Below are 132,793 nucleotides of genomic sequence, written 5' to 3' on the forward strand. Positions count from 1 at the left end.
TCAGAGAAAAATTCACACCCTACCAATGATTAGGCATCTTACTCAAACAGCTAACTCTAAAAGAAAAAAAAAATGATATAACTAATACATACATAAGAGAACTGATTCTTTGAAATGAAATAAAAGACAGTGTTAGGTAACTTACTCAAGAAGGGTCAAATAGAAAGTTACAAGTGGGAAATAACACAGATGCAAAGACAATGAGAAAATAATGAGTATTTTTGTGCCGGGCCTGGGAATGATGACAAAGGGGCCTGAAAGAACTTTTTAAAAAAATGATTTTATTTTATTTATTTTATGTGGTGCAAAGGATCAAACCCAGTGCCTCACATATGCTAGGCAAGTGCTCTGCACCAAGCTGCAGCCCCAGCCCCTGAAAGAACTTTTTTGACTGAAATGTTCTCCAGCATGATTGTACTAGTAGTTACATAGGTGTCTACATTTGTCAAATCCCATCATTAAAATGGGTGCATTTTCTTATAAGTAAAGTATATTTCAGTAAAGTTAATAAAAATTATTTTAAGACCAGTGGGGGAATAGTTAAAATAATCTTAGAGGAAAAGGTCCTTTAAAGTATAACACAAAAACTCAGAAGCATAAAACACTCTTAGATATATTAAAATTGCTACATTAAGATACATTTAAGAAATAAAATACTTGGGAATAAATCTACCAAAAGAGGTGAAATACCCCTACAATGAAAACTACAGAATTAAAGAAATTGAAGAAATCCTTAGAAGATGGAAAGATCATTCATGCTCTTGGATAGGCAGAATTAATATTGTCAAAATGACCATTCTACCAAAAGCATTATACAGATTTAATGCAATTCTTATTAAAATCCCAATGACATTCTTCATAGAATTAGAAAAAGCAATCATGAAATTCATTTGGAAAAATAAGAGGCCCAGAATAGCCAAAGCAATCCTAAGCAAGAGTGAAGCAGAAGGTATCCCAATACTAGCACTTAAACTACACTACAGAGCCACAGTAACAAAAATGACATGGTATTAGCACCAAAATAGATATGTAGATTGATGGTACAAAATAGAAGACACAGAGACAAACACACATACAGTTACCTCATACTAGACAAAAGCACCAAAAACATGCATTGGAGAAAAGATAGCCTCTTCAACAAATGGTGCTGGGAAAACTGGAAATCCATTTGTAGGAAAATGAAATTAACCTTTATCTCTCATGCTGCACAAAACTCAACTCAAAGTAGATCAAAGACTTAGGCACTAGAACAGACAGCCTGCACCTAAGAGAAGAAAAAGTAAGCCCAAATCTTCACCATGTCAGCTTAGGACCAGACTTCCTTAACAAAACTCCTAAAGTGAAAGAAATAGAATCAAGAATCAATAAAAGGAATGGAATTAAACTACAAAGTTTCTTCTCAGCAAAGGAAACAATCAATAATGTGAAGAGAGAGCCTACAGATTGGGAGAAAATCTTTACCACCTGCACCTCGGATAGAGCATTAATCTCTAGGATATATAAAGAACTCCAAAAACTTAACACCAGAAAACCAAATAACCCAATCAATAAATGGGCCAAGGAACTGAACAGACACTTTACAGAAGAAGAAATACAATCAATCAACAAACATATGAGAGTGTTCAACATTTCTAGGAATTAGAGAAACTACTCTAAGATTTCATCCCACTCCAGTCAGAATGGCAATTATCAAGAAAACAAGCAATAAGTGTTGATGAGGATGTGGGGAAAAAGGTACACTCAAACATTGCTGGTGGGAATGCAAATTGGTACAGCCATTATGGAAAGTAGTATGGAGATTCCTCAGAAAAGTTGGAAAGGAACCACCATTTGACCCAGCTATACCCAGAGGACTTAAAATAAGCATTCTACAGTGATGCAGCCACATCAATGTTTATAGCAGCTCAATTCACAATAGCCAAACAATGGAACCAACCTAGATGCCCTTCAACAGATGGATAAAGAAAATGTGGTACACACACACACACACACACACACACACACACACACACACTGGAATATTACTCTGCCTTAAGGAAGAATGAAATGATGGTATTTGCTGATAAATGGATGAAACTAGAGAATTTCATGCTAAGTGAAATAAGCCAATCTCAAAAAAACCAAAGACCAAATGTTTTCTCTGATATGTAGATGCTAATCTACAATGGTGGGGGGTGCTAGGGAAGAACAGAGGTATTCTGGATTGGACAGAGGGGAGTGAAGGGAGGGGTGGGGGTATAGGGGTAGCAAGGATAGTAGAATGAATTGGAAATTGTTACCATTTGTGCATACAGATTATATGACTGGTGTAATTCTACATCATGTACAATTAGAAGTTATATTCCATTAATGTATGATGAGTCAAAATGCATTCTATTGTCATGTATAACTAATTTGAACAAATTTTTCAAAAAAGATACATTAAGACTGATATTTTTTCTTCTGACACTGTAAACAAAAGACAAAAAATTTTTTTTGCAACTCATACAAAGGTAGAGGGTTAATTTCCCCAACTCCTAAAAACCAATTAGAAAAACACTTAATAGAATATAATCATGGACTATACATATATAGCTAACATGAAAGAAAATGTGCTTAATTCCACCTAAGGCAAATGCAAATTGAAGTATCCTGATAATAATTTCACTAAGATTTGCAGAGTAAAAATCTCTGAAAAATTTCTCCTCTAAAAACCAGCAACAACAAACTCAGTACCAACTTTTTCTGAATCATGGAAATTAACCAAAAGCTTGTACCAATTCAGGGAGAGTTTACCCCCCCCCCCAAAATAGTGTCCCCTTCCCCTTACCTGATTTAAAAGACAACTTCATAAAGTACTAATAATATATCAAAATTAAAATTAAAATAAAGATAGTTGAGGATCAGAGGAGAAAAGACATAAGTAGGAAATAAATAACAAAATGGCAGGCATAAATCCTACCTTGTTAATTACATTAAATGTAAATGAGCTAAACATTCAAATTGAGTCAGAGATTAGCAGAATGAATTAAAAATACATGATCCAATTATAAAAATGCTACCTATAGGAGATAAACTTTATAGTAAAAAACACAAACTGGCTGAAAGTTACAGCAGTTCCCCCTATCTGGAGGATCCACACCAAGACCCTCACTGGGTGCCTGAAACAGGATAGTACTCAACCCTGTATATAATATATTAGTGGGGGTTCTCCCAAGAAACCTAATAGATATACACATATCAGGAACAAAGGATGTGTGTGTGTGTGTGTGTACACATACATATACATCACTATAAGAAGGCATTTGCTAGATTGGCTTACGTGATCAGAGGTGGCATAGTCCCATGGTGGCCATCTGCAGGCTGGAGAGTCAGAGAAATCAGCCCAAGAAGCCAGAAGAATTAAAATAGAAGGCCAATGATATAGCCATAATTCAAGGCTGGAGGTCTGTCCCTCAGAGTCTCAGTGAAATTGCACTTTCTAAGGCTGAAAACCTTAGAGTCTGACGTCCATGAGTGACAGTTTCAAGAAAAATGGACCCACTTTGAGACAACTTGATTGCAATCAAGTGCTAGCTTTCCCCTTCTTCCGCTTTTTTATTCTGGGCCCCTGGCCTATTGAAAGGGGCTACCCACATTCAGGGTGGGTCTTCCCCACTTAGTATGCTGACCCACATGCCAATCATCTCTGAAAACACCCTCACAGACTCACTCTGAAGTGTGCTTTACCAATTCTCTAAGCAATCCTCAATCCAGTCAAGTTGACAACCAAAATTAATAATCACAAGTCCATCCCTGTCAATGTGATAGCCTTACCCATATCTTTAGTCCATACTTAACCAGATAAAGATAACAACGAGGTTATAATCCTGTCCAACATGATACAGCTATCCTGGGTAAAACCAAAACCATGCTAATTCCTTCTCCAGAAGAAGACATATAACTTTTTAAGTGATGTTTATTCTTCTCCTGATATCCCATAACTCAGAGAATGATTTAAAAAAAAATCAGCCAATTTTATTTTACGTGATAAAGGAACAAAAGAGCAAAGAAAACAAACAAATATCTGGATGGTCAACTTATAAAGAGAAAAGGTTTATTTTGGTTCACAGTTTTGGAGGTTTCAGTCCATGGTCAACTGTCCCACTGTTTTAGGGGCCTTTGTGAGGCTGCACATCATGGTGATAGTGGGTGGTGGAGCAAAACAACTCATTTTGTGGCTGGTGAGTGAGACAGAGAAAGAGGAGACCAGAGTCCCATTATTCCCTTCAAGGGCACACCTCCAATAAACTAAAGACCTCACACTAGGCCCACCTCTTAAAGGTTTCATACCCTCCTAACAGCACCACTCTGGGGAGCAAGCCTTTACACACTGACTTTGGTAGACACTTAAGATACAAACTATAGAATATATTATGTTTTTTCCTATAACATAAAACTATGATAAAGTTTAATTTATAAATTATGCACAGTAAAGGATCAACAACAGGAATTAAAAGAAGAATTACAAAATCTACTGGAGTAAAATTGCTGGCCTAACATTACACTTGTGTTTTGGGGCCTTTATTAAGTAAAATAAGGATTACTTGGAAAGAAGCAGTGCGATACTGCTACAGTCAATCTGATAACCAAAATATTAAGTGAATAGTAAGTGGGTAATGTATACAGCATGCATATGCTAGACAAAGGCATGATCCATATCCTGGGTGGGATGGAGTGGGAAGATACAAGATTTCATCACACTACTCAGAATGGGGTATGATTTAAAACTTAAACATTGTTTATTTCAGGAATTTTCCACTTAGGATTTTTGGAGTGCCACTATCCACAAGTAACTGAAACTACAGAAACAAAACCATGGATAAGGAAGAGAGTACTGTGAAAGGATGAAAAAACATATTGTGCATACTAGCTAAACAAAGCTGGACGCTAATAATAGCAAACAAAATAAGTTTAAGACAAAGGTTGTTACTAGAGACAAAAGATTATTTTATAATGAAAAAAGGGCCAATTCATCAAAAAGATACAAAAATTAAAAATATTTGTTATATACACCTAACAGAATTTTAAAATACATGAAGCAAAATCTAATAGAATTAAAGGGAGAAACAGATAAACAGTATCAGTTGGAGACTTCAATATCTTTCTTTCAATAGTGGATAGAACAAGCATGCAGAAATACTAGACATGAACAACTCTATAAACTAATTAGACCTAAGAGACATTTACTGAACATTTCACCCAAAAGCAAAGCACACATTCTTCTCAAATATATATGCAACATTCTTCAGAATAGCCTATATATTAGATTATAAACAATTATAAATACATTGAAAAGGGCTGACATTATACAAAATATGTTCTCTGACCATATGGAATAAAATTAAGAAACCAATAACAGAAGTATAAGAAATACACAAATACTTAGAAATTAAGGAACATACTACTAAATCGTGTCAAATCACAAAATAAATTAGAAATACTTAAGATAATAAAAACGCAACATACCAAAGTTTATAGGTTATAGCAAAATCACTGCTTAGATAAAATTCATGGCCTTAAACTTATTTTAGAAGAGAATAAGAATCTCAAATCAAGTATAATATTTCACATGAAACACTTAGAAACATAAAAGTCAACCAAATCCAAAGTAAGGGAGTAAGAAGAAGGGAGAAAAGATTAGAAAAGAAATGAATAAAATAGAGAAAATCAACAAAACCAAGAGTGGGATCTTTGAAAAGATCAACAAAATCAACTCATTTGGGAAGACTCAAATGACCAAAATCGGGACTAAAACTGAAGGAAAAACTACTGACCTTAAAATAAAGAATACTATGAACAATTAAATGCCAACAAATTATATAAACTACATGAAATGGACAAATTCTTAGAAAGGCTCAGGCTACTGAAATTGACTCAAGGAGAAATAGAAAAACTGAATAGACCTGCAATGGATAAAAAAGTTGAATCAGGGCTAGGATTGTGGCTTAGTGGTAGAGCACTTACCTAGCATGCATGAGGTATTGGATTCAATCCCCAGTACCACATAAGAAAATAAATAAACAAAATACAGGTACTGTGTCCATCCACACTAAAAATATTTTTAAAAAGTTGAATTAGTAATTTAAAAACTTTCCATAAGGTGAAGCCCAGCTGGCTTAACTGATTAATTCTACCAGATATTGAAAGAATTTAAAATCAATCCTTTACAAACAGAAGATAAGAGACTCTTTCCCAAATATTTCTGTGAGGTCAGTGTTTCAGTGTTACTTTAATCCAAAAATCAGACAAAAAGCTTAAAGAAAACTGCAGAGTAACATTCCTGATAAAACGGAGATACGAAAATCCTGGGATTTGTCCAGGAATGCAAAGATGATTCTACATATAAAATATAATCAATGTGATATATCATAGTAATAGAATTAAGAAAAATACATAAGCATCTCAATATAGTCAGAAAAAGCATTTGACAAAATTCATTATCTTATCATGACAAAAACACTCGAAAACTAGGAATAGAACTTCCTCAATCTGAAAAAGGTTTTATAAGGTTGAGGAAATTCTTTGAAAAGCTCATAGTTAACATCATACTCAAAGATGGAAAGCATTCCCCTTAAGACTGGAAGCAAGACAAGGATGTTCACTTTTGCTGTTTCATTCAGCATTGTACTGGAGGGCAAGCAAGACCTTAGGGGGGGAAAAAGGATTTCAGATTAGAAATGAAGAAATAAAACTATTTTCATTATATAAATATCCTCAGGAATTCACAAAAAACTTAAAGCTATTAAGTTCAGCAAAGTTTCAGGATACAAATTAATACACAAAATCAGTTTTATTTCTCCACAGTAGTAATGAACAATACAAAAATAAAATTCAGAATATAACTGTTTACAATAGTACCAAGAACAACAAAATATTGAGGCATAAATTTAACAAAAGATGCAATGCTACACATTGAAAACTACAAAACTCATTGGAAGATATTAAAGAAGACCAAAATATATGGAAAAGATACCCATTTCATTGATTAGAAGACTTAATATTGTTAAAATGATAATTCTCCCCAAATTATTCTACAGATTTGATGTAAACTCTATAAAAATTATAGCTGTCCTCTTCACAGAAATTGATAAGCTGATCCTAAAATTCACATGTGAATCCAAGGAACCCAAAAGAGTCAAAATAACCTTGAAAAAGAAGAGTGAAATCAAAGGACTTACACTTTATGATTTTAAAATTTATTATAAAGCTATAACAATCAAGACCATGTAGTTCTGGCATAAGGGTAGACATATAGACCAATGTAATAAAATGGAGAGCCTAGAAATGAACCTATATATTCAAGAAAAATTGATTTTCACAAAGGTATGGAGACAAATAGGTGAAAGAATAGTCTTTTTAACAAATGGTGCTAGGTTAACTGAATATCCATTTATAAAAGAACAACTTTGGAACCTCAGCCTACATGATATGCAAAAGTTAAAACAGATAAAGGACCCACATGTTAGAGCTAGAACTATAAATCTCCTAGAAGAAAACTCAAGAATAAATCTTTGTGCACTCAGGTTAGGTGATGGGTTCTTAGATATGACACTTAAAACACAAACAACCAAAGAGAAAAAAAAAATTGACACATTGACTTCATCATTAAAACCTTTGTGTTGCAAAATGGTGGAACTGAAAAGATAATGCACAGAAATGGAGAAAATATTTGCAAATAGAATTTGGTAAGGGTCAGTATCTAGAATATATTTTTTAAAACTTGTAAAGCACAATAAAAAGGCAAATAATCCAATCAAAAATGGACAAAGAGGACTGGGGATGTAGCTCGGTGGTAGAGGACTTACCTAGCATATGCTAGGCCTTGAGTTTGATCCCCCGGGGTGGGGGGGAAGCAATGATTTTCATTAGATTTTTCTCCAAGAAGATATGCCTAGCATCATTAATCATTAAGGAAACAAATCTAAACAATGAGATACCATTTCATACGTATGGAAAGGCTACAAGAAAAAAATAGACAATAACAAGTATTGGCAAGGTTTATGGAAAATTGGAATCTTCACATATTGCTGGTGGGAAAGTAAGTGCTACAGTGACTTTTGAATAGTCTGACAGCTCCTCAAAAAGTGAAACACAGAATTTCTATATGACAACAATTCCTGGGAATTCCCAAATCACATACGTATATACCCAAGAATATATCCAAGAATTCACACAAGAACTTGTAAATGAATGCTTACAGAAGCATCATTCAAAACAAGCCAAATGTCTAATAGCCAATGAATAAACTGATGATCAAAGTGTGGCATATTCATACAAACATTATTCAGCCATTACAAAGTAATGTTACAACATGGATGAATCTTGAAAATGTTATGCTAAGTGAAAGAAGCCAGACCCAAAAGACCATATGTTATTCCATCTATAAAAAGTATCCAGAATAAGCAAATATATAGAGACTGAAAACACAGTAGTGGTTATCAGGGTCTAAGGAAAGGGGAGTGGGGAGTGACTGCTAATGGGTGCAGAGTTCCTTTTTGTGGCAATAAATATGATATGAAATTAGTGATGATGGTTGTGTGACCCTCCAAATAGAACTTAAAATATTGAGTTGTATACACTAAAAGGATGAATTTTATGTTATGTGAATTTTATCTTCAAAAAAGTGCCAAAGGAAATGCAACAACAAAAGTATATAGTGGCACTGTGTATCACCCCATTTGTGAAAAAGAAGAGTGCAATAAATATACACGATTGCTTGCATATGCATAGAATAATTTTGCTAGGATTCACATGGAGGTGTTAATACTATTTACCTCTGGAAAGGTCAACTAAAGACTAGAGGCAGGAAGGGGAATGACATTTTTACTGTTAAGGTGTTTTTGTTCCTTTTGAATTTTGTACCATAAAAATGTATTATCTATTTTTGAAGTATAAAAGTCAAATGATAACAATAGCCAACATTTGCTAAGTGCTTACCACGTGCCAGGTACTATTCTAAATGCTTTGTATTTCATTTTCACAATGACATTCTTTTGTCCTACTTTTATCCTCATCTATAGAAAAGGAAACAGAGGCATATAGAAAACAAACTATACACCAAAACAAACAGCTAAGAAGTCCAGTCCGGGCTTTTGACTGCTACTCTTTATTGCTCCTCAGAAATTTAAAGCAGTGGAGGAGGAGGACGGGGGAATGTAGGTGAGGAGAGAGGAAGGAGTAGGTAGGATGGAGAAATGCAAGGCAGATGGAGGGAGCAGAGGGAGAAAAAGAAGGGTAAAGAGAGGGGGAAAAGGGGTGTGAGGGGAAGAGGGAAAGGAGGGCCCGACAGACCAGACAGACTAGATAGCACCATTTATGGGCAAGTACAGCTTCCTTTTTGCAAACATTTCTCTCCTTGTCCTTAAAGTTCTCATCTTGGCCATTTGCAGAGAATAGTGAAGACTGGGTATAGAATAGCTTAGTATAGGCTACCTCCTATAAAGGCCTATACAGTCTAGAGGTTAACAGCATAAACTCTGGAATGAAATTGGCACTAGAATCCCAGCTCTACCATTTTGTGGCTATGTTTCTTAAGGTAAAACTTTTCTAAGTTTCCCATTTCTTCATCTGTAATATGGGATAATAAGAGTACTTGCCTCTCACAGAGTTGATACAGGTTTTAAAGACTTCATTTCTGGCATAGAGTAACTATCATCACATTAGGCAAGTGACTCCATGGACACTAGGTGACTGAGTTATAAAGTATAAAAACTCAGTGGGAAGATCATAGTCCATGGGTGAATGACCATCAAATAGAAAGTCCCATGATGGCAGCTCCAAAAAGGGAGATGAAAAAGGAAGAGAACTGGAGTCCTACACATTGCGGCAACACCACAGCTTCGCCTAAGAATACCCAAATCACAAAGCACAAAGGGGAAATAGATTCCCACAACTTCCTGTACTTCTCAAAAAAATCACTTGACTTTTTTGAATCCCCCTACCAAATCTGTGTCAAATGAAGACAGCATCCAAGCAGTCCACTGCTGGCCTTTCTTAAGTAATGGCCACCTCTTTATTAGGGGTGCAGTTTCCCAACTGCTAGTGGATCCCACCTTATAAAAGATAAAATTGGTCCATCTCAAAGCCCCCAGGCCTCCAGTCTACCTCTGGTTCTACCTTCTGTTGCAATTGTGCTAATGACTATTAAGAGTTAACAAAGATGTCAGTGCTTTCTTTAGAAACATAGGCTTTTATTTGACAAAGACACAGATTGCAGTCGGGCATTTCCTTGTATTATATACAATATGAGAATCCTGGTCCTTTAAGATTATTTTTCTTTTGTTTTAATATATATTTTGTTGAGTTTCTTCTGTGTCCTTATTCTCATTGATATCAGCCCTCTGTCAAATCCTGAAAGAAGGAACATAAAAAGTATCACAAACCAGGCTCAAAAGGAGATCGGCAGGGCCCCGAGGCAAGAAATTATATTCTTTCTTTTCTTTTTCTTGCCTACACCTTCACATACATTACTCTGTGACTTTTAAGGCCATATTTTTTACCCTTTGTGACCTCCAGCCACAGAAACAACCCAGTTATTTAAGCCAACTCCAACGAAAAACTGTCTATGACTAAGAGTTACAGAAGCTGAAACAAGAGGTTGAAGCAATTTCCTCATATAGCAATAGAATTGTTTTAGGCTGGGTCCAGCAATAGGGGGAGGATTATACTTACCTCTGGAACAAAGACTAACTCCTTACATCTGTCTGTCCTTTTTTACATTAGAGGTACAGCTTTTGACTGCTTCTAAGAATCTGAGACTGTTCTTTGTGTCTCTCACACAAGGGTTCCAGTAAGAAATGCTTACTCTGTATTCCTAAATTTTTTTTTCATAAGAGTTGTTTTCCTTTAGGAATTCTCCCTCTATCCAAATCCTAGTCAAGCTGGTATCAAAAGGTCTGATGGTGTTAGTCAAGAACATGGATTCTTTCTTTCCACAACTCATCACAGAGGCCTTAAGTTCAGAGACCCACTGGTGATAGACAGGGCAGGTCACACATCGAGAGAAGAACTCCTTAAAGTACTGAAAGAAATGGAAGGTCCATTAGCTCTGGAATTAGCACTCTCTTCCCCTAAAGGCCACTTTAGCAGAACATATAACAGTCTTCACTTAACATTCTCACTCAGGGCTGGGGGGACAGGAAAGTTACTGATGGCAAAATAAATCTGGAAAATTGGTTCTGGGATACAGCAACTTGGAATATATTTTATACTCAGAAGGTAAGGCTATAGAAAGATGTGTTTAATTACAGGCTGAGTCACCAAGTAGGCCTGTTGAGAAGGGCTAAATATTAACGTTTTAATGATATCAGGTAGTAGCCATGAGAAGACATAAATTTAAGGAACCAAGTCCTAGAATCGAGATGGAAGAATATCTGGGAAGGTACATGATGTTGATAGAACCTTTCTAAGTGGATAAACAAAGTGTTCAAGGAGGAAAGGGAGGCAGAGACAGTGAGGGAAGAATGTGGAGAGATGCAAGTGGCAGGAAGTTAGGTGTTAGTTGAATGATGGCAGAGACACAGCTACCTGAAGTGTTTGGCTGGGGGTCTCTGGAGAAACATGCATGAAGACACCCTCTGGCACTTTCTGTAACATCAGCACATGGCACTCTAGGAATCGGACAAAACCATGTGAACCAAATAGTGAGGCATTGGTTCTCTTCACCAACCGGCAAGCCTTGGCGAAGTGGTGGTCAAATTGGTCCCACTGTGAGTTCTGGGCAAACCTAGAAGGAAAGAGTCACAACTCTCAACTCTATCCCCTCTTTCATAAACTGTCACTTCTTTAAGGCTCTGAGGCTCCCAGATAGTCCGAATTATGGTGCTCGAAAGTAATGAAGGCTAGCTTACATGCAAGGAAACCTAAGAACAGACCATGATTATCAGCCTTGCCATGGGGTTGCTCTAGCTCTTAAATGAAACCCTTGACTTATGGACCCAAATCTGCTAAGGGACAAGAACTGTTTTGGTAAGATATAGGGGATGGGTGGTGCATGGTCTTTAAAAGTGTTTGAGATGCTGAATCATCCTGCCTGGAGGGGTGAGGTGCTGAAATGAGTTCAGGAGAATCTTTCCCACAGATCTTAAGTGAGACATTACCACATGGCCAGGGAGGAATGGACCCCCAGCATGATGTTGCTTTGAGAGGTTAGAACACAGCTGTGCCCATAGTGTTGAATGAAACGTAGACACTCGCCAAAGGGCCGACACAGCAATCCTGTGGACAAAGAGAGTAACCGGGCTAGTATATATTGTCAACAGAGGAAGTGAGGTATAGAAGATGTGGTTCAAGAGAGGGATCAAGATCAGAAAAGCAGACACGCCCTAAATCACAACTCAGACTTTAGGAAAAAGGGACCATGCCTGAGGGATGGTTCATATCACTTGTGTTCCAAACCTAGGGCCCCATCTGAGGTCTATATCCCTCAAGCGTATAAGCAGAGCCCTGGGCAAGATTTACCTTTTCCATACAGCAGCAGATCTAGGCAAGCAGAGTAGAAGCAGGCCAGGCCAAGGATATCATGACCCTGGGAAATGAGCGCCCACTGACTCTCCAGCACATGGACACACAGATCAAATCTGCCGAGAGACAGAGCCACTGGGACCAGCTAGGGAGTGGGGGAAGATGGTGCAGGAAAGGAGGGGCTCTTAACCGTCAAAGCACCTAACACTCCCAGGATCTCTTCTCCAGAGCTCTGTTTATATAGAGAACATCTGCCTGAGATCAGACCTTGTTCTAGGAAAAGGAGGTGGGGAAATGCCTCTGGAGCAGTTGAGCTGCTATAATCCCCTACCTCCCTGCAGGGAAATGGGGGGGGGGGTAACAAAGTTTGCCCACTCGTTCCAAGAGGAGTTCCACTCTGCATTTCCACTCCTGACACCCTGCATTTAAGATAATGCTTCCTGAGGGTTCAGGATAAAGAGCCCTGGCTGTAGAAACAGAAGAGCATCTCCCTTTCCACTCCAAACTTCTCTGGAGGACATCTCTCCCATTCTTATACAATGAATATAAATAACAGAAAATGATCTTAATACTTCTCCTTCAGAAATGCAGATCTGAAGAGAACTGAGAGAACTAGATTCTCCAGAGCCGGTTTCTTGAGGTGTCTGCATATCTCATGAGCTTGAAAACCTAAGGAGGTTAAAGAGTATGGTGAGAGGCCTCCCGTGAACCTGCACTCTGTGAAAGCTCTGGCCCACCAGCCCCAAATCCCATTACCCAGCTTGATGGAGACGTCAAGATGGCCAAGGCAGAGCTTGGTGTAGGCCAAGGCCTGCATGAGCTGGGCTGTAGCCAATAATCCCTCCCTGGAGAACCAACATAGGCTATTCTTCTGAATGGCTATCTGTTCACAGTGCAGCCACTTCTCCCTATCGCCCATGTTCTGGGAGAACTGGGAGAGGTCCACGTAGGTAGAGACGACCTGCAGGGCAACAAACAAATTCCCCTTGCCCATTCATGTGACATTTCCATTTGACTTCTTTTCTGTTTAAGGACCTACTTGCCTTGTGCATTGCTGCTCTCTCAATCTGGATTCCTAGTGTTCTACCACACCCTTCTATTCCACCTAGGAAATCACGCTCCTTTCATCCTTACATTTCTAATTTGATTACTCCCACTGCCGATTTTTAAACAAAGCACTTTCTCTACATGCCCCTCCTTCTTATTCAATTCAAGACTGATTAAAACACCTCTTCTTTTTTCCCTCTACTTAAAGCCTCTGATTCTTGCTCCTTATGGCTCTTCAGAACAGCTGCTTAGATCTCTATTACAACTATGAACACATTTGACATGTTAGTGGCTCTCTTCTTGAATTACTGTATTCCTGAGATTTATAGAACATATGCTTTCTTGTTTTTTTTCCTGTCTCTCTGGTAGCTTCTCGGTTTCTTTTATTAAACCAGCCCTTATCACCCTGCCCTTTAATATTGGAGCTATATGAACACAGTCCTTGGAATTCCTCTCTTTTCTATACTTATTCCCATTCCTTTGATGTTCTCATCCAGTTTCACAGCTTTAAATAGCATTTATACACTGCTACTTCCATACTTCCATTTCTAGTTCAGAAAGGTCCTATATGATATCCAGACTCATATATTCAACTGTCTACTCCACAGCTCCACCTGGATGTCTAACAGACATTTGAAATTAAATATCTCCAAAGTCTAGCTCCCAATCTTCCACTGAATCTGTTTCTCCTGCAGACTTCCCCATCTAAATGAGCATCTCTATCCCTCTAAAGTTCAGGACACAGATCTTGGAATTTTCTTTGACTTTTCTCTTTTGCATCCCATAAGAGATCCATGAGCAAATTTTGCTGGTTTTATTTTAACAATGACCACTCTTCCCACTCCTGCTGCTGTAGCAATCTTAGCTATCACCATCTCTTGACCTGATGACTGCAACAGATTCTGAAATGGTCTCCCTCCTTTCCTCTTTTGTCCCCTTCAGTTTGTTCTTGGCATAGCATCTAAAATGATCTTATTAAAAGTAAACTGTGTCATTCTTTTTTTGCAAAAATCCACCAAAGGCTTCCCATGTCTTTTAAAGTAAAAGCCAAATCCCCGGTATTTGGCCTACAAGGCCTGCATTAGCTGCCATACTACCTTTCCCCAGTCCCTCTGATCTCATCTCCGGGTTGGCTCTCTTCTTCTCCCTCCTCTCCAGTCATACTGGTCTCCTCACTGTTCCTAGCACACAGAGGATGTCCTTGTGCTTTTACTGTGTCCTCTGCCTGTATAATTGCCCGAGACAGCCTGGCTTCTCACCTCCTTCAGCCATTTGCTGTAATGTCACCTGCTCAGCAAGATAATCTCTTGACTATCCAGTTTAAAATGGCAACCCCACCAGGAGTGGTGGTACAGGCCTGTAATCTCAGCAGCTCTTGGGAGGCTGAGGAGGATCCTGAGTTCAAAGTCAGCCTCAGTGAAAGGGAGGCACTAAGCAACTGAGTGAAACCCTGTCTCTAAGTAAAATACAAAAAAGGGCTGGGGATGTGGCTCAGTGGTTAAGTGCCCCAGAACCTGCCCTCAAAAAAGGCAACTCCTGCTCCCAGAACTCCATGCCTCCCCCTCTCCACTTTATTTTTAGCCATTGCACTTATCATCACCTAACAAACTATATACATTACGACATTTTAACATACTACATGTTTCACTGGAGCCAAGTTCAGTATGTGACATATAATGTTTTTATCAAATATTTGTTGAATAAATGAATAAAAGGGAAAAACAGATGGACACTAAAATTAGGAAGATATACATAATTTTCTTTTTCCTTAAGTCAGCAGTTCTAATCCCTTTTTAGATCAGGGACATGGAAAATCTGAAGAAAGCTATGGTCCTACCCTCTCCTACCACCTACCAAATGCTCTTCTGAACATAACACAAAATTCTACATTCAGTTCAGGGCAATCCCACATAACCCCATACATGGAAATCCATCTATAAACTGCAAATTGAGAAGCCCTTTTCAAACACATGATCAGTGGTATCTCCTTAAGCCTGGGTTATTGGGGAACCATGCTAAAAACAGGAACTTGGCAGGGTCTTTCTTTCTAGCACTTGAGGTTTCTCAGTGAAGTCCAAAAATTGCTCACCTGGGCTTCATTTGCAAACTCCTCAGCTGAATTTTTCTGCATGAGAGTGGCCAGGTAGGCAAACCTGCGGCTACTGGCTGTGGCCTCTAGGTTGTAGAGCTGCCAGAGCAAAGAGAGGCAATGCACCCGCTGCTGTAGGACTGCCAGCTTCTTCTTACTGTTGGGAAGCATGAGGTAGTTAGTTAGCACACCCGTATTCTTCACCAATGCCCAACCCTCCCTCCACACAAGAGACCCAGGTCTACTCATCAGGGGCCATCTACAGATCTACACAGAAATATTACTGGAATTCCACTGCTCCTAACCCCATATACCATTTTAATTCATCCCTCTACAACAGGAAAAGTCCAGAAAAAGATTTTTTAAAAATGTTTATTCTTTGACTTTCTATTTGCCACATTTAATTGGCTGGGGGAATAAGGTGGAAGACCTAGAAGTGTTATATTTATTTGCTATATGCATATATGTATATGCTATCTATTACGTATTTTGTTATATGCTTGTTTGCTAATGTTTGAAGGTTACTTGATAGCAAGAAAAATAGGACTCTTAGATGAATACAAGAAAAGCTCTAGGCTGGGTCCTACTTTAGCTGTGATTCTCTGTAGCCCTAAAGGGAACCAGGACAATTTGGTCAGGCTTCTCACTTCTCACTGGGGTTATTTGGAGGTTGGCTCAGGAAACAGGAATGCCAATACTTTTCTAGAAATGTTTGGAAAAAGACACCAATCCAGGTCCAAGGGAAATTCCTTTTCAGCAGTCGAAGGGCTTGCCTAGCCAATTTTTTGGCCAAGGTGATCTGTCCCATGTTGAAACAGACCTGGAGTTGGCAAAATAAGAAACAGTTGTGTAAATGTGGGAAGAATACCATGGATAAGGTTTTGTTTTTGTACCGGGAAGTGAACCCAGGGGTGTTCTACCACTGAGTTATATCTCCAAGTCCTTTCTATTTTTTATTTTGAGATAGGGTCTCACTAAGTTGCAGACACTAGCCTCAAACTTGCAATCCTCCTGCCTCAGCCTCCCCAGTCACTGGGATTACAAGCGTGTGCTACCACGTCCAGCTACGGACAAGGTTTTATATGCAATACACTGGCTCTTTCATTTGGAGACGTGTAGCTGGGATCACTGAGGTGCTAGAGTGAACTGAATTGGAGCACAGCCTGATCAGAAGTCACACTAACAAGCACCAGCAGAGCCAAAAGCAGTAAAGGGGTTAGGAAACAGGATTCTGAAGAAAGCACCTTCCTTTCTCATTTCCTACACATCTGTCAGTGGGCAGAAGAGAAAGACTGAAAGTTAGAAAGTGGTGCTGCTAGATTGAGATGGCATCATCATTTGGGTGGAGACTCAGATACTCTCAGCTGCCAGAAAGCATCTGAAAGATCACTAAATCCTGTATCTCTCCTTCCTAAATAGGTTATACTACCTGAGTAGATATGGAGGTAGGTGTTGCGTTTCAAAACTACCTTGAGGATATCCTATAACTTCATGTTCTAAGGCTGAATCTCCCAAGAAAGTAATGAAGTTTATGTGATTCTTGAACAATCTTGGGAGAACTGCAAAATAATTTCTTTTTATAAAAGGAAAAAGTATTTAACTCTGCTCCAAAGATCGCTTGGTTAAAGCAAAAATAATGCAACATTGGAAAACTCTAGTATTCTTTTTAATCTACAAAGGCATAAATATTAGGTTTAAGTTCATAACTAGATTATCTTAATGTTTATCACAAAATTAGTTTATTTACTCCAGTGAGCAAAGACATAAATGAATAATTCACAGAAAATAAATAGAAATAAGTAATGAACATAAGAATAAAGAACCTTTGTAATTAGTGGTACACATTAAAACACAATCTAACTTGTCTAGGAATTAGCAAGTTTAGAAAAGACTGATAATATCTGATGTTGTTAAGGATATGAAGAAATGGGAAAAATTCAAATTGATATAATATTTTTAGTGGGCAATTTGGTAATATATTTAGTAAATGTAAAATTGTTCATATCTTCTGCCATAGCATTTCTACCTTTGGGAATTTCTCTTACAGAAAGGGAAGAGAGAGATTTAACAAGAAAATTCACTATAGAAATTTTCAACTCCCAAATGAGAGACAACATAAATGCACATGAAAAAAAGGAAGAAACTATGATATAGTCATACAGTGGAGTACTTGGCAGTTGTAATTTTTTGATACATCAATATGTATACACATATGCAAATATGTTCAATTTGTACTATGAAAATTAAAATTAGCTGCAGAGGTAAGAGAATATAGAATATGATCCTATTAAAAATGATATAATTGAAAAATGACATGATTGTGTGTATTGTTGGTATACACATGATGGGGGTGACATGAGATTAGTAGGGACTTTTTCATTTTCTTTATAACATATACTTCTATAAAATTTATACAACTCTTTATTACATTATTACATTTATAATCACACACAAAAGAATCATGAAGGGATTAAAAAATAGGGTAACTCTTAGAAAAAAACAAAACTTCAAGGTTACTCCCATTCTTACCTCTGACCGAAGCCTGCAGAAAGTGGCCTCCTCAAACTGACAGATCTTCACTTTGTGCTTTTTCAAGAATGAGAATGCTGAGGGCTGACCCAGAAGACTGCTTGCCTTCCTTAAATAAAAGAAGGCCTTCAAACAGACAAGGGAGGAAGAATTTGGATTAGGATTAGGATGGTGCTGGGGGTAAGGTTAGGATGAGGGTCAAGATCTGAATTTGAATCAGGTTTGGGATTTCGAGGTGAAGTTAGGGCCCAGCCTGCTGAGTCAAGGGCAGCGCCAGTGTGGGTTGGTGCTCTTTTTTACCACATTCCTATTTCATGTCTTCTAAATCCCTCCAGCTTCTCTCTCTCCCATTTTCTTCTACTTTCTACACCTAGAGACTTGATAGTAAGCATTCTCAAATTCCCAAAGTAAAAAGGCTCAGGGCAAGGGCCAAAGAGCTGTTTGCTCACCATGTAATTATCTGACAGGTCCAAGGAGGCAGCAGCAGCCTCCAGCAGGTAATAAAATGCACAGTTGGTTTCTCCAACAACCAAGCAGTGCTGGGTGAGCGGTGAGAGCACTAATTTCAGGACTTCCTCACAGCGGCAGGGTTTTGTGGTCAACAGGTCTTTCTCGGGGCTGGTCTGAGCCAGCTTCTTGTTCACTTGCTCTAGGAACTCTTCCTCTGTTCTTTGTGGAGAAAAGATCAAGAACTAAGAGTGGCCACAAAGTTGCCATTTTTGTTGGGGCATTACCAGGTCTCAAAACCACTTTTCCCAGGAAGCTTCTGTATAATTTATTCATTTTATGTCTATCTGTTTCCTCTATTGCTCTATAAGTTTTTATAAGTCAGGAACCAGAGCTATAACTGCAATGCTCTTTTAGGGATTAAAAATAATTTAAAGCCAGCCAGGCACAGTGGTGCATGCCTGTAATACCAACTCCTGAGGAGGCTGAGGCAGCAGGACTGCAAGTTCAGGGCTGGGCTGGGCAACTTAGCAAGACCCTGTCTCAAAATAAAATAAAAAGGGCTGAGGATATAGCTTAATGGTAGAGCACCCCAGAATTCCATCCCAGTATTGGAACAAACAAACAAACAAAAAACAGGAAAAAAATTCCAAAAACCCAAAACCAACCTAAGTACCTCATAATAAAAATGGGGAAACACCACATCTGAAGAGTAAACTAACAAAGTAAATATTAAATAAAACAAAAATGATATAAATCAATAAGTAATAATATATCTAATAGTATATTTCAATTTTGTAATAGCATATTTGAATATTATTGTATATAGCATCATCAATCCATAATTCTATAAGGCAGGCAAAATTGCTTCTCTTTACTAGTGAGGAAACTAATGATCAGAGAAATTACATGACTTATGGTATTATAGTCAATGAGAGGTAGAACCCAAATTAGAGCTCATCTCTCTGACTACTAGTATTCACTTTACAAAGGAAACCTGAGGTCAAAAGAGGTCAGATATTCCTGAACCACAATAATCTAAAACAGTAGGAATTGAAGAGGGACTTGAAGGTTGGCCAACATGCTAATAAACTGAGGGAGGTAGAGGTATTCAGCACTGAAAGAGGGATACATGACACAGGTCAGTATGGGGTGGTTCATATGGAATACAGGTTTTTTGATTGTTTGAAATCAGTAGAGTATCATGTTAGATAAGGGGGATGAGAAACTATGCCTAGAGCAGCTGGTGAAAATGACAGTTTAAAATTGATGGAATAGGCATTAGAAAGTCAGGCAGTACTTGGTTAGGAAACACGCATTTATTTTCATATCACCTGAAGCAAAAAAAATAATCAAAAGATTTATAGCTGGAAAAAATATGCTTTCTATACAGTGTTTGAAAGCTTAAATAAAATTATTCCTGACCCTTAAGAAATAATTTCCCTATAGAGAACTGTCAGCCTGAATTTGCGGTTGATTACAAGAGTTCCCACTTTTCACATTCTTTGCTGTGCAGAACCTTTCTAATTTGATGCCATCCCAAAGGAAATAAGAATGTGAATAGAGAGTCTATAGAATGGGAGAAAATCTTTGCTAGTTATTCTTCTGACAGAGGATTAATATTCAGAATATGTAAATAATTCAAAATTCAACAGCCCCCCCAAATAACCCAATTAATAAATGGACGAATGAACTAAACAGATACTTCTCAGAAGAAGAAATACATATGGCCAATAAATATATGAAAAAATGTTGAACATCATTAGCAATTAGGAAATAAACATAAAAACTGAGATTTCTGTCTCAGTCAGAATGGCGACCATCAAGAATACAAACAATAATACATGCAGGAGAGGATCGGGAGAAAAAAGGAACACTTTTACACTGTTGGTGGAACTGTAAATCAGTACAATCCCTATGGAAATCAATATGGCATTTCCTCAATAGACTAGAAATAGAACCAACATATATCCCAGCTATACCACTCCTCATTATTTATCCTAAAAAATTAAAGTCATCATACATAGCAATGCATGCATATCCATGTTTATAGCAGCACAATTCACGATACCTAAACTACAGAACCAACCTAGGTATCCATCAACAGATGAATGGATAAATAAAATGTGGTATATATACACAATGTAGTTTTATTCAGCCATAAAGAAAAATAAGTCATTTGTGGGAAAATAGATGGAACTCAAGAACATTATGTTAAGCAAAATAAGCCAAACTCAGAAGGTCAAGAGTCGTAGGTTTTCTCTCATATATTGCAGCTACAGAGGAAAAAGGAAAAAAAAGTTAATGGTGGGATCTCATGAAAGTTGAAGGGAGATCAGCAGAGTAGAGGAAAGGGACCAGGAGAAAGGAGGAGGAGAGGGAAAGGGGAAATACTGGTGAATGATATTGGCTGAATTATATAGTGTGCATGTCTGAGTATGAAACAACAAATCCCACCATTATATACAATTATAATGCACCAATAAAAAAATGAAAATAAAAAATTCTCTTCCTGAGGGATCAGACTCCCCTCTGGTATGAGGGTGAGGTGAGTCCCCCAGTTTGATGGCTATCTGTCTCTCACTCTGGGCCCTGTGTATCCACCCTCGGCAACTTCATCTACCTGCTGTGTTGTTTACTTGAGAAGGTCTCCTGACTTCTGAATGTTTTTTCCTGGAAATGAAAACTATCTGTGGGGAGAAAAGATACAATTATCTTTAATTATCCATGTTTGGATTAACAGGACATTTAAAATTCCTGACTACCTTTTTCTCTGCAACTTACAACACAAAATTAGGATGATACAGTATAAAGTCCTAGTGACAAATATTTGTGATCTGCATAGTAACTCTCATTGTCAATTTCCTCAAACCAGTTCCCAGCTTGAAGGAGATGTTTGTTAAATGAAAGAAAAAATGAAAAAAGTTATGTGTCCATTCTGGTTTGATGAATACTTCTAATGGTGGAAATCCCTAAATACATTTGGATCAAGTTGATGACCAGATCAGAGTGAATTGTAGGGCCTAACATCAATGGAAGAAAACCATGGTGAGCATAAGATGCTGTAGTCTACTAGCTGACCTTAACTAGCTTTTATCTTCCACATTTGACCTTTTGCAGCTGCCATCCACAGATAAAAACAGCAAATATTAAGAATGATGTTTGAGATTTTATCATGGAAAGGATTGATAGAGTCTAAATGAACTGTTATAGGGAGAATTTGGGTTAAATAAAAGGACTGGCTCTCTGAAGTAATGATAAGTAAGGAAAAGGGTTTGGCAGCACTATTGTGGGGCACAATTCCCAGGGGCACTCTCTCATTCTAGCCTCTGGGAATAGTGCCCTCTGGAATTGAGCAACATCAAGGCTGTATGGCCTGGTTATGGGAACCCCACTCAGTGTTTGGCTGGGCTCTGGAGGTTTCAAACATTTCTCCTACAGACAGACCAAACCGTCTAGTCCAAAGCTGACACTGACTTCTCAAAGGTAAAGAGGACATACAGGAAATCCCTAAATACATTTGAAAGCACAATTTCCTTACAATACCAGATTTTGGAAACTACAAAAAAATGCAAATGCCCACAGAATTGCTCCAAGTCACTGGTTTCACCTTCATAGAATCATGATACTGTTATAGGTAGAATAGGTATTAGGGTCATAGGTCAAATCCCTCATTTTGGCCTTTCACCAGGAACAATCTACCACTTCTTCCCTACAGTCCCCACCTCCCACCCTCTAACCAAACCAACTCATGACAAAGAACAGAAGGAGATTTGGCTGAATCTTGACAGATGGTTTCAAACATGGAAGATGGCACAATTAGGAAAAATAGGTGGAGCTGCAAGAAGGTAGATCCCAGCCTGATGAAAGAAGAAATTTTCTGATAGGTCAAGACAAAGAAATGTGATGTCGTGTAGGTAAGCTAACTGAAAAAGTTAAAACAAAGATAGATCACCTCTGATCTGGTTTAATAGGCTATGGTGAACATCTATCCACTAATACAGGCTTCTTCAAATAGCTAACTCCATTATCCCTCAGGATTCAATTCTGGCATTATCTCCTTCAGGGAAGTGTCTTCTCTGAAACGTTCTTCAGTCTGGGTTAATGGCACCTTTTACTAGGCATCCCTAAACCTGATGTGTAGGCCATTTTCATTGTTTTTACCACACCATACTAAAATTCTCAATTTATACCTATTACCCCAAAACTGATAGCTTCAGGAGTTCAGAGGCTAAGGCTTACTCACATTGTATCCCTAACATCCAGTGTAGCAGCTGATACATGTAAGGACTCAATATATGTGTAGTGAATCAAAAAGTAATGAAGGCAATGACTGAATTGTACTGTGTACCTAACATGTCCTTGGCAATAAAAGCTGCACATTACATATTTTAATCAATTCAATTCTCAAAATGACAATATGAAGTTGATATTACTACTTTTCCCATTTAATTCAGATCGAGTAACTTTCCCAAGATAGCTAACAAAAACAAATATGAAAAAGGTTCCTTTGAACTCTGAGGTCACGTTTTTAAAAAAATCTCTGGTACTTCAGGGTTAAATAGTTCCTTCCTACATACTTTCTCCCATCATCTGATTTAACTTTTTGATGAAGAGCTCCAAGTGCATGGATAAAGAGCTGCCCACACATATTCTTTCTGCCTCCTGGGTTTACCTTGGGGAGAAGGCAGCTGCAATTTGTCTGTGGTCACTTGTGTTAGCACTGAGCCTGTATCTTTGTAAGTACAGAATCTAAAGGTCCCACCAGAGCGCTTAGTAGAACAGATTGCAAAACGATGAAAAGGGACGAAGTCCCCTCCATGGCAGCTCCCACAGCGGCAGGCCAAATCTTGGAGAAAACAGGCACATTCAAGGTGCAATGCAATCTGTTGTTCCTTGGGCCACAGCTCCCAAGCAGCTTCCCGCAATAGAGGCATTCCAAATTCTAGAACATCAGTTTGAGGCAGGGACGGTTCTTTTTGCAGACTGAGAGGAGATGCTGAGCCTGCATCTGAAATTTAGGAAAATTCAAGTGAGAGTCTCCCTTATAGTATTTTTCTATATGGCAAACTTCCAAGCACACTGTTGCTACTTTATAAGGTTTTATTTTCAACTCATGGTTGGTGTGCCTGTCTTTGTAGAAAGAATTTTATACCTATATGAAAGTGATATCGACTATTTCTACTAAATATTATGGTACAAAATGGAATAAATTGTTAGTTTTACTGAAATACAGTGGGAAGATTTTTTGATGGTTCCTCCTAAATGGAGCATTTTTACTTTGAATTGTTACAAATCTCAAATCATCGGAAATATTCTCTTTAAACACAGAGCACAAACAATTCAAAGTCAAAGAGAAAGTATTTGTGGATTATATGTGCTGTGGATCATCCATGCTATGATTTTATTCTTTCATATGAAGAATCTGAGATAGGCTGTTCAATTGATATTTTGCTCTGTTCAGGTCTGTTTCAATATCACGTGTGTCTATTTTCCTTATGAATTTCTAAAATTCAAGATGATTTATCCTTTTTTCTTATTATTTGTACTAGAAAACCAGTAAATGATTAGGACAATATTTTATGAACCAAAAAATCAAAACACAAATACTAACACATGAGTTAACAAAGAGCTGGAATTAAGATAATTCTGATACAGAATATTTTTCTATTATAACCATGGCTCCTTCATAGATAAATGAAAAATTTTCTTTCTCTTTCTGAATTGTTAGCTTTCAGAGAGAAGCCCCTAATACATGATACTGATGGTCTTTCTAAACGCAGAATACCGTCCTTCCTCACCTGACTTTTTCTTCTCTTTCGTTTGATCAATGATGTCAATAATGGATGGCACTAACATGGACTCAGCAGGAAGCTCTAGCCAGCGGAGCACATGCATATCCACAAGAGCTCCCAGCAACTGAAGTAGCTTATTTTTATCCCAGCCAGGCAGGAGGTGATGCAGCAGATTTATATGGAAGGAGTGACCAATGATTGCAGCACACTTGATCAGCAACTGTTCCTCTGGGCTTAGTTGATCCAGTTGGTTTACTGCTATTTCTGTCCCCGCCCCGACCACCACCGCCAAAAAGAAAAAAAGAAAAAAGAAAGGAAAATAGAGAAGTGAACAAAGTTTCTATAAACCTAGACTACATTATGTTGTTAATCTGTACATCTTTAAAAAACAAGCTTGCTTCCTGTCTACCCCTATTTACTACCCGCCTTAATCCTCTCTTTCCTACTCAGCCAAACCTCTTGAAAGAGCTCTATCTTCAAGTCCTTGTTTCCCATTAATCATTCAACCAACAACCAGGTCTCTACTACACTACTGAAACTATTCTCCTATGATCACCAAAACCCCTTGCTGGTCAACCAAAACTGTGCTCTGCATCACTCGGCTGACATTGATCCTTTCTATCTTCGTGACCTGTTAGTACTCAGATCCTTTTTTTCTTATTATAAATTATTAAACTTTCAAGTCAAATTTCCTGGTCCTAGATCTCTTAATAATTGTAAAGATCTTAATTAACTCTGAGCACTTCATTAAATCTCTCCATATTCTGACCTAAACATTAAAGTAGTCGGTATTAAATCAGTAAGTCATCAAGTTCAAAACCTTGGAATCATCCTAAACTTTATTCTTTCCCTTACAACCTACTGGTCATTCACTGGTCCTCTTTCTAAATGTCTCTTGGATATACTTCATACTAAACAATTTTAGTATGAATAGCCATTTTCACCTGGATCACTATAATACCGTTTTGCACATCTCCAATTTCTTCTTATTCTCATTCCAACAATATATTATTAACTAGTGACAAAATTAAATATCTAAAACAAAATATGATCATGTCAGTCCCCTGCTTAAATACCTTTAAAATTCAGTGTGATCTTTCACAATCTAGCTTTGGCCTTTCATTTAGAACAAAGCTTTGCTAAGCTATTCATTTTAGCTTGCAACTTACAACCCCTTTTCCTTCCCTCACAGTGTTGACTTTGGATTAATTTTCTAGCTGTTTCCTGGGATTCCCAATAAAATTACAATGTGAGCAGTGTTACCTGGCACTATGGCTTATGCTGAGAATGACCTCTGATTTTCGACCAGGGAAAGTGTGAATCAGTTGATTGTAAGGTACAGTTTTGGGCTTACTTGAGTGTAACAATTCTTATAATAGATCATGATCCTTGCAGGGTCTAAGAGCTATGCTTATCAGGTTGTTATAAGAGATATGAGTCTTTACCTGGGAATTGGGGTTTCTAAGCATCTATGCTTCATGGTCTCATTCCCTTACACTTCGGACTATTGCTTGAAGCTCCAGAGAACAGTCCCTGGGTTGCCATGTAAACTGTTGTAAGGACTCCCACTGAAGAAAACCACCAGCCAGTTGCTGTCCTGCTAGCATGCTCATTTCCTCCTAACTAAAGTCAATGCCAAGTTTGGTCTGTCATAGAGCAAAAACTGTCTAGTTGAACGTAAAATCTCCAGGGTGAAGAATTTATGGTATCATACATTCACAGAATATTTATTATGTGCCATGATTTATTTTGCTTAATCCTTAACAGAACCCACGATATAGCATATACTGTTATCTTCATCTGACAGATGAGAAGACTTATCAAAGGCTTCCAGCCAGTAAGTGCAAGATCCAAAAGTGTCCTAATTTTTCTGACTCCAAAGCCCCAGCAATTGACTACTCATGTCTTTATGATGGTTTCATATATGTGTCTTATTTTCTCAACAAGATGATATTGTACTTGAAGTACATTCATCATAATATTCTTCAAGAGGGCTTAATATAGTACCTTTCACACTAAATACTTGAATAGAACATTTAAAAAACAAAACGTAATTAATCTTGAAGAATGTCTCCTCTCAAACTATGCCTGCTCAGTTCTTTGTTCTTTATCAAAATAAACATACTTTGCATTCTTTTTAATTAAACTCTTGCTATATACATAACATTATTAGCACCACAGATTTTCTTAAATCTCAGCAACATCATCTCCCCTGCTTATTTCCTCCTTTGGCACAGGAATATGCACAAAGGGAAACTCAGGTCCTAATTTTTATTAAATAACTGTAAAAGTTTCCAGGTCATCAAAAGAAAGCAACAGGCCATTTAAGTAAAACATTATTCATGTCTTGAAAGGGCTCTTCAGGCCCTGCTAGAACTTATTTCTTGGAGAAAAGTTTCCTTTCTAGAATAAAATCAAACCAGAATGATAATGAGGGACTTGTACTCATTCACTCACTAATTGCAGTGACACCTATAATGGGTTCACTGGAAGTATTCAAGGGACTTGCCTTTTAACAGTGGTGGGAGAAGCACTGTATCCAAGTTCACATCATCTTTGACTGTGCAGACATAAACTTCCTGATCTTCAGAACTGGCAGGAGAAATACTATACATTGTGGATTTTATGGCATTGGCTGTAGGGAAAAAAAGACTGTGAATGAGAAAAACACCGAGCTCAGTGACCGTAGCTTTAAAGGCACAAATGCAAGAATTTAGTCAAGAGACTACAGGATGAAGATGAATGGAAAGCACTGTGGTTTAACAATGTGTTTCACACCAACCCATCCTGCCTGTTCTCTCATTTTCTCTTATAAACTAATAGCATTCTCTGTACCATATGATATCTAACCACTATTCACTATTACTATTTACTTTATAATAGTCCTGTTTCTATCATATCACGACTCTAGGATGCTTTTCTGGGTTATAATTCTACCTTTCCTCCTCTCCCATCCTCCCTCCTTCCTTCTCCCATCCCCCATTCAAATCCTCAAGTCCTCCTTCTCATCAGTAATGTCCAATTCTCTGTTCTGAACTCTCATGGTTAATAACCCTATTTTCCTATCCTGATCTCCGAGGCTACTCAAAAGAAAACTGCTGCAGATTGGTTGACTGAATTGTTATCTGAGGCAGGGATTTAGTGTTTTCATCCTAGTTGCATAGTATTTGTACACTGTATTTAGCTGGGCTTAATCTGGCCCACAATGTCAGCAGGGAATGACCACATGCTTCAAAAGGGCCAGGTGATGCTGGAGATTAAACTTCAGTGGCTAGATGAGGGTCAAACCCTGTGAGGCTAAACTTACCTGAGAGGGTTTCCCATTTGCTGTTCTCTTCCTCCTCCTTTTCTAGGTCATGAAAGAGTAATATGTCCTTAGAGAGAAGGTCCTGGCACAGGACCTCACAATACAGGGGGATTCCAAAGCACCTGTGCAGAAGGTAGCTGCAGAAAGGTAAGTAGGTGATTGCTAACTAAAGATGCCCACTTGAGGGGAGCCAAACATTAAGGGTACTTCATACTGAGGGATCTTCTTTTGTTCAATTCAGATCTTGATGATATACACTAACAGAGGGAAGCAGCAGAAGGGGGAAATGTAGGAAAAAAAACAATTTCTTGTTTTTTTTTTTTTTTGTACTAGGGATTTAACTCAGGGGCTAACCACTGAGCCACATCCCCAGTTTTATTTAGAGACAGGGTCTCGCTAAGTTGCTTAGGGCTTTGCTAAGTTCCAGAGGCTGGCTTTGACTTGTGATCCTCCTGCCTCAGCCTCCTGAGTCACTGGGATTACAGGCATGCATCACCATGCCCAGCAAGAAAAATAATTTCTGATTGGCTTTGAAATACATTTTGGTAGTAACTTTTTTTTCTCAACTATTTTGCTTCTACTGATGTTAAAAGGAACTAACATCTCTTTGCTAAAAGGCTTGGCAGAAACTGACCTGATCATATATAACTGACATAACAAGCAAGCCATCCAAGTCCTGTCTAGTTAAAACTTAAGTGGACAGCCTGGGAGTAGCCCCTTCATAGTTTACAGGGAGACTGTCTCTGTTATGTCTAGTCTTGGACTTCATCATGGTTACTAATGCCATTCTCTCCCCCAACTCTGTTGAGCCCTGAGCCTTCTTTCTTATATTATGGCACAGGCTCCTCCCTTAATGAAGTGCCCAGCTGATCCTAGCCACTCACATCTGCAGCTCTTGGGGGATGCTCACCACCCCTAGTTCCCAACATGCCATTCTCAACAGCGAGGTTGCTGCCAACTTTGAAATGGGCACATGGATAGCCTGAGGGCTCTGTAGGAAGTGCTGGGCCCAGCCACACAGTGTGACAGGAGGGGTCAACGTCATCACCATGATGATGGGCACACTGGAGAGCAACGTTCCCAAAAACTCCCAGGAAGCTGCATCCATGTACTGGGCCTCGTCAATGAGGAAAATCAGTGGTGTTTCCCTCACTGCCTGGAAATAACAGCAAAGAAACAATAATAATCTCTGATTAGAAATAAAGGTCTACTGCAAATTTTCCATCAACAATTTATACAAAATGTCAAACAGGATGGAATTTTCAGAGTAAAATGTATTCTAAGTTCAGGTAACATTTTACTTTCTAAACATAAAATATAACCTACTAATCTAATTCCTTTTTTTTTTTTTAAATTTTAAAACAAACAACTCATCTTGGCCTACATGGTTACACAAAGCCCCCTACCAAGTTAGAGAAGGAAAGGCCGACTTCCCACAGAGGTGCAAACTCCCAGACAAGACCCAGCAGCCCCCTGAGGCTGGAAGGTCTCCAGAGAAGGGAATGTAAAATGAGGATGAAACTGGCCAAAGGTACAGGAAGATCAGTAAAAATAAAGACCCAACGAAGGAAAAGAAGCATCTAATTCCTAAATAAAAAATGTATTGATAAAAATAAATAAACAAGAAAATGCTCTAACTAAAAAAATGAAGTAAGTATCAAAATACTCTCTAAATCAAACTTGAAGCTTTCAAATATTTCATTTTGGCAAAGATTCTTCATTCTGTATGAGAATTTATAATACTTTAAAACAGCAACTTTCAAACCAGGTTGCACATCAGAATCTCCTGACAGTGCTTGTCAACACTCAATTACCAGATGCCACTCATGTACACTTAGAAAAAATTGTATCCACTTTTATCCCCATCCCCACTCTACTTCTCATGGTCTCAGGTGACCATTCTAATGGGTTTTTCCTACAGCTTTTTGTTTGTATTTTGTCCTTGTAAAATGTGCATTGTTGTTTTGTCAAATAAATTGTTTTTATATAAATGCTACTATATTACAAATCTCATTATTTCTTCCCCCCCTTTTTTTTTATTCAGGACTGTTTTTGCTTTTGGTGGTGCTTGAGATTGAACCCAGGGTCTTGCACTTACTATGCAAGCATTCTACCATTGGGCTCCATCTTCAGGCCTCAGAACTATTGTTTTTTTTTTTTAATATTTTTATTAGTTGTTGATGGACCTTTATTTTATTTATTTATACATGGTGCTGAGAATTGAACCCAGTGTCTCACACATGCTAGGCAAGCACTCTCCCACTGAGCCACGATCCCAGGTCCTAGACCTGTTTTTAACATCACTCCACATTGCTGAGTTTTCATCTTTTTCCCTTACTGCTAACTTCTACATTATATTTCACTGTGTTCATCCACATGTTCATGCCAATACCTCCCTGACCTCCACAAAGAAACACAGTGAACATATTCCTTGGGAGTTCCTAGGTCTAAAAGATGCATGCTATTAAAATTTGAATTGTTACTATTAGATTGCTTTCCAGAATGGTCACATCAGTTTCTCTTCATATAGATTTTTGATTCTGTAATTCTGAGGTAGAGCCTGGATATCTGTTTTTAATAAATTGTAGGTAAAACAGCTATTTACCCGCACTTGGAAAATATTGTTTTACATTAAATTACTAAAAATTCATTAAGAAACAGGATCAGGAAAAGAGCCAAAACTCTTTTTGTATGCCATGCCATGCTGAGGAATGAATACGTGTTTACAGATAGACACAAACACTGAAGATATGGACAAAAGGAAGGCCAAGAAAAGCCTAATCAATGTATGATATGAACTGTTTAAACACAAACCATCTCCAAATTAAGAATTAATGGTATGTAGCAAAAGTACCCACCTCCTGAAGCACTTGAATAAAACACTCTTTAACCTTTGTCTGTCTGGTCAGGTCATCCATGTGCGAAACTTTGAAGGATAAGGGAAACTGACCAAACAGAAATATTATTTTTAGCATTTAAAATGACAATCTAATAAAAAATATGCATATTATCCAAAGGGAACAGAAAACAATTCTATTTTGACTAAGAATAGGTAAGATTGGGCATAGAGTCACAAGGGTCAATCCAACATTAATATACTTTCAGTGTAATATTGAAAGTTCATTGAGGGTTAAAGACAGATATCCCTCTCCTTTCTATACCAGATTCTAGAAAATTCTTAAAGGCTGTGACTAAGGAGTAAATGACAGATTAGACTTAGTAACTCTACTCTGGGCAGCTCTAGTATATAAGTTACACCAAATATACCAGCTGAATCTGTACATGCAACTTGTCAGAAAGAGATGATGTGATAGACATTGCCTAACATTCTTTCCTGTGCTAGGCTAAGGCACATAAGCTACCATGGATCTGTTAGCCAAAGTGAGATTCCTATTAGACCATGTTAGTAAGGGTTAGAGCCCAGTCAAGACTTGTCTTAAGAGAGGGTTATGCTGATAAACTGGATAGATTTTAGTATTCTCTATTTTATATCAAATACTTTCTTTGGAGGTAGATTAGAAGTGATAGAGAATGAATAAGGTATCTTTAGCTTGCTGAGTGTTGGGTACCACATAAACCCTAGACTACTGGAAGCTTTTGAGACTTAGATGCTGGCTCAAGGGATATATTTCATGGTTAGGAAATAGGGAAGCAGCATTAAGGAATAAAAAATCACAACTGACTGAAGAACACATGAATATAATTCCTTGGGATATACTACTGGTCAGGATCACCTTGACATATGTGGCACTTTAAAATTTATAATGCAATCTCTTATACACTATCTTCTTTAAAATTCATGTTAAAAAGCATATAAAGTACGTATGTATCATTTACAGATGAAAAAATTGTGGCTCAGAAAGGCTAAGTGATTTGCTCCAGGACATATAACTAGCAAGTGTCAGAATCAGTCCTAGAACTCATTCTCCTAGAAAAGAAAAAAGTCTGGGGTTTTGTGCCTCAGGGAATCCAAATCTTGACCCTACTGTGACTTTGTGTTCTTAGGCTACATATATACGGCCTAAGGGTATTACATTACAAGACAACCTTGGGTCTGACTATCCACAAAGAGAAATAGTAACCCAATTCAGAAAGTCAATGTCTTTATTACCTTCACAAAGAAGAGATCATTAAAAAGGCAATGAAGTGGTTCATTCACCATTCCATAGAGATGTCTGTGCAGGCACTCCTGCCGGTAATAGGCTGGGCATATATCAATCTCAAAGAAGATGGCCATAAGGGTTTGGATAACGTAGAAGCACTGCTGGGAATCTGCTTCCTTCAGCTTCAATGGCAACACCCTGGTGAATATTACTATGGTCACTGGGAGACCGCAGACCCACACAGAGATTAGTCATTCCACCAGTCCAAGGATGCTGAATCTAATGACATGTGAGTCTTACCAATAAGGTAAAGGACTCCCAAAAGAAGTAGGTTTTAAGTCAGAAAGCAGGTGTCTTTACCTTTGCCCTTTCTTCTGGGCCAAGAAGTTTATTTCAGCTAACAGCTGGCTTTTTCCATATCCTTTTCCACCTTCATACAGAACTGCCTGACCCTTCTTCTGTTGCACACACCACTGCTGTGCCAACGTGAAGGCCTCCAGTTCTTTTTCCCGGTCTGCAGAGAGATAAGAAGCACTAACACTCTGTCCTTTATAGTAGAGACTATTTGAATTAATTTTCAAAGCTAACTCTCATAAAAGCTTTCTCACTTCCCAATCCCAGAATCCCTGGTGGAATCCCATTCTTTGATAGAATTTCATATCTAGGTCTAGAAAATCAATTTGGGACTAAACAGAAATAAGTGCTGGTCTTCAGGGTTTGTTGTGGAGACTAAGCAATAACATTCAGAATAATCAGGCACCATGTGAATGTGAAGGCTACTATTATTTTCTTAGTTTGTTATGAAAATTTCCATAACAACAATTTAAGTCTTAAATGTCTGATACTGTTATATAAAGATAATGGATTAATAAATGTAGATTAAAATAAATAAAAAGGGACTATACAGTGCAGGTGGCAACAGTCTTAGTGCTATCTTCACTATTCTAAGTATGATTCTCAATAAGGCAGATCAGTTTAGTAGGAGAACCCTGACTTACAAAGATTCTAACTAAATATTGGTATTTCTCAAGCAAAGTGATAGAACTTGACCTGAAATCTGAACATTCAACGTGGAAAAGAAATGACAGATGCTTTTCAAAACAAGTATAAATTCACTAAGAAGGCTGCTCTCTATTTTTTTAATACAAATGTAAAATCATTTAGTTTACATTCCATTTTATCTTTAAAATCACATCTAGCCATCTACTACTGAAACAAATATGATTTAAGTTAGAAAACTCACCTAACAAAGGGTGATTTTCATTTCTCGTTCTGGCCAAATGTCTTTTCCCAAACATTCTAGAAAAAAGAACAAATAGAAATATTTATTAAAAATAGCATCAAGAACTCTTGTCTTCCTAAGCAATTAATTTCAGATAACTGAAAAGGTACAGAGATCTGTGTAAAAAGATTTTTAAGAACTAAAAATTGTTAGGGAAAGAGAAGGGGAAAGTAGTATTGATTATTGCAAGGCTCAAAGAGGTAAGAATTGTGAAGTACATGCGCGCACACACACACACACACACACACACACACACACAAAAGAACAAAAGAACACCTAGATTAGTGATTTATTGCTATTTTCTTCCCATTGGAGAGCAAGAAATTCCCCAAAGAAGTAGCTAACGATCTCAGATGAGAAAGCCTCCTTTTATGTGTCTTATTCCAACAGGCAAATACTAGTATTACTAAATTCCATACAACTGAAAACTTACTATTCTCATGCTTCTGTTATATAAGAGATGAAAATAAACTACCATACAATACTCACATACATCTTTTATGGCCAAGATATTCATACATCTTCCCTGGGTTGGAGATGTTTTTCATCATTTTCTCTGGTAGTTTCTTAAAGTTGTAAGCAGGTAGCATGGATCTTAAATATGTTACCTCATCACAGGACACCAAACCTGGATAAGCAGTTATCATTCTGGCCACAAGGCTCACTTTTGGGCCAATAACTGTGTTAGGGAGACAGCAAAGGGTGGAAAAAATTTGGACCACCTCCTCCACCTTCATCCCTTGAGTCATAGAGCTAATAATCCAATACGTTCTACCTGTATATTCATGTCTTGCTACTGCCCCAACCAGGCCACAGAATACTGGTCCATTGGTGATACTGATGGAAACAAGCCTGGGGATCAGAAAAGTAACAATGAGTAAATACATAGTCAGAAGCCTCCAAAGTCAGGCATGAGATCTGCCAATCTCTAGATCCAGAAATCTAGTTTTAGAGCTCAGAACGAAAAGGTCAGTGGCTAATGTCAATCTGCATCATATGATGAGTATGAAAAACTTAACAAGAATGATAACAAAACCCACAAAATGATCTCTCTCTTTCAGAAGTATTATTTGGGGAGTTACTATTAGTAAAATATTTTTTAAAAAACAACTTTTATCTGTCAGATGCTTTATATATACTTTTTGAGGTATTTTAAAATTGATCACCTCATCTGGTCCTTTGAGATACAATTAACAACAAACTTGTATGGGAGGCAAGGCAAATATTTTAATACTCTTTGAGAAAAAAACCAGAAGGGGTTTAATTTTCCCAGAGTTATACAGCAAAAGTCAGAATAAGAATCCAGGTTTCCAGATCTCTAGATCAGTGTTATTTCTACTATACCATGCTGCCCTCAGATAAAACCCAAAAATAAAAAATAGAGCAACATATGTCAATAGAGTTGAATCAAATAATGCTCACAATGTCAGCATAAAGGAATAATCAGAAAGTCAGGACTGCTGGTGGAAGAATTCTAAAGCAAACTGATCTTTAGAATATACTTTTTAAATGAGTAATTTTCATTCATTCATACATATATAAAATTATTCATTCAACAAGCACTGAGAAGTATGCACAGTGTCACATACTTAGCTGAATGTTTAAAATACCCGTCCTGGAGAAGTTCAGGCTAGGGAGGAAGATGGTAGGGAATAAGGGAGGTGAAGAAAGAGTTATATGACATCAAGACAAATATTAGAGATCAGTAAAGCACATTCATAGAGAAAACAGAAGCAATGCACTCACTCATACTAAGAGTAGAAAGAGTGTTCATAACGGAGAGGACATTGGTCAGACCTTGAAAGTTGAAGACACTGCCCAAGTAGACAAACAGTATTTTGTCCAGTGGGACCAGGCACAAGCTTTGGAAAGCTTGGTGTTGTTATGCAAAACTAAGTACTTCAAGATGGCTAGAGCGTAGATAGTGTTTGGAGTAGGGAGAGGTGAAGGGAGAAGTGATCCTACATAGAAAAACATGGGCAATGTGAATTACTTCAAAAGAGAGTATAATAGAGAATGGGCAGATTTACTTGACTGACATGACAGGTCACAGATAAGTGGATGGAGAAAGAAGAAGCAATGAGGCATAATTAGTCTCAAGCTAAATCTACAAATAAACAATTTTCATTGGTTCAGAGAAAACATGAATAGTAGTAATAATGTTAACATTACTGTCTCCTATACCATCAAAATTGTCCTGGCTTCCTCTAAGGATGGGATTGAGGGCTCTTACCATTCATTCACTGAACCCACTTCCCATGGTGAATAAAAGTGCCCAAGACAAGAACTAAGCAGTCGATTCTACTATTACACCAAGAGAAAAACTCAAAATCTTCTACTGTTTTAAGATGCTTTCTCAGGCTAAATTAACCTTTCCCACTTTCTTTACCTGCCAAACTCCTTTCTTTCCCCACCTGGCACAAAAGTCATCTAGAATCAAGTCTTCTTTGATACCTCTTGGGATAATGAACTATCTCTTCCCATAGCACCTCATTTTAGCTCTCAGAGCATTTTATTCCTGCATTTAAATTTTATTGTACTAAAGTTAGTTGTCTACTTGGATGAGGAGGTAGTCTCTTATTTTTCTTTACACCCAAGGCATAATGAATACTTATTTAATGAATGCATTTATACACGTGAGAAACTCAAGTACTGTATCACTAACAAGACAATAAAAGTGTAACACATCATACTTTTTTCACTTGGTTGTTTCTTCTTTTCATTGTACTTTATAATTACCCCCTGTTCTTCCTGGCAATCCATATTCATTTTTTCTTTTAAAAGCATTCTCTATTGATGAAGAATATATTCTTTATTTGACATATGCAATTACACATGAAGTATTTATGGTACTAAAAGCCATCATGATTACTCCCTAAGTCTCAAAAATATCCTGGAGAAATGCTCAGGGAATTATTTTTCTCTAAAGAAGCTAAGACTAAAGGTATTTTTTGGATTAGAAAGAGGAACTTATAAAATGACCCAAGGTGAACAGGAGACATGGGATGCAGTGTGGGGTCTGGGTAGGATGTGATGCAGAGAGGCATGAGAACTGACATTTGCTACTGAGGCTACAAAGGTACTGCTGAAGCTTCAGCATTTGCTTAGTGTAGCATTTCCCAAAATATATTCCAGAACACTAGTCATTTTGGATATTTATAGGTCCTCTCAGAGAAAAGAGTTTGGCGATCACCATTTAAAAAATGGTGAGTAAAATTAAATATAATAAATTTCTTCATCATAAGACTACCCAGAACCTTTCACATGTAAATGTATCCTGTGAACCTCTAGGAAGAGTTTGCATACTACCAATTAGTACGATAAGACATACTTAGGGAAATGCTGAATTGGTAATTATCTTCAAGGAAAAAAATACTGACCTTGAAATCTAACTTTCAGGTTTTGAGATTGTCATACTACTTGGCTTAACAACATAATCTCTCTGCATCTTAGTTTCCTTAGGTTAATTTGGTCAGATTAGATGCGTTCTAATCTAGCTTTTAACATTTATTATATTCTAAACTAAAGACCAAAATGACAAGGTTATGGCCTAACAATCACAGAAGATATCCTTAAGGCATTATAAGACAGCCTCTAAAGGTCAGAGAAATGAGTTATCTCATTCAAGCGCAGCACCACTGAAGGCCACAGTCAAAGCAAAATTCAAGAACAGAACAGACCAGTACTGGAATGGGAGGCCCAGCACAAAACTGGTAGGTAGGCTATGGGAGTCTCTGCAGATCCCACCCAAACTGAAATAAGTGACAACATATATTAACCTGAGGCTGAGAATTTGAGAATCTATTAAGAAACTATATCATCTTTCTTTTCTGTAAAATCAGGAGTTAGATCAGATAATTTCTAAATTTCTTTCTATAACATTCTATGTATCTGCAATTATATTAATAATATACATAATCCTTTGGGGATAGTCTTTGCATTTTGTAAGAATCAGCTGTGGAGTAAAGAAACAATACAGGATTTGAAAACCAAAGATCAGGGTTTCATTTCTAGCTCTGCTATATATAGCAAATTCTCTTATACGGTCTTAGTTTCTTCATGTTTAAAAGAAAGAGATAAATTTTCACACTGGTAGAATATACCTCAAGTTATCTATAAATGCTTAAGTACCATATACATGTTACACAATGTGTGATATAATTTTTTATTAATTCTTTTTATTTTTTGGGTATGGGGGATTGAACTCAGAGGCACTCAACCACTGAGTCACATCCCCAGCCCTATTTTGTATTTTATTTAGCGACAGGGTCTCACTAAGTTGCTTAGGACCTCAATTTTGCTGAGGCTGGCTTTGAACTCATGATCCTCCTACCTCAGCCTCCCGGGCTGCTGGGATTACAGGTGTGTACCACTGTGCCCAGTTTTTATTTTGAATTCAAGTTTATAGCAAGCAAATTAATCTTTGACTCAGGGTTAACACTGGAAACAACTGTTTCTCAAATTCATTCACTCATACTTTTCCCAAAGCTTTCCATTGGAAAAAAAAGGTCATTTGGAAAGTTCTAACTAACTTTATTATAACGTAACAAGGGATTTTTTTATGCCTTTAGTAGTATTAGGTTTTTGTAGAAGGTGGTGTGGGTGGAGTGGGAGTGAATATGAAAGAGGATGATCAGTTCAGTGTGAAGTCCAGAAAAAGCAATGGGATCTGGGGAAGATAAAGAGCGAGAGCCAAAAAGGCAAGTGTTAACTAGCTGTGGTCCCCTCCTCTCTAGGTAATCATCCTACAACCTCTCTCATCCTCCCTCTTGAAAATAGGTAGCCTTTGTCTGCATCCTCTCCATAGATAGCTGTGTTATTTGCAATATATTAATTTGCCTATTTGTTCCTTTGCAATGTTCTAGAATTCTGTTATGTGTACTCTGTTCCTCTACCTCTCTCACTCCACTAATTGGAAACCTACATTTCCTCATTCTGGGTATCCAGTATAGTGTTCTGTAGCTAATGGTTTTGAATAGCGTGTTTGCTGACTTTCCTTAGCATGTTCCCTCCCCATCAGGCAGATTCTGGATACCCTCAACCCCTGCTACTTGTTACTGCCTCCTACCCTGCCTGAAGAGCCCCCTGGGGCCTGAGAAGCTCCTCTCTGCCCCACTTTCCTCCTCACTTGGTCTCAGCAAGATTCTCCCAGCAGAAGCTGAAGATGCTGAAGGAGCTCTCCAGGGCATGTGCACATTCATCTGGCTTCTTATCTCCAGGAAGGCCGAAAACACAGAGGAACATGCAGCCCTGGGATAGATGACAGAGGAAGAACAGTTTATCTGGGGAAGCAATATGGCTTGCCTCAACTACATTACTGGTTTGCTATATGATTTGTGAAATGGTATTTTGGGCTACAAAACCAGGAAAAAAAAATTTTGGCTGGAGGTGTGATTCAGTGGTATGAGCACTTGGGTAACATGCATGAGGTCCAGTATCATGAAGGAAAAAAATCTTGATTAAATGAACTACTGTAAGAATAGAAATTTAAAACACAAGAAAAGGTAGTATCAAGAACCATTCAAGCCAGGCATGGTGGTGCACACCTGTAATCCCAGTGGCTTGGGAGGTTGAGCAGGAGGATCAGGAATTCAAAGCCAGCCTCAGCGAAAAGCAAGGCTGTAAGCAACTCAGTGAGATCCTGTCTCCAAAAGAGGGCTGAGCATGTGGCTCAGTGGTTGAGTATCCCAGAGTTCAATCCCCAGTACCCCACACTCAAAAAAAAAAAAAAAAAAAAAAGTGTTCAAGTCAGGTACAGTAGTGCATGTCTAGAGTACCAGCTACTTGAAAGGATTGAAAGGAACCCAAGTTTGAGGCCAGCTAGACAACATAGCAAGATCCTGTCTCAAAACAAACAAACAAACAAGCAAAAAACTACTTCATTTCTAGTGTTAAGTCTATCTGCCCAAATTTTCTTTGCCAATAATGTTAAGTATTAAAATGCTGTTCCTTTTCAAGTTCAACTGACTGAGAAAAATATGATTATATTTACTATGTTATTAGATCCAGTAAAACACTCAATGCTTTCACAAGGCTTTTTCAACAAGAACTGAATAAAATCTTCAGTAACCCTGAAAATTAAATTAACTACAACATGGCATTCCTTAACTTACATTACTTGAAGTTTTAACATTATATAGATGCTTACAAAATAAGCAGTAGAAAATCTGTTGTATACTTGTGTTACATGGGTGATAAACAGATCATATAAGATGTATTATTTTCACTCACCTTTAATGCTGATGGGCCAAGTTTCCTTATACTTACTTTCTCAAACATAAAGATCCGGCTTAACTGGCCACCCCCTTTCTCGATGACTGTAGAGATATACAAGGCAGCCTCCTGGATAAGATGACACAAATGCAACATCCATGCTGTCTTCTGGAACTCAAGGTTCACCAAAACTATAGTCACTGTACGGAATTCAGACACATACTCCATAGGTTGGCCTTCATTGATCTACAAAGACACAGAGAGTTACTCTGCCTATGTCTTCAACTCTCAGTATCATGTTAAGGCATTGTAATTATATATTTCATGCTAAGTATAAGCAAATGACTTATGGGTGCTAGGCAAGAACTAAAAATTCAGGTTTGAGAGGTACAGAAAAGGTATAAACCATGTGCTAGGAATTAAACTATTTGACTTTAAACCTAATTCACTAATGAAATTGCCAGAATTTTATATTTTCTAAGAGTTAGTTTGAAATGCCTAACTCTGCTAATCACTGTATTTCTCAAATATTCATATTCATACATACACAATCAACCAACACATATTTACCAATCATTTATTCTATACCCTGATTACAGTGTAATAAATGCTTGAAGGACAAACAAAAACAAATGTGGCTTCTACTCTCTAGGACTGAGAAAGCTAAGGAAAAGGTAAAAGACACATTTGTTCAGTAACTATCCTGGTGCAGATGGTGACATCTGCTGGGATTACAGTGGGGCACAGGAGATGAACTAAATCAATATTAAAACATTATCTCATTTAATGTATGCTTGTTTACACAAACACAGTCTATGTAATGACTCAAGAAGCAGAAAATAACCTTCTTCAAAAGGTTTTTCATTATATACTTCCGCAGTGTTTGCTCAAGTGCAGAGTTTGGATCCAATTCCAGTGCAGTTCTTAGTGTCTCTGAGGAAAGAAAAATAAAATGTTTCCAGCCCCATGGAAAATTAATCTTTAAAATTTCAGAGTTCAGTAGAAAGGAACTTACCAGCACTTGTACGGTAATGTGGCAGATAATCAAGGCACTTGTCAAAATGCTCATCAAAATCAAATGGGTTAATGATCCGCATATCTCTTAACTAGAGAAAGGAAATTGCTCAATTCTGTGTTCATCCACCAACTTGATTACCACTGATCCCTTAACTGAGGGGCTGAGGACTATCTCCCTTATTTATCTTGTATCTTCCCAGTCTTACTGTTCTGCCTTATCTCTTTTCTGGGAGAATATCCCCTGCCTCCCTCCAAATTTGAGTTCCAATGGTTACTGGTTTGATCAGGTAATATGTGAACACCACCAGACCACTGCCCTGTGTAGTAGGAAGTTTTTCAGGATGTGCTATGGAGAGAACCAGCCTCCTACCTTCACAGCTTCATCCTCCCTCATGATTTCCACTTCAAACATGTACTGCTCACAGAGCTTCCAGCAGTTCCAGGACAGGACAATCTCATTTGCCTGAGCCAAACGCTGAGCTAACTGGACACCATCTACATCCCGCCCAATCACCAAGAGGTATTGCCGCTGCTCATCTCCAATAATAACCTGGGAAATCCGACCTGCAGACAGACCTATCCAGAAAAAAGAAGAGAAGTGGAGAATAGACGAACTCAATTGGAAAACTATGCAAAGGGAGGGGGTCTAGAAGCCCAACATAGCTTTATATATCATGCCAATCTTTTTATTACCCTCAGTTGCCAAAGTCTTAGGTGAGCTCACCTAAAATACCTTGTCCCAGATTTCCTTTTCACTTAAATATACCTAGAGGTTGAAATTCAAATAAGCTTGACTGGTATTGGGGAATAAATAAGAAATCTTATACCTCTAAATCGCTCTCAAAATTATTAATCTAATGTACAGTTAGGTCCTGATTGCAGAGTACTAAGGGAGGAGACCATATGGTTATACTCAGAATCTGCTACTACATTGACCCATCATCCCTCCTCAATGTTACCAGGACTGAGTGATTAGAAAATCAGAATTGTGCCAGTCAAGGGTCCTTTTGTTCTACTTCCATTTTTCTGGCCCTGGGGGATTTCTTACTGCTAATACAGCAGAAAAACTGGTTTGCTTATCAAGAACAAATTAGCTATAAATATAAAACCAATAGAAGTCTGCCGCTCACTAAGTCACTTAATCTAAGCTCAAAGCAAAACAAACAAAACAGGGAAAGCCACGCACAAATGGCACAGGCCTACGACTCCAGCAACTCAGGAAACTGAGGCAGGATTTCACGTTTGAGGCCAGCTTCTGCAACTTAGATACTGCCCCAAACAAACAAAAATGGAAAAAGTTTTAAAAGAATGGCAAAGATTTATACCTTCAGTCAAGACAGAACATACCATAATACTTGAAACAACTAAAGGATTGGAGAAAATATATGAAACAATGGTTTTCAAAATACTGGACATCAGGTAATAAAGAATAGTAAATCCTGAGAGACAGGAAGAAAATAAGCTGATATTCCAGTTTACTGTTTACTGAGATTTTCTAGGACACATCTCAGGAAAGGGAAACCTAGGTACAGTGCAGAAGACTCCGAGTTGAAAAGTCAGAACATTGGGTCCCCTTCAAGTCTCAGCTGAGTACTGATATGTCTGTGAATATGAGAAAAATATCTGATGCTGGGGGAAAAAATTACATAAAAAGATAACCTTTGTTATCACACAAGGATGGGAACAGTACCTGTTACCACTAGCCACGTGTCAAACTTAATTCACAGGACATCAGGGATAGTACTTAGAGAGCTGACTCAGGAATGGGGTAAAACTAGCTCTAGACCATTGCTCTGGTCCCACCCAACAAAACTGACAAGCAAATCCTGAAAGAATTAAGTTGAACATATCCCAGAACTAAGCTCAGGAATATGTTCAGAAATATTAAAAAATCCAGCATCAAACAAAGTAAATTTATAATGTCTGGCACCCATCAAAAACCACTATGCAGGTAAATGAAGAAAATCTGACTTATAATGAGAAAAATCAACCAATTGAGCCCAATCTAGGATAACATGTATAGAATTAGTAGGAAAGGATATTAAAAGTGTTACTATAGTTATATTCCATATATTCAAGAACCTAGAGAAAAGACTGAGCAAGTAGAGACGTGGTATACATATCTCCCAAACCAAACATCTAAGTATGAAAACTACAGAGTCTAACGTGAAAAACATACTAGATAGGATCACAGGCAAATTAGATACTGTAAAGGGAAAGGTATTACTATGAAGACATAGTAATAGAAAAGGATCCAAAATAAACACAGGGAGAAAAAAGAACAGGGAAAAAGAAAAGAATTGAACTGTGAGGCAATTACAAGCAGCCTAATATGTGTGTTAACTGGATAGAGGAGTAGGGGAACAGATACAATTATATGAAGAAATAATGGTGGGATATTTTTCAAGTTTGAAAACAAACACCTACAGAACCAAGAAGCTTATAAGCCACTAATGCAAGAAAAATATACCAAAGCACATCATAATCAGATTACCTAAAACCAGTGATAAAGGGAAAAAATTTGAAAACAAAGGGGTTGACAAATTTTGTACAAAGAGGTAAAAATGAAGATCAAAGCAGACTTTTGCTGCAAATTTTGTAAGACAGAAAACGGTGGAATAGTTTTAATGAGAGAAAACTTCATCAACCTGAAAGTCTATGTTCAGTTTGAAAATACCTTTCAAATTTAGATATGAAATAAAGATTTTTTTTTAGGCATGCAAAAGCTGAACTACTACATATCCAGCAAATCTGCACTAAGAGAAATGCTAAAAGGAAGTTCTCAAATAGGCAAAAACAAGTGTTGACAAAGACACAGAGAAAATGGAAACTTCTTACATTGCTTGTAGAAATACAAAATAATATAACCACTTTGGAAAATGGACTTGACAATTTCTTAGAAAATAAAACATACTATATGATCAAGGTCTTCCACTCTTATTTTACCCAAGAGAAATAAAAACATATATCTATACAAATACTTATACACAGATGTTCATAATAGCTTTATTTGTAGCAGCAAAAAACTGACAACAGTGTGAGTGTCCATCCATAAAGTAGTAGATAAACAAACTGTAGTATAATATAGCCATATAATAGTAAAAAATACAAAAAAGTAATTAACTATTGATACACTCTATAAAATTGGTGAAATTCTTAATTATGCAGAACAAAAATAGCCAAAAAGTACACGTGGTATGATTCTACTTGTTATAAAAAATTTTTAAAAAATTCAGAGTTGGGAATTGAACCCATGAGTTCACATGTGTTGAACTACATGCTCACTCCTATAACATTCTTTTTAAGAAGCAAAATGATATCTAGCAACAGAAAGGAGATCAGTGTTTGCTTGGGATATGGGAGGGGAATGGTGGGAGAAGAGTGTACAGAGGGACACAAGAAAATTTTTTGTATTGAACATGTTTTTTAAAGTTACAGAGAATGTCACTGTAGACATATTATTTAATCAGTTCCCTATAAGCGGTTTTCAATCTTTTATTACAAACCATATTGCAATTAATAACCTTGTACATACAACATTTCACACATCAGGTATACCTATAGGATAAATGTTCAGAAGTGGAATTACTGGGTTAAACCATGCACTTTCACTCTTGATAAAATTACCAAATCACCTTCCATAGAAGTTGACCATTTTTCATTCCACCAGTATGACAACAGTCATTCCTCACATCTTGCCAAGAACTGGTGTTTTCCAGCATCTGAATTTTTTGCCTATCTACAGGTAGGAAAGAGTATCTCAGTGTATTTTCAACTGGCATTTTTCTTACTATGAATGAAGATGATCATCTTTTATACAGATTGAAATACATGTGCTTGTTTTATGCAGCATTTATTCATGTCTTTGCCCATTTTTCTCTCATGTTAGTTTCAATTTCCAGGTGCTCTTTCAATATTAGAGAAATTTACCTTTTGTCTATATGTTATAAATATTTTTTTCTCAGTTTGTCATTTATCTTTTGAAACTTTTAGACGGTTCTTTCTTTTTCCAATTGGATCACTCTTTTAAGAATTACTACCTATCTTTAGCCGCAGATCCTGGCCTTCTCTGGTATGGTAGATTCCAAATTTCTCCTGTATCTCTAGACTGCATTTTGCCACCAGGGTAATGATGTCACTTAGTTGATTTTTCTCCACTGTCCAGAGTGCCAGGAGTACATTCCCTGTAGAGACACAGGATAATTTGATAGGAGTCAAACATCTAGACTCATTTGTCCCATAGTAAAGCGCCCTATTATGCAGAATATCAATGTGATATTCAGTGTGGACCTCATGCAATGTGTCAGGCAAGGTTTCTCAGCACTATATAATATGCAAGGTTAAAATATTGCCTTGATCCTCAAAATCATTCAGTATACAAAAACCCAACTAAGTAAAAGCTGAAATGTTCTAAGGATATTTTTCCTCCACCAGTATATTAATAGGGGTACAGGTTCTAGCAAATTGGTTCATAGCATGTAGGTTCAAATTAAAAATCTAATTTTAAGGCTATTTTATTAAGTTTAAATAAGAAGACATTTCAACCTTAGACCATATGGCTGTTAATGATCCTAAGAGTTCTCCTGATAGACTCTTGAGTCTTCTCTATCCTGCTAATAATGACCAAGTTTCTCATTGTTTTTCTCAAGGATACTTTATAGGCACTTATTTTCCTATCATTTAATCTAAATTAAATGTAAAAAGCATATGTGATATTAATATGGGAGTTTTTTTAAACTGGGAGATCCTTTGAGGCAGAGATACTTCCCTAGTGCTCGGTACCTATTAAGTAATCAATGAATGCAGAATAAGCAAATATGCCAAATTTCACTTATAGTTTTCCTCACTCATAGTCCTTTAAATAGTCATAAAAAAATACCTGTTATATTTAGGATATCCCCTCCAAAACAGAGCACATCTGAAATCAAGGGAAAAAAATAAGTCAAGATCAGAGGGATAGCAGATCATGGAAGAATAGTACAGCTTTTTTTTTCTTTAAAGACCTACAGTTTTTATTTTTTTCCTTCTTTCTCCGTCTATTTATTCATTCCTAGACTCAGGACTATACCTTCTCCCCAGATCTGTACTTCTGTACATAATCTCTAAAAAGTATTCCTATTCCCTTTAAAGCCACAAATAGTGTGCTAGGGATCTTATTACTTCTCACCTTCTCAAAGACTTTACTCTTATCTATTCTCTATGGCTCATTCCCATGGTCTTGGGGTTCGAACCCAGGTACTCATGCATTCCAGGCAAGCACTCTTATCACTAAGCCAGATCCCCAGCCCTCCCATCAATATCTTAAAAATCAAAACAGAACAAAAATAATCCACCTGTTTTTGTCTCTACCTCATTCTTTAGCTATTAGCTCTCTTTTCTGATATCTTCACAAAGAGAGAGAAAGAGAGAGAGAGAAAACTAACTGTATATACTTGTCTCTTTTTCCACTCACTCTTTTAAATATTTTCTCTACCACTTTCTTCTTGGCTTATGCCAAAATGATGTTCATCTCTTCGACCTCACCTAAATGATCAAGGTCCTCAACAACACTCATCTTACTAAATTCAATATTTTCCCAGTTCACTATAGTTGATGATGTGCATTTTCAGGCCGGCTAGTCAGCCTTCTTCTAGGCACACTATTTTCCCTTTGGCTTCAGGAACACCATAAAGTCCTACCTCACTGGTTGCTTTATAGACTGTCTTGCAGGTTCTTTCTCCTAATCATAATCCTCCCTTGGGGTTCTGCAAGTCTCAGGCTCTATCTCTATTTACTCTTTCCACACGAACTCAAACAATTCTTATGTACCATCTTTATACCATCAGTAGATCTCTAATGGATATCTATCCTCTGAGCTCCAGGTTCAATTATAGCTAACATGATTTCTCTACTTCAATGACTTACTGGCATCTCAAATTCAACATATTCAAAAGAGAACCCTTTATTTTCTTTCTCAAGAGTTCAGTTTCTCCCATCTCCATAAGTGACACTATCATATAATTCAGTCATGGAAACCAAAAAAGTGAAGGTCCCTTTTTTTTTACCACTTCCCACCGAAATTCAATCCATCAGCAACTCCTATCTGTTGAACCTGAAGAATATATTTAAAGTTAATCCATTCCCATACAGCTATGTTGCCATCTCTAGATCAACAATCTTCAGTCTTGACTATACACTGGGGCTGCTTGTGAAACTTAAAAAAAAAAAAAAAAAAAAAAAAAAAAAAAAAATCCTTATTCTTGGGCCCATCCCAGAGATTCTGATTTAAATGGTCTAGAGTGAGGCCTAGGCATCAAGACTCCCCCCATCCCCTCCTGGAGCTGGCAATGGAATCCAGGGCCCCTGTGCATGCTAGGCAAGCATTCTACTATTGAGCTAAATCCCTGGCTATCAAATTTCTTAAAAAGTTCCCTGGGTGGTTATATGTGTAGCTGAGGTTGAAAACCACTATCCTAGACCAAATTTCCATCATCTCTCTAGGACTGTTTTTTTTTTTTTTCCTCCTTTTTTTAAGACAGGGTCTCACTAAAAGCCCAGGTTGGCCTTAAACCTACGTTCCTCCTGCCTCAGTCTTCCAAGAAGCTGAGATTATAGACATGCCACTGCAACCAGCTTCTTCATGACTGTCTAATTGCCTCTTCAAGCTTCCATTCTTACCATTCACTCTCCACTAGCTCCCTTTAATCCAATCTTCAGGAGGCAGCAAAAATAAGCTTTAGAAAATGTAAATCAGATCATATTACTACTCTAGTAGAACCTTTCAACAGTTCCCCTTTGTACAAAAATACCTACAATAGTTCAAACTTCGTACTATGAATTCCAGAGCTTGATAATCTGAAAGCTGCCTTCCTACCAACTCACTTTAAGCCACTCTTGACCCTGCTAGCTATACTCTGGTCCCACCAGCCTTGTCTGTTTCTAGGACCTGCCAAGCTTTCTCCTGTCTCAGAACTTTTGTCTTTGGCATTCTTCTGCTTGAAATGCTTTACTGGTAGCTCTTCAGTGTTCCCCTCATCATTCATGTCTCAGCTTAAACATCACCTCCTCAAAGGAGCCTATGATCACTTTGACTCTCAGAGATAACTCCCCACACTATTATTTTAATACACTTGGTTTATTTCCTTAATAGGATGTATAATCTATAGTCACTGGATTTACTTATTATCTGACTCTTCTACTAACATGGGAACTTCACAAGGGCAGGTATATCTTACTTTCCCTTGTATTTCTAGTACCTAGCAGTTCCTGATATTATAAAACATACACAATACGTAATTTTTATCTTCCTCTTCATCCAAACTTGATGAGAGAAAGACCTACACTTATTCCTTAGGGGTGAGGGGTGAGTCAAATAATCAAGTTCCTAAAGGACGTGTCACAAAGTGATTATTCTGGTGAAACTCAGAATATAGAAAAAACTGTATGAGGCACTATCTGTAAATGGTGAGAATATTATTTAAGTAGTAAACAGTATAGGACCAGAGTTATTTCTGTTGGGTAAGCCTAACTAAAAAGCTTGACTGACCCTGGGTTCAATCCCCAGCACTGCAAAAAAAAAAAAAAAAAAAAAAGCTTGATTGGGGTTTTACCATCCATAAACCAATTAAAGTGCTTGTCATAGAGTAGGTACTTGAAATGTTTACTGTACAAATAAGGAGTTTTTTAAAAATTAGTTAAATATCCAAAAGTTTAATACATCTAAGAAAACAGTGACTATACCTATTCATTTCTCAGGATCGAAAAGTAATAACAAGAGTAGAAAGGTGTTTTGTAAAATATATATGATGTGTGTACATGGGGCACATGAGAAGACATCATGAAATTTATTCTGAAATAAAATTCAATGTACAAAGTAAAAATCAACATTAACCCTTTCCCCTTTACTGAACACTGAGCCAGTGAGATGGGAGACTGAATAATAATGGGAGCTAGAGATAGAGAATTATCTTTTCATTAGCAACCTGATAAAAACAAAGATCAGTGATGCCTGAGGAATTCAGTACCCATTTTAAAGTACCCCAGGTTCCCTTCTTACAGGAGACCAGACCACACCTCCTTGCTTTCCTACAATGATCACTCACGCTCCACGATGTCACTAATGTAGTAACTGAAGATGTGGGCCAGTTTGTCCATGTCATGTTCCGATTTGCACGTCAGGCTGAATCTGTCCATTAAGGCTGTAAAACCTGACAAATAAAGCAAAAGTTACTATATTAGCTGCAAAGTTTAAACTTTTAAGTCCTCTTCCCTCTAAATATCCGACTAGTCTAAAGGAATCGGATCTCTTCAAGTGGAATAATTCCTTGATCCATTAGTATGGTACTGGAAAGTACCCAGGGCCAGGCTGGTTGCTGCTGCCTCTGGGACTCCAGAGAGTGTAGATGAAGATGAAGATCCACCTACAAGTTCTCTTTTCACCTGAAGCCAGCTGCCTCTTTCTCTCCACCCTCCCTCTCAGGTCAAAGGAAGGCGTGCAATTTCGCCCCATGTAGTGGCAAGAAACCACTGACAAGGGAAAAGGAAAAAACTTAATGGAGAACTCATCCAGGAAGCACAGGCACCCTATATTACACCTTCATATCCATGACACATATACTCCATCATATTTATTAAATGAATGACTCAAAGTGACTGCTTAATTGCTAGCACGTAGAACACAGAGGGCACAAACTTAGCAACCCAAAAGAATGAGTTAACTGAATGAATAACTGGAGAAGGGCGAACGCTTATTGGAAAATACTCAGAGTTTTGGGGAAAACTTGTTCAAAGTCTCCTGTGGCCTGGAGTAATCTCGACTCTCAATTTCGTCATTTCTGAAGTGAGCCCAAGGGCTAAACCGGTTCATCCCAAAAGGTGTTTTCCCGCTCTGAAAACGACGGCCTTCAAAGGTTCCCGCGCTTAGGTCGCCGGGACGCCAGGACCGTAACTGCAGCCGCCTCCCGGGGCTCAGGCCAACGGCCGCCTCTCCTCGCCCTCACCCATCACGTGGACGCCTAGGAGGACGCCCTGGGCAGTGGCGAGCTCGGGTTCCGACCCTCGGGGCTTCCTGAAGACCAGCAGGTCGGGAAGCAGCGCCGCCAACCGGGCCTCCACAGGCCACAGAGGCGGCGCCGCCTCCCGCTCGCCGGTCGCCATGGCGGCGGCGGGGCTGCCCGCCGTTACCGGAAACAGGGTCCCTCCAAGGAGCTGCCAATCCGCTTCGGTAGCCCTAGTGGGGCCCGCCCTCCAACCAATCCACGCAGGTTTCCTTGGGGCTCCGCCCAACCTTCCAGCCGGCTGGCCCCTGACTTCCGCCCAGGCGCAAGGGAAGGCGGTTCCTGAGGACAGCTGTTGTTGACACCTTGAAACGTGAAGGGGAAGCCGCTACTGGGATAAATATCACCAGAGTAGAAATTTGGGTCACTCTTAGTAAGGACACACGCTCAGAATTTTTTTTTAGACCATTTAACACTGTCAGTCATCTTCCTTTATCATAGGAAGTTTCTCATCTGTTATCTGCCAGGACAGGTCTATCGCCTCACTTGAAGAAAGCTCCCAGGGTCTGTTTTTGTTTTTCTCTAGCTCTTCCTTCCAAAAGTTTCTGTGATAATGGCACATTGGAGGCTGATAATCTTTGTTGCTCAAATTGCTGGAGACCATTAAGCAGCAAAAGGATGAGCAGGCTGTGATTTTCAACAATCAGAAAAAAAATTGTTTTAGCTCTCTGAAAATATAAGAAGTGCATCTTTGCACCCTTTAGGTCAAAATACTTAAAACACCTAATAAATGAAGGCTGTTTGGGTGACTAAAGTAAAGAGCTAATTATGCTCCTGGAATAACATCACATTTTGATGAGTATTTCCCGTTGTTAAGACCAAATATATGTTCAATCCACAGGTGACAAAAATTCCTCAGCAGGGTGGGAAGGCCAAAAGGGAGGGAGAGAAAGCTAAGACACCTGGACATTACTAGATAGACTGTGATGACAAGAGATCAAATGTCCGTCTACAAAGGTCACAACTTTAACATTATAAACACAACCTCGAATCCAGGGATGCAGACTCCTCAAAAGTAAAATCACTTTTTAGTATCTTTATAAATTTATTTTAAAAAATAACAATTGCAATGACATCAATGATTGATCACTTGTACTCCCCCTACCACTGGGGGAAAGCCTATATAGTTGAGCTCCAAAGGAAAATCAAGACATTATTATCGGGCACCCTGTAGCCAGAAAATGCTGTTGGTCCAGTGGCATAGACACTGACATGTTCAATGTACCAGTGCAATTAAAATATATACATTTACAATTATCCTGCAAAAAACCCAAAACACTCCAAGTGGTGACATAACTATGCATCAAACCAATTATTCATCCGTTCACTCTGCATCTTTGAAATCATTACTACAGTCACAAGGGCAAATGAGTAAAAGAACTAGTAATAAAGAAAAAAATCCAAAGGTCAACTCCCCTGTTCCCACTTTATGGGCTATTATGGTGTGCTAAAATAACCATAATAAAAGGGTCATATCTGAAATGCAGTGATAAAATGACAACTGGTGGATTTCATGTCAAACAAAACAAAATTCAAACCCCCTCCCCAAGAAAAATTCAGCAACAATGAGGTTGGTATTACTATATACAAACTTATAGACACAAATAAATAGTATTTTAGAACCACTGTTGGCTTAAGCACTAGAAATTAGGTTGGAGAAATCTCTCTCTAAATTCTCCTAAACTAACCACAAAGATAGAATTCCTCATTTTTAATATCTGAAAAAACTGGGGTGGTTTAATTTTTGAAACACAAGAGAGCCACAAGTTTCTTGTGAGCTTACCAGAGTCAGCCCTGACACGTGGAAAGCAGGAAAAATTACTAGATTCCCAAGTCTAGGAAGATATTTCACTTCCAGTTTCCTTTGCATAGCTCTATACCTCTATTTCTACCTTTACTATGGTCTCCCCTTTGTGATTTTTCTCTCCAAAGGGTTTACTTTTCTGTCCTAATGCAATTAGAGTGATGACAAAGAAGCAATCTTTACTGCTGGTATTTAAGCCAACCACAAATGTTCTTCAGAATTATTGGATTTTCCTTCTTTGTTTCCAGAGAAGGCAGCCAACTCTTCTGAAATATCATCTTGGTTCTGTCTCCCAGAGTTCAACACCTGGAAAATAGATTTCTGAGGTCCAACTCATTCTGGCAACTGTGGCCCAGTTCCGGACCCTGCAGGCATCTCTACTTTCTTCCAGACTGTGGTTTATTCCTATCGTACGGGTGCAGTGTGAAAACCTTTTCTGCACAAGGCCTATGGAGAAAGGGGAAAACAAATGGAAACTGGCACCAAAGAATCAGCTGCCATGGGAAGAAGGAGAATGTTTGCTCTCTGGGGCCAGCACAAAATGCTGCTGGAGTGAAGCCAACATCCACATCAAGCTCTAGCAGGAAACCTGGACTATGTCCAGGACAGTATGCTTGAACAGTGCTTTCCAGGTTCTTTGTTAAGGACTCAATCTCAGAATTCTCCCTTTCAGTGCTTGTTAAAAGGTTTTAATATAAATGTGAATTAGTCTGTTCACCTTAATGATCCATTCCAGTTATTCATCCACTGGAGGAGAATCATGCTCTATGCCAACACCTGGTAGGTAGACTACTCTTTCTTCCTAGACCGAAACACTCTTCTATTCCCCAAATGTCATCAAGAAGCCTACACTTGAAAATCTCTAGTTTGTCTCTCTGTTTAGGAATTACTACAAATGTTTTCAGCGCTTCAGCACAGAAATTTTTGAAGAGTTTTGTTTTCTACTTAGGAAAGGCAGTTTCAAGTTCCAGGACCCTCTATATTGTCTGAAAAGTAGCCACAGCAAGAACTATGGTTCTGATAACCTGTCAATAGAGACAAGCAGATCACAACTTGTCAAAGCTAAAAAAAGATTCAGTAATGTATGTTTTAGGTTCTTCAGAATTTTATCATTTTATCCCCAGAGTCCAAAATATCCTTTTGGACTTTTCTTGGCTGAAGTCCCAAAATGTGAACCCAGCATCTGGGCAGACAGAGATTCTTACTATTACCACAGATTAGATGGCTGTATCTCAGAGAATTTATTTTTTCCATATCACAGTATGGAACTTCCTTGCTCAGAGGCCATCTGAATACGAAGTGTCTATTCAGTTGGTCAGCCTGAGGTCCCCCTCCAGAGGGATGTATGCTATCTAGATTCCATGGGAAGGAGTGAGCTGCGGCTTCCCTGATTGTAGTTCAGATTGAGAAGGATGTTCTTCCCTGCTGAGATGGCTGGCTGGCTTCACCAGTCAACATAAGTGCTTGTGTACTGCTGGGCTGGCAAGTGTCTCCTTGTATCATCCTAATCCACGAAATGTCAGTGTCATCAGCAGTCTGAAATAGGTCCTGACTGAAAGGGTGAGACAAAGGCTTGCAACTTCAATTTGCCAGACATTGCTGCAATTATAATACTGAGCCACTTATTAAAAATTAAGTGGTTTCTGTCCTATAGAAAAGGGCAGAATGTGATCATCAGTGTCCCATTGGAAGAGTAGATCAATTTCCTGCAACAGTGGGAAACACTGGCAAGGAATATGACCTTGATCAGCTCCATTATATGGCCTGGGGTTAGGACACTCGAATTATCTGTGTCATTGCTTCTTCATCAGCTTGGTTTGGATCCTAGAGACAAAGACAGCATAATAATGATTAGGTTCCTTTGTAACAGCAACAACCTCCTGGCTTTCACAGCTTATCTTCAAGGGAACAAAACCAAAGTCCTGTATTATATCTTTAAGTCCATCTACATGGCTTAAAATGTAGCTCCATTAGGAAAGAAACAATAAACCTTATTTCTTAAAAAACATTTAAAGAGTAGCCTAGCCCTCTATCACCAAACACTCCAGAGTTGATAGTGTATTTCTTTCATAAACAAACTGAGCTATGCTCTACTCTTAAGGGTTAAAAGGGTAATCAGGTGGCTAAGAAAAATTCCCAGAGAGAACACAGTGGCATGTTGCATTTTTGTGTCATTTTATGACTATCACATTTAAATACTGAGTGTTTAGTAAGGCTGGAAAACACATCTATATAATTTAATACACTCATTTTGTAGATAAAACCTGAAGCCTGAATGGGTAAAGTGATTTGACTGGACTACAGTCAACAAGCCAGGAGCCCAGCAAGGGTCAAGTCCTAAATCTTTTGTCTTTCATATGATTTTTTTCCCCACTAAACTCTGGGCGCTGCTTCTCACTTGAGACCCACAGTGTTAAGAAAAACATCAGTCCTGGAAGGGTTTTTCCAACACTCCACAGGAACTACCTTTAGATTCCCATGCAAGGCTCTGAAACCTCAATAGGCAAGATGGTGAGAAAAGGCTGAAAGATTGCTGGTGGAAGACTGGACTTGGGTCTTGAACAATAACTACACTTACTGAGCACTCATCACACACTAGGTACAGGCTAAAAGGGTGCCTAATGTGCATCATTACATGAAGTTCCCATAATTTTTTTTTTTTTTTTGCGGTAGTGGGGATTGAACTCAGGGCCTTGTGCTTGCCAGGCAAGCACTCTACCAGCTGAGCTATCTCCCCAGCCCTCCATCATATTCTTAATGAAGTACCCAACACTATTTTGCTTTAAAGATGAGAAGAGGACAGGTTCAAATAGGCTAAGTAACTTGAGCAAGGCCATACTGTTAGCACCTGGAATCAGGAAGAGCTCTTGGCACACAGTGGCCTCCTACTACCAGCAGTTCACATTCACACAAGGCATGGGTGAACAGCAGCGAGAATGAGGAGCTCTCACACTATAGGTGAGAACTAAGAGCTTCAAAGAGTTGTTAGTGCTCATGTGTGGTGACATTTGAGGAAATCTAGTATAATTGTTGAGAGGAGTAATGAAAAAAACTGCTTAGAAACTATGAAGAAATTGGTTTGTGGTAGATTAATAAAGAACATACGTTGTTGAGCAAGGAATTTCCATGATAAAAAAAATCATACTATCTTATAAAGACTGATCTTACAGTACTGCATAAGGTCAATTGGAGTAGACTAGAGATCAATTTAGAGGATACTGCAATAGTGCAATGGAATGTAATATTCACACACAGAGAATGAATTACTAGTTCATGGAAGAATTCATTAATTCAACAATCATTTACTGAGTGCTTGCTCAAAACTGGACACTATGCTAAGCCCAATAAATACAACAGAGAATAAAATCCTCTACTCTCTGAACAACTACACTCTAGGGAATAAAACAATCTCTAACACTTAGACAAATTAAATAATTCAATAATGTGCTACAAAGAGAAGGAAGGTAGCATGAGAAAACATTGGAACAGAAAAGACCCATCCAGAGGTTAGGTGGACTAGGGATTTCTAATCTAAACCAAGGCCTAAAAGAAAAGGAGACAGTTATGCAAGAACAAGTGGAGATTACAGACTGAAAATTTTAAGGACACAGGCCTATGGCAGGAGTCAGAGAGATGAATAGTGAGCACAGTGAACCAAGAAGCAGGAAGAAATGAAGCTAGAGGCAGAAAGGAGTAACACCATGTAGGAGCCTTGCTGGCCATGGTAATGACTCTGGGTTCAGGCCAACTGCAAACAGGAGAAGGAAGTGGGTGAAGGTGCTCAAGCAGGACAGTAACATGATATGATATATATTTAAAGAAGACCACACTAAGAGGTCAATAATGTGAAGAGGGGTACCAGACTGGAAGAAGGGAGACAAGTTAGGAAGCTGTTTTTTATATTTAAGTCAAAGGAAAGAGGACTAGACCAGGCTGACGTAAGTTGGTATGGAAAAACGCCGACCAATTCAAATTATATTTCTAGAGATAAAATCAAGATATACTGATTCATAAATGCCTACAAGGTAATTAATTTAAATTTCAGTTAACCATTTTATTAAGTATTTTATCATAGGCAAATTACTTCTCTAAAACTGTTTCAATTATAAACGGTGATGATAGGTAATCACTATCTCATGGCTCTTAGGTTGCTGTAGAGCTTAATTTTTAAAAAAAGCTATTGAAGTGGTTAGCATAATACCTCTCATAAATAGTATCAGTGGATATAGTGGATACTGCCGCTACTATTATACTAAGAGACACTAAAATTTATTCCTTGAAAAGAATTTCAAGATGGAAGTAGCAGTAGTAACTGGGAAAAATGAGGAGAGAAGAAAGATCATTGGATTAAAGAACTCAAGTGCTTTTAAAAGACCAAAGAAAAACTGAGAGAATGTTGCATTCTATTTAGAGAATGTAATTAGTCCCTGAGTGTGAAAATGGCAAAAGGATACCAGTGAAGACTTTGACCCAAGAAAACAGATGGCAATAAATAGAACGAGCAGTTTCATCACCTCACCTGCATATGAGGACTATCCTTTTCTTTGGGAGAGAAAAATCGTCCACCTTCACCACGCTTCCGAGCCATGGCATGACGGTGCCGAGACTCATGCAGGTATTTCTAAAATAAGAAATAAAACCACTTAACTACCAGACCAGCAGAATTATCTAGTCTACACACTGCATTATTAAAAATTTAAGACAGCTGTGGCCAAAGATACAGAGACAAGACTTTGAATTATGCAGCAAGTTTTGGAGAAAATACTTAACCTAGACTGTGAATAAAATGGCAGCTAATCACACATAACTACTACTGTAAGAATGTGAATGTTAGCAGAAAAAAAGAAAAAGGAAAACAAAAAAAAGGCATAGCTCAGCAGAGATCACTACTTCCCTCTCAATAGCTACCTTCCCCTTTAATAAAGGACCAAATTTTAGTTAGGCAAACAGCTGCTCAGTTAAAAAGACTGCATTTCCTAGCCTTAACTGAGGTAAAGTGTGACTATGGAACTAAACACTGGATAGTGAGATGGCTGTAACTTCTTGAGAGCGGGTACCTTTCTTATTCCCTCTGTTCCCGGGCTAGAGTCCAATCTTGGACCATCAGTAGTAGACTAAAAATATTAAAGTAGTAGAGAGGAGGAGAATGGGTCTTGAGAACTATAGAAATATTCAACCTACCAACCAGGACAATTTATCTCTGAACTTCTTTTAAATAAGGAAAACAAAAAATAATTCAGGCACAGAGGCACACACCCATAATCTTATCAACTTGAGATGCTAAGGCAGGAAGATTACTAGTTCCAGGTCAGACTCTGCAATTTAGTGTGACTATCTGAAAATAAAAAATAAAAAGGGCTGGCAGAGCATCCCTGGGCTCCATCTCCAGTACCAAAAACAAAACAATAATAAAAAAAATCTGGGTTGGGGATATAGTTCAGTTGGTAGAGTGCTTGTCTTGCAAGGACAAGGCCCTAGGTTCAATCCCCAGCAACACACACACACACACACACACAATCTTATTTAGTCCACTGGTTCTGTTGTTATAGTTGAAGCTATATATAGCATAACAAACGCTAACTCATAAAAAATAGCCTCCTAATTAACTTCAGTTGTTTAGGAGGTACTCAGGAAAATAAACCATATAAAAGATAATCTTGAGGATCATGTTCTCTTCCTGTGTCCTTCCCAATGTTATATACATACCCTTCTTTCCTTTGGAATTTTCCCTTCTGCCTCAAGTTTTGCCCGAGCTTGCCTTCTTTTGAGAATACGGTGGTACTGTTTGGCATTCACATAGAGGGGCTCTTCTTCAAGCATCTCTGCTCCAGGTAAGGGGATTCTCTGGATAGCAGGCACGGAACCAGCTCCAGGTACCATCTGCACAAAGAAGAAACCAGAGCTTACAAGTGGCATGAAGTATGAACTTAAGAAATGTCTTTTTTGGTCCCTGTTGAAGCTATTTTTTTCAGAATACCACACAAAAAAATAACTTTTACAGGATACATGGTGAAATACAGATTCCTGAAGAACATTTACACTAAAGGTCTGCCTGCATTTTAAACAAACATCCCCAGATGATTCTTTTGTAGGGAGGTCAGGACCCACTGAGAAACAAAAAAACCACACCTAACTTTACGTGTATCTGTTAACGTTCAGTCAAAGGTTCTTCTGTTCAATTCATACAGAAATAACAAAAAGGCAAAGTACAGCTCTTTTCGTGCTGCCAGCTCTGGGCCTTTTGTGTTATAGGCTCAGCGTTGGGTTCTTTTGCTCAACCTATGAAAAGGCAAGAGCAATACCTTCCACATGAGGCTTTATTGGGTCTTATGCTCAAGCACAAGAGACCTATTGGCCTCCACAAAATAAACCTGTGCCCAGAAAAAAATAGAAAACACCATTTTGGGTGGTTTGGGCCTCTCCTATTCCATCTCACATTCATGGCTCCATTTCCTAGGTAGGTCTGCAGCAATATAATGTCCAGGAATAGTCATCATAAGAATGAAACAGCAAAAAGGATGGTAGGTACAGAATGACCAAATACTACTACATGCTTACAGGTATAGAAATTTAATTAGCTGACCATAAGATTTATCCTAATTTTTCAAAAACAAATAAATTCACCAAACAAAACACCTTATGCAGGAGGAAATAAGTAATATGCTCCTGTACCTCACCACCTCAACTACAACCATTTTGAATAATGATAGATCCTTCTGGTAACTTCTCCACCTCTATGTAGACATCTACTCATTCTTAATTTATACACTTTAGGTATTATGAACTACATTCTATTTTGACATATGGGTATATAGCTTTTACTCATACTCCTTGACTCCCTGATATATTTATACCACATTTTTGTTTGTTTCTCTATTGATTACAATTTTTAGCTTATTTCTTGTTTTATTCACCAAAGACAATGTGTTTTCTACTTCCCAATGATCAGTAGCCAGTTCTTTCCTTTATTATGTGAATTCTGAATAAAATCACATAAAAATTATATATTTACACCTGTTTAACCACTACTGTATCTCCAGCACGTGGGATAGTCCATGGCATGTAGTGTGGGCTCAGAATAAATTATGTTTCATTGTAATATTACTGTAAAATTAGATAACTGTAATTGCCTTAAAGACTGATTTCAATCCCAAGAAGTCAATATAATTAATCAAGTTTTATAAGAGACATCAAATTCCAAGTTCAAGAAATGTGCAGACAGATATATGCAAAACAACACTATATAAGAACAGCAAGCTGAAAAGTGAATTTCCTTACCATGACCATTCCTCCTGAATTGACCACATTGCCAGCCACTGGTAATGTAACAGTGACAGTCCCTTGTCCACTGCTGGTTGTGTTGGTATTGGCTCCTGTCTGAACAATCTGTGCTCCTGCCAAACTGGCTGCTGGGATGGTGATCATGCCTGAAACAGGGACTGTAACTTTAAGAAAATAAAATGTAAAACAAATAAAAACAGGCACACAGAACAAAAAGAAGGGAACACAGTTAGTCCCTCTTCTACCTGACAATATTCATCCACCCTGGAAAAACACACTGAAAAGCACAGAAAAAGTACTCTTCTCTCAACGTGGTTTGCTCTGTATAAAATCCAAGTAATCACAAGACATTTCTATTAACTGTTTAGGACCCAGTTCTGAGTAAATCTATCCTTGAAATGAGTACTTGCCCTGGACATTCCACTAATAATTCCAAAAGGAAGCCACAAAGTTTGCAGGCCTCTCCCATGCCTCAGTCTGACTACAGTTATACCCACTGCTATCACAGGTAGGAATAATCTGTTTCAGGCAACAAGTTTTATAAATTTATAAGTTTGTAACCCCAAATTGAGGGGTTACAAACTTAAAACATTTCAAGTCCTCAAACTATCAGCAGTACTTGTTCACCACTCAGTCTGAGCTCTTGCCAGGGCTCCATTCAGTGTGAGCTTTGGTGGTTGTATGCGAGGACATGGTTCTGATACTCCATGGATTTTGTATACTGGAAAATTTTATTTAAAAATCAAACCTTTAGCCTGGCTCCAACATGTAATCCCCCTCCCTCCAGTCTGCTGAGTCACTGGATTATAGGTATGCACCCCCATGCCTGGCCTAACTTACCAAACTATCTGACAAAAGTTTCCAAAAGCCTTCATATTCAATTTGAGCACTTCTCTTCCCATGCAAAACAGATTTATGTATCTACTCCTGGAATACTCTTCTACAAGGGTCCTGCGTTATATTTTTTTGTTCACGTCTCCCTTACTAGACTAGAGACTCTTTGAGAACTCTTCTTTACTTCTAGTAAAGTACTGTATACACAATAGACAAATCTTTGGGGAATGAATAACAAGTGACCCAAACAAACAAAACACAACAGAAATGGCATAAAATGCCAACTTGACTACTGGTCTAGAAATTCCATATTTCCAATCTTCTATTCAGAAATATTTCTTCCCTAAAACATTTAAAAGCTCACATAATCCCTTGGATTAGTCTTTTAACAACCACTGTGAGAACTCTATTCTATAAACAGAAACATTGTTAACAGTGTTCTGTAGACATGTCCTATAGAGTTCATAGTCAAAATTCTGAAGCACAGTTGCTCAGTGTATAAAAAGATGCCCTAAGTTCCAGGGAACCAATGGACCTACTTACCTTGCTGGAGTATGGTGCCATCTGCATTAACAGGCTGGTAGACAATGGTTTGCCCTTCAGCAGTTTGTGCCACTTGCTGTCCCTGGACAGCAATTTGCTGCTGTGTCTGTGGGAAATAAAAAATGACACAATCTGATAGTGTCCAAAGATACCCACAAAGAATAATGACCATGTGGTCCTTTTTAAATCACAAACAACACTTGATGATTCCCTTCCCCATTTCTGTTATATGTGAAATACCTATCTGACCTTCCAAGTCAGTGTGTTCTTGTGTTGACAGAGTTGGTGGATTACCTGAGTTTGGCCAGCAGTGACGGCTGTCTGAGGCTGCTGAATGATGATCTGTTGGGTCTGACCCTGCTGGCCCTGAACCTGCACAGCTTGTCCACCCTGGATTTGGATCTGTCCAGGTGGAACCAGTTGTATCTATGGAAAAGAACACAAAGAAAGGAATGGTATTCTATTGCCACCACGTTCCCTTAAATGAATTCCTCTAGAAAACCTGGAAATCCTTGGAAGAGGGGTAAGACAGGAGTCCTATTATGCTCTCAATTATGAATTAGTGACAACTTATTTCTCATTTATAAAATGATCAGGGAATTTTAATACGGCCTGGATATCTGATATTGAGGCAAGAATGTTCATTTTTTAAAAAGAGATGACAGTGGTGTCATTGTTACTTTTAGAAATATGTTCATAAATCATTCTGAAGTGCTTTTTACTGATGAAATGATATTATGTACATTCAAAATATTGTTCCCAAGTCAAATGGTGAACTGATGGCGGCCCAGGTAGATAGACATCTGGATGAGATTCTTGAGAGAGACACTGAGCCACAGAACCCAGCTAAGCTGTACCAGAATTCCTGACCCACAGAAACTGTAAAATGTTTCTTGTTTTAAGTTACTAACTTTGGGAATAATTTGTTATGCAACAATAGGTAACTAAGACAATGTGAGTGATCCTAATCCTTTTGCCAATGCCCTCACTAATATTCAGTACTGTCACTAATGTTTGCTGGCCTTTTTCTGACTTACTTTCCAGTTCCTATTTGGTTCCTAGATTTGGATAGCTAAACCACAGACAGCAATTATGGAAAGTGAGGATCCAATGGTATCCAAACCTATTTTTTTACTTTTTTTTAAATGGCTATAGACACTTTATTAGGAGTCTCACTGGAAAATCGACAATTTGGAAAATATTTCTTTGAAATTTTGTGACTTATAAAACTGCAATTAAAGGCTTTTAAACGTTCAGTACACAGAATATTGTTTTCATCTGACTCTAGGACATGGTTTTTTAAAGACAAGAATTTAGGAAGACCCCATTGTACATGATTTCTAGTATTTTATATTAAAAAATACCTCCAACATAAAAGCCAGAACACATAGCTACCAATCTGTTTTTTCCCATGGCTCCTTTATCTCCATTCTCATTAGTTCTTTAACCATTCAATCAATAGACTGTGGTTTTTTTGGTGGTCTAAACTACATCCTCAGTCCCTCTTTTGTTTTGTAACAGGGTCTTGCTAAGCTGCCAAAGCTGGCCTCAAACTTGGGATCCTTCTGCCTCAGTCTCCCAAGTAGCTGGAATTTCAGGCGTTATGCTTGGTTTCTTCAACATATATTTTTGATCTGACCAATGCTTCAACAGTTGGTTAAAAGTTTGCAAGGAGAGTACTTTCTTATGAATTTCTATAGCTAGGTCACTTTTTACTTGTTAATTTCAACTTGTGACTTCTTTAGTTTGAAGAGAAAAGGTGAAGAAACTCAGGTCATGGACTGCATGTCTTACAGATATTCATGGATCTTTCTATGTTAGGGGACAGACCAACTAGGTTACCTGCTTTCTCCAAATATTGCTTCACTCATAATTGGTTTCACTTCTGTCTATTCTTTTTTTTTTTTTTAATTTTTTTTGTAGTTGTACACGGACAGCATGCTTTTGTTTGTTTATTTTTATGTGGTGCTAAGGATTGAACCCAGTGCCTCCACATGTTGGGCAAGTGTTCTGCCACTAAGCTACAGCCCCAGTCCCTGCCTATTCTTATTTTGCCTATTTTTCTACTGGACTGTTATTTTAATATAAAAATTCTTAATATACACTGGATATAAACTCAGTTACATATGCTGGAAATATTTCTTCCAAATTTGCACCTTTTTTTTTTAACCTTTATTTATGATGTATTTCGAAGTATACAAGTTATATTTCAGAGTAGTCAAATCAATTTGTACTTTGTGTCTTCAAGAAATCCTTCTCTATCCCACAAAGTAAAGAAGTTCTATGTATTCTTTTAAAATTTCCAAGTATGCTTTCTTTTACATTAAAAAAATTTTTTTTTCTGGTATTGGGGATTGAACTTCGGGGCACTTTACCGCTGAGCCACATCCCCAGCCCTATAGGGTCTCACTGAGTTGCTTAGCACCTCATCATTGCTGAGGCTAGCTTTGAACTCACAATCCTCCTGTCTCAGCCTCCCGAGCTGCTGGGATTACAGGCATGCACCACCGCGCCCAGTTTACATTTAAAATTTTAATCCACCTAAAAAAAGTATTTTTGTACATGAGATAGAAACCAATTCTGTTTTTCTATAGTATTGCTGAGTCACTTCTTCATTTATATGTCATACCACTTTCATTATGCAACAATTTCCAATATTTTTGTATCTATTTCCTGGTTCTCTCTTCTGATTCAATTGTCTATATCAGGCCAGGGATCTTAATCTAAAAATTACATGCAATATTTTGTGCCCATTTAGATATCTGTACTTTTTCTTAGCAGGCACAGGTTTCACTGGAATGCTAAAATGGAGACTAAATTTAAAAAAGGTTAAGAAGTACTTTTTTTCTTTTTAAAATAATGACTATTCAAAGAACACTAATAAGAAGCCATTCCTTACATAAAAGGGATTAAAGCCTTAAGAATTTTAAGGGAGACTGGAATCTTATCTATAGCTTTGTATACAAAACAATTTTTCAGGTTAATTAGTTACAGTCCTACTTGGAAGGCAGGGAAATAAACAACCCTTCCAAGATCTCTTACAGGAAAAACAAAACAAAACAAAACAAAATACCATTAAATCAGAGACTTTGGAGCTAGAATGAATCCTAGTTGTCACCTACAGAATCAGTATTTTTGGATGAAAAAACCAATGATTAAATGGTGTGACAATGAAAGTTGGGTTGCTGCACTTACAGTATACTGTGCCTAGAACATGATCATACTGTCTCTATTCGACAGTGGAGAGGGAAGGCATCATGACCAGGGGCTGGAGAAGAGGCAAAGAGAGGAAGGGCAGAAATGAAAGAGCAATGTGAAAATGAAAAAAGCACACACTGAAAATAAATTTAGAGCTTCATACATTTATGCAAAGAGAAATGTGGAAACTATTTTTAATCTCAGCTACAATTTGATTTTGGTAAAAATATGCCAATAGCATTAAAAATGTTCTTACCCTTTACCCAAGTACCCTCAGTTTGAAACTACCCTTAAAACAATTGAAAAATAAAACTGCAGTGACCCAAATGTTTACAATAGCCTCATCGATAAAAGCAAAAACAAACAAAACACCTTTAAGTTCACTCTAAGGATTCTGAATTTCTGAATCATCCAATTGATTGAACATTACGAAGGAATTAAAAATGACACCTAAGAAACCATGTAAGATACATTTAAAAGAACAGATGAAAAAAAACCATGTGCATGGCACGAATTATGCATAAAACTACAAGGGATTATGCAAAAATAACAAGTTTGATTTATAAGCAGTGTCATGGTTGATTTTTTTCAACTTATATTAAATCCTCCATAGAAAACCAAGACATTAACATGATTACTGTAACTATTGAAACTATACAGATACAGTAAAAAGTTAAAAGTTCTCCCACATTCGCTTTTCTGGGCTCAAAAACATATATACCCACAGGAAATTGGTCATTGATTATAAAGATGAACCCACATAGTGCACATTGTCTGCAAATTATTTTTTACTTAAAATCCTTCAACATTAACCCAAGTTAACAGCTCATCCTCTTTAGGAAAGATATAACACTTCATATGTGAGTATATTATGATTACTCAAATCATTTCCATAGCCCATTAATGGATATTCAGATTTAAAAATTTGTTTTGATAGTACAATGCTGCACTAAATGTGTACATTTCTCTCCACACATTGATACTTTTCTTCCCAAAGGATAGATTCTCAAAAGTGGGACTGCTAAATGGTTTATGTATTTAAGAGACAATGAGATGCCTTCCCAATTTGAAATGACCAAAAACAAGTGTTTGTTTTTCCACATTGATTTTGGCAGTGGATATAATCAACTTAAAATTTTGTGCCAATCTGATGATAAATACTCCTCCAATTTTAAAACTCTGATGCCACAGAGTTGCATGTAACATTCCCTACACATTTCTTTCAATTTATTCTACATCTATGTCTTATTTACTTTTGTTCTGTTTCCTAATCAGTTTTCAAGTAGATTTACCTTTTTTATTGGTTTTCAAAAAGAATCTAGCTTTTTAAAATTCTTTCTAATTTTTGGTAATTTTCTACTGAATTAATTTTAACCTGCCTTTTGTTCATTTTGTTCTTTTCCTAACTTCCTGAAGAGAAATATCATTGCTTATTTTTGTGTCTTTTAAAGTAAAGCATTTCAAGATTATTAAATTTTTCTGTAAGTATAATTTTAGGTGGGTTTTCTTTTTCATTATTTATGAAAAACAAGTTACATGGAATATATAACAAATTATATGGAAAAAAATGAAAAGGGTAACATTTTTGACTAGAAACAATTTCCAAAGCAGTCAGTATTTTCCCTCTCACAACCCTCAGGTGTGCCAACACAAGTCATATCAATAAATCACTTATTAAAAAAGAGATTCTTATCTCTTTACATTTCTTACAACAATTCAAGATCATGCCTAATATCTTCTCCTTACCGGAGAGGTTCAATTTCTGCATAGTTTTGCTTTATATCACTAGTACTGCAAAGGAAGAAAACTGACTAAAATAGAAATAGTGGGTAAAAAGCAATTAAATGTAACATCAACTGTCTAGCAGTTCTCAACAACCTATTCTTTTAAACTTCTAAATTGAATGACTGTCTAAACATTTTCTGAAATAGCATTCACCTGTTGCAAACCCTGTGTCCCAGATACAGGTACTTGCATGATGGTTTGACCTTGTCCACCAGGGACAGCCTGGACCATGATAGGTTGGCCAGTTGACGTGATTAATTGGCCTCCACTGACTTGCACCATTAATGGTTGGCCCTGTACCTGGAATGAAATAAAAGAAGAACGATGAAATAACACAAGACACAAAATGATTTTTACCAAGACAATCATTGGAACTATTCTGTTAACTCACTAGAGGAGGAAAAGGTAGGAGAAGTACTGAGAAAATAAGCTTAAGTTCTCAAGTTAACTTTTTCAAATATCCCTAGTATCTTTGACTAAACACCAAATTGAATACATTAAAATCTGATGTATTAGAGCATATTCAGAATCTTCAGAAGTCTTAGTAGATATAAGGCATTTGTCACCAAATAAAGTTTTTCCTTTTTAAACCAATACTCAAGAATGGTCTCTCATGAGGACTGCAAATTAGGCAATGAGAGGAAGGTGATGGATGGTTGAGTACAATTCTAAATAACCCAGAGGGAGTAAATCAAACTGTATGGAGAGATGACTCCAGGAAACTGGGTCCTGAAAGCTTATGCAGAGGATTCCTTCCCCTCATAGTCTCTCAAGCAAAAGTGAAATGTACACATTTTATTCTCTTCACCTCACTCTCTGAATCTAGATATGTCTTTTGCTTAAAAAGTCCACTACTAAAGACTTCCTGCAAATATTTTCTGGTGAAGTCCCCCACACTGCACCTTATACTATCTACAGTTATTTTAGCTTTATCAGAAGCAATGACAAATACTGAAATTAGAGCAGCCAGGTGTACAAACAGAATTCCCAACTTTCAAGGGCCTCGAAGTAAATGAACTATTCTAGAAAGCAGGTCACTGCAAAGTGCTCTGTCACATCTTGAACCTCAAATACCTAATAGAATGCATTCTGGAAGCCAAAATACAAGCCACGTTATAAGTAAACAGGAATGATCAGCAGTTAAGAGTCCCAAACTTTCATTTTCAGGTTCGATCTTTGTTTTGAGGAATTATTTGTAAGAGAACAAAAGAATATTTGTATGACTAAAATATTCATTCTTAATAACAGCAATTAATTAGAAGATTGTGGTGTGCCAGATGAGTAGGACAGTAAGGCCCTCCTACCACCACTACCATCACCAATGTACCAAATCTACAGAAATATTTACATACTAGGTTTTGCCTAACTATTCCATGAGAAATTTCACCTTAAGGATTTTACAGCTTGACTTTCATGCTTTCTCCTTCTCTTACTTTCCCATTCAAATTCCCCTTGCTATGCCAATGCTTGTATATGCTGTATCAGCAAAGAATTATCAAAAGACTTACTGCATGAATAACTGCAGGAAGTATTTAGAATTCTCCAAAAATAATGAGACCCTTACAGGAAAGGTCTCCATTTCTTTAAACTACAATTTATTTAAATAGTTAACACAAGTTTTAAGACACACTATCTTCTAGTTACCCACTGTCTTAATTTCCTCCCCTACTGACATGCTATATGCACAAGATAAACTGAGACTCCAAAGAGCTCACTGTGTTTACAACATATGAATGATACAAGGACACATGCATCAGACAATAAGCCATACGGTTAAGAGCATGTTACATTCCCATTCCACAAGTGGTTAATGACAATCCAAAATACTGTTTTATATATTAATAAGATGAAGCAAGCATGAACAACATAAACAAGATGTTGAACAAGATTCCAATACAGTTCAGGAGTACCAATGAGTTCAGCTTCTTTTAGATAATTTATGCTCAGAACTAGCTGCATATATCATCACTATATGCTACTGGTGGCAGGGGCAGGAGTTGAAAGGGTAAGTGAAATAACTATAAGGGATAGTTAACTGTGGGATTCTTAGCAGCCCTAGTAATAAAGTGAGATGCCAGTTTTATATTCTAGACCCTACTCTGCATCATTTCCAATTCAATGAAAGAAAAAAGGTAGGACATCTAAATCTTATAATTTTTCAAAAATATGGTCATTTTAATCAAAGTAATCTACAAAGAAAAGATCAGTGCCTCTATTTTTTTTTATTTTAAATAGGAACTGGCCAAATTTTAACCCAAATTTAGGGCAATTAACATGGCTATACATAATGTTAAAGGATTGCACTGGTTAACTTAGAAACCTTTAAAATATATGTTTTTTTTTCTTTTTTCAGCATATCCAAGTAACTAAGAAGAATCATTAGGGTGGCTCTAAAACCTAAGTCTTGAAAGTGTATCCCACCCTGCTGAACCAAATGGTATAGGATAATCTCTGCAGATCTAGTAGTAAGACAAGTCATTATTTCCCCAGGACAGGTAGTGAAAAACTAAGTTATGAAGAGATCAACATGATTCAGCGCTTAAATCTTGCTCAACTATTATTTTGCAGTCAAGCTGGCCATTTAATAAAAATAAAGAACAGTCTAGTTAGTGTGTATATATTTCCTTCTTTACTATAATACAAACTCATGAAATTTTACCATGCAATTAGATTGAGTCTGAGCACTGAATGAGTCCTAATGCCACTTTTAAGAATATTTTTCCTGTCGTTTTTAATTATTTTCCAGACATTTCCAAACACACTAGTCAAATACAGTTTTCTGAAAACAGATACAGCAGTCACTACAGAACTTAGCATGGAACATTAGGGAACTGGCACCTTATAAGCCTCAAAGACAAGTTAGAAGCATCAAAACATGCAACTGACTGATTCCTACTTGAGATCCTAACACACACAGCACCAGACATGAGGAGAGGAGAAGTTCATGCAGTGCTCACAGAGAATCAGAGAGGGCACCACTACCTGGAGGGTCTGGACCTGCTGGCCTGAGGCAGATGCCACCTGGGCCTCAGTCTGCAACTGGACGGCAGTGACACCACCCTGCTGCTGAGAACAGGAACAGGAAGATCTTGAAATGTATCAGGAAGGAAAACGTATAGTTCAAGACATGAGATTACTTTACCTCTTGTGGGAGGGGGAGGGAAGTCTTCTTTCAAAAGCCTTGCCCTACACAGGGCTTTCAAAATGTACTGACTCCCTATACTGAAGCTACTGTGTGGCAGGATCAAAGCCATTGGCACTCTGCCCTCAGAGTGGACCTCAACACTTCCTTCCACACTCAAAAAGGCCAAATAACATCATTAAAGAATTTGTAATGTACTCTTTCCCTCCAGAAATATTAATTCCATCCTTCTGCTTATGCAATTTTAATCCTCTTTTAATTTCCTCAAATAAGTTCACGAGAACAACATTATCAGGTTTTACCAGCCTTGAGGTTACAATGAAGAATTTCTAGGGCTTATATGTAATCACCAAGAAAGGAAGAAAGAACTAATCACTGTGAACCCATCATCTTCAAAGCCATTTGCTTTTATGTTCCAAGACTAAGATTTATTTCTATCCAAATGAACTGTAATAGAAGCAACGTTTTCAGCGATTCAACTTTATTTTGATGTTCTCATGATAAATCCTGACAGAACAGAAATCCACCCACCACAAGACTGGCCTGAATGGAGGGCCCTTTGTGCCTTTCTCAAAGGCAGCTGAAGGAAGCTGCCAGAGCCACAGCAGCTGCATGGCAGGGAAGACCAGCAAGAGAGTGTAAATAATTAATCTCTAATCAAGAGGAGCTCCTGCCTTTGACTATTAGATCAAAACACCTCACCATTAACACTTCCTTTGACCTCCTTACTAATTAATAATTTCTATACTTGCTAAGTTTGATTCTGAAGGAAAAATCATTCCTAAGATATCAATCTTGGTCTAAGGTTAAATGAAAGCATAATAAAATTTCTTCTTCCTTCTTTGTTTACTTCTAGGATTGGGGAAAAAGTGGTCCTACTGAAATAAATCCAGGCAAAAAGCATCAGGAAAATGTAATCTGTATATATATTCAAGGAAGCAGTTTGTCTTATTTAGGAATAAATTAGCAGCTGGAAATTTCTTCCTAATACGTAGTTATACATTAAAAGTCCATTAATTGGGCTAGAGTTGAAGCTCAGTGATAGAGCACTTGCCTGGCATGTGTGAGGCCTCAGCACTGCATGTATGTAAACAAATAAAATAAAAGATCCATTGACCCCCCCAAAAAAAAAAAAAAAAAAAAAATATATATATATATATATATATATATATGTATGTATATATCCATTAATGGATATATGGTTATCCATTAAATACCTTAGTGTTGAACTGAAGCGTTTTAGAACAGGTACTATGGTGGACCACATCAAAGAATCATAAATTTCTTGGAAGCGGACTAGTGTATACTGTGGCCAAACCTTCACAAAATCACAAATCAGCTCAAAGAAGGGGGGTGGTGAGGATTTGAAAAAAATACAAAAAAACAAAAAACCCCAAAACTCCAAATTTCCATCTGAAAAATAAACTAGGCATAATTCTCAATGAGATAAAAGAGGCAATTTATTATTAAACCAGGCTCCCATGAAGAGCAGATTCTAGGTGGTCATGAATTCAATTAACACTTTAGCATAAGTTATCATACCAAGTATTTCATCAGATTTGATACCTCTCAAATAATTCCCCAGAATAATATAACAACCAATTGGTGCTATTATCAGTTTCACTGCTGTAATGTTTCAGGCTATTTTGCTCCCATACCTGCTGTTGAATCTGTCCAGCTTGCACAACAATCTGCTCTGTTGAACTATTGCTATTTGCCGTATACTGCTCCATGGCCCCTCCCAGATAGAATCCTGTCCACAGTAAGCTTCACTTTGGAGAGCCTAGAAGACTGTGAGGTGATACACTCCTGTTAGAAAAGTTGGAAAAAGAAATTAAAATGAGATTGTCGAAAAAGACCTTGCCAGACAAGTTTGATAATTCATCACTGTTTAACATTTGTAAGAAATGGGATAAGAGAATAGAAAATGTTCATATTCAATATTATTTTTAATTAGACTTACATGGTCAAAAATAACATCACAATACCCTTTTCATGTTTTAAAAATGCTTTCAGGACTGGGGATATAGCTCAGTTGGTAGAGTGCTTGCCTTGCATGCACAAGGCCCTGGGTTCAATCCCCTGCACTACCAAAAAAACCAAAACCAAAAACAAACAAACAAAACCCCACAGCTTTTAGTCCTTTCTTATCAGCAATTTACTTTTCAATACTACCAGACCAACACTTACACCTTGGAAATACTCATTCTTTAATTTGTACCACAAATTTGCTGCCCATCAACATGTCACTCTAGTTCACTATATACAGTAAGCAATTTAAAATTTCAGGGCTTATTATTTAACAAGCAATTTGTTTTGAATGTTAAATCAAGTATTCTTTATCAAAATCTCTATCCTATGAACATTGCTATTATGTGTCAATAAAAAAAAAAAGAAAATCTCTATTGGGTAGCACACTAAGAAAGCTCTAGCAAAGGTCTAGAAGTTCGCATTATAAGACCTAAAAAAGACATTATACAATGACAACATCTGCCATGCTATCAGAGTTAATTTGCCTTTCCATGTTTTATGCACTGGTGTCTCCTTAGCATTATTATTTTTGTGCTTTGGGATCATTATTAAGTAAAATGAGGATTACCTGAACACAAGCAGTGTAATACTATCACCATCAATCTTACAGTTGAGATAGCCAGTAAGCAATTAATGGTGGGATTTAGCATGGATCCTCTATTTACATGATTCCTCATATAGCATGGATCTACCATCCTGTCCTTGGCTAGACAGTGTGAGATTTCCTCATACTACTTGGAATGACTTGCATTTTAAAACGTGTAAGTTATTTCCTTCTATAATTTTCCATTTAGTATTTTGGGACTGTGAGTAACTGAAATTATGGAAAGTGATATCTTGGATAAGGTAGAATCACTAAAAGCATGGCGCAGTAGCACACCTCTGTAATTCCAGCCAATACTTGGGAACCTGAGGCAGGAGGATCCCAAATTTGAGGCCAGACTGGGTTATCTTAATGAAGCCCTGTCTCAAAATAAAATAAAACAGGCTGGAGATGTAGCTTAGAGATAGAGTACTCCTAGGTTCACTCCCCAGTATAAAGGAGGTAAGAAGAAAAAAAAAAAAAAGAAACTAGCAAATTCTTAAGTCAGCAAATAACTAGCCAATGTACAAATTTATCCTTTCCACACACTTTAAGATTTGAAGACATCTTTGAAATAAGGACACAAGTAGATAAACCGAAGTGATATCTGAGAACCCTGAATAAAGGCTTGATTAAAACAGTAAAATTCCAAAAGGCAATTACTACAAAGCGTAACATCATCTGGGAAATATGGGGTGGGAGGTATATATAAACAAAATGTAAATAAACCATTCCTCCCAATTTTTCTCTAGGCCTTCAAAAATTCCAAAATTTGAAAGATAAAATTGTGTGCACTAAGTTGCACATTATAAGGGCAAAGAGAGGTACTGCTCTCCATAAATCCATGTGTGGTACATGAGATTAGTCACTTCTAAGAAGTCTCGATACTGTGTTGTAAATTTAAAAATCAAAATATATTGGCTACAGACTACATTTGCAATGTCCCCCCAACTGCCCCAACTTGGTGCTACTGGGAAGAAGTAGACACTTTGAGAGGCCTAATGGGAAGTCTTCTAGTCACTGGTAGTGTGTCCTCCAAGGGGATTATGGGACCCCTACCTATTCCTCTTTTTTCTTATTTCTCTTTTTTTGAATCCTGGCCATGAGGTGAGCAGTTTTGCTATGTGTTGCCACTGTGATGTCCTGCTTTGACGCAGGCCCCATTGCTACTGCAATTAATTATGAACTAACGCCTCTAAAATTGTAAGCCAAAAGAAACCTTTTCTCTTTAATAAGTTGATTACCAAGTATTTGTTATAGCATCAGAAAGCGAACACAACATCCAAGCATTTAGGAGGAATGTACTACACTAAAATGTACTCTGAAATGTATCAAAAACTAAGATGGACGAATGGGTAGAAACATATTTGGTAAGGCAAGTACAGTAAAATGTTAATGGTAGACTCTAAGTGGTATGTATACAGGTGTTCACTGTGAAACTCAACTTCATTATACACACAAATCAATTTTACACTAAATGATGGGGAGGACACATAATTTAATCAAAATAAAACCAATCAAGCATATGACCCACAATCACAATAGGTGCAATACAAGCTTATACAAGTCTTAAATAATGACTGGATGGCTAAGCCATCACAGCACAATGGCTTGAGGCAACATGGTTCTCCAAATCAGTCTTTGCTCTAATCGAATACACATTTCTGGCTGTCATTTGGATTTACAAATACACTGGTCAGTAGGGAGCTAATATGCTTAACAACACATGTAAAACTGATAGGTACTTCTTACTGCATACTGACACAGTAATCTTCTGATTTTTATACCAGTCTCTCCAGTCTCTTTAGAATTGGTTGACTTCTCAGCTCTCTGAATATAGTACAGAAAAATCAGGTTATCAGCCAGACAAAGTGACTCTGCTAGGGAAGCCAATTAGACTTCCCCAAATTTTATCTAGTCTCTAACACACAATACACCTGTTTCTAAACTAATAAAATTAAGGTCATGATATTTTTACGAACCCAAGATAGATAATAGTTACCTACAGATAGAAAACAGATCAGCAATTCCTTTGAACTGCCGAAAGGCAGGCTGACTGAGATGGAGCTTCACACACTTCCTGGAGTAATAAAAATGTTTTACATCTTCATTATGGTGGTAGTTATGCAGGTGTATAGATCTGTTAAAACTCATTAAACTGCTCACTTAAAATGATTACACTTTGAGCCTCAATTGTATCTCAATAGTTAAACTAAAAAATAAAGATCATGAAATGTCCTCTGTATTTCAACACTTTCACCAACTCCCCTTCTAATTTCCAGAAATTTACATTTGTGTGTTTTGAGTTGGAGTTTTGCTCTGTTGCCCAGGTTGGACTCAAACTCCTAGGCTCAAGTAATCCTCCTGGCTCAGCCTTCTGAGTAGCAGGACTATAGGCACCATGGAGCTCAGTCAGAAATTTACATCTTATCAAAATATAACTTGAAGCACATGGAAATGACTAATACATAAATAACACACAGATTTTCTTCTTAACTAGTTTATTCTGGTAATACAAACGCTCCAATTTAAGGACATTTAAATCCACTGTACTTTGAAGGGTAAAAAATAGAAGCTTAAAATCTAGTATAATTCGCTAACATTAATGAGGGGATGATTCAGCATGAAGCACGAGACTGACACTACTAATGGTGGATGCTATGAGCAATTGGCTTCAGTAAAGCCATATGTTCCCACTACTGTGAACTTCAGTTAGTGGAACTGTAACACAATTTTGACACATTGTCTTTCCTCAAGTTCTTCTTTGCCCAAGATTGTGACAAAATTAAGTCAGCCAGATTTAGTCTGTCTAGCTCTTACTTCTAACACAAAGTTTTGAATGTTTTTTCCTCCAAGAAAGAATGAGAGTGTGCATTTATTCTGGTTAACATGAAAATTCTCTTCCCAGAGCATCTGTGCCCTGTCATTTCCAAGTGCAGAAGCAGAAATTTGGCCAACGACTAGGAACCCATTTTATGTGCACATATAACATTCTAAAGCTAACCCTTCCAGAAACTCAATTTGCAAGACTATGCAAAGCCCTCTGATCACATTTGACAATCATTACCAGGCAAACACTAGACTTACTAAGGTTTGCTTTCTAGTTTTGTTTTTTTAACCACAAACAACAGTAAGAAATATATTTTGTATCACAATTTGGTACACACAGAACCTACAAAACATGTTGCTAAAACATTTCATGAAACAGTATTTGTCTTTACACAACATAAAATGCACTTGGATATTTTAAATTCTATTATAAAAAAATGACCAGTTTGGCTCACTAAAACTTAATTTCAAAACTCAACAAATGAAATGGGTACTTTCATGTGTGTTTGATAAAAGGTTGGACAACATCCTGCTGTCCAGCTTCCACACCACCCTAGAGGTTTTTGGATTGGAGCTTCCTGATTTTCCCCTTCTCTCCACTATGATATTCCATGTGCCAGACACTGTTCTAGTGATTTTGGAAAGAAAAAGAAAAGTGAAGATTCTAACTTCAAAGGGTCTTTAAATTTAGTAAAGAAGTAAAAAGTGATTGGGTGTGGAGTATACCCCTATAATCCCAACAACTCAGGAGGATTCCAAGTTTGAGGTCAGGCTTGGAGACTTAGTGAGACCCTTTCTTAAAAAATAAAAGGGCTGGGGATATAAATTTCAGCATATAAAAACTATACTATAAGGCCCCTCATCCAGAGAAAGGTCACAGTACTATCTCTTAAAATGCCAGCAATACAACAAAGTTCTTCTGCAGACAGGTGGAGGCTCTTGAGGTATTGAGTAAAAGAGTGACCAGGGTATAAATGCCTTTTAGAAAGATGTCTGGAGGGGTGGGGATGTACCTCAGTGGTAGAGCACTTGACTAGATGGTGAGGTCCTGGGTTAGATTTTGAGCACTGCAGGGGTGAGGGTGGTGGTGGAAAGAGGTCAGGCAAAAGTATTTGGTCGTTTTAAAGTGATCAAATGTACTTATTTTTAACAACCAAGGTTAAAACATCTAATTCAAAGACAAAAATAAATGCTTCTTAAAAATATCTAATCCATGCTCTCCCATCTATTACAAATAATGTGAGGATTAACAGAATTTAGAAAATAACTTAACAAAGAAAAACTTCCTAAAAAGTGAAAACAAAAAGTTTTAATAGTGGGAAGAGTACTGGACTATAACTTTTCTCAAGCCTATCAGTTGAATGACCTTTGCAAATGTGTTCAAAACAAAATTAAAAAGTGCCATATACTTAACCGAGGAGGGCTACAATAAATGCTTCACCTAAGTAAAAATAATTTTTAGTCTCCTTAGGGAAAAAACTTTCTACCCCCAAAGAAGTCAGTCACTACTATCAGATAGAATCCACAAATGAGACACTAGCTTTCCAAACTCAGGAAGGAAAAATTATGCATGCACATACACAGATTCCCTCTAGCTGAATCTCCAGACAAAATAACTGCTTCCAAAAAATTTCTTAGCAAGATCTACATGTGTGGTCTTTCCCAAGTTCTCAATCCTATTGCCCACTTCCTTACCTACCTTATCTTTCGGTCTCAAAAACACAACACAATCTGATGTCTCTGCACATGCTTTTCTCTGAGAGCACTGTTCTTCCATTCTCTCAGTCCAAAGATATCTCATCAACCTTCAAAGCTAATCAAAAGTATGGCGATGAAAATCACAGAGGCCCTTAATCAAAAAACAAAACAGTACTTTACAGAACTGAACCTGACTCCTACACAGCACTAACCTTAGACTGATTGCCTTTCACCTGTCACTCCACCAACCAGGTGCGGTTCATATTTACCTCTACCCAATCCCTTTCTCCACACCATAGGTAAGGAGTTTCAACGAAAAAGAATCTACAACACTCTTAAGTTTCTAGGCATCTGTTGAGAAAGCTTAGCAAGGGATTAGAAAGACTGTTGATATAAAACGACAGACGTATGTCCAGAACTGGCAAGTCAGACACTTTCAAAGGGACACAGAAAGATAAAAGGAAAAAAAAAAAAAAAAAAAAAATCAGTATTCCCAAGGGAGAACGAGTTCACAAAATGAGCAATGGAGAAGACAAATAATATGAACAGCAAGTTGTGCAGCCTCCAGGAAAAAGAATGCGCAGGGCTATCAATCTTCTAAGAGAAGAGGTTCCAAGCACCGAATGGCCCGGCCTGGCAGCCTGAGCAAGAAAGGCGGACCGCTTGGTTGGGCTCCAGCACGGAGGTGTGCTGTCCTGCCCGGGCAAGCGAGGAGGGGAGGAGAGGAAATGACGAGCCAAAAGGGGGTGGTAACGGCACCCAGTCGAAGACCCGGGGCTAGTGGGCCGGGAGGAGGGGCGCGGCGGGACAGGGGAAAACCAACGGCCCCCTCCCCGGCCCCGAGTAGCGGGGCGGGTCCGCAGCGCTCTGCGGCGGGGGCGGGCCGGCCAGCTCCGCCCGCCGCACTCCGGGCTTGTGGCCGCCGCGCGCATCTTTTCCAGGCCTCTCTGCTGACCCACTGGGGCTGCGGACACAGAAGCCCGGACTCACGCAGGGCCGGGGACGCGTGTCTGGGGGAGGTCCTTTCGTCCAGAGGATCGGGACGTGGAAAGTACAAGGGCGGGTTTCTGGGTGAGGCCGGAAGGACAGGGGAAACCGCCGGGGCCCGGGGCGCGCCTGTGTTCGTGAGTGTAGGGGCAGTCGTTGCAGGCAAGGCCACCACTCCCATGTCTAGGACCTGAGAACCTGGGCCTAAGGGTTGGAAGAAGGGGTTGCATCCCCAACTGGCACGGGCACCCTGCAAGGAACAAGAACCCAAGGAGCCTTTCCCCGGGGGCGCCATCCCCACGCCGGGCGGCTCCTGCAGGCCCCAGCCTGGGGTGCCCCGAGTCGCCAGCAGGCTCAGGACCCAGGCCTCCGGCCATCCCGCTCGGCTAGACTCAGCTCGACTCCCCGGGCTCGACGGGCGCCTGGGCCTCTCCTGAGTGGTCAGCGAGACCCGCCAATCGGGGCGCTGGGGCCGGCTCTGGGCCGCTGGATATTGGCTCCTCATACTCACCGTGCCTCGCTCCCCCGGTTCGCTGCCCGCGCTGATTGGCTCCAGTACCGGACCCCGAAACCCAATCAGAGGCTCCAGCCGCCGCTGCCGCCGCCACTGCCGCCGCCTCGCAAAATGGCGAACCTGAACAAAGGGGAATCGGGCCTCCCTCCAACCGCCTCCGCGCAGGCGCCTCTGAGACCACGCCCTCTAACCCCAGTCGGGCTCGTCCCGCCCCTCCTTGGAGAAGCATCGCGCAGGCGCCCCCGAGGCCACGCCCACCCTCTTGATTTGACAACTTCTCGGGTCGAAGAACTACGCAGGCGCCTTTTGGTCGCGCCAGACCCTACAACTCAAACACCGCCCTAAGCGCAGTACCACGCAGGCGCTACATCGTTCCTTTGCCAACTACCCACCCCCTTTTAAGAGGCCACTGGGATACAACCCAGGGTCTAATGCGCAAGCGTCGCGCTTTCCAACTCGCGGTCGGGTCTCGTTACGCATGCCCGGGCGGCGGCGGGAGACCACGGCCTTTACCGCCGGAAGTGCCGCGGTTATCACCACCGAGAGCTGGCTCGGCTAGGTAGCTAGAGGGGCTTGTTTCCGCCCCGCTACAGGGCGGGGGCGGCCATCTTGGGAGCGTGCAATCAAGGGCTGTGGCGGGATTGGCTCCGCTTTGGGGCTCGTCCTCTGCTCCCCACCTACCAGGGTCGGATTCCGAGCTTTTTCCCGCTAGGCGGGGGCGTCCTAACTGCCGACTTCTTTCCAGGTGATGAGTGAATCCGGTACGCACTCTCCCACGGGATCCCAGGACTGACCCTCCCTAGGGTGGGAGAGAGAATGGGAAGCTTTTCTAGACTTTCCTCCCCCAGTTTCTCAAGAGAGGGAGTTACTCTTCCACGAGAGGCCGCCTTTGCTCTCCCCCGCCTGCGGCTCAGCACGCCCCTGCCCCAACATTAGTTGCAGCTTAACGGGACTGTGGCTAAATCCGTCCTTTGTATTTCTAAGCCAAATCCACCGGAGAGATACTTGTGCGCCCTGCAAAGAAAAGGAGACTATCCTAAATCATCGCTGCTCGGGAGCGAGCTTGGAGAAGTGAGGAGGCGTGTCTAGGGCCGCCTGTGCTTCCTCTCTTGGAAAGCGCGAAAAGAGAGCCGGTCACTGCAGCCTGCGAACCAAGGCGTTCTTTTGCTTGCCCCAGAACAGTGTTGTGCTGCTGCCTCGAGACTGAACGAAGTCACATTAGCAGTAAACATTGGGGAAAACTAATAAGCGGGTGGTCAGGGCCGTTTGAATATAATATCTTCAGGCACTTAAGCATTTTTGCTTGCTTTTCCCTCTCATAGCAGAAGAAGCACTTAAATTCTGGAAATAGCAACTGTCATGGCCAGCAGTCTTAATGAAGATCCTGAAGGAAGCAGAGTGCGTAACAACTTAGCTTATCGGTGAACTGAAATTCAGAATAATTGAGGTCAAAAGCATAAACACTTTTTAATTAAACCAATAATTAGACTGTCTCTTTTGTTTTCTCTAGCTGATTTACTCAAGAAAGGCTAATACAGTCCTACTCAGGGACCATCCATCACTTTTGTTTTACACATGCTTTAATTCTTTGTGGTTAACTTGTTAAAGTTCTATGGATTTGGCTTTCGTTCAAATTGCAGGAGGGGTGGGAAGAGGTAGTGGGGGACAAAAACTAAAGGATATGAAAACAATTGTATTTTGGGGTATCTAATAAAACACTCTTTCTCTTTGCACATTTTAGATTACTTATGTGAAAGGAGACCTTTTTGCATGTCCCAAAACAGACTCTCTAGCCCACTGTATCAGTGAGGATTGTCGGATGGGTGCTGGGATAGCTGTCCTCTTCAAGAAGAAATTTGGAGGGGTGCAAGAACTGTTAAATCAACGTGAGTTTTGCAAAAATGTACCTGTTTTGCCCTAGTTAGAGCATTTTCTGTTACACTTTACTAAGACATGCATACAAACAGCATTTCTTATAATTGCTTTTAATTCTTCAGATTGTTTTTCTTCACAAAAACGGTCTCTGGTTTGAACCGTATATCAAATCAGAATTCTTGTAATAGTTTCTAATCTCTTCTGTATCATAAAACTTCTTTGATAATATTACTCCACTTTTCAGAAGCCTTTAATAACTTGCTTGTGCTGAGCAGAGTCCACAGCTGTTATCTTGGCATTCAGGATCTTCTGTTTGCGAATATTCTATCTTCAAAAAAGAGTTCAGAAACCTCCTCCTTTACGGACTCTTTCCATTGCTTTCTAGTAATGACTTTAAGTCAGAGGTATACATTAGAATCACATATGGAGTTTCTGAAACAGTTTCTTAGCCTAAATTTCAGGTTTACTGAGTGTCTACCAGTCATTCTGATTCTGGCTTCAAACAAAAGCAATTTCTTACAGCTTTGTGTTATAGCTATTTGTAAAGGGGACACCTCTGAATTGAACACTTACTAACTTTTTGTTTCTTATATTGTTGAACATTAGCAAATGAACATTTTTTGAAATGGTCATTAGCAAATGAACATTTTTGGCAATTTAAAAAATAGTACATTCTAAAACAATTTTAAGGCAATAGACTTTATAAAGTTTTTTAAGTGGACAAGTAAGGATATAATTGAAATTAAGGGCAGGACAAAAGATGGTTTGTGAAGAAACATGATTGTAAATAAGCTGTCAGGGAATATAGTATTTGGGAAGACTGATGAAAGGCATACAGTTCATGGGAGACAAATATTTCTTCACAGTTAAATTATTTCTAGTTCTGAGATAAACTAAAGATTTATGAAGATTAAAATCTTAAGCGTGCAAATTGGTGTTTTGGCTTTCCTTCTATTAAATAACTGTTTTTTCTTAGAAAAGAAATCTGGAGAAGTGGCTGTCCTGAAGAGAGATGGGCGATATATATATTACTTGGTAAGATGGGGTCAAATCTTAATACCTTCTAAGGAGTGGTGAACAGATGGACTGCATTGCATTTGTGTTGATTATAATACTCCATTCTACATGATGAAGAATGTCAAAATCAAAATGCTTCTGATCTTGTGACAACTCAGATCTAGTGGTGCTGGTTACTTGGAGCACTCACTTAAAAAGGAGTGTGAGGATGTACCCCAGCTCCATGGGCAAAAGTACTGTGCCGTGCACCAAAGTCCTCTAAGACTGTCAAATGTTTGTGATGCCTCCTATGCTTTAATTCTTTCCTGGTCATAGTGAGATAGAGGCAATAATGTCTTAAGAAACAGATTCCCAAAGGGATTTTTCTCTTATTCTTCCCTATCAGATGCAGTGCCAAGTAATACCCAGCTCCTCTTTTGCCTGCTGCTAGGTTGAGGAATTTTCCACTTTTCCAAACTGTCTTTGCCCCTAGAGAGAGTGTGGTTCTTTAGTGATGAGGGTGGGTAGCGTAGAGCCAGCCCACTACATGCCTGATCTGGACAGCACCTGAATGATGCTGTAGTTCTGATGTTCTAGTCCTGATGAATTCTGATCTTAATAGCTGATGTGAGTTTTGGTGTCTTTACTTGGGAAAACTACCACTTCCTGTATGTTCTTTTGAATCCAAAACAAAAAGCAAGTACAGTTACTAAAAAAATAGGGACTTTTAACGGAATTTTTAGGTGGTATGGCTTCTTCCTTGTTACAGATATGCAGCTTCTCTTTTGGAAGTGGCACAAAGATTTTCTCCTACTTTGCTTACAAAAAAATTGACAATAGGCACAGTTTACCAGTCTCATGAGTTTCCATGGCAGAGTCTGAATTTCTCAGTCCCGTTTTAGTGGATTTTTCTGGGGGCCTCCCATAAAGTGTGGAAGGAGTGGTGTGACATTTGTTAATTCCTTTTCTAGATTAATTATTCTAGAAAAATGTATTCTTTTATTAGGATATAAAGGAATCTTGATGGCTTATTCATTTTGGGCTAACGAGAGTTTGAATATTTTCTTTGTGTTCAGATTACAAAGAAAAGGGCTTCACACAAGCCAACTTATGAAAACTTACAGAAGAGTTTAGAGGCCATGAAGTCCCATTGTTTGAAGAATGGAGTCACCGATCTCTCCATGCCCAGGCAAGGAAATCCAGGGCCCTAAATGAAGATTTTATTGGTGGGGTTTACTGTCTTAGCCAGAAATAAACAACTTCAGAGCTCAACTGAAAATACAGATTTAAAGGTAGACAAATTTCCAAACTTCATATGATTACCTGTGAACCACTTGTCTGATGTAGGCCAAGGCATAACCATTTTCTAGCTTAAGCTGATACACACATCTACTTCAGCCTACTTGTAGGGGGGAAACCATTTACACTCAGTCACACTTGTTGTATTCCTGGCGTCCTCTTCTTGAAGCTTCCTCTCAGTGTAAGCTAAAGAATCAAGACTGAGCAATTGGGATTTCCCTCTTGGGCCACTTGTGGTCTCCCAAACCTGTTAATCCTGTTTCACGAAAATTGTAAATTATCACTGCCTTTTACACTGCATGCTTGTTTGTGGTCAGTGTGAGTAGTAGCCAGAGGATTTGTCCTTGATGTAACTTCTTGGACCTTAGCTATTGGGGACTTCATGGGAAGGACAGTGGGTATTCAACATGTCCTTTCCTTCCTTTTCAGGAAGTCATGCTTACCTCTTTTTTTCCCCATTACCCTAGTAGTTTTGAATCAGCAGTGACCATGCATGCAGGTTTATTGCAGCCTCAAGTTACTGTGCATGTGTTACATTGTCCCTTATCTTCCACTGGTCTTTAATAAACTTGTGGCTTATGAATCTAAAACTATTTTTTATCATAATTCTTCAGGGACTTAATTATCACGTGATGATGTGAAATTAGGAATTTTAACCCCATCTTGTCCAGAGGAATGTTGAAGGTCAATAAAATAACATCTTTGAAGAAAGGTGCCAGGTGATAGAGTTTTTTAATAGGCTGATTTAAGTTTCTCACCATAGTGTTGCAAAGACCTTAGTCCTGAATTGTAAGCATTTTTGCATTTTTTAGCATTCCATCTTGACCTTTTTTTGCAGAGGTCCTGTCCATTGTCCCCTTACTCCTTTTTATTTTCCTTAACATTCCATTATTTTGAATGTATTTGAAAATACCAACTGGGTGCAGTGGTGCATGCCTGTAATCTCAGCAACTCAAGAGACTGAGGCAGGAGGATTGCAAGTTTGAGGCTAGCCTCAGCAAGTTAGCGAGATCCTGTCTCAAAATAAAAAATGAAAAGTGCTGGGGATGTGCTTCAGTGGTTAGGTGCCCCTGGGTTCAATCCCCAGTACTTAAAAAAAAGAAAATGCCAACCTTTTCATATCCATTCACAGCCAGTTTTTATCAGTAGAGAGATAATGGGATAGTGAATCTCCCGTATCATGGCAGAGTTATACATTTTTAATGTGGCATGAAATAATTGAAAAGTGGTATCAGGCAAAGAGAAGTGATGACTGTTGGATGTTAGAGTTGTGTAGGAATGGTCTCAGGTGACTTCACGGTAAGAATTGACTTCCAGACTCTGACCGTGGCTGTCTATAGGTGTAAGGCCAAATAACTTTGTGCCTTGGCGGGTATAGCTCAAAGGAAAAGGGGAAAAGCAGTTTCCTAGGTGCCTTCATCACACCCAATGGAGATGTTTTATCTTTTTTAGGATTGGATGTGGTCTTGATCGTCTGCAATGGGAAAATGTATCTGCAATGATTGAGGAGGTATTTGAGGCAACGGACATCAAAATTACTGTGTATACACTCTGAGAGAGAAACATTGGACGTGTTCATGTTCTCCTGTGTCATTCCTACTCGGCCATAGGACTGAGCAAACTGATCTTAAAATGGGCAGTGGAAAATTTTCACATGATGTAGTCTGTGTCATAGGCCAACCTTGGGTGGTTGAATTCCAGCATTTGGACTGGGACTCTGGAGGAGGGATTGCTTGGGATATGTTTCTTTTCTTTTTGTGGGAGGTCAGGAGTAGGTAGCCTGATACTGGGCCTCAAATTAGAGTTGGGCCTGGAAACCAGAAATTTGGGCCTGTGACCTCTGTTTGCTCCGGTATGCTACCTGATTTGTTTGGCTGGCCACTAGGTGGCAACGTTGATTGTTTCTTTGCTATTTAAGAGAAATTTCAGGACGTGAACATTTGAGTTACTTGTGCATCTTTTGTGGTTTGTGCACTTAACTTGGCATTATTCTTGATAATATTCATCCTGGGAGAGAATCATGTTTTGTTGTTTTGTTTTTAATACAAAATTGAATCCTACATTGTTAACAAGGAATTTGTGACAAAAATAGAAAAATAAATCTCTTTTCCTTGGGGTTCCATGAGGTTCTGTGCTCATGTGTTGTTCTGTACTTGTATAGCAGAGGATATGCCTGTAACTTAATTTCAAAGAGTTGGAGGGACCACTGGGAAGAGTAGAAAGGTAAAAATTAGAGTGGACAAAAACTGTGGATCAGTGCAGTTGCAAGGCAAGTTTTGAAACTCTTCCTCTGTGGTCCTCTGCACAGATTCTCAGATTGAATTTATCTGAATTTAGTCGTGAAACATGAAACAGTACATGTTGAATGCTTCACACAGAGTAGTGATGAAGTAAGTCAGTGATCTCAACCAAGTCCTTATGAAATCCTCTTAAAACTAAGAGTTCACTTTCTCACAAAGTTTTAATTTGTTGGCAAGATGGGGTGACAAGTTTGTTTTTAACCTCCATGGAAGATTGATGTATAGCTAACTGGGATCTCAAGAAGAACACAGTAAATATTAATTCTCTTTTTATCTGAAGAGGTCAAGTCTTCTCTTGTTTTCATAGTGGGGGAATAAAGTTCAGGGATTTAGACAATGGCTTGGTATTGGAGCTATTGGGAAAGCAAGGAAGCACATATATATATATATTTATTTATTTATTTATTTATTTATTTTTCCCTCTTAGCTCTGGTGCTCAGAGTTAAAACAGCCAGACTTGCTACTGATTTTTCTCCCAAAACTGCTGGGTCTGTCACAGACTTGCAGCTCTCCTTAGTGTAAAGGAACAACTGGATTTTAGAAGGGGCTTGTTGAAACACTAGAAAAGCACTGGTTACATATAATCTTTGTACTTTAGACTTGTGTTCTTATCACATTTCAGCCTAATAGGCAGCAGCTGCTAAAAAGTATTTCCCTTTTGTATCCCCGTTTGGGCAGACAAGTTCTGCATGTTGTTGGTGTGGGAGCAGGACAGGGGCAAGTTCATCAGCAAAGGGTTAGACCATGGTTTTTCTTTAAAACTTCTGTCTACAGAAAATAAAATGGAAGGGAGAAAAGTAGGGAGAGGCTATGTAAATATACAAAATTGAAAATGAAAGTGGGGTGATAAGCAGAAACTTATTTTGTTTAACTCTAGGCAAAATAAATAAATTCCCACTACGGTGCTGGGGATTGAACCCAGGAACTTGTGCATGTTAGACAAAGTACTCTACCACTGAGCTTCACCTCCAACCCTGTGCAAATAAATCTTAACTAGGGCCAAAACATTGGTTTTTCTAGTCTTCCTTTACTTTTAAAAAGATTACGTATGGTTAATTTTTTTCTTGGAATATGAAACTTTTTTTTTTTTTTTTTTTTTAACAAAACTGTCTCATCCAAGATTGGCTATAAGTGGAATTCTGGGACTCAGCAGGGATGTGATAAAGTGCTTTATCAGTTGCAGATAGTCTTGGGGTCAAATTCCAGTGACGTTATCATGCTTGAAGCCTGGGGAAAGGAGGCATGGCCTGATAATCAGAATGAACACATTATTCTTGGAAACCCAGTTAGAGTTTGGCAAACACCCAGAAATTCACATCTGAAATTTTGTTTCTGTATAGGACTCAAACAAACCTTTTAAGCAGTGAGACTTTTGACATCTGCCAACACTACCAAGTATCATGTATTGAATACTCTTACATGATGTGTACCTACACCTTGAACTGCCTGTCATCCTCTTCTCCTTAATCAGGAAGCTAACTGCTTATTAACTGGCAATTGGGATGTTGGCATCTTGTAACATTCCCTGTGCTTTTCGTTCCACCTTCTCCTATATTTTTGTCAGAAAAGGGGAAAAGCCCTTATTCACAAGTCACCTCAGAAGAAATTAGTTTAAGAAAGTCAAGACCATGGTGGGCAGTCTGTGTGGGAGAGTTAATTCCTATGTTGTCTGGTAAGTTCTGGTTTAATCTTCCCTCTCGTAATGTCATGGCCTAAGATAGCCTTACATTTGGGCTTTACTTACTGTCCCTGGTAACTTCCTGATGCACAATTTCCTTAAAATACCAGGCCACAGAAAAGCCACACTATTTTCTTTATTAATATTGCTGTTTTTCTTTCTTAAAAAAAAAAAAAAATAAAACAGCCCAATTTAACATAAAATGCATTTCTGAGTGTATTTCAAAGATCTGTACCATGGGTCTGAGGGCCTTTGCCTTAAGCAGCTCCGTTGGGGAGTCATTAAGACCTGCAGCCCCACAGATGCCTGGTGCCCATATGTGGTTGCTTTTCTCTCCTTGTTTTTCACTTTCCTCTTTCCCAAAAGCAGCATTAAAGGATAGTCACAGCCTGAATGAATTGTAGCAGTGAGAAGCGTATTGAGTCCTCTGAGGGCCTTGTCCAGAACAGTTGTTTGGTGTCAAATGTTGTCCAGCTCCAGGTGGTAATATTAGGAAGACAGGCATGTTCAAGGTGGCATACATGTCACTGTTATCCGTTGGTGGCAGCAGGCAGCAGGCAGACCTTCATGAAAAAAATAGAGATCATTACTGAGAGCCCCGTGGTACCAAATAGCATGAGTTTTTTTTTTTTTTAAATGAGGTTTGTGTGTGTCTTCCTCCAACAGATCCCTGAATGCTGAATTTCTCTTCTGTAGTGTCCTGTGGTTCCTGGCTGACCCAGGATTGGGTTTATTTCTTTCATTCATGTTTTGGTGTGATTTATGCAGGGAAAACCCCAGAAGAGATCTCCTTGAGTTAAATATATGATTAAACTTTTTTTTTTTTTTTTTTTTTAAAGATGAAATAAGAGAAAAGAGGCAAGTTTTATATAACAGATGCTCATTTCATGGGAGTATTAAGTAGGGTTGTTCTTTGGAACTTTTAGACTACAACTCTATATTTCATGCTTTTTAAAAAACTTGGTACATTTTAACCTTTTCCTTCAGGGGCATGAGCAACTTCAGTAGAGGACAGGGGAGCATGTAGTGGGCTTAGAGGGTACAGTTGTGTATGTACACTGAATAAGGAGGCTTATAATGTGGGCAATGTCCAATAATACTCTGTTTTAAAATAATCTGACTTAGAAATGGAGTTTTCTTTCAAACTGGTTTGTTTTTTGACTTAGATTAGTATGAGCTACAACCCTCAATTATCCAAAAATCATAAGATCTTTTGACTTCCCCTGAAAATGCTTAATTTAAATGGAAAAAATAATCCCTGAAAAATCAAAACAAAATTCCCAAGGATTGCTAGGTAGCTGGAAGAAGTGACCCACGAAAGACGTCTCAAGAAGAAAGAATAATAGGGTTAAAATTAAAACTACCCATTGTTACTCAATAGAGTCTATGTTGGATTTATGATTACAGTGATAATAACTACACTAGCAAAATGTTTAAGGAATTGTGAAAGTTAAACCTGTATTTTTCAGGGGCCACTCTCAGCAATCTGTCTCTTGCTGCTCACCATTACCTAGAGTGTCTTATTTTCTGTGAGCAGACAACCTCATGCTTTTCTCCACTGTAAACTCACCAAGTTCAACGACTGGGTTCTTCTTTTTTTTTTTTTTTGGGTGCTGGGGATCGAACCCAGGGCCTTGTGCTTACAAGGCAAGCACTCTACCGACTGAACTATCTTCCCCAGCCCCGGGTTCTTCTTTTTCTTAGAAATGACTGAAAATCCTATCTTCAGGGGTTGGCGACTGCTCAGACAGAATGAGCAGGTGCCTCGTGTGCGTGCCTAATAGGAAACACCTGCCAACATCAGGCTCTGAAACATTGATATTTCCTAAATGTGTCTGTGAAGCAGCATCTCCTTTTAAGGGTATTAGGAGTGAGAATCACCAAAAATAAAATGAATTATCTTCATAGAAACATGTTGTTTTCTTGTTTTATTAAAATGTGAGTTGTTTGAGAATTAATTTGGGTCTGAGGGTGGTTAATAGCCATCTCTGTCATGGGAGCTTTTGATCAGTAACTGTGGCCTTGTAACAGGGCTTAGTTCAGTCATAGCATTTCTGTGGAAGCAAACTAGATCAGACAAAATTCAGAAAAAGATAGTAAAGGATCCTTTACCCTCTTTCCTGAGGATAATTGGCCTGTTTCTGTAAGAGTCTAATTTACCCTCAGCAAGAGGCCAAATTGGCCTTAATTGTGTCCTAATTATTTGCTTAAATAGCTAATCTTTACTTCCATTTCTCCTATCACCTCTTGATATCTGTCGGAGGCTACTTCTGAGCTGCCACCTAATTTACAAACATCTTTTTAACCCTTTCCACATTCCTATATAAACTAGTTATCCTGATGGCTTGCATTCAGCTTTTTCCATGAGTTCTGCTGAGATCTTCTCAATGAGGAAAATGTTCTTGGATTATGCATTCACATGGCAATTATTGATCTTCAAAGCATAGCTATTGTTTGAAAACATGAAAGAGGTCCGACCACAAACGGAAGTTGAATACAAATCCACTTGGGAATTTTAGAATTACCAAAAATAAAAGACTTGCCCCTGAAGGACAAAAAACCTGTGTTAGAGAAAAGTGGATATTTAGATAGCAGATGGAGTTGGGAGCAGCGCAAGTCGGGACGCCTGCACCAGGGGCATCCTTGGGGGACTTAAATATCTTCTCTGCTGTTGTTCAGTAAGTGGCCCTATGTCATGTAACTCTTACAGAAGCTCAGTCTGTCTCAAAACTTTAGGATCCCTTTCAACCTTGGGTATTCCAGGTTATGGGGAGGTCAGTTTGAAACAAGGATAGAAGGGAAAGAGTTTAGGAACAAAGATTCAGAGGAAAGAAAATGAAACAATGTTCTAAAATGTTTTTAAACCAACCAAAAGCAGAGAAGTGCAGTCCTTCCAATGCAGAGTAAACTGCGCTACTCATTCTCCCTGACCTCAAACCTTCTAGTCAAGTGAACAGTGGGTGAAGTGATGTGCCCTGGAACCAGGAGAACTCACATGAGGCCACGCCCAGCTGCCTACTTCAGGATGTCCGCCAACTTCTCCTCATAGTATAGGAAGTTCTCCTGAATGTCCTCCCAGGGCTCGAAGGCCTTGGATTCACCCTCTTCTTGCTCCACAAAATTCTGCCAGATGTACTCGAAGTCCTGGGGCTTCATGATACGCAGTTTGCAGCCAGCCTCCTTCAGTTTCTTCAGAGCAGCCTGGATCTCTGGTTCCTCCCACATGAAGAGTCGGCCCACCAGAATGAGCAGGCGCAGGTTCTTGGTCTTCCCAAGGGTTTTGATAATGCGGTCAGCGCAAGCTGCACAGGGACTAGAAGACACATACCAGGTGACATTGTACCGCAAGGCCGGGTCAAAGGATGGCAGGATGGTATTGAAGAAGGCTTCCTCTGCGTGGGCAGCTGCATGCTCATCCTCTAGGTATCCCCGGGTTGCCTGCACTTGGCCTCCCTTGCCCTGTGCTTCAACCACATAGCAGAGGAAGGTCTTGTTCCGCCCAGAACTGTACTCCACATTCCGGAACTGAAACTTAAAGAAGTTGACAGGCAGCCGCTCCCTGTAGGTTGAGACAAAGGGACAGGGAAGAAGACAGAATGATAAGTTCCTGTGTCTAGAACCAGCCTAGAATAGGAAGATTGCCAAAACATCCACTCTTACTAAATACAGGCCTTGCTTATGCTAATGACAGTGATAAAAATGCATGAAAGACTCCAGAAGTGTTTACCTGGAAGAAGGGAGAGAATTTGGATTGGGTTTGCATTCTAGTCACCCCACTAGGAAGGACCCCCAGTCCTTGACAGAAACACTGTTTCTATCATTTCAGCACAGCACATCCTAAGTGAGTGAACCTTTAACCTGGCTATACCTTAGAGTCATCTGGCGACTCTAAAAGTGTCTACACCTGGGACCCACTCCAAATCAATTAAATCAGAACTTCTAGAGAGAAGTCCCAGGCATCATTATTTTTTTAATAACTCTCTAGAGAATTCTAATATGTGTCTAGGATTGACAAGCAGTGTTCAAATAGCAATTTTACAAAGTAGCAAGTGTGTTAAATTTCTCATGACAGAGCAAGATAAAGATTTTGCAAAGCATTTCATGCTTTCATTTCTCCTTGTAGCGCATGTAAATTGCATTTTGAGCTGGAATGTCCTAGGTCTTGTAGTGCCATGCTTTCTTATTGACTATTTCTCAAGTCTGTCTTTTCCTTCAGGTGAAAGGATTGTCTTATGGTCTGTCTGAGAATAGTTACCAGTAAGACAAGACTACCCAAGGATACCTTGGGATAAGCAAGCTTGTGTGTAGTATTGAGTCATTTCAGAATCTTGAAAGATGTAACCACTGCCCTCCAGATACTTATAGTCCAGCAGCTGGATTCTAGCTGGACCAAAGTACTAGAGAGTATTAGAAAACTACTGAAAGTGAATAGGTAGAATAGAGGGCATATGGTATTAAAAGTTTCACCTCCATTCAACCAGGAGACTGGAAAGAAATATTACCAGTTTTTGAGAAGAAAAGCATTTAAAAGTGACATCCACAGAAGGTCACTATGGTGGCACTAGACCCAATGGAGTGTAGCAGGGAAAAAGAAGCAGACTAATTGTCTTAGGACACTGAACTTGGTGATGAGGAGTTCAGGTGTTCAGTGACTTCAAAGAGGAGAAGGATGATTAGAAAATTAAAGTAGCAGGAAAAGGCCAGGTTTTTAATGGTAAGAAAGAGAAAAAAGGAAAAGGGCTAGAGAGGGCATCTGAGTTGAAGGTGGGTTTTGTATTTCTGTGTATGTGTGTGTTCTTCTAAAACAGGAAAGATGTGTGCAGGTGTGAAGGTCAAGGAAAATGAGGAGGTTTTATGGGAGGGATTGATTGTCAGAAGGAGAGGAGGGGTAAGTACCAGTTAGAGAGGCTGAATGTGCTCCTTTTTAAAAGTGCAGTCTCACAGCTGGGGATATCGCTCAGTGGTAGAGCACTTGCCTACCACGCACAAGGCCCTAGGTTCCATCCATCCTCAGCGCAGCCAAAAAAGCAATCTCTGTTCCTTCCTGAGAAGGTAACTGGTATCACTAATTCACATGTCCTGTCTCTACCCCATCTCATTCCCCAGAAAGGTCACTAGACTCCCTAGGCTGCAGGGGAATCCCTGGTGTCCCAGAGCCTGACTGCTTAAGGAGAAGCAGCAGATGCCAAGAGCTGACTTGAGTTGTTTCCCTGCAGGATTCCCTGCCCCCACTCCATCAACAGATTTTTTCCACATGAGTTTCCATGTCTCTTGCTGTCAGGTTAAGTTTCCACTGTGGAGATGGATGTGTTTGAAGACCCAGCCCCAGGATCCTTTCAGGTACTATACTTAGCTCTCTAAGCCCCTCTGTCCCTAGTTGCAGGTGTTTATTATTTACTTAACATTTTAGTAGAAGAGATCACCTGATGTTTCCTCTCTCTTTCAATTCGTGCTGAAAACTCACTCACACTGAGCTCTTCCTAGTTATCCCACCTGACCGCTCCTGAATTCTGCCAGCTGCTCAGGTCCCATCCCTCTCTGGAGTGGCACTTTGTTCCTGAGAAGTACAGAACTCGTCTTTTTGGCCCAAACCCTTGTTTTATTCTTCAAGGTCTTTTGCCAGACCACCCTTCCTTCCCCAGTCTAGCACAGAGCCACCTGTATGATGGGTTCTCCAATGGAATCCTTGGAAGTATTCATTGTTACTGGGGACTTCAGCAGTAGCTACCTGTATGGTGCCTCAGGATTCTTTCTGGAATCCCCCAAAGCATTGCTCCACCTTTGCTAAGCATAGTTCAGCCAGAAGTATGAATTTGGCTGCAAGTTGGATGGTTGTGAGAAGCCTGCTTCTCTCAGCCCCACTGAAGTTCTGACATTTTCCCTTCCTCTTCCCTAGGCAAGAGAAGAATCAAAGAAACCTGAAACCCAAGGGGGAAGAAGAAAGGTCATCTCTCTATAAATATCTTTTTCTGACCCCTCTGGCCAGCAGCCCCAGAGCCTGCTCTGCCCCTCTGCAGGGCCTTCTGGAAGAGGTGCCTAAGGAGAAGAACTTTCAATGGGCAAAGGAAAGGCAGGGAAGATTTGGCTCCCAGTCTTTCCTTTGGGCTTGCCCAAAGACTTAGCTTGCTTGGCATCTCCATGGGTTTCCTGGTCCTCCAGAAGGAGCATGAGGGTCAAGTGAGGTACTTTGGGCCTTCCACAAACTAAAACAGCCAGGTCCTGGAGGGAATCCAGGAGAACAGAGGTAGTAGAGGTCTGACATTTCTAGAGCAATCTGTTCTACGTGGCCATCTCAGGGGATTTTGTGGAATCACAAGATAAGTCAACACTATTATGCCCACTAGAGGAAGAAAGGAAATAGAGACACCTAACTTCTTAATCACAAACTGTTGCTTTCTAAAGTTTTATATTTACTTATACTTTTTTTCAATCCCATCAGATAATTTCACTATTAAAGGAGTGTGTGTAGGGTGGGCTGAATTCTGTGTGTGTGTGCCTGCACATGTGCATGCATGTGTGTTGGAGTGGTGTGACGGGAGAGATGATGGTAGTAGAACTTCCTCCCGCACATTCAGTCCCATCTTCAGGCACAGAAACCACCATTGTGATTCCTGTTCTCTTCCTGCACCTGCAGGCAGCACCAATTTTAGGCATCGTTTCCTCATGTTTTCTGTAAACAAGGTCATGGGCATCATAATTATCTAAGAGGGAAACCCCAAATCCTAAACTCTAGTAAGAATCGGGAAGATGGTCTGCTTGAGGGAGGAGGGAGAAAAGATGTGAGTACATCTTTTTCTCAGGTTTGCTTTTTAAAAGTTTGCATTTCCTAAGTATAAATCTATACTACAAAAGGGGACAACCTGGAGGGCAGTAGAAGATGGTCTGAAATGAAACATTTGCTCCCAAATAACCCAGGGAGTGGAAAATCTACTCACAAGTGATTGAATATTGACTCATTTCAGCTTTCCCTCACTAGACCTGTCAGTGACCTGCGTGGAAGAAGTAGCATTGCTCTTTTCTTCAGTCGTCTTCTTTATCAGATCACTTTCAAAGTGGATGCCAAGGAGCAGCCTAGTCAGGGAGAGGAGTATGGAGCAGAAGCAGAGGGTTCTAGAGCTGAGGAGAGAGCTCCAGATTTGCAGGACTGGGTGGAGGTCTGCCCAGGCAAGCCGTTCTCCCTAGGAGGTACCATTTTTCCACACAGCCTTGACCTCCCACCAACCCTCCATGTAGACCAAGGTGGCATTCAGTGGGCTATCTTTTGTACGGCACACCTTCCAGAATGCTACAGAGGTCTCCCTTTTCTACACTCTACCTCTTCTCTCTGTCCCTCATTTGGCCATAGTAAATTCCTGGTAGCTAGCGAAGTGGTTGAAAGAAGACCCACTCCTTCTACCGCTTATCTCTGTTCTGTAATAATTCCTTTTAATGATAGATTTTGTTTTTTGCAAAAGCACACACAATACAATTAGCAGGGTGCTGCCAGTCACTCCTTGCTGGGATGGGAAGATGGAGAGACATCCAAACATGGTGCCCCAGAGTCCCACTAAGTTTGCTGCAGGCAGAGCTGGGCATGCTGCAGGAGAACGCTCATCTAACCCCAGCGCCCCCAGTTTTTCTCTGCCAGAAGACCTTCCTCCACTTCATTCCCTATGGCAAGGTCTGGCAGAGAGCCTAACACAAAATAAATACTTATTCATTAGTTCATTCATTTATTCAGGAAATGTTTGTTTTGAGTAACTGTTAGGAGACAGGTGCTAGGGATAAAGCAGAAAAAGACAAAAATCCCTGCCCCCCGTGGGGTAAATATTACTATTGGGGAAAACGGGAACTAAATGAACAATTCCTGTTCAATCCCCAGCACCACAAAAGAAAAAAAAAAAGAATCCTTTGCATAGCTTTTTGGTTGCAGTGTGATGCTTTGGAATCACACAGTCCTGAGGTTCTTGCCCTTCTACTAACTGGGCAATTACCTATCTCTTGTTTAGTTTCCTTATGTGAAAGACTAAGTTATTCAACATTTTAGATTTTGGAAAATGGTAGACACTCAATAAATTAAAGCTAGCATGATGGACAGTGCCTTTTCCAGGTCTCAAATCATGTCCTTCATAGCTCTATTTTAGTTAATTTATTTATTTTTGTGGTACTGTGAATTGAACTCAGGGGTTCTCTTACCACTTAGTTACACCCCCAATGTTGTTTTTTGTTTGTTTGTTTGTTTTGGAAATAAGTTCTCACTACATTTCCCACTTGAACTTGAACTTGTGATCTTCCTGCCTCAACCTCCAAAATCTCTGGGATTATAGGTGTGTGCCACCATGCCATCTTCTCCATTACCAAACCTTCCCTTCTACTTCACTTCCTCTCACTTTCAGCGGTTTCTTTGAGTGGTGTGCTGCAAAATATTTAACACCCAACTCTGAAAGAAAGAAAACAACCCTGATTTCTAACCTTTTCTGATTTTTATAGTGTAATTACTTTGGCTATGGAGATTTCTAGGCAGAAATGTGAAATCATTGAACATAGAATAGGAAAAAAATACGCACAATCACCTTCGAAGCCACTAGGAGCTAGGGTGTACATACCACTACAGGTTTAGACCTTTTCCCAGCACTTTCCACCATGTTGCTTTATTAACGTGTTTAGGTCTGCTTTTCCTTCTAAGCACCTTATTCAAGCAGAAGTTCTACAAGTCATCTCTTTTCTTATTCTTACTAGCTACCCGCTTCTTTGAACTATTCCCTGAAATGCCATCTCTCTTCTGGTTTCCAGCACAAATATAGGGAGCATTTTGGATCCAATTCTTGCAGGAGTCCAGGCTAGAAGAGGAATGGCTTTGCTGACCCCTTGGATTCCAAGGCAAGTGGAGAGGAAAGCTGTTTCCTAGTCCTGTCCCAGCAACAGACACAGCCGCACCTCTGGGTTATTTTAAGCATCTGTTTACCCAGAGGGGCCAAGGAAACAGATCTCCACAGCTGTTACTTGTGGCCAGAAAAGACTCAGGGCTCCACCTTCCACCCAAAGTGCTCTCAGAGTGTGCAGAAAGCTGCCTACTTTGCCTATTTCTCTGAGCCTTGGGTCATGGGAAGCCTCTGACCCTCACTGTCTATAGATGGACCTATGAGACAAGTGGCAGAGAGAGAGAGAGAGAGAGAGAGAGAGAGAGAGAGAGAGAGAGAGAAAGAGCTGTGCCTAGGATACTTGACTAGTAGAACTGCCACTTCCTGGTTCTGTGGCCTTGAACGTGTCACTCAGTCTCCCTGAGTCTCAGTTTCCTCTGCTATAAAGGGGCAATAATAAATCTCCCTCTCTTAGTATGCTGAGGGTTTGAATGAACTCATTCACATGACAGTATATTGTGATTTTAAAGCCCTAGACAAATGTTAGTTACATCGAGGACTTAACCCTTCAGGACCCACTTCCATAGGACCCCAGAGCATGTTCAACTCCACAGTCTAATTTTACCCCTGTGCTAGGGAGATCACAGTGCGACCTGCAATGGAGGGTGTGTGCCCAAGGACAGCATGGCTCAGCATGCGCAGGTGTTAGAAAAAGGATCTTCCATAAGATAGCCCCTGGAATTGAGGACGCCCCTGGCCTGGATGCCCTAGGCTTTCCCTGTGTCTATATTAGTCTGTGCCCAGCTGCTCCCCTAATCCTAGGATGAGGGTGTGACTAGCTGGTTGAACATGGGCAAACGGAAGTTCAAGGGCTACTCATGCCTCAGGAACTAGTCTGCATTTTCCTGTAGGCTCTCTTAGAAATCAGAAAATAATCTGAACTGGAAGGGCTCTTAGAAATCAACTGTCGTAACTTTCTCAAGTTAGAAATGATAAAACAGACCAAGATTGGAAAATCACTGTCAAGCATAAAATAGCAAGTCCAAAGGACCACCCAGCAGGGCTCCTCCTCCCGCTTGAGGGTATCTTGCCTCCCTTCGTTCTGAAACTTCTCTCAGTGTTGTGCTCACTCTGCCGATGCACATCTTTGGAGCCCCCGTGAAGGAAATCTTGGACCTGGAGAAAATGTGGCCCCCACATTTTCCTTTCTTAGTCTTAAGGATTCAGCAGGATCTTTCTCTACAGGAAGAGAGAATGGTAAGGAGGAAGACACCTGGTTTTATTCCTAGAAATCGCACAATTGATAGGACAGAGGGACCCTGTACACAGTCCTCTTTTGGAGTCTCTAGACATATTTCTCAGCCTCAGTTGAGCAGAGCTTGTTGGAACAGCTCTTCTGCCCAGAAACCCCTGGCCTGTGTTATCTGTGCTGTGACTTTTTCCCTAGGAGAGGGGCAGACAGCCTTTGGGGAAACTCAGAAGAGATTCAGTAAGGTAAAAACTGTTTCCCACTCAACCTTGGGAAACGATAGATCTGCCCTAGAATCTTCCACTCCAGAGAGAAACTCTAAGAAAGTGTCAGAGACATATACTTGGAGGAGAGACCTACTCAGAAGCAGAGCAGAGAGATTGTAGGGTGTGGGGGGGCAACTTTGGGACCATTTAAAAATGTGCCAGTCTTATCAAACTTCTTGGGACTAAACCTCTCTCCAGAAAGGCAGGTAACTCCCAATATTAGGAAGCCATAGTGGTGGTTTCATTCTTTGGGTGCTTGCCTCCAAAAAGCTCCTCCTACCTTCTCCTGTGACAGCCCAAAGTGTCACTGGTGCCCAAGAAGCCAGGACACTGCTAGGTCCCCCAAAGACCCCCACCAGGTACACAGGTGCATTATCACTACCGTGGGGCAGTGACTAACCCGACCTCTGCTGTTACATCCTAAATTTCCATAGCCTGCCCCAAGTCTGCACTTTCCTAGGGAGGAGGACCCAGGCCCGTGTCCAGCTCTCACCCTGTGACGATCTCAAAGGGCGGCAGCTCAATGAGCTCCTTCAGCTTCTCGGGGTTCTCCAAGTCATCCAGGTCCTCCCCATTTTGGGAGGCAGGAGCAGCAGCCGCAGTAGCCTCTTCTTTTTGGGCCATGGAGGGGCTGTTGTTCCGGAGTCACCGTGAGAGAGGAGAGGCTACTGGTCTGGGTCAGGTCCTAGCGGCAGAGTCCCAAGCAGCTGTCAGCAGCTAAGTCTGGCTGAGGATGACGGAAAGAAGAGCCGGCAGGCCAGGCTTTGTGCTTGTGCCTCTCAGTGACAGGCTTTATAACCAGGGCCTCCTGCCCCTCCCCCAGGCCCTCTCCCTCTATCTTTTTTTAATTGAGTGACAGAGGGTGCCAGGTTGGGGGAATGGAAACTCTGGCCATTGGTATCCCCTATTTATCAGTCCGAAAAGACAGGAAGCTGGCAGGTGGGGATAGCTAGGCCTGCTCTTCGGGCCTCTCTCTCCCTGTGTTCTTTGTTTCCAACCCAACCTTCCCAGCTTCCCTGGCTGGAGTGTGTAAGGAGCCACAGGGCAGCCATCTGGAGACTGGAGGGAGAAGCCCCGTCAGAGTTTTAAGCAGGTTGTTGAAGGGGTGGGTGCAGAGACCCCAGCCATTTTCACTGGGGGAACCTGGCTTCAGGGAAGAAGAGGCCCAAGGAGCCGGAGGATAAAAGCATGATTTGGGAAGAGAGTGTGTGAGTTGTGACTCAAAGGGAGTGGATGCTGCTTTGCCATGTCCTCTTGAATAGGAGTGACAGGAGCTACCGATTCACCGGGCTTGAGTTTTTTAAATGGGCCTGGCAGCGAGTATAGTGGTTCACACGTGAGAGTGGACTTAACAGTCTCCACGCCATGGGAGGCCAGGTGTGCTATACCCATGCTGCACATGGGGACACAGACTCACAGAAGGGTCACAGGGAGGGTTCAAACCCAGACTGTCTTATCCAGAGGACAAACATTCAACCTCCATGCAGTGTTCCCTCTTGGCCAGTCCTTTATTCATTTAACAAATATTTATCAAGCATCTACTCTATGCCAGGTGCTGTTTTAGGTACTGAAATTATGGCAAAGAACAAAGCCAATGAAAGTCCCTGGCCTCATGGAGCTTTAAGAGGTTGGATGATAAATAATATAAATAAAATATGTGATCTGTTTGGTGTTGACAAGGGCTAAGGAGAAAAGGCAGGGAAGGGAAACAAAGGGACAAGGAATGCGACTGCATTTTTATAAGCTGGCCAGGGATGGATTTTGGAAAACAACAACTGAGATAAGACAGGAACGAGGCAAGGGGATGAATCATATGGATCTTTAAAGGGGAAGTGTTCCAAAGAGAGAGGCAGCAGGTGCAAATACCCTGGGGTGGGAATGTTCCTGGTGCATTTGAGGAACAAAGGTGGCAAATGCTGCAGAGTCCTAGGAGAGAAGGCCAGAGAGAGGCATGAGCTCAGGAGACTGGGGCCCTACAGACTCTTCTAAGGACCTCGGCTTTTTCTTTGTGGAAAGCCATTGTCCCTGGAGAGAGGAGACACATGCTCCAATTTTTAGGTTTTGCAGGATCACCCTGGCTGCTTGGTTGAGAATGGACCAATGGTGGGAAGGAGCAACAGAGGAGACCAGTTAGAAGCCTATTGAAACTGGAGAGAGGAAAAACAAAAGCCCCTAAGCCAAAACAGTAGCAGAAGATGGCCAGTATTTGCAGCTCACCTGACAGGTGCTTCCTCGGGCCATAAGTCTTCATGTTTGGGGCAGTTCAAACCCAGTCACTCGTGGGGAAATGAAAGGGAGGGATCAGGGTCACCTGCAGGTTGAAATGAGGAAAGGAAGAACACTAGGAAACTGGTCTGAACATAGCTCCACTTGGGGCTAGACAGTGCTAAGAAGGTAGGGTACCTTCCAAGGGTCTGCCTAGGAGCAGCTGGGACTGTTGGATGTGAAGGACTCCTGCCTCCAGAGAGTTCTGAGTAGCACAGTATAGGGTTAGTATGCTAACTATACTGCTCATGTTTCCTCCTTATCATCTAGCCATAACTATTAATGGCACCCTGTGACTCCCTAAAGTGTCTCAGCGTGGACGGTGTCACCCTGCCCATTAGACTTATTACTAATTCTCATCTAGAGATTATCTGTTAGATATTTTCCCAGATGAATCTAGCATAGGGTAGAGGGAATAGTGCCCATGTGCACAACAAAATGGTAGTAGCAACTGATAAATAGCAAAGAATATTTATTATGACACAAACTTACAATGCTTAATTGCAAAGAGTTTACTTCATTCTTTTATTTAATCAACACTTATCAAAGGCTTCTGTGTGCCACATACCATAATAAATACCAAGAATACAGATACATGAGCAGGGACTTACAGTCTCTATGACATTTGGGACATTAATCAGGCAGTCAAGCATGCCTGTAGCCTCACACCAGGCTCACATGGGTGTGGATGATTGTCCTCATTTTTGCACATTAGGGATCTGAGGCAAAATGATTTGTACAAGATCACTAAGGATTTGAGTCCAGGTCTTCTGAGCCTGAGTTCAGCCTTATTTCCAGGGCTGTACCCAGACACCTCTGATGAACATCTCTAATGCATGAAAAGCAGGAGTCCCTATCCCTTAGTTGATGAGCTCAGATCAACTAAGGATGAGGAAAATGTCTCTGGGAGGAAGGATCTTTTCCACTCTTCCTGGTGGGGTTGGGGTCGGGTCCTCCCTGAGGACAGGTTCTTACATTTTGGCTTTCATGTATTCCCTGGATTAGGAGGGAAAACATTTCATGTTCGCAATCCTATCTCAGCCTGATTCATGTGATCTTGGCCAAATCACATCTCTGGGGCTCAGTCTTCCTCCTGTGACACAGGCTGAGCAGCTGCTCTCTCCTCCAGGGTGGCCAAAGGAATGAAAGTGAGGGAGCAGAGTGGGCTGGGGGAGGCCACAGGGCACAGGTAAGCAGTGGTGAGTTTCCTGACTCTCCTGATAGCCCTGAGTGACCCTGGGAGCGGGTGCAGAGGGCGTCGCTGACTGGCCCTCCCCGAGGAGATGAGCCCTTGCTCCCACCGCAGCCCTGGCTGGTTTTCCTTGGGCTTGTGGGAGAGTGCCTTGGGGCTGATGACGGACAGCTTCCTTTTCCACAGCTCCTCCTGTCATGTCCCCCGGCATCCCTGGAGGCCCTCTGACCTGCTCTGGCTATTTATGGCACCTCTGGGGACCTAAATTCCTGGCTCTTCTTTCCAAGTCAGACCAGTTCCCCCCTCTGGCCAGAATACAGCAGCTAATCTGGGGGATCAGGTGCCAAGATCCTGGCTCCTCCCGCTGCAGCTGCTACTACACTCTTTTGGGGGCTGGTGTGCCTGGCCCCTCACCCCTCCATTAGCCCTGTTGGGGAAGGTTCTGTCAATCCCCTCTTGCACAGGAGGAAACTGGGCAGTGAGGTATTTTGTTCAAGGTCACACAAGAACTCATGGTGTGCTGGGGTGTGAACCTAGCTTGTCAGCCTTCAAGTTTCAGGCTTTTCCTCCTGCCTTACGCTGCCTGGGACTCAGTAATAGGAGAACTGTTACCACCATGAACAGCCCTGGCTGCTGGTCGGACAATACTCCCAGCGCCTGCAGATTTATTCCTCTACTTCTCGTGAGGACGTCTGGGGTAGGCGCTGTGAGGATGCCCATTTTACTGGTCTTGGAACTGAGACCTAGAGGTTAAGCAATGTGCCTAAGGTGGAGCCGCTTGGTGAAGCAGAACTACTTGTTTCCAGTGTCATGCTCTTAACCCCTTTGCCATTCAGTCCCTGCCGAGCTGGACTCCCGAAGCCAGCTAATGGAGAGGGGAGAAGGGGCTGGGCAGCTGGAGAGGCCCAGCAGGAGTCTTGCAGGGAGAGCAGTCTCTGGCAAGTGTTTAATATTGAGGGTGCGTGTGTGTTGGGGATCCAGGCATAGCGAGGCCAACGACTAAGTGGGGAGAGAAACCAAACAGAATTCTCCCAGCATTCTCTGTGGGCTCCTGCCCCTGAAGGAACTGGTGAGACCCCGGATAGCTGCAGCCAGTCACTTCCTGTCCCATTTTTCCATGATTATTTCAGAAAACATTCATGGGTTCTCCCTTTGGGGGAGGGGACGAGGTCAGGCCTGTCTGTTCTTGGGTCTTGGCTAGATGTGGAGCAGAGAGGCCAGGAAAAGGGCTAATGGAAAATAGAACCTCAGAGGAAAGTTGAAATTCTCACTCTGAAAGAAGATACCTTGGGGGTGCGTTGATGGAGTCGGTGCTTTATGTGTAGGGACAGCTGGAACCCCAACAGAGTGTTGCCCCAGAGACAGCTCAAGCGTGCCTGCCCCTTCGGTCACTACTGAGACAAGGTACACAAACAACGGGCTGCAGGCACCAGACACCCCCTGGTGGGCAGGAGTCTGCCCGCTCTGGCAACCACTTTGTTTATATAAACACGGGGTGTCCAGGGCTTTGAGCCACCTTGGCCACGGAGCTGGAAGGAGGCCAAGGGTCTCCCAGATTCAGAGGCTGGGATTGGAGAGGGCACCAGAATCACAGGGCAGACCGGGTTTTTCAATCTTCTCTAGAGGACACAATGCTTGCCTTGCCTTGTAGAACACACTTTCCTGGGAAAATGGTGACACCAGGATTTTAGTGCTGGTCTCTGAGATCCTCCATTCCGCAGCTGCTCCTGGCTCTGCCCAGCTCCCTCAGCATTGACTGGCTTGAGCCTTTGAAGAAAGTGGTCTGATAAGAATCTGCCCATTAAGGTGACTAATACTCTTCCTTTGAAGGAGTGTTATAAGGCCAGCTGACCTACAGGGACAAAGTATAAATTCAACAATCAACTTTTGAGAGAATTCTAGCCCTTAAGATGAGAGAAGTGTTGGAGTGGATCCAGGAGGAAGGATGGGGGCTTTTCTGGGGACCTTGCAGACACTGGGTCATGAAGAGACATTGTGGAGGCCCCCCGTGTGAGCAGGGTGGCGTCTCCCGGCTTGCACATGAGAAGAGGGGACCTGAGCCTATGAAGGGTCTTAGAAAGCTAGAGGGTAGAGGGGTCTTGGAGGGAAGGTCATGTTTGGTGGGCTCTACCTGAGTAGAGAAGAGGAAAGTCAGGTCTGAGGGAGTCCCCAACAAAGTCCAGCTGTAGACTGAGTACTTGAGAGCTGCTAGTGAGGATCAGCAGTAAAAGCCTTACAAAGTGGCCTTGTGCTTGACTCCTGGAACTTCAAGAAAGGGGAACTCTGGGAAGATTCTGAAACTGGGCTGAGGGTATAGGAAAGCCCCAAGAGATAGAGTGGATGGTAGCCACTCACAAAGGAGGAAGCCTTTGTGTGTATCTGGCCCGGGCCTGAGAGCAAGGAGGTGGTCTCTGTGCCAGCAGCTCCACCTGCCTGGGGTTTGCAGGAACCTGAGGTGCACTTCCTGCTCGGCCTCCTCCCAGGCCAGCTGACTAATCTCTGCCCACTGGAACCTACAAACCTACAAGTCTGCTATCTCACCTCTCCTCTTATGTTTCCATTCTGCAGAAATTGGCAAAAGGAGGAAGAGCAAATTGTTGAGAGAGGAGAGGAAGGATGAGGACTTCACCTCCTGAGTTTGCTCTTGCACCTAGTGCCTCTCCCCACCTCTCCAGCCACGCGTGGGAGATAGGCACAGTCCTGTGAGGCGTCTGTCTCTCCCCCACCCACAGGATAAATCATATTTGGACACCCACTCTAACACATAAGGGACTGTACTACCCAAGGACAAAGAAGCAGACGTCCATGATTCGGATGGTGAAATCCTGGGATATAGGGGCAGAGAAAAGAGGTGGCTCCAACTCTAAGCACAACTCTAGGTGACAAGAGGGGAGGGGCTGAAGCAGGTGTGCCCCAGGCTGGGCTCTGAACTCAGAGGTGGGGTATGGGAAGAGTAAGAGGCCCAGAAGTATTGAGAGACTGTGAAATTACAGCCTTTTGCCTAGGACCAAGGAGCCGGTGCAGAGGGGGACTTTAAGGACAGATCTTTAGTGTCAGAAGACAGAAGTTTGGGGTTGAGATCCTACCCTTTCATTTCATGCTGAATTTCTGCATAAGGCCAAGAAGCCCTTTAGCTTGACTCATGCCATCCTGGACAGTCATTTCAGCAAGGGCTAGGGACACTGCCCAAGTTAAGCTTCTTTCTAGGACCATGTATCTAGACAGCTGGGTTTGTGGGTTCAGCTTGCCCTGAGGAGGTCAGAGTCATATCATAGGTGTGGAGCATCTTTTTGGAGGATCAGCTTAACTTCTGGAATAAACTGGTAACATGAATAAAATCAGCTGCAAATATTATAGTGCCTGCATGTGATGATGATAATGGTAACAGTAGGGCTTTTGGGGTGTTGACTTGTCCTAGGTCCCAAGTGAGAATGGACCCATGCAGTGTGGCTCTCAGGCCCATTTTCTATAAGAATTTATAATGAAATTTGTAAATATAAAAGTTTAAAACAATTAATGTACATAAATTGAGCAGCATTTATTTTATTTTATTTTTTTGTGGTACTGGGGTTAGACCCAGGGCTTTGTGCATGCTAGACAAGTGATCTACCACTAAGCCACACCCCAGTCTAAAAGCAGTTTTTAACAATTTGATTGAGATAAAGATAAGGTATAGAAGAATGTATAAGAGCCAGTTGTTCTGTGCCTGTGACAACAGCTAGGTTAGTTCATTGACCTGAGGAGGAGGTCCACTCTGCTGGCTGTCAGGTTTGGAAGTACTGCCTGGGCCTTGGAGCAGAGTGGGCCTGCCTGTAACAGTGGGTGCTTACCAACCAGGTGACTTCCTGGGGTCCACTCCTGGAACAGCAGACATTTATTGAGCACTTACTCTGTGCCATTATCTCATTTATTCCCCCCACAATTCTGTGAGGTCCTCATTTTAGAAATGAGGAAAATGAAGCACAGACAGCTTAGGTTGCACTAGGTAACCAGTTAATAAATGACAGAATCAGTCTCCAACCCTGGGTGCTCTGACTCTAGAGCCAGAACCACAAACCACTGCATTGTCTTATCCTCATTCCCCAAGATTATCTGACTCCCTGGATCTGGAGCTGGGCTGCTCAGTAAGTACCCCAGAAGGCCACTGGACCACACTTTGAGAAGCAATGATCTATAGCAGCAGTTCTCCATCTGGCTGCAGATTAGAACCAGAAATTTCCCAAACCATTAGAACCTTTCTCTTCTTTTTCAGTTGGTCCAAAGTGAGGTTGGTCCAAGGGTGAGGGTGGTGGCATTTTCTTTTAAGTGTGACAATGTGTTCATTAATTCATTCATTCAATCAGTCAGAGTAGGTGTGGGTACCTACTTTGTGTCCTTCCCTGACCTGGGGCTGCAGCTACAAAGGTAGGTGGGACCCTGTGTTTGCTCTCCCTTCACACAGGTGACTGGCCTTGCTGGGTGGAGTCTGCTCTTGGTGGAGGAGGGGAGGCTGGGTGAGCTCTGGAGAGAGAGAGTTAGATACCTTCTCAGATGCTGCTGCTGTGCTGGCTTCCCTCTGTGTAAGGTCTTCAGCCCGACCCTGGAGGACTATGTGTTTGAACCCCCAAACTGCTGCTCAGAAAACCACAGATTGTCAAAGTTACATAGGCCCTGAGAAATGATCTGTACATCCAGAGCCCCTGAACCTCAGGAGGCAACTGACAGAAGTGCTGGGGAGCTTGTTAAATCTAAAGACGCGGGGAGCTCATCGCCTAAGTTCTAAATCCATAGGTCTCCACTAGGGCCCGGGAACACGTCCATTTTCAAATGCTAAAAATGACTCTGGTATGATTTCAAGCCGTGGTTTTCAGCCTTGGCCACAGAGAAGGAGGTCCTGGGGAGTTCTAAAACCATCCATGGCCTGGCCTCGTCCCTGGAGAGTCTGATCAGTATTTTTAAAAACTTCCTGGTGATTCCGCCATCAGCAGGTGGTGGCCCCCTGACTTCAAGGCATCGGGGCTTTCCAGCTGGCCTGCTGCAGGGCCTGGGGAGGTAGCCCGGGCAGCCGCTCCTTGCCACCATCCCAACTTTGAAACAAGAGCAGAGGGAAATAGGAGGAGGGTGGAGAAGAAAATTTAAAAGCAACCGAGAAGGTGGAAAGTGGGAGGAACCAGAGAGAGGGTTCACCTCTTGGCTCCCTAAGGCTTACATCGATTGTTTTCAGTTTTTTTCCTTATTATGATAATATTTAAGTGATATAAAAAATTGGAAGTATAAGAGTATATGAGAACAAGAAAAAGGATCTGTAATCTTACATCAGAGATAATCACATAAAATCTTAGCATGACATACATTATAGATTGTACGACAGTATTGTTTTAACTGTGCTCTATACCAATGTATTATATAACATGGAATATATAACTATATAATCTTAACATGTGACATTAGTATCCTTTTTTCCTTTATGTTCCTGTTTTGCTTTTATGTAATGTTTCAAAAGGTTTCGTGCTAAGTCATTCTGCTGGGCTTGGGCGGGCTGGAGTGGAGTGGAGCCTGTGCCTACCCTCCCTGTGTGTGGTCACACATCCAGTCACACGTGCCTACTCACGCGTGGGGCGGAAGCCCCTATGTCCACTCTGCAACCCTGCACTCAAATGCGCTCCTCACATCACACTCTCAAAATTACTAACAGAATTTTATTCTTAAGTATTAAAGGATTTCCCTTCTTTCCCAGATCTCTGAATTCTAAGGAAAAACAGCATCAGGGGAACGGCCATATTACACACAACAGTCCCTGCTCGCCCCACTCCTCACTCTCCTGCCTCCTCTCTGCTGCCCTAGGGCCTCAGGTGCTGTTCTCAGCCATGGATTGAGGCTGGTGCTCTGAATACGGGTTGTCCCTCCACAGGTGGTAGGTTATGGCAGCAGTCACAGTGGGTCAGGCAGGTAAGGTGGCAGGAGCAGGGTGGCCAGTTTGGTGATGGGGTGTGGGTCAGCACTTTGCTCGGCATGAACCTCTGCAGCACAGGGGGAACTGCAGGACTGGATCAGAGGGGCAGGGTCTGGAGAGCCTGGCCCCTCCACCTTTCTGCAGTCCTCTGACCCAAAGAACAAAGTCCTGGGGCCCTGTGCACATGGGGGAGCTCTGAGGAGTCTTCCTTCCTGCTATCTGCATGTACCTGATCTGAATTCTCTGCTCCTGGGGCTCATGGTGTTACCTCCTCCTGCACTGCTTCCACTACCAAGCACCACGTCTTACTAGATCAGGTTTGTGGGCTACTAAGAAGAACATCCTCATGGTTCAGCCCATGGTGAGTTAAAGAGCATAGAGTCCAAGGGGTGGGGCCAGGGGCCACCTGAAGTTCCCTCCCAGGTCCTTCCACACCAGGTAGAAGGCCTAACCCTGGAGAGATGGTGGTAGAAACACTTAGCGGAAGTTGTGCCTCGGCATCTGGAGAGGCCCTCTGGCCTAAGGACTCGGTTACCGAGGGAGCCCTGTGAACTAAAATGTGGGAGAGTAGTTATAGGCCTCCTGTGAGGGCCAGGGGAAGCTGGTGGGAGGGGAGGGGAGATGTGGAGAGAGTGGAAGAAGAGGGCTGGTTGGAATTCCAGGCAGGCGCCGAGGGTTTTCTCTTTGAGGTCCACTGGAAGAGGTAAGATGGAGTTTCATCCCTTTGGAGGCCAGTATACAGCAAGATCTCAGATATAGGGGACTTACTTCCTCCCCAGCAAGTAGCAGGGCCACCTGTGAGAAACTCACGCTCCTCCAATGCCTGAGTAGATGTTGTGCACACAAGCAATATGGCTTTGGGGGTGGGCACCAGGGCAGCTTCCTTGGGCCCTCATACCAACCAGACACCTGACTGTGAGTGAACATCCAAGCCAAAGGGGCCCCAGTGGGGCAGCCCACAAAGATGGTCCCTTGAGGATGATTCGTCTCAAGGAGGCAAAATCTGGGAGTCAGAGAACATGTGAATGAGGAGCTTTCTCCTCAGTCCTGTCCCTGTGTCTCCTTGCCTGCCTCCATCTCCTACGCAGCCCCAGATGCTGGAGCCCCTCACAGGAGGCCTGGTCATGGAGGTCATTCCCCGCCTCTCCCAGGGTCCAGCTCCAGTCCTGCTCCTTGGAACCACCTTCAACCCTGCCCCCACTGCCTTGCCTATTTTCTGGAGTCCATGGACTTATTTTCTTCACACCACTCAGATGGCACCTGGAAGACACTGTCCAGTATTGGTAACCTCTCCTAAGTGGGAGGCTTCCTTCCTTCTACTGTGTATGTGACTTTGGAAGTCAGGTTCAGATCTGATCATCTTTTCATCCTCCCACAGTGGCCAGGTACATAACAGGTCCTCGAGAGGATGGTGTCTTAACTAAGCCGACGGTGATCAATTAGGAAGGACCATGTTCTGAAGGTGGGAGCCAGAGATTCCTGGGCCATTTCTAGCCACAAGCAGGCCAGTCCATCTGCCCCAGTCTTACCTCACTGGACTGGACTGGCACGCTCTGGTCTCCTGTGCAGATCCACATGGGGGCAACTGCCACTGTGATTACCCCTGTCTGAAGCCTTACCTCTTGTCTGCTGGCGCCATAGGGTTGTGGTTCCTCAGCCTCTTTATTTCAGAGGATTGAGCTGTAAACACAAACATCCAGATTTCTTGTGGCCTGACTTTTAAGGAAACAAAAGCCTGATCTTTGATTAAAAAGCTGCCGTGCTTGATTGCCTGTTACTTTCTTTGCATGTCACTTGCATGGAAGACAAGGTATAGACCTTCCTTCAACCAAGGCCCTCATCGGATACCATTCTTCTCATCTGCTCATAATATTTCAGCCACCTCCCTGTGATTGACTAGATTCGAAGGAAAATCGCCCGATTATTTCCAATGCTGTAGAACGACGCCTAATCCATCTTCTCCGGTCAAGAACAGTTGTCCTGGGGCTTTGGGAGAGGGCTGCCCTGCACGCCTGCTGCGCATCTTTTCTTTCGTCTTACTTTGCTTCTCACTGTCCATTTGCTCATCTTCTGACTTCCGTCCTGGTTTTCCCTATTTTCCTGCCCCGTGTTGAAGGTTCCCTTCATGGCTCCTCCCCTCCCCACTCTCTTTCCTCCTCGTACCCACTCCCAGTGCTTTCTTTCCCGGGCCTCTTGCTCTCCTCGTTGTGGGCAGCAAGGCTTCTATCCCAGGTACCTGATGGTGCATGATGTGTGGAAGCAAAGGAGAGGAGGGACAGGAAGAAGGGTGGAGCAGGGCTCCCAACTGGTCAGCTTTTCTCAGATGGCAAGGGGAGTAGAGCCTGCTGCTTGCATGAACCCAGCAAGCAGGGATTCCCCTGGTCTTTGTGTGTGTGGTACTGAGGGTCAAACCCAGGGCCTCAAGCATCCATGCGTGCTAGCAAGTGCTCTACCACTCATCTACACTCCCAACCCGGCTGGATCCTTGATGCCTGGTGTTTGGAGGGAGCCCCTTCATGGAACAGTCGAGGGTTTGTGTTGCAGTTTGGATGTGAGGTGTCCCCCCAGAAGCTCATGTGTGAGAAAACACAAGAAGGTTTAGAGGAGAAATGATTGATTGGGTTCTGAGAGCCTCAGTTAATCCCTATAAGTGAATTAATCCCCTGATCGGGATTAACTGAGTGGTAACTGAAGGTGGGCAGGGAATGGCTGGAGGAGGTGGGCACTGGGGGCATGCCTTTGGGGTATGTATTTTGTATCTGGCGGTTGGAGTCTCTGCTTCCTGATCATCAAGTGAGCTGCTTCCCTCTGCCACACTCTTCCGCCATGATGTTCTGCCTCACCTGGAGGAATGGAGCCAGGCTTCTATGGACTGAGACCTCTGCAAATGAGCCCCTCAAATAAACTTTTCCTCTCCTACAATTGTTTCTGTCAGGTCTTTTAGTCACAGCGGCGAAAAAAAGCCACGACAGTTTGGCACTGCGAGGGCTGGCCCTCCTGTGACGGCTCAGCCCCTGGTTACAACCCCATTTTTGCCTGTGGTCTTTGCATCCTATGAACCAGATTTGTGTCCTTGGAGATGGTAGAGACCTCTGAATTTCTTCAGTGCCTTTCTGTAACCAGGATTGTCCCCAAGTGAGACAAGTACTGACTTTGGAAATGAGTTCATTATTCGTGAACACAGACCCTGGAACAGCCTTCTTGTTGGCATGACTCTTCCTGGCTTGGAACTCAAGCTTGACAGATAGTTCACAAAGCCCTAGGACTTCATGACTCAGAGGTGAAGGCAACAGACAGTGGAGGTGGGCGGGGAATCTGGGCAGGAGTGGCCTGGTGCTTCCTGGCAGAGTCCTACCTCCCAGTTACCCTGAGGAGGGGAAGGGAAAGTGTCCCTGTCTGTTGGCAAAGTCCAGTCTCCTGTGTGACTCAGACAGAGCTTTTTCCAACAAAAACTAACACCTCCCCTCTTTGTTCATGTCAACATTCTGAGCACCCCTTCCTTGCTGGTCATTTGGGTGTGAGATCTTCTTACCTGTTCCCTCTTGACAGGGAAGGGAACAGAAGGTTGCTGTCATGGACAAGAGGTTAGAGAATCATTAACTGAGACGAAAGCAGAGGAAGTGACTTCTTATCATTTTTTTTTAAGTTGTATCTTATTTTTGGTTGACATATAATAATTGTGCATATTTATAGGGTACGATGGGCTGTTTTAATTCTTGCATACATTTTGTAATGATCAAATCAGGGTAATTAGCATGGCCATCACCTCAAACATTTGTCATTTCTTAATGGTGAGAACATTCAGATTCTTTCTTCTCGTGATTTTGAAATACACAATGCATTAATGTCTATTATTGTCACTTTACTGTGCAACACAGCAGCAGAACTTGGTGCTATCTAACTGTAACTTTGGACCTGTGGACCAACCTCTCCCTGTCCCCCATCCCTTCTGATACCTGCACTCCTGTGTTCATTGATTCCCTAAGAGTTCATCAACAGGTGAGTGGTAAAGAGAATGAACACACACACACACACACACACACACACACACACACACACAGGGTTGGGATACTATTCAGCCCTAAAAAAGCAGAAATCCTATCATTTGCATCTCATGAATTAAATTTGGCACAAAAGATAGATACCATGTAATAGCACTCACATGCAGAATCTAAAAGAGTTGCTCTCATAGAAGTCAAGAGCAGAAAAGGGGAAGCTACTTGTTTTCCACGGGAAATGAGATTGCAGGAGTTTACCATGGTTCCTTAGGGAGGAGGCCAAACCATGGCGATAACAGTTGCTATTTATTGAGCACCCATTCTGTGATGGATGCTTTTCATTAACTAGCTCAATAATGACAACTGTTAGCCTATGCAAGATAGATATCATTATCTCATTTGAAAGACCAGGGAATTGAGGCTGAGAGGGGTTAAGGATTGCCCAGGATTACATAGCCATTACATTGGTCACTTGGGATCCAAAATACATCCTCTTCCTTCTCTGCTGGCCATTCATTCAACAAGTCTCTATGGACACCCCCTTACATCAGTATGCACCGAGAGCTCGGGAGGCGGCAGAGAACAGATGGGGGCGTTTTCATTCTAGTGATGCCATCTCTCCTGGCCAGAGCTCCTAAGGGCTCAGACTGGCAAACAGCCCCAAAGTTCAGCTCTCTCCCAAGGGGCAGTGCCCCTGCTAACTCTTGAGTGCAAGGAGTGGAACCAGCACTGGGTAGGGAGCAGATTCTAACACCACCAACAACTTGTGGGTCGGTAGATCTCCCCGTACATCCGCATTTTTTCCTGTGCAGGAAGCAGGTGGACTATATGCTGTCTAAGCTCTCTGGACCTGTTCCATTGGCATCGCCTGCAGCTTCTTACAGCATCGAGTCTCAGGCCTAATCCAGACTTCCGGAGAGTCATAACCTGCATTTTAACAAGATCCTCTAGGTGATTCATGCACACACTGTAATTTGAGAAGCTCTGGTGAAGTCTCCCGTCTCTTACCTTCTCCCATTTTAATAACCTCTGGCTGGGGCACTCGCTCACCAGCAGGGGGCGCCGTTGGGAGGGGTTTCAAGATCCCGCGCCTGTACCCAGGTGTCTCCCTCCCTTTCTCCTCCCTTCTGGACCTAGACTGTTAGTTAAGTTGACTGACTTCTGGGATCCTCGACTCCTGCCCTGGCTCGGTTGGACTTTGCCAATAGAAAAGGAAACTCTCCCCACTCCTTACGGAGGGCGGGAGGCAGGAGTCTGCCAGGAAGCACTAGGCCACTCCTACCTGATTCTCCGCCCACCTCCACTTTAGTCTGGCCTGGCTGACCCGGCCGGCAGACCTCTCTATTTCTGAGAAGGAACTACTGTTCCGGGACAAGCCAGCAGCCTCTGAGAGGAATTAGACAGTAAGGTGAGTACCAGGAGGTGGGTGGGCACTGCAGTGAGGTCATCTGGGCTCAGGGGAGGGGCCAGGACAGAGTGTGGGGACCTTCTGTGGGAGAAGGAGAGGGAAAGGCAACTTGGGGAAGGGCCACTGCTGATGGGTACTGATGGGCTGTTCTGTGCACTGTAGAAATGTATGCATTGCTCATGAACGCTGTCTGTGACTTAGCTGCGGACTCAGACATTCCAGCGCTTTTGTGTCCTGCAATAAAAATTGGAGATCTATCAGATGTTGGGAGGTGCAGTGAGAACAATGAGGGGAAGGGTTGAGTTCAACAGGTATGAGCAGCACTTTGCAGCAGGACTCTGGGTCTTTGTGCTGGAGAAAGCAACCGCCTAGGGACAGGTGATGGCGGGATTCTAAAGGACCCTCATTTTAGGGAACTGCTATTCAGGATGATCTGGGGTCCAGGGCAAGACAAACTGGAGAAATGGGTAAGGAAGAGTCCAGGTATGGAGTTGGGAGGCTCCAATCCACACTTGAATGACTGTAGTGCTATAGATTCTATTCAGCAAAACTAGGACCCTTTGCCCTCCTGGGGCAAGTGGGAGGATAGAGTGAGGGTCAAGGCAGCCTGGAAGAGCTCTCAGGCTGGGGCCCCAGGGCTGAGTTGGGGGAGGAGTTAACCTGCCAGGTAAATGAATGGTCTCCTCTTGAGAGGCCCCTGTGGCTTTGGGAGTGGTACATACCAGCTGCTCTGGGTTGGGAGGCTGGGCCAGGGGACATCACTGCACCACCCAGTGAGGTGGAGAGGATTTGGACTCTGGTCCTGGGAGGTCCCAAGAAGGTTGTTGCTGTAAAAATGGAGTGTGTCCCTTCCTTCCCTTCCCACTAGCTGGCTGGTCCCCTACTGCTAGTGCCCCACTGGGCAGGAGGTGTCGGGCATCGCTCTTTAGAATCCAGGGTGTGCCTTTAGTTCCTTCGATTTTCTTTTACTCTATTTTTGTTTCTTTCTTGTCCAACTTCCTTCCCTCTAGAAGAGGAAAGAAAGGCCTGGGACCAAAGGATGGGTGGGGAGGGTGAGGGGAGGTGTTTCTGAAAGTCCTTGTCATCCCGGCGCATCCTTCCTTTCTGCCTTCAGTTGTTGCTTGATAATCCCCATCCATCCTCATCCATGCAATGAGATCCAAATAGCACCAACTCTTTGAGGAGCAAATGAGATGAGCCGTGGAGAGTGCAGCTCCATAAGCGATAGCTATTATCAGGGTCACCCTTAACATTATCAGCGTGGAAGAGCCAAGGAAGGGCTGGAACCTGAGGAGGAGCTTGCTGCTCTGACCCACCTTCCCCGCAGATGCTGGGCACTGTCAGCTCACCTGCGTCCCCTGTGTGCCCTGCAGGCAGCCTGGCTGAAGAAGCCTGGTGCCATGACTGCGGGGGTGGGTTTTAAGGCAAAGGGGGCAACACACACCTCCCTTCCGGTCCACATCTTCAGGGAGGAAGCAGGGTAACAGGCCCTTCCATGGTCTTCCACCCCGAGGACATGAGCAGCTTCTGCCCTGTCTGGAAGGGGCTAGGAAGGGGACTTAGTTTTCCCGGGGAAGGAAAGAAGGTTGGCAAAGCCTCAGCTCCAGGTAGGTGGCATGAGAGAAGGAACAGGAGGAATGGAATCAACCAGAGGGGACTCTGAGGACTCGGAAGGAGGACATTGTGCTTCACAGATCTCAGCTGCCAAGTGAATGACTTCCACTCCCTCAGCAGCTCCTTGAGCTTGTCGTCTTTGACAGGACCGAACTTCCCACAGTGCCTGATACACAGTCGGTCCTCAGGAAGACTCATTTGGGAAAGCTGCCCGTGGCGGCATATAATCAAGAGCTACTCAGGATGGTGGGATGGCGGTGGAGAGAGATTGCAATGAGGGAAGAGACTGCCAAGGGATGGCTGGTGACCAGGAGAGGTTCTATGGAACAGGAGGGATCCAGGGGACCCAAGGCAGGTGGGGAGAAGTGGAAACACTGGGAAGCTAGAATGAACCCCGTCCCACAGCGTGTGGGGGTGTTGGAGATCAGGGGGCTTGAGGAGGGGAGGTAGGTGGGGACGGAGGTGGATCTAGAAGGAGCTGGCTTTTGTACTGGAGGCTGCTGGGACGTCTCCTGTGTGGCCTGCCCGGGAACCAGGTGGGCAGCAGTGAGTGGGTGTTTTTGCCCAGCCTCATTCCAGCCTCACTGAAGGCCCCGCCTTTGTTTTTCTTTCTGCTTCTTCCACTTTTAACTTTTGTAACTCATGATATATGGTGTGTTTCCCTGTGAGCCACCTGTGGACTTTCTGGCAGAAGGAGGGGCACAGAGAAACAGACACAGTGCTTTTCACCCACAAATGATGTCACATGACCTCACCCCGTCCTCATGATCACCTGGGAGATTTCAAGGGACTTTGAAAAAGAATGATAAAGTTTATATAAAAATACGTGCTTGGTGCAATGTATAGTCCTTGTTCACATCTTCCAGCCTCTCAGTTTGCCATGGCTTTTAGTTGGGACCAGAGGGAATAGTTTGGGGGTGTATCCTTCCAGACCTGCACTAGGACAGCAGTTCCTAGTACATATGGGCACTGAGCACTTGAGCTACAGAAGTCCCAGCTGAGATGTGCCCGAAGGGTGAAATACACACGGAGTTCACAGACTTGGTGTGGAAAAACAATGGAAGATATCTCAATAATCAACTGATATTGACATCAATAATCAATTTATATCAATTGCCTGCTGAAATAATATTTTGAATGAATTGGGTTAAATAAAAATAGTATTAATTTGTCCTATTCCTTCTACTTCTTGAATGAGGCCACCAGAACACTTAAAATTACATGTTTGGCTTGCATTGTATTTTTATTGCACACAACTACTCCAGATCTTTCTCTACACGTTTCTATTTACACACCCACACCCATAAACCCATATCTACACTGTATACACTTATCTTTTTTGCAGTGCTGAACCCAGACCTCTCACATGCTAAGCACGCACTCTACCACTGGGTCACGCCCCCAGCCTTTTTTTTTTTTTTTTTAACATTGATGAGATCAAAGGATGCCTATGTCTTGTTTTTTTTCCACTTAAGATTTTGCTATATCAGCACTTGTAGATCAAGGTAGATTCCCCCTCCCCCCCCCCCTCTTTTTATTGTGCTAGGTATTGAACTGAAGGCCTCGCACATGCTAGGTAAGCGCTCAACCACTGAGCTACATCCCCAGCCCACCACCTTTTAAATTTTATTTTGAGACAGGGTTACGCTAAGTTGTTGAGGCTGTTTCTGAACTTGCGATACTTCGTGCCTCAGCCTCCTGAGTTGCTAGTATTGCAGGTGTGTACCACCACACCTGGCCAAGGCAGATATTTTGTCAGGTGAAGAAACTGAAGTATACTAACCAATATGATAAGCACACACAGCCACGGTGGCCTACATGGCATTTGAACTCATTGTCAAAATGCACGTTCCTTCTGCCTCAGAGTTGATCTTGATGCACTTGGTCACGAGGAGTTTGACAGGGGGCGGTGTGGGGGGAGTGGGAGGAGAGGTGAAGGTCTGTGACAGGAACTGATCCGACAGGTGTGCTGGAATGAAGACTTCTTGCTCCTTCACTGCAGCCACCCGGAAGCCAAGTCTTGAGCTCTGCAACTTCAATAGCCCTAACCCTTTTCTCCTCCAGGCCCTTGGCCTTGGCTGGCACCGGGTGCAGGAGAGGCAGCAGCATCTAGGGACCAGGCGGATGTGCCCCCAGGAGAGTTCCTTCCAACCCTCCCAGTTCCTACTGCTCATAGCGATCCCAGTGGCAAGTGCTCTCCTTCTGGTTCAGTGCCTTCGCTGGTACTGTCCTCGGTGGCTGCTGGGGACCTGTGTGAAGCCAGATGGGCAAGAAGAGCCAGTGTCCCAGTCCACCCCACTACCAGAATATGAGGCTCCAGGGCAGTGCCCACCAGCCACACTGCCAGAGATAGCTGCTTTCTACCAGGAACTGCACACGCCCACCCATGGCCAGACCATCGTCCGCCAGCTGATGAACAAACTCTTGGTGTTTTCGGCTCGAGAGGTGGATCACCGTGGCGGCTGCCTGATGCTCCAGGATACAGGCATTTCCCTGCACATCCCTCCAGGTAGCTGCTCCCAGCCTCCGCCTTGGCACACAGTTGTTGGAACTGTGCATTAGGACACTGCATCGAAGGGCACTGTTCACACATCTTTTTAATTTTGAAAATTGTTTCCTAGTATAACCTTATTGAATCCAAAGACAGACATATTACCTCTCTTTTGTGACAACTTCCTGGCAGGTGGAGGTAGAGTGCCTTGTTCTAGTGACAGTATGCATTGACAATTCTCAGATAAAAGGAAGAGCATGGTTTGCAAATCCACACAAGGCCCTGCGTGGGTTAGCAGCAGCCCTGGAAGGAAGGGTGGTGACTGGCTCATGGCAGGGTCTTGTTCGCAGTTCATACTGCCCTCCGGGCCCTGCTGGCACCCTCTCCTGGGCTGCTGCCCACCTCGTCTCTCACTCTGGCTGACCTCTTTCTGGGGTAGGGGTGCCTGCCTACCAGACCCACCTCCACTCTCCATCTCCGCAGGTGCTGTGGCTGTGGGCCGCCAGGAGCGGGTATCCTTGATTCTGGTGTGGGACCTGTCAGATGCCCCATCGCTGTCCAGATCTCAGGGGCTGGTGAGCCCTGTGGTGGCATGTGGCCCCCATGGAGCCTCCTTCCTGCAGCCCTGCACCCTCACGTTCAAGCACTGTGCCCAGCAGCCCAGCCACGCCCGCACCTACAGCAGCAACACCTCCCTGCTGGACGCCAAGGCCTGGAGGCCCCTGGGCCGGCCGGGGGCCCACGCGTCCCTGGATGAATGTCGCATCCTCCTCTCCCACTTCAGGTAGGCACCTGCCCATTCGCCTGCCATCCTGCGCCCACGTCTCTGACACGCTTTCCTGACCCTTCTACCTGTCTGCCTCATCCTCATCTCTGTATAGATCTGCCCCTCTATCTATCCAGGGTGGTCTGCAAAGCCCTGGTTCCCCTGTGTCCCTCTCTGGGCCTCTGTCCTGATGTCCGTGGCATCTTGCTTCTTTCCAACACTGCCCAGGGCTATGCCTCCCACTGCAGTCTCTCTGCCTGCCTGGAAGTGTCTGGAAGGAGTCTGTTCCATTCCTTCCCTGTCTCTACAGCTCTGTCTATCTTGGCCTCTCTCCAGGACTGTCTCCAAACTATTGAGGGCAGCTTGTCCCTTGCAGTTTCAACTTCTGTTTGTCCTCCATCTCTTTGACCTTCTAGGATGTTAAGGCCTCTGCTTCCCCATGTCCTTGCCACCTGGTCGATGAGAACAGGGGTATCCATGGGACCCCTCACAAGCATGGGGACCCTCAGCACACCTTCCCTCTCTCGCTGCCAGAGAATACTGGCTTTCCTCTGCACTCAGCCATGGGCACCATGACACTTTCACTTTTTGACCCTTCTAGCAGCCCACCCCTCTCCAGGTCCTCTCCATAGGTCCCTCTGGAGTGCTCTCTGCACTTCCTTGGGGACCTGCACCTGGCCCTTCAGGTGACAGGAGCCTGGTGGTGAACGCACGGGGGTCCTCCCGCTCGGGTCTCTGCCGCCATCTTCCTCTGCAGCCTCTACACCTGTGTGCTGGAGGCGCCCGTGGGGCAGGCTGCCCGCAAATGGCTGCAGCTGGCCGTGTTCTGCTCGCCACTGGTGCCGGGGCAGTCCCACCTGCAGCTGCGAGTCTACTTCCTGAACAACACGCCCTGCGCCCTGCAGTGGGCTGTGACCAACGAGCAGCCCCATGGTGGGCGTCTGCGCGGGCCCTGCCAGCTCTTTGACTTCACCGGGGCCAGAGGGGACCAGTGTCTGAAGCTCAAGTACATTTCTGAGGGTGAGGCAGGTGGGGTGCGGGAACTGGGAAGCAGGGAGCCCTGCGAGAAAGAGGGGTTCGTGGCCTCCCCCTGGGCTGGGAATCTGGGGACCCTGTTTCTTTCCTGGACTCCTGGGCCTGTGGCACTCAGCCCTTGCCACCCAGCCAGGACAGGGTGATGCCAAGTGGGAGGTGGATGGTGTTATACCCTGAAGGAATGGAGTAGGGAAGGTGGAGGCTTTTGTTGCCCTCGGCTGGAGCTGGGATGAGGGAGGGCCCGTCTTTCCTTGGGCCCTCTTGCCCTTATGCTGGGGCTGTGTGGTTGTGGGCAGGGCACACTCGGTGCGTTCTGCTTCTGGGACTGAAGTGGGGGAGAGAGGCTGCAGGGGGAGGGGAGGGAGCATGTGATAAAGCAAGGCCACTTGGATTTCCTGCCCTGGAGATTTCCATCCGCTGAGACCCTCCTGACTTTACTCTTCCTTCAGCTTCCTAAAGACTTGTGAAAGGCCCACCTTCTGAGCCCCTCTGTCCTCTGTGCCCTCCCCAGGTTGGGAGAATGTGGATGATAGCAGTAGCCAACTAGTTCCCCATCTCCACATCTGGCATGGAAAGTGCCCCTTCCGCTCCTTCTGCTTCCGGAGGAAAGCAGGTAGTCGGGGAGCCCTGAACCCACCTTCTGCCCCCACCTCCCAACAACCCCGCTACTCTGCAGCCCCACACTGGGCTGTGCACACAGACTTTCTCTTCAAGTGAGCGGATCTTTGCAGTGTCTGCTTCTGCTTTGCCAGAGCCCAGAGTCCCTTTGACTTCTCCTGCCCTCTTATCCCGTCTTTTCCTCTCACATCTGCCACTTTCTACCTTCTCTTTTTAGTCAGTGAGAATGAGGACTGCTCAGCATCAACCAATGAGATCATTGTCACCATGCACACCTTCCAGGATGTGAGTTGCAACGGGGGCAGAAGAAGGGCAGGGCCTGTGGCAAGTCCTGGGCCAGGTGGGCCAGGGGTCTGGCACCCGCTGAGTATGGTCCTAATCACATAATCAAGTAGATGTAGGCGCCATTTTCCATAGAACAGACATCTCAGCTCTTTGAGGAACTTACACCATTTGGCCTCAAGTTACCCTCCATCCCTGACTTCCTTGTCTATCAGTGGATGAATCCAGTAGTGGGCTCAAAGAACCAAACCTTAGATTAGCCCTTCTCCCACCTCAGGGGACTGGGGCAGCAAGGAGACCTGGTTTCTTTAGGCTGCCTACATCTGAGCGAAGATGCTTGGTATCTTCAGAGGGAGAGTGACCAGGAAGGGGGTCTGGAGTAGGTGGGATGGGAGTTAGTTTCTCCTTCCATCTCACAGCCTCAAGGGACTATATGAAGAAATCAGGTTGAGAGTCTTTGGGGAACCATAGTGGCATCTTAGTGGAAGGTAGGCAGATGCCCTGATGCTGTCACTTGGGAGAAAAGTTGGGATGGAGGGAAGGGGCACCAGTGCCTGGGTTTGGTATCTCTCCACCCCATGCCTACATCCAGGATTTCTCATGGTAGCTTAGGATGCACCCTGTGTGGGTCTCCATGTTCCAGTTCCCAAAGAACTGTGGTAAACTTGAGGTTGAATAGGGGGTTCTGGGGTCATGGAAGTAGAAGGAAAAGGGTGGGGTGGGGTGTCATCTCCTGCTAAAGAGGCTCTGGGTCACAGGCTGAATGAGAGGCACAGACATAGGTGTAGGCCTCAGCTTCTCCCCGGGGGAATGTCTCATAGCCCCTAAGTGTACTCATTGCCACTCTGTGGACTCAGGGCTTGGAAACCAAGTACATGGAAATCCTCAGATTCCAGGCGTCAGAGGAGGAGTCCTGGGCAGCGCCACCCCCTGCCTCCCAGCGGCCCCTGTGCAACAGGTGAGGTGAGGGGTGACTGCGTTGCTGCCCGGGGGACCCTTGGGATTCCTGCCCCAGCACCCACAGGGCAAGTCAGTGTTTGGGGGTCTCTTTGATCCTTCCCTCCAAGAACACCCTTTCCCCCTGGCTCAGGCTGCCCCCAGAGCTCTTTGAGCAGCTGCAGATGCTGCTGGAGCCAAACAGCATCACAGGCAATGACTGGCGCCGACTGGCCTCCCACCTGGGGCTCTGTGGCATGAAAATCCGGTAAGAAGGGTGAGGTCTGTGGATGGAAGTGGAGGCTGGGCTGGGGTAGGGGATCCTCAGGACACCCTGGGACCTGGACCACAGATAAGGGGATGACTTAAAAGATGACAGTGGCTACTCCCTACCCTATTCTCTATAGAAGGGCGGCTCTTTCTATTGATCACTATCTCCTCAGTACCTAGAGTAACGCCTGGCTCTTAGTAGGTGCACAATAAATGAGCTAACAATCACTTATCATGCAAGTCACCAGCTGCTCATGATTACCAACAGATTACAGGGCAATATGTGTAAAGCATGCAGCTAGGCGCCTGGCACGTGTTCACTCAGTAACTCGCAGCTGTGGTGGCCGTGAGCCACAGTCCCTGTCAAGGAACTCAAAGAAATTAGAACAATCCTGAGCTAGGTCCCAGAACCCAGGCTGTAAATGCAGCAGTCAGGAAAGGCTTCACCCAGGGGGTGGGGCTAGAGCTGGACCTTGAAAACAGTGGCTTTAAATACCAGCCATTTATTTAAGCATTTATATCAAGACCCACTATGTCCTGCTAGCACTGGGATACAAGAATGACAGGTTCCAGCTCTCAGGAGCTCATATCCTATGTAGTGAAGGATGCAGAGAGCTTAAAAATAAAGGCAAGTGATCTTTGTGCCTTCTTGTATATATCTAAGGATGCACACCTCACTGGGAAGAGACAAAATAGCTGAAGCAAGAAGAGCGAGCTATGGCCAGTGGGAACCTGGAATTAGGGCTTCAGGGAGAAGGGATGGGAAGAGGAGAGCGCCATTGTCTGAAGGGAGCTGCAGAAGTGGTTGTGGGTGTGGTGTGTGCAAGGTGGGACAGGGAGAGGCCCAGGAAAGGAGTTTCAGGGTGGGAGGAGGGGTGGGAGGGTCAGAAAGGCAGGGCATCACCAGGAACACTGGCTTTAGTGGGCAGAAGACTCTGGAAGGTTTTTGAACAGCACAGGAACATGATAAAAGCCATGGTAGAGCAGGTGTTTCCTTACTGGTGGGCAGAATGTTGTGGCCTGGGAGGGAGAGAAAGAGGGAGCCATTAGGAGCCTGGGTGAGGCAGGAGTGTGTTTGGGGTGCGGAAGGTGAAGGCAATCACAGAACATCAGAGCTGGAAGCAAGCTCCGAGGTCCTTCATCCAAGCAGCTGAGGCCCAGAGACGTAGAACCTGGGAGTTAACCTCTGAGCCAGGACAATCTGACGGTTTAAAATCCTGGGACCTCGGGCCACCCCAGTCCCCTGAACCCCAGGGACAGCAGGAGGAGACCCAGAGCTAGGGCGGGGAGGAGGAGGGATGTCACTGTTGTGCCAGGAGGAGAGGGCGAGCCCCTCCACCCTCCCCAGCTCGCTCCTCCCGCTCGGGGGCCAGGTTCCTGTCCTGCCAGCGGAGCCCCGCCGCGGCCATCCTGGAGCTGTTTGAGGAGCAGAATGGCAGCCTGCAGGAGTTGCACGACCTCATGACCGCCATGGAGCGGCTGGACTGCGCCTCTGTCATCCAGAACTACCTGAGCGAGACACCCAGGGGCAGCCCGGCCCCGGCCCGTGGGGCCGCCCGGGAGAACCAGGGCCTGGAGCTGGACGAGAAGCTCTGAGCGCCCGCTCCCGGGGGCAGGGGACGCCGGGGATGTGTTCCTCTGCCCAGGAAGGAAATAGCAGCTGCTACTCAATATGCCCGGAGCCCTCTTCAGAAGCCGCAGTCCATGTTCAAGTCTACCCAGAATGTCGGAGCGCTCTTGCTGGCGGCCGCATCCAGACCGCCCCTGCGCCCAAGGATTTTGTTCTGCGTGCAGGTCCTCTCTTGGGCGGCAGGGGGCGCAGGAGCCCAGGAGATGGCCACAGTCCGGCCAGCCTCTGGAAGCTATTTCTCAGACCAATGGACTGCCCGGTGGCCCCTGGGCACCGCGTGGCGACTGTTCAGTCTACAAGCGTTCACTGAGCACTTAGTAAGGCCCAACACTGGGCTGGGGCCCTGACGAGTACTGTGGTATCTGAGGTGGGACCTGGAACCTTGATGGGCACACAGGTCCCTTGCAGGAATATGACCTTCACATGAGCTGAGGGCAAACTCTAAGATAGCAGGTACCTGTGGTTAGGTGGCTGGTGGTCTCCTATGAACTGTGCTTTGCTTTAGGAGTCAAGAAGGGAGGGACCTTGAATATGGCCCTGGGACAAGGAGAAGGCACAGCGAGGAGTTGGGCGAGATCTTCAGTTGGGTTTAGGGGAAGAGCTCACCTGTGCACAGCAGGAGCCAAGAGCAAGCACAGAGGACTGGAGGCACTAAGGAGCTGCCCGACTGGGCATGAGGGAGGGTGGCAGGAGAGTTCTAGAGCTGGGCAGTCACATCTGTGCTCCATGGTCTCCCCTCGCTTCCTTTGTCTCAAGTTCCAGCTCATGCCTGGCTTCCCCTTTTGCCAGTCCTCTCTCATAAAGCATTCAAGCTGAGAAGAAGCCGTAAGATTAACATTCTTACCCAGTCTTTATATCTCTTCACCTCCAACTGTGTGAGTTTTAAGTCTCTGACTTCATTTTTTTTGCCTCCGTTTCCTGCGGTTGTTCCGTCTCTGAATCTACTCGCTGACTGCCATAGCATCTTTTGTCCCTACCCAGTTACTGTGCCCTGTCTTCGTGGGTTTCTTTCTGTATCTGAAATCCTCAGTCATTCCCCTCAGGCAAGTGTCTCCAAACCAGTGTTATGTATCCAAGGTTATTGGAAGAGACTGGGCTACTCTGGAATGAATGGGATATTTCCCCCATGAAACAAGACCCAGGTTAGAGTCAGAAAATAAAGAAAGGAGTTGAAGAACACCTCACTCAATCAACGAATACTTATTTTGCACTTACCATGTGTTAGACAGTGTATACAAAAGAGAAGGATAGGCTGGGCCCTGAAAGGAGAACAGAGGGACTTGACTCAATTCTAGCAATGCTTTTGTTTGCAAACAGGTGTTGTTAATTTGTTTAAGGGAAGGCAGTCTCTCTGGCAACACTAACAATTTGCTTCTATATTTAATTAAAAATATTAACGCTTTTTTATGATGAATGATATTGTATAGTAAAATATGTAAATTGCCTTTTTACAAAAGCAGACACATAGACCAATGAAACAGAATGGAAGACAGACACATACCCGGGGACAGCCATCTGATCCTTGACAAAGATGCCAAAAACACGTTGGGGCAAAGACAGCCTTTTTATCAAATGGTGCTGGGAAAAGTGATGATCCATATGTAGAAAAATGAGACTAGACCTTAATCTCTCACCTTGAACAAAAGCCAACTCAAAATGAATCAAAGACCTAGGACTTAGACCAGAAACTATGCAACTCCTAGGAGGAAATGTAGGGTCAACACTCCAACATAAAGGTGCACAGGCAATGACTTCATAGGATCCCTAAAACTCAGGAAATAATATCAAGAGCTCATAAATAAGATGGCATTAAATTAAAAAGCTTCTGCACAGCAAAGGAATTAAGTAATGATGTGAAGACAGAATCTAAAGAATGGGAGAAAATCTTCACTAGCTACTCTTCTGACAGTTGATTAACATTCAGAAGCTATAAAGAACTAAATAAAACTTAACACCAAAAACAAAACAAAACAAACATCCCAATTTTAAAAAGGGGCAAATTAACCAAATAGATACTTATCAAAAGAAGAAATACAAATGGCCAACACATATGTGAAAAAATGTTCATCATTAGCAATTAGAAAAATGCAAATCAAAATTACACTGAGATTTCCTCTCACTCCAGTTAGCATGGCAACCATCAAGAATACAAACAATAATAAATGCTGGAGAAGATGTGGAGAAGAAGGAACACTTTTTGGAGGGAGGGGTACTGGGGATTAAACTCAGGAGCACTTTACCACTAAGCCACATCTCCAGACCTTTTTATTTTGAGACAGGGTCTCACTAAGTTGCTTAGGGCTTTGCTACATTGCTGAGGCTGACCTTGAACTTGCAGTCCTCCTGCCTCAGCGTCCTGAGTCACTGGAATTATAGGCATGTGCCACCTTGACCGACTGAGAAAAGGAAACTTTTACATTGTTGGAGGGATTGTAAATGAGTACAACCCCTATGGAAATCAGTATGGAGGTTCTCAAAGACTAGAAATAGAACCACCATATTACCCAGCTATACCACTTCTTGGTTTTTGTCCTAAAGGATTAGCATACTATAGTGATCCATGCATACCCATGTTTATAGCAGCACAATTCACAATAGCCAGACTAGGGAACTAGCTGAGGTGTCAGTCAGTGGGTAAATGGATAAAGAAAATGTGGTATCTGAAGGATATGGAAAACAGCAACCCCCAGGGAGAAAGGAGGATAATGGGTCCCAGGTGGGGGTGGGGCAAACACGGGCTCTGGACTTTCTCACTGTTTCTCAGCAACAGTCACAACAGCTTCCCTTGACTTGGGCTTTGAACTTGCACAACTTTCCCCCCTAACTGCCGACCGATGCTTTCTGCTCTGACTCAAGTTTCATTTAAACCCTATAAACATCAGACCCCTCTTATAACCAGTTGCTCTTTTCTCTCCTGAAAATGTGCCATTCCCGCTGCTTAGTAAAGAAAGACTGCTGATCCATTAAGGGCTGTCCCTGTCTCGGTTATCTTTGCTTTCAGTCTCTCGGAGTTTTATTAAGCCATGAAGGACAATGAAATTATGTCATTTGTAAGCGTGGAACTTGAGAACACCACGTTAAGTGCAATAAGCAAAACTCAGAAAATAAAAGGTCATATGTATCCTCTCATCTGCGGAAGTTAGAGAGGGAAAAGGGGAAAAAAGAATTTGCAGAGGGTGATCTCATGAAAATGGAAGGGAGACCAGTAGAGTAGAGGAACAGGACCAGGAGGAGGGAGGAGGGGAGGGAAAGGAGAAATGCTGGGGAATATTGGCCAAATTATATGTCATATTGTGTGCATGTACAAATATGTAACAGTGAATCTCACCATTATGTATAATTATAGTGCACCAATAAAAAAGGTAGAAAAAAGAAGACAATTGCTTTTCTTTGTTATTGACTGTATTTTGCTCAGATTGTTAAATTTGGGTGTGGGTATGAATAGTTTTACATGGTTAAATTATACCTGTGGATATGGGTTAGAGGGAAGCATCTCGTAGGTTGTGCTTTCAGCATGAAAATTGCCCAGCATGATAAATTGGGCAGGTTCATTTCCCTTTGTTAGAAGGGAGGCTTCAGAGTTGGGCCCCACTTGTCCTCTGCCATCCTTCTCTCTTCTCTCCACCCCACCAGGGGCTGCTGGTCACTCCGGGTTGGTCCCTTGGCCTTTATCCCATTGCTTGGCTCAAAACTGACCCATGAAGACCACCATCCTCTCCTGAAACCCTTGCTCTGGTCTCATGACCCAGTCAAAGACATCTTCGTGTTCCTTCCCGCCCTGCAACAAGTCACTTTCAAGGTTTAGGTCTCCAGGTGTTGTGAATGGAAACCATGGGGTTTCTGGAATGGGACAGAATGCTTTCTAGTCCTATTCCAATTTCTCAGAACAGGTTCCCAAGACTGGCAGAGGGAGGCTTAGAAATCCTGGGGCAGGTGTGGGCTGTGTGATTCTTGCAGCAGGGACCCTTCCTTCTCAACTCAAACCTGTAGGTATTTACGGCACCTAAAGCTGAGAGGGGGTGTGTTCCAGTGGGTGTCAGGGGACTGAATGCTTAGCTACAGCTGCTGGGCTGCCTCAAACAACTCTCACATCTCTGGGCTTGAGTCCCTCCACCCTTGGAACAAAGTGACCATATTAGAGGCTCGCCAAGGGTCCCCTTTGAGTCCACAGACTGTGTGGAGATGGCGCACTGATGACCCAAGGAAGATTCACTGAGCTGGAGATTTTTCCTTTGTGTGTTGCTTTGGATGGAACAATTGATCACGGCTTTATGGCCTCACTTCCAGCCCTTTCCTTGATAGGTTACCTGTCTGGTCCCTAAAACAAATACATGACTTCTGCTCTTATGGGTGTCATAGTGTGAGAAATGGAAAGTCTGATGGTCCATTTTCAGAGTACAGTATTTAACTTTCAATGTGAAATGACTCGGGTTGTAAGGAGGGCAGCTGCAGGGGCGAGCAGAATGGAAAGTCACAAGCAGTTAACACCCAGTGTAAAACTTGACAGCCTCTCCAGGAACAGGAGGTGAGAGGGACACCCCCATCCCCCACACCACTCCGCCCACACCTGACCAACAGAGAGAAACTGTGTGTGTGCCAAAAGGCGCTCAACCCAAACTTGACTGCTGCAGGAGAACAAAGCTATATTTCTTTAAGTAGCCCAGTAGGAGCCAGTAAAACCTAGGAGATGTGGGGAGGATTGTGCACCCCGCAGTACTCAGCCAATGAGGAACTGGGGGAGGGATCTTGCGCTCTCTGGGATAACACACTGGTTGTACCCAGTCCAATCTCTGTGTCCCTGACCACCAGGCACTGGATCTTCCATGACCATTATTAAAGTAAAGCCTCCCTTTTTGCTGTTCCTTAGTCCTTTCTTTGGGCTTGAACAGGGGAGCATGTTTCTCACAACTGAGGTCCATGTCTGAACTTCCGCCTGTTGGTATCAGATTCTGGGGTTGGGTGGGAGGAAGGTGGGGTCTAGTTAGAGCCTCCAGCACTCAGGGATGCCCTATCCTCAGCATCCCTTCTGACTGGTGAGAGGTACTCATGCTAATGTCCAGATCTGCACTGTCCAGCAGAAATACAATGAGAGCCACACATATAATCTTACACATTCTAATAATCACATCAAAATATGTCAAAAAGAAACAAGGGACATCAATTTAAATATTTTAACCTAGTAGATCCAGAATATTATTTCCACATGTAATCATTAGAAGATTAATGCCATACTTTAAATTATTTTTTCATGTTAATTATCTGACATCTGGCATGTACTTTACAAATACAGCATATCTCAAAAAGTATGCTTCTATAGTTTGTATCTGAAATGTCCCCTAAAGGCCCACGTGGTGAAGACTTGGTCCTCAGGCTGTGGTGCTGTTGGGGGTGGACCTAGTTGGCAGAAGTTAGGTCACTGGGGGCATGCCTATGATATTGAGATCCCGGCTGATTCTTCTCTCTCCGTGCTTCCCAATCATGAGGTGAACAGACCTTCTCCACCAGGCACTTCTGCCATGATGTACTATGTGGCCACGGGCCCAAAGCAACAGGCCAAGTGACCATGGCCCGAAGCCCCTGAAACCATAAACCACAACAAACCTTTCCTTCTTACATGTTGTTTTTCTCAGGTGTTTTGTCACAGTCGTGGAGTGCTATCACCTATGCTAACTTTTATGGAAAATATTTGATCTGTATTTAGCTTTCCTAAACTTTACAGTTGAAAAAGTCTATTTACACATACAAGTTAAACAAACTAAATTTTTTCAAACATAGTATTAGGACTTGGTCTTGAAATTTAAGTTCATTGAAATAAAATCATTCAATTCCTCAATTTCATTAGGCACATTTCAAAGGCTCAGTAGTTATGTGTGTCTAGTAGGTACAGTTAATGGACAACACAGTTCTGAATTATGGATCCAGCTGGGTATTACTTTATATTGCACTTGACCATTTATGGATTCATTCATCCATCCATCCATTCTTCCACCAAACCTTTGCCAAATATCTCCTCTATACAAAGCCATGCATAAATTGTTGGCAATAAAACTCAAAGAAGAAGAGCATTCTCATTCCATAGGGGCTCATGGGATGATGGGAGTCAGAGGGAAGGGTCCTTCCTTCCAGGCTTCTTTGCGCCTAACTCAAGAAGGAAATGGAGGACAAGGTCCAGGCCAACTTTCTCTGTACCGCAACGACTTGCACAGGTGTAGAGGCAGTGAACTCAGAGTCATGTGTTCCTGGATTCCCAGCTCGTCAGGTGAGCTATTGGTTGCTGACAATGGAATCCATTCTGGCTGATTAAAGCAAGTGGAATTTATGAGAAGATTCTAAAGAATAAGCTATCATTTGGCGTGTTTGTTTGCAAATAGATTTGAGATGAAGTTTCTAGAAACAATGTCTTAATCTGTGCTGTAGGACTGGCTCAAGGGGGATCTTGTATCACTATGCTGCTTGCTGCTTGAGACGGGAACTTGACTTTACTGCAGCCACACTGATGCACTTCTGAGTGAGGAACCACTCCGAGTGAGGAACCTCAACACCACCTCTGATTGCCGAGGCCTCTGCTGCTGTCCAGGCCAGCAAAAGTGGAAGCTCAAAGCACTGCCTGATCCTTCATGCATCAAATCTCTAGTGGTGGTATCAGGTTATCAGAATCCAGACCATGTGCCTGAATCCAAGCTGGAAAGACGTCTGGAAACTGGAATTCTGACTTCAATATTTGGGAGGTGGGACTTATTACATGCTTGTATCCACAAATGTTGGTGGGAAGCTATGAATATGACAGATGGCTGCTATAGTTAGGGTGTGGTTATGCTGTGGCCCCATCTAGCAAATTCTTCACGAGAAGAGTCATGCCCTCAGTGGGTGCCTGCATGATACCTCTGACTTTCAGAATCTTCTCAATAAAGAATGAGAATGCACACATTCCTTAGGAGGACTCTCAGGTCAGTGTCCCTACATGTGAAAGGGTGAGACTTGGACATGTATTGTAAGTGTTGTGGTCTGAATGTTTGCATCTTCCCAAAATTCATGTGTTGAATTCTTAATCCCCCAAGTTGAGGGTATGAAGAGGTGGAGGCCTTTGCGACATGATTATATCATGGGGGAAGAGCCCTCATGGACAGGATCATTCCTTTTACAAAAGAGGTCCCAGGGGGCTGCCTCATCCCTTCCTCCATGTGAGGACACGGTGACAAGGCAGCGTCTGTGAACCAGGAGACAGACCCTCACCAGACATTGTTTATGTTGGCACCTTGATCTTGAATTTTTAGCTTTCAGAACTGTGAGGAATAAATTTCTGTGGATTATATAATCTACCCATTCTGTTGTATTTTTGTCATAGTAGCCTAACAGACTGAGACCTTAAGTAACAGACTGAGACCTTAAGTACTCAGCAAAAGCCCACCGATAGCAATGAGTTGGCCCCGTGTGCCTCCTTGTACTGCAGAGGCTGAAAACACAGATTACATTTCCCAGGCTCCTGAGCAGATGGGAATCTAGATCTATTTATGTTCTGCCAACCAGCTAAACTCAGGCAGGGCTTTAATTTGGGAATTGAATAATGTGTGTGTGGGGGGGGTAGGGGGTTTGAATGGGGCGTGAGGCTGGTGCTGATTTGAGGAGTCCTAGGTTTGGCATAAGTGTATTCCTTCAGCCCTTCCAGCGATTTGTGAACCACTGAGGCTCAGAACACATTATGTGTGCTTCAGCTGTTCAGGGAGGGTTAAACAGTGCACCACAAAGACCCCTGTCCAGTGTGTCCCTGATTCTTTCTCTGGACAGTCTGTCCTTGATTCTGATCATACCTTTCCTGCTCTGCTGGTATTAAAGTGGCCACAATATGAAAGGCTAGTAAGAGAGATGATAGTGCTCAAGTGTCCCTACCAGGTGAAATGAAGATAGTGCAATCCTCTGTTGATTCCCCCTCCCCAAATTGAAAAATAAAACAAATGCCTACAAAGTTTTATGATGAGACCTAGCATCCTTATCCATCTTTAAAAAAGCCTTCCACAGCTACGCTTAATCATCTGCTCAGCACGTATTTGACTGCTCACTATGGGTTGAGAATCATGGTGGGCCTTGACTTATTTTCTTATCTTTAGGTAATCTTTCTCATGCCAGCTTTAATCCAGCCTATGCTGGATTCTTGTTGGTAGAAGTGTTATAACTTTCTGGCCAGCAAAAGTTAAGAGCAATCCTGGCTGGTTAGTGTCGTGTCATGAATATATTAGCCCATAGTCAGGAATGTACTTAATATCAGTTATCAACCTGTAGGTGCCAACAGTTTCCAAAAAAACAGTTAAGAAACAATCAGATAATGAAGAGTAATGTTTGGGAAATGCTGAAGAAGGTGAAGATGAAATTTAGAAAAGTTCTTAGTGGAGCAGAGAGTGGAGATGGGGTGGGGAAGGACCCAACACTGACTATTCTGTCCCTGGGAGGCCTGGAGAGAGACAGTGTGTGGCAGAGAAGGGGATCCAATGGTACTTGTCATCTCAGAAGTTCACCAGGAGAGCCTTCACATCTGTCTGGTCCCTGTTGTGTACCCCCAGCCCCCACGGGTTTCCCCCAAACCAGGCTGCTAGTGCTCTGGCTGAGAGACCATCTGTGGCCAGGTGGTGGAAGCAGGCCATTTTCAGTGCACAGAGTTGGAACTCAGAGAAGCTGCAGGCTCTGGAAACCTTCCTTCCTGCTGTCCCACACTGTCCTCTCTGCCTCTGACTACCCCCTTTCTGGGCCAAGGAGGTTAGATAAGACTTTGGTATACTCTTCCTCAAGAGAGATCAGATGACTCCTTTAATCCAGCCTGTCTCTTCTCCTTAATGAACTCTTTTTTAATGTGTTTGATTCCATCCATGCAGAATGTATTTCCATTCCCTTGAGGCCCAGTCTTGATGAATCGGGATGAGGAAGGACTCCGAAGCCCCACAGGCTTAACCTGTAGCTTTGGTGTTTCCCTGCAGATCGCAGCAAGGTGCCCAACGGGTCTGAGGTTCCATCTCCTCCAGATAATAGGATAGTACCACCTGCCTTGAAGAGGCTGTCGTGAGGATGACTGAGGCCATGGACTCACAGCACGTGACCCATGGCTTACACACGGTCTGGTGCAACAGCATTAAAGGCCTTCCTCTTTGAACACCCTGAAATGGTCCCTTGGCTGTGCATTTACTGATTCTGGCTGTAGAGCACCCCTCCCCCTCTCCAATAGCCCCCTGATTTCCTTTCGAGAATCATTATTTCCCCACAAGACTGGCCTCAGAAGGAAAGAATACCAAGGGGCATCTCCTTTCTCTCCTACCCTTGGTGCAACCAGAGGCTTCAGGACACAGTCAAGCCACTGAATCCTGAGAGGGTAGATTGAGGATGTGTAAGGGACCAGATGATCGTGTCCCTCCTCAAATTCATATGTTGAAGTCCTAACCCTCAATGTTTTAGGAGGTGGGGACTTTGGGAAGTAATTAGGTCACAAGGATAGAGTCCTCAAGAATGACATTTGTGCCCTTATTTGAGGATAAGAAAAGATGTCCAACTGAAAATGAGGAAGAGGACCCTCACCAGACACTGAACATTCCAGTACCTCACTCCTGGGCTTCCTGGCTGCTGGTACTGTGAGGAATAAACTTTCATTGTTTGCTTCACTTTGTTTATGGTGTTCCGTCAGAGTGGCCTGAACGGACTGAGACAGCATATGTGGCGTGGTTAGCGGTTCTTCAGAGACATGGAGGGGTCTGGGTGTGCCTACCTGGCTGTTTCTTTTCCAGACCAGGGCTGGACTTCTGTTGCTAGGTTGTCAGGGTATCCTGAGCCTGGACCTTCAGTCTTCTCATGCAGCTGATGAATCCTGATAATTCCAGAAAATTCCTGTTTGGCTTGCTTTGGCCAGAGTTGATTTTTCTTGCTTGGAAATCAAGAACTCTGATTAATACCATAGGTTCTATATTAGTTATCTGCAGCTTAACAAATTGGCATCAAAGTTTGGTGGCTTACAACGACAATAGTCATTTATTATCTCTCACCGTCTCGGGGGGTCAGGATTCAGAGCAGTTTTCGGTGAGGGGCTGTCATGGCTGTCGTCATCTGCTGGCTTGACGGAGGCTGGAGGACCTACTTCCATGGTGACCCCTTCCCACGGCTGGCAGTTGATGCTGCTTGTTGGCCGGGGTCTCTCTTTTTCTCTGTGTGGGGCTCTTCATAGGCTTTTTGAGAGCCCTTGCCGCAGGATGACTACATTATTGATTTGTGCCTTATTGATTCCTAGATGTTCTGATGAGGCGGCTGAGGTAAAAACAGCTGTGAGCTCTCAGGCTGGGAACAGTTCTCTGCCAGACAAGTCAACAACATCCTTCCTCTCAAGTTGTTTGCAAGTGGAGGAGGTTTACTTTATTTATTCATTTATTTTTTTTTTCAATCCGATGTTTTGAAATATGTATACACTGTGGAATGATTACATAGAGCTAATTAGCATATGCATTACATCACATACTTATTTCTCAGGGTGAGCACACTTCAAATCCACTTTTACAGTGATTTTCAAGAATACAATACATCGTTATTAACTATACTAAGGGAAGACTTCATCTCGGTCACTCTCAACTGTTTTGTTTCCCAGCTGTCTAAAGAAGGAACACCACAGCAAAACTTGGATCAGTGTTGTTGAATTCATCTGCATGAAGTTTTGGAAGTTCACAGCGTGTCTTGGCAATCATTTCTGGATGAATCCTTAGGACACACCTCTAAGTCAAGCAGAGTGGGATGTAGTGACCCTGAGGAGACCGAGGCTTGTGGTCAGTGTTAGGCACAGTGGATAAGGTACAGGGGTCAGATAGGACTGGTCTTCAAACCTGAGTCTGCCCTTTGCCAGCTGTGTGACCTTGGGTGGGTTGCTTAACCAGCATCTGCTTTCACTTCTGCATCTATAAAGGGGCCACACTGGGCCTCAGTGGTAAGCAGTGCCATCTTCAGTGTGGTCAAGGTTGAACGAGATAGTTTATGAAATACTTAGCACAGCACCTGGCACTTAATAAACCTTACTCAGCACAAGTGGGCTCTTGGAATGAGCCTTAGCTCAGACGAGAACAGGGTATGTGTTTTGGTAATTTGGGTGATGTGTTGTTTGTGCCCATTGGTGAATATACTCATAGGAGCTTGGAAACCAGATGACAACCACCCTCCTCCTCCTCCTCTGACCTTCCCATGGCTCCTCCTCCTAGTGTTTGCTCTTCCTTCCCCCCTTTTTAGTATTCTTTTAATTTGTTCTTTTTAGTTATACATTGCAGTAGAGTGTATTTTGACATATTATATACACATAGAGTATAACTTTCCATTCTTGTGGTTGAACATGATGTGGAGTCACATATGAACATAGGAAAGTTATGCCCGATTCATTCTACTGTCTTTCCATTCCCATCCACCTTTCCTTCCCCTCATTCTTCCCTGTCCAATTCCTCCCCATCCACCTACTGTGAGTCAGCATCCACATATCAAAGAAAACATTTGACCTTTGTTTTATTGGGATTGGCTTATTTCACTTAGCATGCTAGTCTCCAATTCCATCCATTTACTGGCAAATGCCATAATTTCATTCTTCTTTAAGGCTGAGTAATATTCCATTGTGTATATATACCACATTTTCTTTATCCATTCATCTGTTGAAGGACACCTAGGTTGGTTCCATAGATTAGCTATTGTGAATTGAGCTGCTATGAACGTTGATGTGGCCACATCACTATAGTATGCTGATTTTAAGTCCTTTAGGTATATGCCAAGGTGCTTTTCCTTCCCTTTACTGCTCAGTTGTCTTTTATATTATTCCAACATTTGAAGAAGGCAGGGTTGTGAAAATGTACAGGATTTGTTATAGCATCCAGTTGTCTATAGGCCTTCAGGAAACTATTTAAAAAGTATTTGTTAACTCAATCATGTTATTCATGTGGATCAGTGTATGGCTGCCCAGCAGGCTGAAGCAGAATGTCTATGTGCACCCACACACGTTTTTAATACAAGTACATGTACCTGCATGCACACGCATGCACGTACACACTCAAACTCCTTACAGTTCACCTTTGGAAACTTGTTCATTCCAAGCCCAGGCCTTGGACAAGACCATCTCTTATCTCCCCAAAGGGCAGATTTGGTGGTGGGATGTGTCTGTGTGCTGACAGCCAAAAATAACCTCCAATATGTGGCAGCCTCTCCCAGCTTACCAGGCCATGCCACATCCAATATCTTCATGGATGCCAAGATGGGGGCCAAGGTGTTCCCAAGGGATTTTCCCAAGTGAAGGACCTGGCTCAGATCCAAGCCTGCCCATCCAAAGCCTGGACTCGGACGCCACAGGGACAGATTTGCCCCAGCTTCCACTCCAGCTAGGGCCATGCTTCTGGATTAAGTCTTGGTCTCTGTTGGCTCCCTGTTAAAACACACAAAACACGTATTTTATACCTCATTTGCTGAAGTCAGTTAATCAGATCAGATATCTATTACCCAGGAAAGCGCTTACCTGCCGAAGGCATCTTTTTTACATTAAGGAAGTGTAGTGGAGGGACAGCTGCCCCCCAGAACACATTTCCCCTTCTTTCGCTGTCAGAGAATCACATTGGCACATACTTCACAGTTTCCCTGGTCCTGCTGCAGCTAGTTGAGCCCATGTCACGACATTCTTATCACAAAGTGCGAGCAGAGGGGTGCAGGAGACCCCAGCCCAGCGCCTTGGGCCCCCAGCCTGCCTCCTCAGGCAGCCCTTCCACTTCCCGTTGGCTGCAAGTGGGCACAGCAATGACCCAGCTCCCACTGTGGGCTTGAGGACCACGAAGGATGGAAGAGAAATGATATAAAACGAACCTGCCCCTGGTGCTCTGCCTAGAGCAAGGCCACCTGCTGATCAGGAAGCCTCCCTCGGATTACATGAGCAAGAAATCCATTTCTAACTTCCTTACACCACAGGGTTACTATTGGGTGTTATTGTTACAGCAGGCTTCCTATCTGACAAGTTTACCCACAGGGCTTGGCACATGGTAAATGCTCAGTAAATGTTAGCTCTTATGACTATTTGCGCTTCAAAGCTTGCACTCATCTCTAAATCTCCGACACGGAGAGCAGAATTCGGGAGCAGTTTTCACAAGGACACTATGCTGCTCTGCTTTGGTGCCTGGGCAACCGGCATGGCCTGGAGTGGGCATTCACTTTCCTGCATGGAACGCAGAGTGGCTTTAGGCCAGAGGAGCCCAGTGGGGTTGGGTTGGGGTCTGCTACTATCCAGAGGCACTTCTTGCACT

General features: G+C 42.0%; 5 protein-coding genes across 27 annotated transcripts; 2 read left to right on the forward strand and 3 right to left on the reverse strand.

The window, feature by feature from the left end:
* Positions 1–10,212: 10,212 nt before the first annotated feature.
* On the reverse strand, positions 10,213–49,469 carry LOC124989568 (adenylate cyclase type 10-like). 4 transcript variants are annotated; one of them, XM_047559431.1, is made up of 31 exons: positions 49,291–49,469; positions 48,394–48,498; positions 45,192–45,230; positions 44,353–44,496; positions 40,683–40,888; positions 40,311–40,401; positions 40,140–40,228; positions 39,350–39,541; positions 38,211–38,332; positions 33,572–33,934; positions 33,044–33,099; positions 32,161–32,314; positions 31,809–31,998; positions 30,556–30,642; positions 28,582–28,853; positions 27,698–27,834; positions 26,900–27,025; positions 24,397–24,654; positions 23,271–23,606; positions 21,219–21,285; positions 18,598–18,817; positions 18,149–18,274; positions 16,267–16,439; positions 15,620–15,776; positions 13,240–13,444; positions 13,056–13,152; positions 12,481–12,599; positions 12,120–12,237; positions 11,548–11,746; positions 10,826–11,041; positions 10,213–10,371 (listed from the first exon to the last, which is right to left on the reverse strand). In XM_047559431.1, exons 1-30 carry the CDS (start codon positions 49,445–49,447, stop codon positions 10,835–10,837), a joined length of 4,812 nt encoding a protein of 1,603 aa, XP_047415387.1. In that variant the 5' UTR covers positions 49,448–49,469; the 3' UTR covers positions 10,213–10,371; positions 10,826–10,834. The 4 variants fall into 4 exon arrangements, with proteins under 4 accessions (XP_047415387.1, XP_047415389.1, XP_047415390.1 ...); XM_047559433.1 differs by lacking the exons at positions 10,213–10,371; positions 10,826–11,041; positions 12,481–12,599 and having other exon boundaries at positions 11,584–11,746; positions 13,056–13,444; XM_047559434.1 differs by lacking the exons at positions 10,213–10,371; positions 10,826–11,041; positions 11,548–11,746; positions 12,481–12,599 and having other exon boundaries at positions 11,760–12,237.
* An 899-nt stretch (positions 49,470–50,368) lies between these two features.
* Positions 50,369–76,715, reverse strand: Nfya (nuclear transcription factor Y subunit alpha). Of its 10 annotated transcripts, none has more exons than XM_047557770.1 (12): positions 75,288–75,490; positions 75,077–75,190; positions 72,551–72,628; positions 69,593–69,743; positions 67,772–67,858; positions 64,946–65,092; positions 60,104–60,235; positions 59,810–59,915; positions 58,430–58,596; positions 56,858–57,031; positions 55,671–55,772; positions 50,369–52,975 (listed from the first exon to the last, which is right to left on the reverse strand). In XM_047557770.1, the coding sequence occupies exons 4-12, from the start codon at positions 69,665–69,667 to the stop codon at positions 52,922–52,924; spliced, it is 1,044 nt and encodes a 347-aa protein (XP_047413726.1). In that variant the 5' UTR covers positions 69,668–69,743; positions 72,551–72,628; positions 75,077–75,190; positions 75,288–75,490; the 3' UTR covers positions 50,369–52,921. The 10 variants fall into 10 exon arrangements, with proteins under 10 accessions (XP_047413726.1, XP_047413734.1, XP_047413727.1 ...); XM_047557778.1 differs by having other exon boundaries at positions 67,772–67,880; positions 75,288–75,481; XM_047557771.1 differs by lacking the exon at positions 72,551–72,628.
* A 147-nt stretch (positions 76,716–76,862) lies between these two features.
* Positions 76,863–82,871, forward strand: Oard1 (O-acyl-ADP-ribose deacylase 1). 9 transcript variants are annotated; one of them, XM_047557781.1, is made up of 7 exons: positions 76,863–77,135; positions 77,561–77,800; positions 77,899–77,974; positions 78,318–78,462; positions 79,428–79,486; positions 80,524–80,636; positions 82,199–82,871. In XM_047557781.1, exons 3-7 carry the CDS (start codon positions 77,936–77,938, stop codon positions 82,299–82,301), a joined length of 459 nt encoding a protein of 152 aa, XP_047413737.1. In that variant the 5' UTR covers positions 76,863–77,135; positions 77,561–77,800; positions 77,899–77,935; the 3' UTR covers positions 82,302–82,871. The 9 variants fall into 9 exon arrangements, with proteins under 9 accessions (XP_047413737.1, XP_047413744.1, XP_047413742.1 ...); XM_047557788.1 differs by lacking the exon at positions 76,863–77,135 and adding an exon at positions 77,146–77,337 and having other exon boundaries at positions 78,361–78,462; XM_047557779.1 differs by lacking the exon at positions 76,863–77,135 and adding an exon at positions 77,147–77,337.
* A 1,971-nt stretch (positions 82,872–84,842) lies between these two features.
* Positions 84,843–95,839, reverse strand: Apobec2 (apolipoprotein B mRNA editing enzyme catalytic subunit 2). Its single transcript, XM_047557192.1, has 3 exons — positions 95,573–95,839; positions 87,720–88,283; positions 84,843–85,287 (listed from the first exon to the last, which is right to left on the reverse strand). The coding sequence occupies exons 1-2, from the start codon at positions 95,701–95,703 to the stop codon at positions 87,740–87,742; spliced, it is 675 nt and encodes a 224-aa protein (XP_047413148.1). The 5' UTR covers positions 95,704–95,839; the 3' UTR covers positions 84,843–85,287; positions 87,720–87,739.
* A 13,803-nt stretch (positions 95,840–109,642) lies between these two features.
* Unc5cl (unc-5 family C-terminal like) lies at positions 109,643–121,553 on the forward strand. Of its 3 annotated transcripts, none has more exons than XR_007109463.1 (9): positions 109,643–109,874; positions 113,553–113,997; positions 114,463–114,763; positions 115,503–115,765; positions 116,292–116,393; positions 116,616–116,738; positions 117,538–117,638; positions 117,771–117,884; positions 119,260–119,398. XR_007109463.1 is itself a non-coding variant. In XM_047558317.1 (9 exons), exons 2-9 carry the CDS (start codon positions 113,613–113,615, stop codon positions 119,480–119,482), a joined length of 1,557 nt encoding a protein of 518 aa, XP_047414273.1. In that variant the 5' UTR covers positions 109,643–109,874; positions 113,553–113,612; the 3' UTR covers positions 119,483–121,553. The 3 variants fall into 3 exon arrangements, 2 of the variants coding, with proteins under 2 accessions (XP_047414273.1, XP_047414274.1); XM_047558317.1 differs by having other exon boundaries at positions 116,616–116,683; positions 119,260–121,553; XM_047558318.1 differs by having other exon boundaries at positions 116,292–116,389; positions 116,616–116,683.
* Positions 121,554–132,793: the final 11,240 nt, after the last annotated feature.

This window comes from Sciurus carolinensis, chromosome 7 (genome assembly GCF_902686445.1).
Source record: "Sciurus carolinensis chromosome 7, mSciCar1.2, whole genome shotgun sequence".
Taxonomy (NCBI): domain Eukaryota; kingdom Metazoa; phylum Chordata; class Mammalia; order Rodentia; family Sciuridae; genus Sciurus; species Sciurus carolinensis.

Bases quoted from the DNA above. Each gene is read 5' to 3' on its own strand.
- Apobec2 (XM_047557192.1), bottom strand. From the start codon at position 95,703: ATGGCCCAAAAAGAAGAGGCTACTGCGGCTGCTGCTCCTGCCTCCCAA. The intron at 88,284-95,572 runs GTGAGAGCTGGA...CTCAACCTACAG, and splicing joins CCCTTTGAGATCGTCACAGG to GGAGCGGCTGCCTGTCAACT.
- Unc5cl (XM_047558317.1), top strand. From the start codon at position 113,613: ATGTGCCCCCAGGAGAGTTCCTTCCAACCCTCCCAGTTCCTACTGCTC. The intron at 114,764-115,502 runs GTAGGCACCTGC...CTTCCTCTGCAG, and splicing joins ATCCTCCTCTCCCACTTCAG to CCTCTACACCTGTGTGCTGG. The intron at 117,639-117,770 runs GTGAGGTGAGGG...CCCCTGGCTCAG, and splicing joins CAGCGGCCCCTGTGCAACAG to GCTGCCCCCAGAGCTCTTTG.
- LOC124989568 (XM_047559431.1), bottom strand. From the start codon at position 49,447: ATGGCGACCGGCGAGCGGGAGGCGGCGCCGCCTCTGTGGCCTGTGGAG. The intron at 45,231-48,393 runs GTGAGTGATCAT...CCTTGATTTCAG, and splicing joins CATTAGTGACATCGTGGAGC to ATGTGCTCTGTTTTGGAGGG. The intron at 33,100-33,571 runs GTGAGTATTGTA...TCTTTTTTCTAG, and splicing joins CTTGGCCATAAAAGATGTAT to AATGTTTGGGAAAAGACATT.
- Nfya (XM_047557769.1), bottom strand. From the start codon at position 69,667: ATGGAGCAGTATACGGCAAATAGCAATAGTTCAACAGAGCAGATTGTT. The intron at 67,859-69,592 runs GTATGGGAGCAA...TCCTGTTCTCAG, and splicing joins CTGGACAGATTCAACAGCAG to CAGCAGGGTGGTGTCACTGC. The intron at 58,597-59,809 runs GTAAGTAGGTCC...ATTTTCTTAAAG, and splicing joins TGGCACCATACTCCAGCAAG to TTACAGTCCCTGTTTCAGGC.
- Oard1 (XM_047557781.1), top strand. From the start codon at position 77,936: ATGGCCAGCAGTCTTAATGAAGATCCTGAAGGAAGCAGA. The intron at 77,975-78,317 runs GTGCGTAACAAC...TGCACATTTTAG, and splicing joins AAGATCCTGAAGGAAGCAGA to ATTACTTATGTGAAAGGAGA. The intron at 79,487-80,523 runs GTAAGATGGGGT...CTTTGTGTTCAG, and splicing joins GGCGATATATATATTACTTG to ATTACAAAGAAAAGGGCTTC.